At 35.8% G+C, this 144,179-nt stretch overlaps 1 protein-coding gene across 3 annotated transcripts; it reads right to left on the minus strand.

Moving 5' to 3' along the window:
- Positions 1-3,859: 3,859 nt before the first annotated feature.
- LOC128987323 (POU domain, class 2, transcription factor 1-like) lies at positions 3,860-85,749 on the minus strand. Of its 3 annotated transcripts, XM_054408104.1 has the most exons (15): positions 85,337-85,749; positions 69,937-69,990; positions 39,473-39,577; positions 39,030-39,101; positions 38,777-38,839; positions 38,543-38,611; positions 18,337-18,384; positions 13,110-13,207; positions 11,691-11,843; positions 10,872-11,093; positions 9,595-9,660; positions 8,887-9,070; positions 8,393-8,765; positions 8,217-8,258; positions 3,860-6,207 (listed from the first exon to the last, which is right to left on the minus strand). In XM_054408104.1, the coding sequence occupies exons 1-15, from the start codon at positions 85,524-85,526 to the stop codon at positions 6,009-6,011; spliced, it is 1,938 nt and encodes a 645-aa protein (XP_054264079.1). In that variant the 5' UTR covers positions 85,527-85,749; the 3' UTR covers positions 3,860-6,008. The 3 variants fall into 3 exon arrangements, with proteins under 3 accessions (XP_054264079.1, XP_054264080.1, XP_054264081.1); XM_054408105.1 differs by lacking the exon at positions 8,217-8,258; XM_054408106.1 differs by lacking the exons at positions 38,543-38,611; positions 38,777-38,839; positions 39,030-39,101.
- Between the last annotated feature and the right edge of the window lie 58,430 nt (positions 85,750-144,179).

Consider the following 144,179-nt stretch of genomic DNA (forward strand, 5'->3'; position numbering starts at 1 on the left):
GATAGTGTATCTCATCAGGCATTTGATTGTTGTACGTGAATGTATGTTTACACAACTCTTCGGTCTGATTGACCTTTGGATATCAAAGGATCAACGAAGACCATTAGTGTTTTAGGAAGGTAATTCATCCTTTACTTCTCATTGTAATATGTACCGTTTCAGTTGGCAGTAATAAAAAAAGTATTAAAAGTATTGACTTAAAATCCTTGTCATTTCTTGGATTCATCTGATTTTTTAGGTAAATGGTTGACAAAAAAATATTCTCGTGGTTGTGAAAATATTTGTTTATTGCCCAGTATTACAAACATAAGTAAAATTGAATTTAGACTAAACATTCTGAACACTTTGAACATCTATCCTTCAGCCAACTGGTAAGTAAAGTAAGGTAGGTGTAACACATTGAAATAACCACTTGTATTAAAAATTTTTTTTGGTATTGAAAATTTATAATATGTACAGTATCCACCAGTTAAATTTTATCTGAATTTGTTATAAAAAGAAAGTGTAAGAGATAACATCCTATTTAATATTTTTTAAACAAAGACACATTCAATACCTAATTAAAGTAAACAAAAATCTTGGGCAAAGCTAATGAGCCTAATGATATGGTGACAAAATCTTTGTCTATTACTAACTAAATCTATCTTCTACAAATTGGACAGAAGAATCTTATAAAAAATAATACTGTACTGAGGTATGCCGGATAAAATTCTGAGTGTTTAGTTATGTAGTTCTATAGTAATGTGTTTGGTAAAATTAGTTACGTTTGAATCAAACCCATTTGAAGTTTAACACAATTATTACAAGTTAACACCCAAGTCTTTACATTATTAACTTAGCATAACCAACAATAAATCAACAATATAAAAAAAAATGTGTAAGGTAAATGAGTTACCATATCTATTTAGTTGTTTTTTACTTACAGAGAAAAATGTACAAGTGTAAAAAAATGCTTCTAAAAGTACAACATTTAAAACTAACATTATTTAGTACAATTTACAACACTCATCTGAAGTTTAAGCCCTTGCTGAAAATAGCATGGACTCCAACTATAGGACTATCTGAATACACTGACGACTATCTAGAACCTGGAAAAATAGCTTAAATATAAACCATTAATAACAAGACCCATTTATACTGTATAAACCGTCTAGTATACACGAGTTTTATAAATGTCTATTGGAAGAAAGTAACTTTTTTCCTTGATGTATCATAGCCATTGCATGATTCAAACTTCATTGGATGTTTAAAGTCATTTTGGTTTTTATTTAATTTACTTAGGAACTTAAATGATTATTTGGCACCAGCATTTCAATTAACACTAATTTTGTAAGAAACAACATCCAAACAGCAATTTTCTCTATGAAAACTTTAAGATTTCGGAATTATTTTAAATTTAAAATTTATTTTGAAATTTCGTACACCAGGTAGTTTTTGAGGTTATTTCTACTAGTTAAAGCAATGTGTTTTGCTTTTTTGTGTTGAGTTTGTTGTAACCTACACCTACAGCAGATTGTGCAATATTTTCTCTATCTTTATCTTATGTCTATTTTACTGGTCTGTCTATTTTACTTGTACATTTTTTAAACTAATAATATTTCTATATAGGGTTCTTATTGCTCCTGAAAGGAAAAAAAATTAAAATAAACCTTTTAAATTAGACAAAAACACTACCTACTTTGCTGTGTCTCATCATATACAAAAAGAATTAAATATAGACCGTCAGTTGTGCTGCGGTTACCATAGGTTCTAGCGCACACCGCTGGGAGCGCCACATTGTTACGGCCTACGTGCTATGTAAGTACACGGCGCTCCCAGTGGTGTGCCCCAGAACCTATGATAACCATGGTAACCACACTGTATGGCTGACAGTCTATATTTAATTCTTTTTGTCTATGGTCTAATTTCTTTAAATATAAAAATTACCATACCTTGGGATTCAGGCATTTTAGTTTTGTTTGAATATCTCAATTTTATTGCCTTTAAAAACTTTAATCAACTAATCATTCATATAAATGGCTGAAGCTTTTGTGAAACAGGGAATTCATGAAACTGGTGTTCTCTTTCCACATTTTTTTAGTAGAAAGACATGAAATTTTTGTAAAAAAAATGAAATACCTGAGTATGCCTTTGAGCAAGAATCTACAACACTTATTCACTTGGGCATCAGATGCATAAAGCATAAGTTGATTCTTTGATATCAATTAAAGCTACACTAATATCAACATATTTGATGAACTAACAATTTAAGAAAATCTAGTATTCGTGAATTGTCTTTTCTTAAATCAAAAGCTCACAGAACATCGTCTTTTGTTACATATTATAGGTTATTCCACTAGAAAAAGAGATATGTAAGTAAAGTTGAAGTAAAACAGGTAGTAAGATTTTTTAAAGTAGAAAATTCAAACCTGTTCTAAAGAGTTTATTGTACCCAGGAAGTAGGAATGTGTATTCCTCACTATGCAGCATTGTAGAGGTCCAAGCTGAAGATGGCTATCGATAAAATTACTGAGAATAGCAGAAAAAATAATATTTTTGTAATGTTTTGAATCAATTAAAAACATATAAGCCTTGATATTGACAAGCAAAGGAATCGCTGGACAAACACAAACTCAAGGTAAAATTACGTCTTATTTATAAAAAAAACTTAATTTCCATCTTCCCATTTTGAATCTAAATTTGTTCTGTGGAAAGAGATATTTTATTTTAACTTTCATTGTAGATTAAATGATTCATCTTTGAGAGTAGAACCTAGGTAGCAGTCAGGTAAGTCCAACCATGTTTGCTGTGGTTTTAGTTTTAGTGAAAATTTAGTGAATTACATCTTACCTGAGTTAAGTTCTCTTTTTCCTCTATCTTAGAAGCCCTGGTGTTATTTCTTCTCATTTTTTGCTTTACTAATTGTAGTATACTCCATTCACAAAATTTAGGCGATTTTAGGGGAAGAAATCTATCCCCTCCACATCTTAATCCTATTATTAAAACATATCTCAACAGCAGCTGAGACTTTTCAAAACGTCAATCAGCCGCAACATAAGCAGAAAATGGTGGTGGGGAAACTTTCCCTCAAACAGTTGAAATTTTGTGAACGGACTATAGTGACGAACAGCTATTCCGTTCACAAAATTTGGCGGTTTAAGGGGAAGGTTTCCTGGGTTCCTCCAAACTTTTTTTTTGCTTGATCTATACTTCAGCTGATCAGCTCTGTTGTTTAAAAGTTAGGGTGAGGTGGAATCGCTTCCCCTCAAACCGTCTAAATTTTTTGAACGGTGTATAGTGCTGTCAATTGTTCTAGTCAAACTCCTTTCAAAATTATCACATGTTGCACACTTCAGTTGCAATATGAGCCATAAGTATTCAAGTTTCCAAAAAAATAATATTTTAGTTTGCAAATAGACAGAAATGTAGGCCTATTAATTATTTGATTTCTCAAGAATGTTATGTCCTTTTAAAACTTTCATTGTACTCTTTTGATAATGTCTTGTATTGTAGTATATTTTAACACCTTGTAATAATGTGTATGGGTGTTGTATTTTTGCTGTAAACAATCCATGCACGGGCGCTTAGTCTATGTGGACGGGCAAATGCAAGGTTAAAAGAGGCCGCCAACCTCTTAAAAAAAGGGGAAAAAAGTAATTTATAAGTTAAATTTGACAGAGTAAGAAGCTATTGAGAATGTCAAATATCAAATGCTTATAAAATCAAAAATTTCAATCAACTCAGTGCGAATGACTACATACGTACCTCACTGTTTAAAACAGACTTTGCATTATTATTCAGTGAAAAAATATACATTTTATTTTCAACTGTATTCAAATTAACTCAATTTGAAATGTCATTTTTAAATAACATTGTTTTTTTCTGACTCATAAAATTATTAGTTTTGAAATATGCTCTCTGGATCTCTTGAGCCTCAAACTTGTACCATATATTAAATACGTCTAAGGATAATGTTGATACAACAAGTTTCTTTCCTCCAGTAGAGTTATTGAGTATACACATGTATTTTGATACCTCACTAAAGTGTAATGTTACCAGTGAAAACAATTTAGACGAATAAAAGTCATTACAAGGGATCTAAGCTAGGTTAAAACTACAAGGTACCTTGTTTCCGGTCAGCAAAAGGAAAATAAAATAAAACAAAAACTGTGGAAAACATAATTTAATATGCAATAAATGTCCAAAATATAAGTATTTCGTCGAAAGTAAAATAAAGCCGCTAACAGAAAGTTGAATCGACCGACATAAATAATTGAAAAATCTGAGCATTCACATAGAAAAAGTGGAAAAATAAATTAATCGACAAAGAAACGAAGCAAAAATCAGTCGTATAAATAAAATAAACATAAACTAAATATACAAAACTACGCGTTTGTCGTTAGACAAATAGGAACTTTTATTTATAAAGTTGGTCCTCTCAGTTGAAACAAGCATCGAAATAATACTTTGGAGAAACAAAACTAGAAACGTAACAGAATATTACAAAAACTGATTGCAAAATTTACACGTCAAAACAGTTAACACTAATCTAAAAAGTGTTTATACTTCTATTATAATGTGTAAAAAATCTCTTGTGATTTAGGAACTTCTTTTCCGTTCTTCCTCACGACATTGGAAGACTGCAAGATGAAATTAAACAACCGATGTTATTCTATACATTTTGGATAACACAGAAGGGAGATTAACTATCTGAGATCATCAACGTTCTACGTGAATTGTTGAATCTTTGGAACACCAGTTGTGCCTGCGACTTTCCTAACGCAAGATAAATTATAAACATCCACACATCCAACAATCTGTTTTAGCAGCCAACATTGAAACATTCACAAATCACAATAATGACATCGCTAACGGACATTTCAACATTATTAAACAAGATTAACAAACTAATAATCGTAATGAATTAAAATGGCTGAAGATTGAAAAAAAAACGGGTTTTACATTGCAACAAAAAAACTGAAAACAATACACTCTATGGAATGTGAGTGGTAAAACAAAATGTTGGACGTATTTTAAAACTATCTACATACTTTCTACATTGCTCGACACCGACAAGAGAGTCGAACGCATAGACAAAGCTACACTGCGATGGATCCACATATATATATTTACAAACGGAAGTTCTGTACATTCACTGCCATACTTGCCCATGTAGTATGGTAAATTATAAATTGTATTTTTACTATTTCATAACTATGTATACAGTTAAGTTTCGCCAAATTGCACTCGCACATCCACTATTTAACATATTTGGAATGTTTATACATCAATTTCAATATAAAAGAACAACACCAGTCAGAACATCACAACATATTGACTTCATTTTTCAGCCTTTGTAAGATTTTTCAATATTTCATAATATACACGTTGTGTAAAAGAGTCTCAACAGAGTTCAATAAAAGTATAAAAAATAATACTATTTTCAAAACATTTCCATCGTACAGTAATGAACCAGTGAATCAATAGAAGAAACAAAAAGTTATTTTAGGTTTACAAGAGTTTGCAAAAGTGTCTTGTGTAAATTAAAGTTGATCAACAATTTTGTAATACCCTAATTACCTCATCCCTGTTCAGCAATCACACTAAGCAACATGAAGTTAATTTAAGGGGATTGGTCAATTAATTGTACCTGGGTGTATTAAACTCATCAATTATCATCTATGCAATCATTCTCCTGATTTAGGCTTTGATGATAAATAATAAGATTCAAAGATGTCATCTCGAGTTCCTACAGACAGTTCCAATACATTGTATTGATGGAATTGATATAGATTTGTATGATAAAAAAATTACCCAAGGGTTTTGAGTTTTCACCTGTCTAACCTTTGAGTCAACGTTAACATTATTCCTCAAATACTTGAGAAGATTGTAAAGGAAAAATCTTTGAAGCTTTCCAAAATGAAGTCAAGTAAGATACCTTTGTGACATTACGAGTGGTGTTGAGTTTGAAGTGTTTAGAAGTCCACTCTACACGGTCAGTCTTGGAGCACCGGCGAGTGGTACCATGGTCATTCAGGGCGAGGAGTGTACGAGTGGTGGGAATGAGAATGGGGGTGTGGGGAGGGAGAGACTAGAGACAACGGGGAGGGAGACTGCTGCGGCATTGGTAAATGTGTCGACGTCGGATGTAGCGGAGCCCCGAACATGTTTGACGTTGGCGATCCCATCGCTGCGGTCGGGGGGTTTATCCTCTTCTCCTTCTGCCGCCTGAACAAAGAAAACCCAAAGTTATTTAACAGTAACTATGCAGCAGAATGGTAGCCATAATCACAATTCATGTTACAAGTACATTACTGTTACAATCTGTATTATTTAAATTATTATAATCTTGTGCCTTTTAGTTGTGTTCTCCAAAAATGCTTTTCTCACAAGAGACACCTATCCAGTTTTAAGATGAACTAGTTTGAATTACCATTCTCCGTCAAGTAATCTTGCGTTAGTAACACACTACTATAGTTTTTGACTACTAGAATAAATCTGTGTGGCACAAACATCTAGTTATCCATCCAAGTCGGGCAGATCCGAGATCCGTCAACACTTAATATGTCATACTTGAAGATTGACTCTATTACTGTAGTCCAAAGCTGTAGTGTATCACAAACACAAGATGATGAAGGTGGTTGAAACTATTTTAGCTTAAGTTCAGTTTTGTTTTCTATAAGTGGACCTTCAGATTTAGGGAGCTCTTGAACCACAAGATCATTTTCACAAAGCTGAACCATTGGTCATTGGAGGAATTTGAACCCTGAACCCTTACTAAGGCAGAACACTGGTCCAGCACCTGTTGGATATGAAACTTCAAGATAATTTAGCTGACTTGATTGTTTTGAGCACAACTCATGCAAAATATGAGAGGTATTTTTTTTAGAATGCAATGGTTGAAATGAGTTGAAATAAATAGGTACATAGAAAAGAATCAAGGAAGGTTTTAATATTTTTAGGTAATTTGGACATGAAGTTACAAGGAAGAGTTACAAGCCATATGACAGAAGATGATTATTCTCCGTTCTTCTTTGTGGGGATAACGTTATTAATGGGGAGTGACAATACTTCCATCTTCATATATAGACAGAATGACTGGATGTTAGTCACCCAAAAAGTATTAAAAGTGCTCTTTTATCTTTTAATTTATTTGCAGGAACTCTTTTTTATATGTTGTAAAAGTGTAGTTCTTATATTTACTTTAGTATTTACTACTCTTATATTTACTACTTAGTTCTTATAGATTACAATGTTTTGTTTTTAGACTGAGACAGTGTTAGGTTCCTGGCTTCATACAACAGTATGTAACTTTAAGAACTATCAAATCTTTGTCAGCCAACTAAGTAAAGTTTGACCCCAGACGTGTTGAACAGACTTTCACTGCATAAATCTTGCAGCCAACAACAACATTTGCTAAAAATGTTTTGGTAAAACACATGAATAGTATGTCACATGAGTAGTAGCTTCTGAATAGTATGTCAAAAGATAATATTTTATTTTTCCTTATTTCAAATCTGTAGTTTTTCATAGATTTGTAGCTACCAGTAGAGGATACTGGATTTGAAATGTTGCCTGAACTCAAATTGATTGTTACAATCTAAAGATTTATTTATACTATCTATTCACAATATTTTAATAAAAAGACCTAAAAGTCATGCAAAATGATTGTAAAAGCCTAGGAAAATAATGATTGATAGCAAAACTGATAAATGAAAAACTGTAAGCCTGACAAGACTAGCCAATGAAAAAGGTAATCTTGATATTAACTTTCAATATGAACTATTTTTTTTTTGCCATGAATTCCAATTAGACTTAAGGATATTGTGTTTTTCTAAATAAAAATTGCTTCATTAAATTAACACAATGCAAACACTTAAAGAGATCAAATTAGTGTTCAATATTACTGTTTCATTGACAACATCTGCTATGGAAATATAGAGGGAGGAGTCAAACCCTCTAAACATCATTATTTTAGTTTTTCTTTGTGATTAACATATACAACACATCTCAACAAATTATTTGATTTGCTAAACATTAATTTGGCAGGTGTTAGATGCTGATGACCAGGCATTCCACTAGTAACCCAGAAATAGTAATCTAGAAACATAATCCACACTGAACTAAAAAAATATACAAAAACTAAAAATAGACAGCGCTTAAAACTGTATGAAATAATAAGAAAAACAGAGGAAACGGATCGGAAAGAAATTGAAGTAGGTAAAAATGAGACTTACGGGAATTTGTGGAGTCTCGGTGCGGGCCCCACAGCCCATGCCCTGAAAGTCGAACAAGAAGTATAAGACGAACTGGAGGCTTGAGGAATAGACTGGAGGCATGCTACAGATATAGACAGCTCGCATGGACTGTGGTACCAGATGATAAAGAATAGATACTAGACACATCCACTCACCTATTGCAGAACCAGACTCGTACAACCTCCTTCTCCATCCCCAAGCTGTCCGCAAGCATCGAGATCTCCTCCGAAGTGGGTTTTGGGTTCTGCAAAAACGCCTTTTCCAGCGCTACTCGTACGCTGGTTTCTATTGACGTCCTTTTCTTCCTACGTCTTCCTATCGCCTCTGGTGTCGTGAGGGGATTGTTTAACGAGTTAGGGTTATTCACAGAATTGTCCGCGTCTAACAACCATTTCTGTAGCAACGGCTTCAGTTTACACATATTTTTAAATGAGAGGTTCAGCGCTTCGAACCTCGAGATTGTCGTTTGGGAAAAGTCGTTTCCGTAGAGTTTTCCCATGGCGAGTCCGACGTCTCCTTGCGTAAAACCTGAAAGAGAACGGAACATGGAAACTTGCGATATTTGCGATTCAAATTCTTAGTTTTATTCAGTAAAATTGTTGACTATGGCTAAACACAACATGAACGTAATGGAAAGACAGTTACAGACCTAGTTTGATCCTTCGTTGTTTGAATGTCTTGGCGAATGTCTCGAGCTCCTCGAGGTCTGTTGTTTCCTCAGTATCCAGCAGTCTGGAGGTTGGGCTCTTGATGTGGTGAGAGCCTTGAGCTGCGGCTTGCTGCTTCTGTAGCTGTTGTAGCTGCTGAGCTGCTTGAGCTACAGCTTGCTGAACCTACACACAACCATCAGCCCAACTTTACAAGAGAAAAATCAGCGTGCTTATCTAGAGGTCAAAGACTTCTTGACTTTCAAGATATTTCCATGGACTTTTTAAGACTTTATTTTACTGTAATAAGTTTATGATTGACAACCCAATAAATTTGTAATAAATAATCCAGGATTCCCAAAAGGGCCATTTGATGTTAAATTGTCCTGGTTTTCAGTAAAACAAAACAAAATATCCCTTTGTAAATACAAATATTTTTTTAAGGAATAGAATGATATAAGACTATTTTTTCTTGTTTAGAGACACAAGGAAAAATTTGTGTGGAAGAGACTATTAATTAGACAACATTTATGTAATCTGTAAGAACTTCTTCAAGAAGAATGTGACCAAAGTCTGAAATCGTGCAATGTTTCCTGTGATTGTGAAATATATGAAATACTAGATAAACATGCTATCAATTTAGATTTTTTAATTACATTCATGCAATAAGCCAAGCCAACAAAAGACAGATAGTGATGTAAGGTAAGTACCTGCACAGAGTGAGAGACTCTTGGAGATGGAAGATTTTGCCTGGAGTAGCCATGAGATAGAAGACCCTGTAACCATCACAAGTCTTAGCATGCAGCCAGTAAAAACTACAAAACTACCACAGACTATAGAGGTTATCAATGCAGTAGTAAGAACTACATTCTTGATCTTCCAGTGTCAAATTGGTATTTACAATGTTTCCATTAGGATATTTACTCAATACTAGACGTTTCGCCCATTCTATGACGTCTGGTATCGTAAATAATGTAGATATCAATTTGATGCAACTCTCACCAAAAGATCAAGAATATAGTGATGCCACTGGCCGCTTAAGCTTGCCTACAAATGAAGACAGTCATAAGAAGTTTCATTAGTCCCTAATTCACGTTTATATTCTAATACAGCCCCCATGTAAGTATTGGTTTACTACCTGATCCAAACTCTAAATATATTTTTTAACAGCAACAAGAAATGTTAACGGGTATTGTGAGAGTAAATGTTGTGTGAACTACTGTGTGAGGCAGTAAGTTTGTTGAAATAAAGTTTTCATGACAAGTGGAACCTGAAGTAAAGGCTAGCTTTATTTAATGAAAGAGTATTCAAGTTATACAAATGTGTTATTAATGAACTCAATGATGCACAATGTCAACAATGCACACTCAACAATGCAGGTGTCAACCAAAATTAGTCCGACTACAAAATGCCCTCCATACAAAATAAAATTACAGGTGGTTTAAAATATGACTATCTATATATCTAATTCCGTAAGCCCAAAATTTTACAATGAAATTGTGAGCGAACGGGAGGCCGTAGAAAGCTGGGAGAGGTCTCATTTTAAAGGGCTGGGCATGAAATTTTGGGGAAAATTATTCATTTTTCATAATTATGCAGCAAGCGGCTGCTACGGAATAAAATAACTCACATTTAAAGTTTATTTTAAATTTGAATATGGCTGTTACGTTCAAGAGTGATAAAAACCAGCTACAACAGTTGGTTTTGTTGAATTTTTGCAATGGTTATGGAACTAGAATGCAGAACTATGCTTAAAAAACAGATGTTATTTTATGTTAAAAAATTAAAGGTAGAATATGAAAAGTGAACGATTTATTCAAACTCTTGCTGCAGTAAGTTAAGAAAATACAAAAACGTAAACATATTGAAAAGTTGACTAAGTTTACAAGCGCTTAAGTAAATGCAGAAACCTCTCTCTATTGCTGTTTTGTAGAACAATTTGAGTAACAATTCCAACCAATTCACAAGGCATCTCAACTCTTCCCACCTGGTTTTGAAGGAAGAACTGCGCCTGAGTTGGAAGCTGTCCCCCTGCGCCTGGCTGGAACATGACAAACTGCTGCAGTTGTTGCTGCAGATTGTGCTGGTGTTGCTGCAGTTGTTGCTGCAGACTCTGCAGATCCGCAGCGCCGAGGTTGGGGATTGGCAGACCTGTCAGTTGATTCTGCAGCAGTAGTTGCTGTCCCTGTGCAGCCCCCAGGCTCATCAACTAAACAAAAATTAGTATCAGGACTTGTTATAGTATCAAAATTAGTTGTAAAAGGGTTGATTAGTGCTTATGAATGCTTACATTTCACTTCACTAAGAGGTATTATTTTGGGAGACAGCGACATTAATGTAAAAATATAAACCTGAATATGATTGCATGTTGACTGTACTAAGGAACATTGCAAACCCGACACTGAAGTATACTTTCCCGGTATTTAAATAGAACATAGGTAAATGAGCCACTCACTGAATGTGCTGCTGCCAACATTTGATTTTCTTTTTTCATTTTTTTGTACAGTACTATGATAGCCAGTGGGATATACTAGTACCGGTAGCTGATAACATTTGGTATTACAGTAGAACCTCGATAACAAGACTCTCACGTGGATTATAAAATAAGACTTTTTATCAAGGTTGGCTTCTTATTGAGGTTTGCAATAACATGTGATCAGGGGTAAAATAAATTCAAGGGGATTTGAAAATTACACTTGTTATCAAGGGCAACTTGTCATAGACATAGAGGGTTTCCTTATTGAGGTTTCAATGTATTGTTGTGGAGTATTTTGTTGTTGAGGTAAGTTGGCAAGCCTGAACTCACCTGGTTGAGAGACAGCTGACCAGTCTGCAGTGCTGCCAACGCGGCCTGGACACTAGCGGCTGAGCCGTTACTGGACGTCACCTGGCTGGAGACTCCAGAACTCGGAGAACTGGAGGCTCCATTGGTCGTCTGTCTCTGCGAAGTCTCTGTAACCTACAGCAGACAAATATTTAGTGCACGTTTCAGTGTTAAATAGAGTACCTAACCAAGAACTTTTTTGGATTGTTATGGTTGTATTTTGTCAATGGATAATTTCATGATAATTTTATTTCCATGTGCCATGTTAAAATTGTAGACGTTTTTAGAAATATGAATCTATATAGTTTATTTGAGCCAACAATAGAAAAATTTATGTATAGTTTTAAAGGTGGACCATATAGGTGAGCTGCCTTCTTCAGTATCCAAAAGTCAATGGATTGTATAAAAGGTATGTACTTAGTTGTGAATTTTTTAAAGTTACAATTTATTACAATTACAAAGTTTAATTTAACACCCTCATGCTAAAGAAACTGTGAGTACTACACAGTTATGTTCTTTACATTAATCTTAATTTGCATTAACTTTCTCATAGATTACCAGTACCGGTACCAATGAAAAGGTAGGTTACAATTTATGGGAGGTTAGAGGTTACTTTACGTAAGTTTATACAAATCATACAAGTTACCTTTTCAGTAACCTAGTTATTCAACTTAAGCAAGAACATGTAGCCTTACTACATTAAAAGAACAATATATTTAATTCAAAGTACTTTTCTTTACAATACCAATATAAGTGGGTAAATACTCATAACTAAGCATTGAAATTAGTAGAAATAATTAATAAAAAAAATTAAAACTGAATCTCATGAAATTATTCAATTCAATTTCCATTAATACAAACGTGGGGAAAGTATATTTGTTAAATAAAAAGACAAAATGTCTCAAGAACTCCGTTTTGCAGTTACAGAGGCATAAGATGCAGGCAAGGCATAAAAATGATTTAGAAGTCGGTCCTGCATTCCCACCCATGTTCTATCTTTTGCACTCTCCACTTGAATAAATCTTGTCCACAGCCCAAACCAAATCTGCTTTTGGATACAGATTTAAGTGTTTTTCTCAAAGAAAATTGCAGAAACAGAATAATAGTGTTTTTAAGTTTTGGCTTGATAACAAGTTAAGAAATCTTACTAAAAACCTCACTTGACAATCAATTAGGAAATTCAACAGATACTGTGAAAAATGGGTACAGTACGAGCAAACAATTTTTATTAATATTAATCCTCTATTAAACAGTCATCATGATGAATAGGTTTCGGTAAGTTTTTTTTTATAAAACAATTTTTTTCAACTGAATTGTGGGTCATTTTGTACATTAATTTTCTTGGATGTTGACATTGCATTTTAAATTTGATCGTATAGTATAAAAAGAAAGTTTAATCACCAGATTCAGAGCGGATTCTTTTTCAGAGTCAACAGAGTCCAAAACTTCACTACTTGAGCTGTCATTGCTAGCTTCTCCTTCTCCATTGGCCAATATATCTGGAACATAATTTATGTAAGTATTAGAAAATAAATTTCAAATGTTGAATCCTGAATGTTGAGACCAATATAGATACAATGTTCTACTCTTGAAATACAACCTGACTTAATTATGATGTAATTGGAATGTATCTTGAAGGATGTAAGAAGGGAATTGAATGGAGAGTTTTTGCAATACTGAACTTCAATAAGGAAAAATGCACAATAAAACTATTTCCAATGAGGAAAAGTGAATCAACAAAGTGTTAAAGTGGGAAATTGTAATTAAAATTCTATAAGATAACAATAAAACAATCATTGACAACAAACATTTTATTTTTTAGTCTCAAACATGTTACTGCAATTCAGTGCCTATCATGAAATATTAGAATGTTTGTAACTGTTTCTTGGGGTTTTTACTTTTATTTTACATTTGAATCGTTGATTTGTTATTTTCAACAAACAAGGATAAAGGTATGAAATGATTAATTTTACAGTAAACAGTTTAATTTTTTGTAGCAAATGGCTAACCATCAAATGTAAGTAATTTTAACACTACGTCCATGGGATTAGACTAACGTTTTCCATTTTAACGTTCAGATTCATCGTTTTCCACCGAACAATAACACTTTTTACCCTTTGAAACCCCCTGTATCGTTTGCCAATTATTTCCGATTTATAAATCACGTCCGTGGAATCAGAGCCAAATGGTTAATTCGTGATAAAAGACGATTATTTATCAGTAACTAGCAGCGACAGCGGCGCGACAGCTTGCGCAAATGGCGGTTCCAACAATCAGAACCAATCAAAAAGAAATGATCACATGTAGTGTTATTGAAGGGGAGAGAAGGGGTTATGCACGGCACGCGGCACAGCCTAACCCTAACAATGTTAATCGCGAGGGTGATCCATCTTGTGGACAGCCTCCCCAGAGTAGCGCTACGATCTAGCGGCCAAACGTGTAACTACTGACAAACAGTTGTTGTTAACTCAAACAACAGGTTGCGCACTGAATCCTTTTTATAAAAAACAAATTTATTTTTTTCTGTACTAAATGGTGTTCCAAGATTTGTTTACTATTTGGTAGACATGTAATGCAACGTGTAATATCAATATATACGCTTGTGAAGTTTTCAAAATGTAGGGTATTGTATTTTACTCTTCAACCAACAGAATAAAATACTACATGGAACAACTGCAATAACTTTAAATACAGTAGCCAAATGAATAAGTACCATGACCATGCCTAAGTTACAGACATTTTAGTACAGAATGTGATCGGGTAGTCTTGCAATGGTAATTATCAAAATGCACATTTTATTGTAATTTGTTGTTCCTAAATTTTTAACTCAGTAGGGAATCTACATGATTATTCTTGGACCTGACACATTACATAATACAAGTTTTGGTTGGATGAGTTGGAAAATTTATTTTGGATTCAAAGTTAAAACTTTCGGTTACATTACAGCCAACTTAAAATCAAGTTTTAAACGCAGTTCAAGACAGTTGGTTCCGGTCGAAGTTCGGCGAATGTATCTAATTCGAGGGAACATTAATGGGGGCGGTGATGGATTGGGGGGGGGGGGGGAATTAGCACCCCCATCCCTCCAAACCCGCATCCCTTCATTAGAAGCCCGTTTTAAATTGTTCCCGTGCGGGCCTAGCCATGTTTTTATAATCTACCATATTGGTTACTAGTCGTGTGAATTCGCCGCCGTTCGACAAACTGATGGGTTTTGGGAAACATCCCCTGATTGTGGTGGGAAAGTATAAACCGACAACGCCCTCTAGAAAAAAACTTTAATTAACTTTAGATTTTGGGAGCGATACATTACAAATAGTAGCACATTTGACTAAGCTCAGTAAAATTGGTCTAAAACTAAATTATGGTGTTAAAATAAACAGCTTTTACTAAATTTTACTACGACACAAAAGTTTGTATTGCTCTAGATGCCATTCAACGTTTAAACTGTTCAAGATTAATTCAAATCGTTATCAAAAAGGTTAGACGATAAGTTGAGGGGATGTACATTTTATTTTTCAAGTGCAGCTCAAATTACGACATCAACAATTTTATTAAGATGTGAATAAAACTGGATAAAACTACGAATATTTAGTAGATACATGCATATTTGCTCAAATAAAAGATAAAGTTTATGATTGAAACCAAAATTATGAAACACAATGTCTTATAAAACATGTTCTTGTTTTAGTTATAAACAAATAAGTAAAAGCGTATTCTAAATTTTAAGAAATAATATGTAGTTGCATAAACATTTCTAAAAAAACTACTCAGTTAAAATGTTTTTAGCTAAAAAGTAATTTTTATGGTATACAAACAAATATGTTACAAACGATTTCGTTATTTAAAGTTTTACTAAAAAAATCACCCAATACACGTCCATGTCTAAAGCATTTCACAAATGACTGAGGTGGGTGTAAACTAACATCAACGCTCACAAAATAATATTTTTAATTCAATCTTTTTTCAAAACATAAAAACAAAACCGCGCTCACAGCGGTGTCCAAAAGAACGTCGAGCTCATCGCAAGGGGTGAGTCGGGGGTCTCAATAGACTGTTTATTTCTTAAAAAGCTTATTTAACCACCCTTGTAGGGTAGGACCCTCAGGTTTATAATCTGCTAGTGTCAATCATATCCAATCATGGCCCGGGCGCGGGAGGGGTTAAAAACTAATAGCGGGTCAGGGGCTGTTTTCACGCATGTAGGAGCAGGCAAATTGAACTTTTTGGGAGGGAGAGGGGTAAGGGGATCTGCATGAACCATCCATCTTGTCTCGACTTGCACATCGTCGATCGGCCACTTTAAAGTTAGAACACATCGCTTCTGTCTGAATGTTAGCCTTAGAGAATACGTCCGATTTGTTCCTGTCGTGTTTCGTTGGAAATACTTATTGCGAGCGATGTAAAAACTTTGTGTTTTCTGACAACTAAATTATATGCATTCTTGTTGGACACAACTTCAACGTTCAGAAAAATATTTTTAATTTTTATCTGTCTTGTCTGAATGCTATTCTTCGAGGATAAGTCTGATTTATTCTTGACGTTTAAGTGAAAACATCAAACTAACTGTACTAGTAAGCTAACAGGTTAAGAGAAAGTTTTTTTGAAAAGCATTTTGTTATATCTTAATTTTAATATCCTATCCTAAGGAGAGCTCGAATAAAACATAATGTAAGTGGTAATTAAAAGATTAGTGGTAGAATTATATGAACATTATGAAAGTTGTAAGTTAATGAAAACTAGTCTTGGTTCAATAAAGTTTTACATTAAAATACTATTTTAGTTTTCTTTACTAATACTTTTTATATTCATCAAGACCACGCTGACACACAATTTGCTTTGTAAACCCTTTATACACCATAAAACATAATGCTTTTTGTGATGATTATACCCCATAAACATCATGTTAACCACTTCAAAACCAAATCCGTATACAATATTTCCGGCTTATACTGTATTACATCAGTTATATTAAAACTACAAATATCCACGTATTCATTTGAATAGAAGTTCAGCATTCATTGTTTCAGAGTAACATGAAATGTACTTATTTAAACGAGCTGAATAAAGAACGGCTTAAAATTCAACATAGTCATATTTAAAGTGTGTCGATTTCCTTTCCAAGATGTATAAAGGGGCCGCGTATGATCAGAGAGTCAACCAAGGAATACAAATGTGTGACTGCATGTGGCGCTAGCGGTCAGAGGCGGTAGACTGAGGAACTAATCATTCAACAATGCATTGGCTCGGAGGTGCACCGATATTGTCTGCAAAATGTATTATTATGTATGGAGGGTTACAAAATAAAAAAATATGTACAAAGGATTTTAAAGCTATTTAAATTACGAAAAATTATAATGAGTTTTAATATATTTGTATATTCTAGCATCGAATTATGGAAACACAGGCACTTCGGTCCTGAGAAAGGTGTTTTTTATGGTTGAAAACTGGGCCTATAAATAGCTATCCTTGATCGTAAGACTTCTAGTAATGGGTCTTAATAAAATAACTATATAGGTAATCTCGCCCCCATTATAAACGCACCCTGTATATATTCAGCCGAAAACTAATGTATCCCAGTTTAGTATTGTAAACATAGATCATTCTTTATACCCCACAGTCAAAATAAAAATCTGATTTTTCAATTACATAAAATCAACAAAAGCTAAAACCTCTGTCATGCCAAGATCCTAATAAATAAATTTATAAAATGTGTTTGGTTGGCAAAAAAATTAAATGGACAATAGTCATACATACTAGCAAATAAATTACGCCAATGAATTTGTTTGTAGATAACATTGTGTTGTGTGACTTTCGCTTGACCAAACGTTCCGCCTGCGAGTTGCAGCCCAAGGTCCTCATGTACGATTGCAAGATCAAGATGGCAGCTGCACTCCACAGATCGACCCTATATACGCACGTCACGTAACGGCAAATGTTATATTCCTTTAATTGTACAGTCGTTTCCAGGAATAGATTAAAATAAATTAAATGCGTGTGTGAGCGGCGCGCATTAGCAAGTCTGATGCATTGATGGATTGAGACCGGCACGCACAAAGGCTGCCGAAATTACGTCCGTCTGTCCGTCTGTTTGGATTGGCATTTCAAAACAGAGCCGCTCCACGCCCGCCGCCGTCCGATCAAAGCGCAGTGGTTTCCGATATTTTCGAAATGTGGGGTAGAAGGGAAATGGGTCGATAGTTGAGGAAGGTGGATAGGTGTCCTTTCCAACGATTGTCATATTGTTTAATGAATGAAAAGTTAATCAAAATTGACAACCATATAACTATTTCGATTTTATATTATTGCAGTTTAAACCATAATTTGGCTGTACAATACAGCGTACTATTAAAGCGCAGTGGTTTCCGATATTTTCGAAATGTGGGGTAGAAGGGAAATGGGTCGATAGTTGACCTCGGTAGATATGTGCCCTACCCAATTCGTAATATAATTTTTACTTTAGCTTGCTGATATTTTCTGAAGAATCAACAGCCATCTCAATAAAAAATTATTTCCCTGTATACCGACCGTCATTTCAATATCATTCCTGAACGCTCTATAGCGGAAGAGTGAGTAAAATTGAGTAAATTGTACTTATACGATTGACTTGTGGTCTACTCGTACTCACCTGTCTGTAGGGGTGGCGGGCTTGGATTCTTGTCTGGACGGTCACCACCTGTAAACAAACAAATCATGAGACACGGTTTTATAACCGTCGACTTCCGGTTCCGGTCCGGGGCACGCGACAGACCAGACTGTACTTCGCGGTTGTCGGGTACAGTCTGCACCGGTCATTGTAGACTCCATATCAAGAGGAGTGTGATAAAGTAATTTATGGTTAATTAATTCGTTAATTTATCGCGCGGAACAAATTTTAAAGCCCTGAGATGTTGAGATATAGGTGTGATGCGTGGCGTTTGTACAGTATGAGCTATATATTTAGCTTTTATCACTTATAAGATACTTATACAATCAGGTTCAACGGTCGGCTACATTTTAGCAGCTACATGTTCTGCAATTACAAATATTCAAAAAGAGCACAAATTAAAAAAAAATATATATAAATGGCAACAAAAAGTTAAGCACACCTTAAACATAAAAAAAAAAAAAATATTGATTATGAACTACGAAAGATTACCTTGTTAACAGTTTAACCATCGCGTTAAACTATAAAAAATTCAATCCAAAAGCAAGCCGTGGTTTTGATAAGAAGTTTGAAAAACACCACTATCAAACAAATAAAACTATAACAAATCCCAACACCAATAACCCTTTAAGATTGTGATTTTGATTGGATGTTTAACTCCACCCCATTAAGCAGTTTAACTATCACATAACAAATCCCAAAGAATCGCCCAAATATACTTGTATGTTTCTAAATAGACCCTTAATACGCACAGCTCTTGCCATGCAATTTGACAACATCTAAGACTTGTCACTTTATACGTTCTTTCGTAAAGGAACGGAGGAAAATCTGGCCTTGTTACTATCAATAGTTTGTTACCGATTATATTAATTGATATGCCGATGACAAATAGCACAAGAGCACAGACTATAGACCAATGAGTCTATAACCGAACAAGTCAATAACAAGACTACAAGATCGTGCCACTCATCCTACACTCATCTCTATTCATACTTGGCTTAAAATACCTACTTTGTATGGTCGCCATTTCAATAAAAAGTATTAAAGTATTAACACTGAGGATCAAACCAGCAGCCTTAGATTAGCTTTAGATTTGAAGGTGAGCACTATAATTACTCAGCTACCAAGACAATTAAGATATCAGCTAAACAACAACCTCACATTAGCTAGTAAACAAATCATATAACAAATCTCAATCCCTCTAACCCTTTTGGCACCTCAAAAGGGCGCGAGCTGCCCTAATTGCTACTCGGGGGACCCCAGCAATACCTTGCATTATTTTGAGCTAAGCTTGGTCGTGTGGCCCAGGGCGTGCAGGTGCCGCCTAGGCGCGTGGCAGGCGTCAGGTGGTAGCGCCCAGGTGGGGTAAGTTACCATAATAAAGGGTAGCAATGGCTTTTGAATATGTCAATGGCCAATTGAGAAGGGTAAAGGGGTACGAGTACTTGGTAATTGTGGTTGATTTGTAAAGACTTGAATACGAGGGGAACCTCCTTCTTGACTTGCGACCAAGGGGTAGTGGTGTATTTTATATCGAGACTTAAAGAGTTGTATTGATTGTATCGGCGTTTAAATGTGTTTAAAGGATTGAAGGCATCTATTTGTCTGTACGACACCAACACAGGATATTTTGTATTTTGATGCGAATATAATTGAAGGATGGGCATCTGTTACTGACAAATATCAGCTAGTTGTTTTCCCAAGACCATTTATTTAGTCCACAAAACAGGTGGGTCCTGTTTTGATTAATAAAATGCTAATAAATGTTTTCTTTTCAGGTACAAGCTGGAGACCTTTTGGTTGTTAGATGACACCACTCTGATGCCCAGTATCTGGCATGAAATGCCAGAACCTGTTTGGGTAATAACACATTTGTTGAATAATTACTACAGGATCGAAACGGTGTAAATATGATCCATAACTCCATTTACGTCATTCAAGTGGACCGTTTTCACACAGGGGTCAGCTGTTAGTTACCCATGCGCCATGACGTCACTAATCCATTGTTAAAGGGCTTCCATCACGTTGAATAATTCATTTCATAATCCTCTTACAGAAGGTTTCACAGTACAGAAAGTGCATTCGCTGATCGTTTAGCATTTCCAGCAATTTCAGTAGCTTTTGGATGGTTCAAAACTAAACCCAGCTGATCATGGATAAATTAATTAAAGACACAGCTGATCTTAGTAACAAAGTTACAAAGACTATTGACGTCATTACAAATTCATCCTACATTCACATTCATAGTCAGTAAAATACCTAAAAAAGTGCGTCACTGTCTAGGTGATTAATTAAGTAGTTGATACTTAATTGCGCTTAAATAATCATTTATTCGATTACGTCACGTTGGAAATCCCAACACACGATTTACATTTCCCTTACCTATGCAGATCTAGGCACTCCTTTACGCAGCAATTAGTAGAAACCTAGAAATGAAACTCTGGTTGCAATTTGTTGCACGTTTAATTAATTCAATCAATAGCCTAATTAGAGCCGTGTACCAGTTAAAAGGTAATTTACTATCTCTTGCAGTTCCGAGATTGCAATACCTAGACCTGTCCCATTGAATTCTCCGTTCCAGTAACTTTATGTAAGAGGCAAACCTTTGAAAATTGCATGATTAGTCATAAGAAAACATTGGAAACTGTACGAGGTTTCCATGAAATAGTAGAGGTTGAGAAGCAAGCCAATATGTAGGTACGATTTAAATTTAAAAACGAGTTACGTAATTTTTTTAACATAAAAAAGATAATATTTTTGGTTGTCTCTTTTTAATACGATGACTAAACATTAGATAACTAACAACCATTAAATCCAACAAATGATAAAATATTGTGTAGGCACCTTAAGAATAAGTTTTTTATTTACCTGTGATGAGAAGAGAGGTACACGATCATTTAACTAACTACTTAACGCCACGCTTAACGTCATTTTGGACGAAGTAGAAATATAAATGAGTTGTTTACAAGTTGATGATTGGATTTTTTAAATTTGTTGTTAATACTGCATGTTTTTTTGTTCTCGTCTTGCAAAACTGTATTTGTGGTATGCTCTAATAAAATACAGATTGTAGAACATCTAACTACAATTTAATTTAAATAGCTCGACAATCTTTTACTCTATTCTAAGACAGCAAGCGATGGCGGCGACTGATACGGTTAATTTTTAAATGCACTTTCAGCCTATGTAAATGTAAACTGAGGGTGGAAATAGTGGAAGGTCCGAGTGACCACCGAGCCCCCCCCCCCCCCTAATGCTGGGGACCGGACCTTATGCAAGTTTGATAATCTCATCTCTCTCTGCATACATCTCCATAGCGACATCAATATTGAGGGGGACCGTTGTCCAGCTGGTCTCCAGTTTAATTTGTATGCCAAGACGTGCCCCCCCCCCGCCCCCTGTACCCCATAGACGTGTCAACAGCTCCTATGCGGCCGTACGTGCATGGATGCCGCGGGGGTCGGCCTGTTTACTTATTAAGGGGTAAAAAGAAGGTGGTCATTTTTATAAACGGGTAGTTTTTAAATGTTTGAATGAGTAGTTTGGTTAAGATAAAAGATATTTTTTCTTGAATTTATTTGGTTTAATTTTGCTTGAACACGAGGAAATAAATTTAGTCTTATCTTAGAACTGCATTTTTCAATAATTTTTCGATTATATTTTGGGACAATACTACTTTAATGAACTTTTTTTGCAACTGACGCTGTGAAGATATTACAAGGTAATTTGTTGAGTAATAAGTCGACTAAAATAAAGAGATATTTAATTCCGGCTAAGTTAAATTATAGTCTTTAAGAGATATAATTGTTATACCTTTTAACTTACATAGAAAACAAATATATTTTGTGACCCAGTACTAAGTTTCATATGGTTTTATATGGGTGCGTGCTAGAAATATTCTAGGAAAAATTGTTTGATAAAATTTGTAATCATGAAGAACAACACGGTGTTTTGGAACGATATTTCGTCAAAAAATCTTATTTTATTGGTGTTAACCTAGTCAAATATAATGTCATCTTACGTTGTAAACAATTTCGTATGAAATAAATTAACCTTTAACAGTCTGTTCTTCGTAAGAATTAATTTAACAGTGAATTTTTACATCCCAAAAAAACTTTTAAGGAAAAATCTTAATTTCCCTTTATCAGTTTACCAATATTTATCCTTTTTTCAAATCAATACCATTGTTGTATCTACTTATCTGCAACAACTACATTTTCAGGTCGCCGTGTCGCAAGAGATGGTTGCTAAGATACCGAACGATTAAGGACGGAGCACTCCGTGTATGGCGCTGGAGACATGTTATGATCATTTGTCTTGGTCACCCCAATATGGCAACTGGGGAGAGAAAATTCCATGTAGAAAGGCAGGTGACACCCCTGTCGTGGGAGGGATAAAAAATACAACCCGCAGTGCTTAACAGATAATACCCAAGGGACGGTTACTTTGGCTTAAGCATTTTGTTTTGTTGGTTCAGAGGCGGTTTTGAATGGAAGTATTGCAAACACTTTCCCCTCAAATTTTTGGGAATGTATCGGGAATCGTACCCGTATCCTTTGTACCGAAGTCCGTGATTTTAACCAGACTCAATTTTGCATTTAGCTATTTTATTTGATAATCTATTTTACAGTGTTTGATCATATAGTAATACGTTAAACATAAAACGTTGTAGATTTAACTGAAGTTCAAAGGTTAGATAAAACTAATTTTACGCAATAAAATAAACCATTACTTATCCTCTACTATGGTAATATGGCAAGATTCTAATAGTTTAAACTACCCTTTTGGGTATACCGATTTTATGGTTAATAGTTGTATAAAACCATTAAGTTTACACTTTAATGAGTTAGCATAACACTAATGGCTAAAAAAAGGTTTATGATTCATATTTTTGTAATTAGTGCCTTATAACTTTTAGTAAATTGTACATTTGGCAAAAGTCGTAAAATTTGAAATCAAAATGCTTCAATTAACATAGGACAATTTATTGGCAGAAATTTAGTTCACCCCACCATAACACCGGTATATTGCGTTTTCGCTCCGCCCCGCTTTTGTTAAAACCTAAAACCTACCAATTTATTTATACAAATTATTCATTAGACTCACAAAAAAAGTCCAAATAGCAAGATAAGAAATATACAGAGACGGGTGGTTTGGTCCACATATTGAGGCGAACTTGGTAAATTGGAAGGGAAGTCACGCAATAAGCATGTTACAAACCACAAAACACAATCGTCATAAATAATCAGTACGATTGTAGCTAAAGGTTAGGCCATCATGCAAACTGACAGGCACATACAGTATTCATCAGCCAATATGTCAACACGACAACTATGATGGAATATTGACTGAGGGGAATTAAAATATTAATATTCAATCGGATTGTGGATTATGTGAGAAATTAATCGATACTATTGTAGTTGAGTTGCTACCCGTGCTTCGCGACGGGAGTGAGGATACAGGAGAGAAACTTCAATTGGTATACTGTAGCAAATATTGATTATTTAAAAAATTAAACAGAATCATTTTTATCAGATATGTGTAATTCTGTATAATTTTTATCAGATGTGTGTGGGATCAGTTTTCATTTTCGGCGTTGGCGCCGTGCTGAGGCTGCACTTTAGTTTACGACCTACACTCATTCGAATGAATATATCGATCGATATATCGATTACTTCATTCGATATATCAAGTTTGGTTAGTTAGGTTAACCTCATCTAACTAGCCGAAAAAATAATCGAAATATCGAATAAACCATATATCGATATTTATCATTCGAATGAGTGTAGGACATAAACTAAAGTGCAGCCATCTTAAGCAGAGTGCGTTGAATGTGTTCATGAATGAAAAATGATCGTGTAATGAATTACTTTAAATTTCTTTATCATGTTCTTTTACAAAACTTCACAATTAAACGATCAAATCTTAAAATATCCGATTTTGTGTAATTCCACCTATGAACCTACATTGCTCATGGAAAGTTCAACATTAACACCGCAAAAAAACTGCACCATTAAATATAATTACTGTTATTTAAAAGCGAATATGCAATTCATGCAACTGGGAAGTTCCCCGGAGCGAAGGTTATCGAACAACAAAACAATAAAAACACAATTATATCATCCGAGAGGTGTGTTTAAATATTCATCAGCGGATTGCGTGCAAGCGATATGATATGCATTGTTATGCACTTGCATATGTTTTAGTGCACTTCCGCTAGGGGCTTCACAACGGAACGTTCTCCGAGAATTACGGGACCAGAAACTTGACGATTGTGGTTTGATATTAATTTTGTTAGGGTAAATGTGTTTACATTAGTTTATTTGAGCTGGTACACATGTATGGTAGACATTACGGTACATTAATAGGCTAAATCGAGAAAATTGAATAATGTGTTTTTATAAATTCCATAGATATAGGAATGTGTAGTTCAATAAGTTTGCTATACGTGAACATGACGCTAAAATATTTTAATTTTATAACTTAAAAGTTTATGGTTTACTTAAAGTATATTGCATTAAGTAAAAACTTAGAAGTGACGTGTTAAAAATAGACAATTTTATAAACTCTGCGTGATATCAATACATGAAACTGAAAAACTAAGCAATACCTGAGCTTTGACGCATAATGACAATATTTTAAAATATAAACAAACGTGTCGTCCTCTATACCATAAGTCTTATGGCATGCTCTCAAATTTTATTCAAGTGAGATTTGCATTAACGTTTAAGATGTTCAAAAGTGTCAGTGTTCAACTATATACTGTAACGGGTCTTTAATAAAATGTAAAGATACTTCACACATATGTGCGTACGAGTTCTTAAATCATTTACTAACTTTTTATCATTAAGGAAGTAAATAAAAACGAGAAATGTTTAAATATATCATTTGATCACTCCACTAAGACAGAGAATACTTTGTGTACGTATTTCAAGTTTTGACGCAACAAAAGTTAGTTGATTATGAAGCAAATTGACAACCCCCCGATTGCAGGTGAACTTTATAACCACCAAACTACATCATAAAATAAATTTATATATATATAATATTTATTATATAAATAAATAATCAGTAAACAAACAATCTAGCTTTCTCCGTTAGTTTATGGTGGTGGACACTCCACCCACCCCTGTACAAGGATGTAAATGGTGTGTGTATATTTTATCCGGGACGGACCGGGATATCACAATGATCCCTATATTCCCATAGGACCCATAGTGTCCCTCCGACCTTACTTGATATAGTATACAGATCTGCTGCGTAAATATGTGTCACTGAAACTCTGGTCCGAAACAAGGTTCTCGTCTCTAATATATTAACTATAGTTTGTTTAGTGTTGGATGATTGATCTGCAGTTAGTGCTAAGAGGTACACCTGATAGGATTATGGGTACAATACTATGTTCTTTTAGCAATGGAACAAAATGTAATGCTTTTTTTGTTTTGGTGAAAAGAGAATCATAGTTCTCTACTACAGTTCAAATAAGTAGAGTAAATGTCATGCTAAGGTTTTTTATGCCTTTTGATTTTTACCAGACAAGGCGTAGATGACACTTTGGATGCGATAAAAATATAAAATAAATTTAAATGAACGTTTCGTTGGAATGACGGAACATATTCAATAATGAAAGATTTATACTGTCCAAGTTTAAATTTACGTAGATGTTAAATACCTATTTTATTAGAAACTTTATTCGGTTTTCATATACAAGCCATGTAAGTTTTTTTTACATTGTATCACAGTTTTCCCGTTCTTTACTTTTACATATTTTTTATTTTAGTATTTAATACATTTAGAAATCATTCTATATTACAAATTTAACACATTCAAACAACGCAAGTAGACCATTAATGTAACACTATCGGAGATAGAGCGAAGGGATGCAAAACAGATGGATTGTATTAAGGCGGCTCAGCGGTGTCCCTCAGGGGTCGTTTTTGGGTCCGACACTCTTCATCCCTTATGGGAGAGACTGACCACCCTACATGAGGATGTACCCAAAATAGCTTCTTTATAAGCCCATCACGTGGGTCTTGAAGTAGTAAAACAAAGGGCGTAAAACGGATCTAAAATGGTGTTATTTGACTGTAAAAGTGGTAAGAGTATTCTAAAGATGAAAACACGACGTGAAAATGTGTAATGCTAAACAGTTATTCCATGTTGATAAAAGTTGTTCTCCGTGTTAATTAACTTAGTTAACTTCTATGGTTTTTATCCTTAGGATTATTTCCATTATAAAAACATTAAACAGATCACCATACGTAATGATTTTTTAGACATTTGAATAATGTTTCAAATAGATATTGTTCTTTGACGTCTTTAAGTAGGGTTAGTAACACCATGAAACATTTAACATTAACTTGTAAAACACACAACGTAAAAAGTAAAATCACCTTTTTTGACATATGTTTATTTATGTCTATGTAGTTCCACTTCTACCTAATCGCTGGCATGGTTGGAAAAGTGATATGACAGATTGTAATAGAAAAACTCATAGATATGGTGGGCATATAGAGCTGGAAAGAACTTGAATTTATTTAAAGGGAACAAATTTAATATTTAACTATACAATTTTAATACATTATATTAGCTGTATCCATTGATGTACCAAGGTGTACATTTAAGTGAGTGAAGGATGAGTATAGAAATTTGAATGAATTTTCTATGATATGTTTGTTACTGTCTAAGGCCAGCTGGCTCTTTAATTAGGGTCATTTGTTAATACAGTAGCATGACCAAGAACAGCTGAGCGCAATTTCGAACCATCAAAAGCTACTGACTTTTCCCAAGATCGAACCAGAGACATCAGTAGTTGACAAATGACTATAATATACAATACAAAAGAAGACAAAATTACCATACAAACGAACAAATGTCAATCGTGTTGGCGAACTACAAAACAAAAACGAGAAACAAGATTCCGTTTATCGCCTTCGCATACGAAGAAAGAGAAGTCCATAACAGGTGTCCTAATTTACAAGTTAAATAGCGGTTTTTGCGTGATGTATCAATATTTAAGACCCTGGGCAAGACCACTTCCGGTGTAGTATATGCATAATGCGGGGGGCGGGGGGGAAGGACCCCCACGAGTGCATTGTTGTATTCCAGGAACCGTACAATGTAAATGTGACTACGTATGCAGATGCTGTGCTTTGTTTCCGCCTATAAACAACAGTGACAAGGTACTTGTTTATGGGAGGTGACCGCCTGAGATGTCCACGAGGTGGTGTGATGAAATGATCAGAAACAGAATTGTCGGGACGATTAAGAGGGAGGTTGCCAAATGAAGAAAACACTGTAACATATGCAGCACTTTTGTAGAATATACTTACTTTCATGTGGAACGCTTTAATTTATTAAGAGGTGGATCCACAAAGGATGGGTTTCCAAACTTTTCTCCAAGATATGTTTTTGCTAAAGGAGAGATTTACTAAATAAATAGTTTTAATGGTCAAAATCATTATTTTTACTTTTCTTTTAAAACAGCAACGCAATCTATGTGAGTTTTAACCTAAATGGACACAAGAATGTAATGTACAATGAAATGATTCTTACGATATAATGAAGACAAAAGTTTAAACAAAAATCACAAGGATATCCCGTATATTTTCAAGGGGCTAAAAAGTAAGAAAGTCGACTAAATTGAAAATCAATCAATTAAAAGTGTGCTTGACAATCTAAGACAAAATAAAGCAATAAATTCAACACCTAACTCAATCTTCCAACATTTCCCAACAATCCCCAATCAAAAAGTTGAGAAGCGATAGAATTTAATAAACGTTTGACGTCACGTAATTACCGAAGGAAAAGTTACGGTTTGTATCAAATGAGTGTCAAAAATAGCGATAACAAATGTCCCGGAGAACTGCACAAGTTCGATCACATGATGAAATAACAACCAATTACATGGCTAACTGGAATCCAACTTAATCCTATTGGTGCCCGTTAATTCTAGTGATTGTTATTAAATCGGCCCCTCTGCGAAGGAACGCTTTCTTTGGAGACAAACACCCCCCCCCCCCCACTTATTAATTAAGAAGTTAGCCCCTGGAGGGGTTGAAATATTATCTTTTAATAACAGGACACCTGGGCCGGACAAGGCATTTCTGCTATTGATGGTGGAAATCGTTAACGACCAGATTGTTGTCGTTTATCTAACTAATTGTTGAGTTTGCTGATCCAAACAAAATGTTAAGAAAAGGTTTGGTTTTTGTCGTTATTGTACAGGTGCATGACCGTTGGATATTAAATTTGACATTAATATAGATCAGTTCTAACAAAATCTCAAAAGAATATATTTTAATGAGTTACTCAGTTTCATTTTCGCTTTTAGTTTTTATTGATGTGACATCAAAGGTAGGTCTACAACAAGTTGGTATAAACGTCGACGTAGTCGGCAGAAACATGTAATCTACATCAGCCTCTGTCACTGTCCAACTACGTTCGTTTTTATTCTAAAAGTAGCTTCACGTTTAACGAAGGGGTGGAACGTCTAGGTTCCTATAGTCCACACTATCACGTTCACTACCACACAACTAGTGTATGAAAAATAGTGGAATTTAAATTTTGAATAACATTTCAACAAATAATAATATATTGCATGAATTTCAAAGGATACCACATACTGGATCAGTTGTTTGTTATTTAATTTTAATAAACTAATTCGAAATGATATGGACATAAATTACGAGCAGTGGAGCTCTTGGGTTTTTTTCAATTTATAATAAACTAAAATAGTGAAACTAAATTTATAGTCTTTATCTCGTCTAGAACAACGTACTTTATATTATATTTTATTATATTCCTATATTATTTTACGTATGTACTTATTGTTTAAACATTATTACAAATGCAGTTGTACCAACTCACGTGGACAGCAGCACACCATCTCGCAGGGTTGCCAATCGTCTACTGACGAGAACCGGAAGCAGACTGCATAAATTACCTCCATCGGTCACTTCTCGAGTTCCGGTCTTGTTTACATTTGGGGTTGAAATAAAAACAGACGTATTTTGCAAAGAAAACGGTTCCGGGATTGAATGGAAATTGAATGTTTAAGAATCAAGATCAACAGTGTTTGAGACTTATTTAAGAGGGGATGAAATTCACTGCCCACATAGTTTTGAATAATTATAATAACTACCGTATTAGAGTATGCATAAAGTGAACTGAAATGTGACGAGAACTTTGCGGCATTTTGGTGGTTTGAAAGTGACCCAGTCGTAGCAAAACGTAATGCATCAGAGGTAGAAAAACTATCTTAAAAAGTACAACTGAAATAACTTCATCATAGGTTGTAAAAATTAAAAATCGTTAGTCTTTGAAATAAATTTAACAAAATCGTAGGCAGGAATCATTTCATTAAACAGTTAAACTCAGCCTGAACTTATGATCATAATCTGTGCCAGCCAGATCAAACTGATTCATCGAACCAGATATGATCATCGTATAATCATCATGTGATGAGCGCATCATATTTAAACTTGTTTAAAATAGTTACATTGTTGCAATACAATGTAGCATTCAACTCAAGATGTTGTCTCTATGCGCTAACATACAACGTGACTAACACAAGCCATTTCACTGTACACATAAACAATATTATGTTTACAGTTTCGTTTCCAAAGGGTATCAAAATTTCATTAAAAGCGAATCACGACCAAACAAGTTGCCCAATAAAGGCGTAATTAAAGAGAACAATGTGCAGAGAGAGAATAATGGTAATTTGTGAAGGGGAGGGAGTCTGCGCGTCTGCGCCGCTCTCCTATCGATTATTAACGTTTCCACTTCTATATCTCTCGCTTTATTTTTAATGAATCGTGGCAATAATTACTCTCCTTGCTATTTCCCCTGTTTTCCACCCTCTCGTAAGACTAGGGGAGGGGGAGGGTCAATAAGATACGAAAATGATAGATTGGATTCTCAGCTTCGCCCGCCTAGCTTGTTTTGTAGCTAATTTATTAGTTCCACTCGTGTGTTTGCCATTTGAAGCCTATTTGCAATGTTATTTTTATTTTTGAGTGGGATTTACTTCGTAAGGTGTCTGTAAAAGTAAATGTTACAAGTTTACAAAAAAATGGGTTGGAGATACAAGAGGAATATACACTAACTAAGAGGGAAAGTTATACAGTAAAATATTACTGTTAAATTAGAAGTTATTTTAAGCCATGGTAATTCGGTTTTTTCCAAACTTTTCTCAATTTGGAAATTTAAGGCCTCTGTTTTGTGCTTCTAGATATTTAATATTTAATAAATATCAAACTATCTGATAACGGTGATTTAAAAATTAATGATGACAGAGAATTATTTAAGTTCCCAGTAGCACAGATTAGTGTGGACAGTATTTAAAGGACTCCTTGCCAGTAGTAAGCTATGATAGGTATGTACCATACTAACGTGATAACGGTAAAATTATAAGAATTAATTACTTTAACGAAAATCTAATATATTCAGGAAAGGAGGTCAAAATATAAACTAAAATTGACAAAAACATTGAAAACTAAGCGTTACACCAAGTTACACATCACCCAAGATGTATCTTGAGTATGACCAACGCCTAGACAAAATAAGTAGCCAGGAAAAGTGCATACATAAAACACAGCTAATACAGAACAGTTTATGGTTGTGTCGGAAGATTGAAAGAAAGTTGAAACGTATCAGGCAAATGAGAAGTGAGATAGCGTTAGTCATAACTCGGGTTATGTGCCGTTAAAGGAGATTTAATTGTTTAAATGGAGAAAGTAGGTCACTGAGGGTGTAAAAGATTAAATGGAGCAATTTGGTTTTGGAGTGTGTTACGTCTGGGCTAACGGCTCCGTTATAAACATATTCCAGATTGAAACTGTGGAAGCTTTAAACAAGCGATGGAAAAGTTGAGTGAAGAATTAGTGAGTTGATAGGCGTTATTGAATGTGTATTGTTTAGATTCTTGATTTATGATTTTGGCCAGGATGCAGGGAATAGGGAATTCGTCCATCCCGAAGTAATTTTACAAAACGTCGGACTATTTTCATCGTATATCTTTGTGTTATAATAATAATAATAATGTCTTTATTTAGCAAGCGTTTTTCAGATACAATATTTCTGCTTTTCAAAACAACTCTTGTCCTTAATACTAATAAACAATTCATAAAAACTAACTATAAAACAATATATAAAAAATCTATGAAAACAATGTAAAACAATCCATACCAACAATCTATTAAACAATCTTAAAATATTAAAAAATCTATAACAAACATTACTTAAAATAACCAGAATCTGCAATACTAGGACTAGACCAATTAACAATAAAAACATGTTTCAGGTGTTCAGGAATTCGTTAAATATTTAGCGTAAATTATAGTGGAATCCTAAATTGAAACATTCAGACGAGTAAAGGCTAAAAGAATCTGATAATTTACTTCAAAAAATATTTTATAAGTAGTGTTCTAAAATTAAACAATTTGCATCAGCTGGGGGGGGGGGATGTTTGCTTCAGTATTGAAGATTCACGCTATAACTAGCCAATCTGAATTTATCAGCAACTATCTTTATCAGTAGCTAACTTAATCACAATAATTGCAGTTTAGTGATACAATAGTAAAAACATTTCCAAGCTACGGCTAACTGCTGGGAATACTCCTTGCCACTGTAGCTTCCCATTGAAGTTCTATATCGATCCTTCATTTTAAATCCCTTTGAATGACGTCATCCCAGATAACAGTGAGCCAATAGAAATGTAATTGAAGGGGGATTGTGGTGTGCTAGAACCAACAATAGCGCCAGGACATGCCTGGCTCCCGCCAAAGGGTGAAAATGATTGGGACAAGATCGCGCGTCAGGGATGGAACTGATGTAGGGGTTGCTGTTGAAAAACTGCTGTATTGAACATCTTAGAACTGCAATAGTTGTAGTTTTCAACTATTTGAAATTGTATTTCGTACATTCAAAACAAATGAAATGTGTTAACCCAATTATACTCTCACCTAACTAGCACAAACACAAAAATATGAGTATATACAATTAACGAAATGAAGTTCAAAAACTTATCTAGAAAAATATGATTGTTAAAATCCTCGTGATGTAGGACGGTAAATAATAACACTTACATAACACAACGATTAAAAAAAAATTCAAAATAAAATGAAAACCTTGTAACAGGAATTTGTAAGTTCTAAATTATGAGTGTTAGCATCGTCATAAGCTTACTAGTAGTAAAGATAGTTTCCCAATATTTAAAAATCCCCCTAATTAAAAGAACCTGTATATTTCATTGCAAAAAGCCTCAAACAAATTTCAACCTGCGACCATTGAAGATTTATCTTTTAATACAACAAATTTACTTCTTTAGTATAAAATATATAGTTTTCTTCATACGATAATTCACTGTGCCAAATATTGTGGACCACTTGCATGTGTGTGTGTGTGTGTGTGCGTGTGTGGTGCTCGTTCTGCCTCGTTCACCCAACTCCACAACCACATTAAGCTAACAGGCCTATTAACATCCAGCAGGACGAGTACGCGCAAGCTCATACCCCATTGTCTTACTGTTTCCGGCCTCCTTAACAGCATTTGCCAACAAGCGTTCTGCCCGAGTATGTAGACATTTCTCTGGTCCATTGATCACCAGCAATGCTTGTGGTAAACGCTGGTTACTGCGAGGGAAAATGAAGTTCATTCTTAGATGCCTTTGTAGGAGGTTGTCCTATGTATCTCAAGACTGCTCATATATAGGTTCCATTTACTCCTTATTCGTCCAAGAATATGGTTCAAGTTGATACGTCCTTATGATTTGAAAGAGCTCATATGTTTTAGATCGTCGTGATACAATCCCAGTCTACATTTCGGTAGCTTATTCACTGACAGTTAAAATATAAACAGTTTATTGTTACGTAGTCTATGATAATACTGAATTAAATTCAAAGATTACTAAACACATTCGGTTCACTTAAAATAATACCTAACAATAAAGTAGGCTTTATATCCGAGAGATTCTACGGTCAAGAATATTAAAAGACGATATCGAAGCAAAAAGGGCGCAAAGGAGGTGAGAGCTTAAATAAAAGATGACCCGAGAACCGATCTGAAGACGAAGCTTCTGCGATGCAAAACTGTGTTTATAAAGGGCATTCAAATTACTGTGAAATTGAAATGCTTTCTTTTGCGCTCCTATATAGAGTCCTCTGTATATACATTGGTCTTTAGATGGGCTATTTCTTGTTTCACTAGTCAAAGAACACTATAAAACAGGATGGACATTTTACGTAAGATTTCATTTATGAAATAAAATAAAATGTACTTTATTGTACAATTTAGGACATACATAGCCATTTTGTGTGTGTTTAACACATATAAAACGTTGGTTAATAAACCCGTCTATTTCATTATGAAAATACGATAGGACTTATAATTTGTAACGAACAAGGTTCAGGGGAAAGAGTAGAGAAATTATGAATGCGTGAAAAGCTTTCTCCAAATATATTTAGGTATATAATAACGACCACTGATATACAGTAATACTAAATCCAAAGCAAAAGGGATCCTTAATTCTTTTTAAATAAATAAACTCAATTAATTGTGTTAGTAGGATATAAACTACAGTAATCTATATATATAAAAGGCAAAGCCCTCACTGACTCACTCACTCACTCACTCATCACTAATTCTCCCACTTCCCATTTACCTAGAAGGCTGAAATTCGGTACACCGATTCTTTGGGCATTAAATAGGAAAACTAAGTAGTTTTTATTCTGATCGAGCTTTCGGGCTCCGCCCCAGTGGCTCTGGATTTTCTCATGTTAACCTTATGAGTACTCATATTTAAATGGAATTAAAGAATCTTAACAGCTGTTTCAATTAAACAAGTTGGTTCTGTTCTATGATGTTCAATAGCATTAAAGTTACAAGGATTACCAACAGGGTGCAGCACTATTATTTTTTTAAATTTATGACACAGCTAATTTGCAACCAAAAGGTGAGTGAGCGTAGCGAAAGAACTTCAACCTGGAGGCGAGTTAGCATAGCGAACGAGTTAACCTGAAGGCAAGTGAGCGCAGCGAACGAGCTCCAACCTAAAGGTGAGTGAGCGTAGCGAACGAACTTCAACTAGGACGTGATCAAGCCATGCGAACGAGCTCATCTTGAAAATTAAGAAGTTAAACGGGGCAAAGCCCGCGGGTACAGCTAGTTTTGTATAAGTGTATGGAGTAAAATTCAATTTACATAAAGGTTATGATCAACAGTTTTGCCTAAAGTGTTAGCCATTTAAATATTTTAACTTGTTATGTTTTTAAATCTAAACCATACATGTTTATTCTTCATACGGTGAAAATAAAAGTCAAGGCACTTTTAAATATAAAAATCGTAAAAAAATTAAATTTGAAAGGATTTAAAAGGTATGAGGAACAATAGAGACTAAAACAAATTCTCCTATAGATATTTCTAGCGTTTTTAGTACACGACACGCGCTGAGCTTACTGTGATCAAGTCTGGTAAAATGTTGCCCAGCTTCCAACACGGAGTCGAAACTAATGAAGTAATGAGAACATTATGACTCATCCCCCGCTGGGCGTTCACGACTCTTTTTGTCCTAATTGCAAGTATCCAGGGGTTAATTAGAATGTTAGTTGCTGCCGATGCTATCAGGGCGATAATTGCCTTGTTTTGGACCGTCTAGCGCGTGGACTTTGTGGTAGCGACTACCATCTGGACCACGGACTACCTCAGGGGCGCGGTATGGCACCGGGTTTCTTTTTGTTGGTTTCCATTTTTGCGATGATTTTGTTTGGGTTAGGAGGTTAATCTCAAATTCTTATAGTTGAAAAAGGTTTCTGTATAAACCCTTATGCAAGGTTTGGCGAGTATATTTATAATCAAAGTAGTAGTAGAGTACTTATAATCAAAGAAAGGTTGTAAGCGAACTAAAGGAAATTCGTGAATTATTAAACCATGAGTGTTTATTTTAGAGATTGCTAAAACCGGGAGTATTTAATAGAGGAATAGATTAGTAGCTGATTAGTTATATTAGTTTAATAACAATCTGTTGGTCGCCGGTTAGATAGTGAGAAAAGTTAGTAGCTGTTTATAGTTTTGAAAACGAACGCAATGCTTTTAGTAAACGAATTATAGAACATTTAATATTTCAGTCAGTACCAAATCTACGTAATATTACATCAATGCATGGCATGACATTAGTGTGTAGTAAAACATACTAGTATTTATGGCATTTTATTGGATATGGCCTATAACTTCGACGTTTTTCCCCGTTAAACATATTTCAAGTATTCATTCAACACTATCATACACACTGTCGTAAGAGGACATAAGCGCCCTTTCAACATTAACAACCCAAATAAAGCAAGAACTCCCTCTCCGGTTTCAAGAAGTGAGGTTATGATTCAGCAGTGATTGCCAATGATCCTTCATAAATCACACAAGTGCGGAAAAAAGCGGGAACAAGTGTTAAAAGATTGAAAGGGGGAGGGCCGATCGGGATATTGGCTGTAAACGGCTTTATGGTCTTCGTTTTCATTGTAGTACACGGGTTATAACTCATACACACCTGCCGCCGTTGCTTGATCTCTGTATTCGTCCGGTCTAGACGTCCTTACGTCCTTTAAGGTCTTTTTTACTGTATTTCGTAAATATTACCAAGTAAATTAGGCACACTACTCTTTACAAATGGTGCTGGGTAGCTGGTCGTAGTGCTCAACAAAAATTCTGAAGATCACCGGTTCAATCCTGAGCAAAAGCCATTGACTTGATAGTTCAAAACTGTAACCAGATGTCCTTGATCATTATGCTTTTCAATTATCCTGGGTAGAGAAGAAGCTCATCTTCTTTGGCAAAGCTACTATACTCTCTGTGCATTCATATCCAGCTTAAATACGAACCCAAAGTTCATCCCTACTTAATTGAAGTGTGATGATATGATTATTCAGAGATCAACTATATCCAACCGCAGATCCAATGACCAACGGTTACATCATGGTTGACAAATAACTGAGGACCATGATATAATAAGATATTGATGTACAAATTTCCAAACATTGTAAAACTCTCTTCTGACATGAGTTTACTTGCCTTGATCAATATAAGTCTTAAGCAGGCTATAAGTTGGTGTCGCGTGCAAGCAGATGTTTTGCCTTTGGAAAGGTTGACATCAAAAAGCGTCTTTGACACTCAAGTGAGGCTGTGAGGTTAGTTAAGCGAAGAGGAAGAACACCTGAGGGTCTCCGATCTCAAGGAGAAGCAGATGACACGTCAAAGACGTTAAAAGTTCATCTTGAGCCACGGGTGCTTCCTGGCATATAAGGGGCTTAAGGGATTCATGATGAACTTGTCAAGAATAAAGGTACGTAGCATTTTTACTTTGTTACCAATTTACATTTGATTTAGTGTAGTCTAAATACAGGGTTATTACAAATGATGTTCATGATTTCAAACATACATAAAATATAGTTTTATTTGTTATACAAAGAAATTAAATGGTTACAACTTTTGAAAAACTCAAAAAGTTTCGACACAGATACACAGAACTGTAAATGCTCGATACGGGAACCCCTTGTGGTACGACAGATGTCAATAATGTAGTCAAGCTCTTGCTAGACTTTGAAAAGTGTGTCTTGATCTATTGTTTCGATAGCATTGGTAATCCGTTCCTGAATCTCAAGTATGCTATCTGATAACGGTGGTGTGTACGCCTTATCTTTGATGTATCCCCACGAGAAAAAAATACAGGGGGTGATGTCCGGAGATCTTGTAGGCCAGTTCAGGGGTGTGTCATTGTTCGGACCACCGAGCTCGTTCCATTTCTCAGGCAGCACATTGTTAAGTTCAGCCCTACTACAAGTAACATTCAAATGCAGCCATTTCTCTTAAATTTTAAGTGTGACTTGCCAATATAGTGGTTACAAGAAGGATCATCGTTGAACCTGGTTCTAAAGTGTCGTTGCACACTAATAACAGATTGGTTAATGTAATATTCCAACTGGCAAAAAGCTTTCCTGCCTTCAAATTCAACCATTACACAACACTTACAACAATTGACTTGACAAACAGCTGATATGCACCCAAACCAATGTATATGAAACTTTATGAGTTTTTATTTCCAATGGTACCAACTAAAATAGTCTTGAAACAAATTAACCCAGTAATATTTATAATCTAAATCAGGAACATCATTTGTAATAACCCTGTATATTTAGATGCATGTTATTTTTGTAGTAACACTACTGTGATATTACTCTTCCAAGTCCGTGTTAATTTTGCAGTTAGTTTCCAAATAAAAAAAACACTAAGCTAACCATCAGTGGAGTGTGTGAAGTACAGTTTCTTTCGTATACCAACACGAAGAAACATTATGGGTTTCATAAAATACATACTGAATATTTTAATATTAAAGGTATTTATATGAACTGTCATAGTATGCAAAACTGAAGTAGAATATAGAACTTCAAACGAAGCACAGTATTACAAGATCATTCCACCATGCTCTCTGTGTTATGGAGAAGGGAGTTCTACTTTAGTACTCACAGTCGATGATTACCTTTTAAATTATAAATAGTAGAATTAAATTATAAACAGTTTAGCCACACTTTACACAGTTATTACAGCCTTTTCATAGAGTCCAAACCTAAAATATAAACTCCCCCACCCAGGGACTATGAAGGTTATTGAGTGTTTCAAAAAGTCCTTGAAAACCCCACCCTCTTTCACCATAGTGGCCAAAGTGGTGGGAACTTGAATTAAGTTAACTTTAAATAAAGAACACTTTGACGCCCCTCTATTCAAATTGAGTTTTCTCCCGGCCAAGTGCCCTTATTGCCGCGGCCTTTTTCGTCCCTAAGGACCTTCGATTGCAGGGTCAAGAAGGGGTGTTACTTCGCAAGGGTTATTGAAAAACTAATTATTTACTAACACCGGGTATTACTTAAAGTATGTAACTCTAGTTTGATTTATTATTTTTTAGATTGTGAGGAAATTGTTTGATAACTGAGACTTGGTTTTTAAGAAGACTTCTGAACTTTAGTAATGTTTTACAGTTTAGCCATTATTTTAACAAACTGTAATGCAATTATGTTTCCAGGGATGATTTTTTGTTTTTTTTTTTTTTTTTTTGTCCTTGTTAAGCTGGATTTTAATGATTTATTTCAAGTATTTTCATGGGTACATAAACAAAATCTTGACATTGTAAGAAATCATTTACCTGAAGGAGATGTAGGCAGACCTTTGGCGTGAAGAGCAGATTGTTTGTCTACCTCTTGCTTGTTCCAGTCTGAAAATCAAATGGTACCGTCTTTTCAACAAGTTGGAGCAAGATTATGTTTATAGATATAATTTAATGTTTAGCCTTGTTGCTTCAAAATTTGGAAGATATACTTTTGCATTGTTACAAGTGTAATTTTCCAATTAATTCCTAAAATTGCATGAAGTCATTTACCTGAAGGCAGGCCAAGAATGGCGTGGAGGGCGGCTTGTTTCTCCTCCACTTGTTTGTTCCAGTCTGAAAAATCGAATGAAGCCGTATTTTCAAAAAGGTTGTAGCACTGTTATGTTTCTAAAGATAATTTATTCTTTGATCTTAATACGTTAGGTTTAAGTTTTATTGGGTGATCATAGTACTCATCTAATTATGGTAGATGTATTTTTGAACAGTTTAACTCTATGATACAATATTGTAAACACGCATTTACCTGAAGGAGGTGTAGGTAGGCCAAGTCTTGCGTGGAGGGCAGCTTTTTTGTCATCCTCTTGCTTGAGCCATTCTGAAAAATTGAACGGAGCCGTCTTTTTAACATATTGGAGCACGACTATGTTCCTAGAGATGATTTATTAGTGAGTTTCATTTTGAATGTTTTTTCTCAAGCATTTTATCTGTCTACCCGAGAGGTTATAAAGCTCACCTTCAAATCCAGAGCCACTGGTTCGATTCCAAACGCAATCGTTACTAAACTCAGATGCCATTGTCATTGGGAATTCATTAATGATGCTGACAAAAGGTCGACGTTAAATAGTAACAAGACCAGGGTTTGGACCGTTCCCTCACAAAAAAGTTACGAGAAATTCCATTGTTGGGGAAACATAAATATAAAGTGTAATTCTACGATTAAATCCTGGTATTTAAGTATTAATTTACCTGAAGGAGGTGTAGGCAGGCCAAGCCTTGCGTGAAGGGCAGCTTTCCTCTCATCTTCCTGTTTTATCCAGTGGTTCTCCTCCTTCAACCAAGGTAACTGGGCGCCTGCAACAGAAAACAAAAGTTAGATTGGAAATATAGGAATAATTTATCTAACACTGGCGCAAACCCTACAAAGGGTTTGTGAAAACAGCCCGAAAAGAATGTTGATGACGTCCATAGCCAACAGAATCCTTCAGTAAAACTAGTTACTTTAGTTTCTTTTCTTCAATTCCAAATGTGAAATTGTTGCAAATCTTTAAACACAGGTACCATTGGAGGTAAGTCAACCTTTCTGTCAAACCATCTAATTGCTTTACTTTCTTTCACTACCAGCAAGCATTTCACATCATATGCTCCATTACAAAATGCCAACTGACAATTAACTAATTACTACCTAAATCAGGCCTTTCGAGTCCAATAGACACGGCGGATCAGACCGGACCAATCAGAATCGCAAAAAGTAGAACGCATTGACAAACATGGCGCAGACTTTATAGAATCATCGAGGTTTCCTCGAAGAGAAATCTGCATCGTTGCTAAGGACATCGTGAAATGCGGAATCATTAGCGATTTTAATTGTTTGAGCGATTGTAGGCAGTCAGGGATAAATCGTTTCGCGGAAAGGTTAATTGTAGATTGCTGAACGAGAGCAACTATGATCCGGTAAACGGTCACGCACACAACGCGACGTGGAATACGCAAAGAGTTGATGAAGGTTTTCTTCTGCGGATGTCCGGAGACTACAAGAGAGTCAAGCTCACCGAAATATTGAAAATTTTATTTCATTCTAAATAGTTATTTTTTCTAACTTATTTTTTTAGGATTGCACATTGCAAGAAACTCAATAACTTTTTAGAGTTGACTTTTAATATTGGTGTGGTGATAATGTTTCTAATGGAAAATTCTGTATACATCGGATATGGAGAACCTAAGTACTCTAAACTTCAACAAAAGCAAGAATATAGATACAGATTTTTCAACCAACTCAGTCGCAGAATCAAATCGACGTAAATTACGTAACACGAACCAACCCAGAGCAGACGTGACTGAACATTCATTTCCCCGGACAGAAAACACTAAAACGTCAACAATAGATTAAATGAGTTTCGTCTCAGTTTTAATTAAGGCGATATTATGCCTCGCTCCATTCCTTCATGCAAAACCAAATCCGAACATTTATTGCCTGTTTATGAACTGAAAACTTATGAGTCATAACAAAGGTGTTGCGGATTCGAAGAAACCCCGTAAACGCGTTGAAGACTGTTATCACCATCTCTGGAGTGGACTGGAGCGAGGCCGTTATTCCGCGAACGCCGTAAACCGTTCGATATCGTTTTCCGGGACTGCGCTGGACAGTCAATTGACACGGCTCTTGAAAAAAGTTGACACTGAACTCTTGGTCAAGGAGGTTTTACGTTGAATACCACGAATTGAAATAAGATCAACAACTCCTTACACTTGACGAGTATAATGAGTCCATAAAATTGATCGCGCCAAATAATTATATAGAAGTAGGCAAGTAGGAACAGGGAGTGATCATGGTGCAGTAATCACACAAGATCGTAAAATTCAAAACTGAAATGAAGATTGGTTCAGCTTTCAATAAATTACTTCATGTACTGATTGATTGCCATATTACCTTGCTATGCAGAGATTTTGGACGACGCATGAATGCATATTCAGTGGCAATACAAAGGAGGTTCTTTACACTCCTAATGACCGAGACATTCCTGTATACCATCGGAGACCTAACCGCAGGCTCTGACCTTGACTACGGTTTATTAATTGTCCTCGAATAATTAACCCAGATATCGCATTGTCCGAAGTTGCCAGTCATCTTGTGTCTGACCTTGTCCTGCTGCGGACTACCAAGGAAAGTCTTTGGTAGCAGACCAATAGACCTTCTAGTTTGAGATGTCAACCAAACATTTTCAAATATTTTCCTTATCCCAAAGCTGAACATCTAGTTTGAACACAATCGATTATAATCGAAGTCAATCATCTCGGGTATGACCTTGTCTTTGTGTGAATACCAAGAAGAAAGTACCGACAGGCTATCATTAACCTGTGCAATATTCAAAATATTTTTCACTTCTTTCTACAAAGGTGGTCAACCAGCTTCGTCACGATCGATTAAGAAGCAATATGACTCATATTCAGTTAGTGAGTGACCATAAGGGATCTTAGTTGGGGGAGGGGGGGGGGGGTGTAGTGGACAACAATTAGGGTGGTCAGCTGACGACGTCCAACAATCAATATGGGGGTGGAGGGAGGGCCGTCATCTGCTCGGGAACATCATCTGCGGGCTGGACCTTTGAAATATCTGCTGAAAGTAGGGGTGGTTCGGCTATATAAAGTGTGAGGTGTGGACTTTGTCAGTTTTTCAACGATTGTGAATAGTCTAATTTTATCATGATGGTGAGGTGTAGGCTTAAAATAATTTAACTAGATTTTTTTATAGTTAGTAAAATATTAGATGAATATAGTTTACAATGAATAGATTAGGCCCATAAGCTATGTTTGGATGAAATTAAAATGTCTGAAGAAGGCACAGTGATGCTGAAACGGCCGTAACATGTGTTAAACCCCTTTAAAGCTGGTTCACGAAGGTAGTTTACTGATTTAGTCACAGGATCAGCTCAAGGCCTACAAATTATAGATTTGAATTACAATTGGAAATGATGTTATAACACCTCATAAAACTTTGCACACATATGTTGTTCATAATGAAATTTTTCATATGAATTCAGTAAACGTTGTATGAATTTATTCAATAGTGGGTTTCAACAAAATATTTGATAAAAATTAATAACTTATCACAACATGTTTTACCTAATAACAATATATATTCACCTACATAATAAAAGCTTTTGGTGAGGAAAAAAGTAGTTATTGACCAAGACAAAATAATTCAACGTATCTTTTAAAACTTCTCTTCGAATTTGTAAACACAAACAAAAAGTAAGAGTGCTTCAGTGAGACGTTTTCCACACCTTTGTCTGAGATAAACTAACGAAAGTCGCCTTTGCCAACCTTTGAGCGAAGAATGTTTTTGAAGGGCAGTAGTTGAATAATGGAGGAGGGAGTCTTCTTTTAATCTGCCAAAAACATTCGATGACAAGATGGCGGCCGCTATTTCCTTATTGAAGAGGTGCACTTTGAATAGAACGAAATCAGGATGGCAAACAAAATCAAGTTAAATCAGCAAAGAAAAGCTTTGAAGCCCAATTGGATTCAGCGCGGCGCGGAATTGTGGACGTCTTTGTCCTCTTATCTATTCTTTACACGGCACTTTTTACTGCGGTCCTCATTCTCTAAACAAGACGTCTCTTTGTAGGTAAAGAAATTTGGGTTGGTAAACTGAGGTTGACGTTCGTTTGGGCTTGGAACGTTGGAGAATTACAAAATGTTGCGAGAATTCAAACCTTCATACGTTAAGGATTTTTATAGTTTTTATAGACAATCATATTATGAAAAGTGTATTTAAGATCTTATCTATTTTTATTATACGTGTATCTTGTGTACTTATAACTAAACTACTGTTTTTGAAAACAACTATATTAGGCTAGCTATAACACCGAACTTTTAAAGGCCAGAAATATATTGAGCACAATATATTTCATTACCAGGGTAGGTTAAGTCGCTAATCTAAAATAAATATTTTAGAAATCTATAGATGTCTAGCATGAAAATGTATACCTACAAGGAGATTCTACCTAAGGTTTAATCTTTTGGAGATTGAATTCTGGTCAACACATACAAAAATAAGGGTTGGCAAAATTAACTCGCAAAATATTTTCCTAAACAAAATGATTATAAAGAACTTGAAGAAGTTGTAAAGTATAAAATTGATGTTTAAGTGAATAATAGGATGTTATAAAAAATATTAGATCCCTAAATAAGTTCTACGTTAATAGGTAAAGGAGCAAATGTTCTATGGAGTAAACTCCTGCGCATAACATAAATAATGTTCTACAGATGCTGTACACAAAAATGGGGTCCAGACACACGTTTAGGGGTTATTTCCTGAGAAGTGAGCTTTCTAGCAAAACACAAATAAACTCTTACATATATCAGGTATACAACTCCTACAAAAGTAAATAGAGCTTCTAAACAGGAAATAGAGATGGAGGTTCTAAACAGGAAATAGATATTCTACACGAGGAAATAGAACGAGCCGCACGAGGCGCGCATGCGCAGCCCCACGGCACGGGCAACCCTTGCTGAATAGCAGCCGCCACCCGACCTGGGGATAAAAGAATCACTAATGTAGCAGCACTATTGTCGTCTCCTTCTTCATTTATATCAAAGGAAGTAACGACCAAAGGGTTTGCACCTGCGGCGTACACGCGGTAACCAATGGCGTAACCCTGTAACGTACAGCGCACCCTTCGCCGCACCCCTAGCACGGGCCAATCGTGTTTGCATACGCAAGGGTTGAACATTTGCATCCCTCCCAGCTGCGATGGAGGATTTGAATTTTAATGGAGGTTAAAAAACTACGTACGTTAAGGGAAGTAACCAGTACTGCTCACCCCTTCACCGCACCCCTAGCACGGGCCAATCGTTTGCATACGCAAGGGTTGAACATTTGCATCCCTCCCAGCTGCGATGGAGGATTTGAATTTTAATGGAGGTTAAAAAACTACGTACGTTAAGGGAAGTAACCAGTACTGATCACCCCTTCAACGCACCCCTAGCACGGGCCAATCGTGTTTGCATACGCAAGGGTTGAATATTTGCATCCCTCCCAGTTGCGATGGAGGATTTGAATATTTTTAATGGCGGTTCAAAACTGTATGGAAATAGACAGTTCTGATATTCAGATATTTGTTAAACGGTTTTATTTGGCATTAATACTAATTTAAGAGTTAGAAACGTACATAGCTTACTGGTACATATAGTGGCAATGGAGGCATTTACGTAACATGAAATTCTATTTTTAAATAAAATTGAACCTTTTTCATAAGGAAAACATTTGGGAGGAAGATTATTATTTTTACTAAGCCAATGTATACGGTTAGTTCAAATTTCCACGATAATATAAATAATAAATATATTTCTGGGGTAAGTGAGTTTGATTATGTGATGCTTCCGATGTAGATATTTCCTCATGACATCTCGTACCTAATCTCGTTCTTGTGCGAATATCTATGCGAACTAAACTATTTGTGATTAACAAATTCATAAAAAAAACAAAAAAAACAAAGGAATTGTCAAAAATGCAAACAGATTATATCGACAAACATACCAATATGTGAGTCCTGGCTTCAATAAATCAGCAAGTGGTTCGATAGAGATGATACGTCAACATCTTAGAATTTATACAGAAAAATTGATCTGAGCAATAGATAGGGAAAAAATTAAACTCCGGAATAGTTTTAAACATGCTACATTGTCTTCTCCTAAACACTAAGACACTAGAGTACTAATTTCTATTTCGTGCAGCACTTAATGGAACGGGGTTGTGTGTAACAGCGCGAACGCATACATAAGTCATTCTCATAATGCATTCACCGAGTTATATTGCGAACAATAAAACGAATAATTGGCCAACTAACTCCGTGTTAGAAAGTTGCGGGTAGTAACTATGATATTTGCGCCGGAAAATAAAACAATACTTTATAGGCAATTAGGGTTTATGCGTCGGTTTCCGGGCTAACTTAGATTGAACTTTCCCTCCCGGGGTTACAGGCACGTAAAATAATCGGGAATGCGTGGAAAGCGGTTACTGTAGTGCGAATGATTGGTGATAGATTCTGTGACGAACGCGTAGATCAACTGTAATGAATTTCGAAAATTGCATAACGCTTGTCTACTTCCTGTAAACTTTCCTCTGTACTAGATTTGAACAAATAGAAAGAAGTCACATGAATATTAGGTTAGTATAGTAAGTTGAATGAATTGTGATACAATTCTTCATTTAATTATATATATCTCACCACTCTACTGAGGATATGGTGCCTAAAAAGAGAAAACTGACGCTTCTGTAATTCTGCTCTGAGTAAAAAGTCTAAAAATAGTTTTTTGATAGTTTGAAACTGGATCCAGGCGCTCAAAAGTAGACTGAATTAAGGGGGTTCCACCCAGGCAATTCAAGATGGAGGCCAAACATGCTAATGCTCCTGAACATGCCTCTACGGTAGGCCTACAAGCTCTCAACATTCTAAAGTTAATTTGTTTCCAATGATTGTGTGCTTGTGCTCTTAACATATAAGAGCTTGCAGTGGGTGGAGCAAATATAATTTATAACTATTATTTAGAAGTTAAAATCGCATGTAAAGACTAATTTGCACATTTTCCAAATGATTTTGTAAATACCTAAAGAAACAATTACGAAGTTTCAGTTCAGCCGGTGAACAGTTTCGATCCTTGTGGACATTTTACAGTTTATTTCAACTCGATTAACACTTTAATAATGCCAAGAGGTTCTTTTTAGTAGGACCATGTTTACGCGGAAACAGCCAGTTGGTGGAACCCTCTTAGTAACAAAAACTTAACTTCAATCACTAAACTTCCTCAAAATACGTTATCTTTCGGGTTGGTATCATAATAATCAAACAATATAATAATAACCAAACCACCCTAGCAGTCGTTTGATTTAAATTACATGTGTATCAACCAAAAAGCGTATTAAGTAGAGTTTTTGTTACAAATTAAATTCAAATTCGTCTATTTCACTCTACAGGCGTTGTAAAACTAACATTTTCGTTACAACGCTTTTCCCTCGATTCTTCACACTACTTTGTTAGCTTTGAAATACTTAACACGCACGGTGTCCCCTCGAATCTTTTTCACGAGAGCGCGAAACAATCGTCCTGATTTTTGGCGGAGATAAAAAATCCATTTGGGAATTGTGCGCACGCCCCTCCCTCGCGGGCGATACATTATCATAGTAAAGGGTTGGTAATACTGCATAATGTATAGCCTGGTGTAGTAATTCGACACGGGGCGAAGGCACATATGGCTCCTCATTGGCTAATTCTGCAATAATGTGAACAAATCATGCACTCTGTAACGTATAGGGGGCGTTAGTGACATTGAGTGATGTGACAAGATCGAAGAGTAATATGAGAGTAAGTAATGGGGTTCAAATTCAGGGTGAGTAAAATGTATTTGGTTGTGAGATCGAAATGGCTAGATAAATGGAGATGACTTTTAGGTTACAAGTCACACGAGAGAATTGAGTTGCATGAGTAATGTGATTCAAATTTAGAGTGTGCGAACATTTGGTTATAAGGGTACGAATCAGGGAGATTTTGCTCGCAAGTGAGCTAAAGATGTTCGAGGGAGAATTGTAGCTTTCCACTTCTTTGATAAAAAATAAATTATTTACGTTTCCACTCTGTAAATGGGTTTTATCAAATATGAATGAGTTGAATTGTTTTCAATTAAAGATTGACAGCTAAGTCGTTCTACAGACCTTACTAAATGTTTTGTAAGTATACAATTTCTTAATACGTTATAATTAAAAATATACCATAATGAGAGTGGAGTTTTAGCTTATGATGTACTATGAGTAAGTTTTAAATGCATACACACACGAAGTTAAACAAAACGGAGAAAAACTATTTCATTACATTGAAAGAATGGGATATAAGAATTCTTTAAATTACGCTTGAATAGTTAAATTAATCTTACTATAACATTTGTATAGCTAAAATTAAAACAAACTATATCTAATCAACGTTGTCCCAACCTAACCAGTTAATAAATACACAAATGTTATGAACTTTTTGCACTGGTCGTGGTCTTTTTTAAACAAATTTGACGTACCTGTCCATAAAATGTAATTACATGTAAACGTTCAAGGTAATTGAAGCGTAAATCAGTTTGAATTACAATTCAAACTGTATTTGATCGAAACCCGTCATTACAAACCAGCCCCAATGGCACGGGTGACGTTTAATCTATCAACACTGGGGTACCTACGACATACGGGGTTGTATTGTGCACAGTTTGTTTTGGTTCTACCCCTTCCATCCCCCAGCACGTGCCACCTGGAGCCACTGCTCCAACTCCAGTCTGAGCACACAAAATGGCGGACGTTTCCGTTAACTGGAGAAAAAAGTCACAGAACGACCGTTGAACTGATTAACCGTGTAAGGTAGAGGATAAGGTGACGTCGACAATAGAATTAAATAAAGACTGTAAATTTTTGGAATAACGAATTTTTAATTTTTTTTTAGTAAACGTGTTTTCTGGAGAGAATATAAAATGAGCGTAAAGTTTAGTAAGTTGATCTATTGTTCGCGTTATGGTACAACGGATTTCTATGTATGTTCCTATAGAAAAACACATGTGTTTCATTAGAGCAATCGTTGCATTAAAAACTACAACAGTTTATAAAAACTACTGTTCTGAATGGTGCAATAGAAGTCAAGCAATTTAACTGTTATGTACATTTGTTATCGTTTCACAGGATATTAAATATACGTGAGATGTTTGCCAGTTGTATTTTTGTACTAACGTACAATAGGCAATGGCAATTGTGTACTTAAGTAGTACATTCTGTGGTAAACCAGATTTCTCTCCTACAATCGTACAAGTTGGTGTACAAAAACGTGTTTGTTTATTTGGAACAGTTGTTATGATAAAAAGAAACTAGAAACGTTTAAAATAAAAACCATATATTCCGTAGCCTTTTTGAAAATAACCAACAACTAAACTTAAAGCGTGTTTTGAAGGGAATTGCAACAATCTGTGCATGTAGGCCTATAGATGTAATCCTTATAGATATAAAGTTTTTAGTGGTTTCTGGAAGTTTCCAGAAGTTGAGACCTTCGATCCAAACAATTGGCTTAATTTATCAGCAAAAAACTTGGGGTAGTGAATAAATGAATAATCGAGGGCGAAACGTGGGAACTCTGGGGTAAAAAATCTTCCGTAAAACAGGAAAGCAAGTGCGAATCTTCCCACGGGTAGCAGTTGGGGTCCGCAAGTGCATTTTTTGATCAAAAACTTCCTTTCCGCCCCTAATGTAACCTACATTCCCCCCGCCGCGACCCGTATTTTTGAGCTAAAAAACTCCTAGTTCTATAGAATCGCGAAATCTCTTTGCTGGAAATAAAAAGCACCTTTTTAACCCGAAATCGCGCTATTCTTCTTGCAGGAGGGTGCGCCGAGCACTCAGTTCTACCCTCGTGGTAAAAAACGCCTTTCCCATTCCGCGGAATTTCTCACCATTAAAAAATCCGTTGGAGCCGTAAAAAGCCGCGACCCTCCCGTTTTTTAAAATCGGGAAAGACGGAATACTGCGCGGGATTATGCAGTAGATTCCCACAGTCGATGTCACCGTTCGCGCGGGAAAAAGTCAAAATGGCGACGCAACAATCTCCGGTGAGTAGCTCTGCGAAATATGAAATTTGCAAATTGTCACCAGTAATCAATTCAAGATGGCGGCGGAGGAAAATTGTTTATTCCGGTTGCGCACAAAAACAGTTTCCCGTAATGAGAAGGTTGCTGCATGCCATTTCGTCGCGGAAAAAACTTGGGCATCCCGTCAAACGCCGCCGCGCCAAGTCTGCGCCTTTTTTGGACTCTTGTTGTCAATCGGAAATTATTTATTTAGTATCGTAATTCTTCTGCCTCCGATTTACTTGGCTATTTTCGTTGCATTGTTGTTACAGTATACAACAACGCTTTTTTGACTTGCGGTGTAATACGTAAAAATATACCTAAAGTTTACTGATATGATGTAGTCTTAGAAACGATGAATAGTGTTAAACATTTGCGTATGTTTTATGCAAGTTTGTTAGAACATTCTACATACTTAAACATTCATCAGAACCTAATTCAAACAGTTTAAAATAATTTAAGGAATATACAAATCTAAGAAGAAAATTAGTTTCATTTTAAGATTACGTAATTCGCATTTGATAAAATATGCAAATTTTAAATTGACTAAACTTGCCATACCTCAAAAATACGTGGCATTGGCAGCTAAACAGCATCACAAAAATCAAAAGCTCTATTTTAGGCTGCCAACTGTTTAAATAACCTTGCTATGAGTCTAATAAGCATATAATCCAGGAGCGAATGGTTTGAGTCTTCTATTGTTGTATCAGCTGCAAGACTTCAGCTGGCTTCCAAGAAACCCGCCTTTCACCAGCACATGCACAACCACTGTTGCTAATTATTAAACAGCTGTGCTGCTATTTTTGACTATACTTTGAAGCGATAATTATTTTCATAGCAAATGAGGACGTCGAAGGAATGTCTGAATAGATATAGAAACAATGTGAACGTGACTAAATTATGGTACTGCGACATTTAGGGGCTACTGGAAGTTTTAAAATATAATTTGATCTAGTGGCTAGAACCGGAACCGAGCACCAATGATTTCAAGCATTAATTTTTTTATAACAACAGTGTTATGTATTCAATGTCGTAAGTAAAGTTATAGCATGGTTCGGAGTCTACCTGTAACTTGGGATTAATTGGTCTGATAAGGATTTTAGGATACATGAAAAGGATGAGCACTTGATCTGTATTGGAAAAAGTACAGTAATAGTGACACTAACAATCGTTCATTATAATATGGCCAGTTGCAAATTTACGTATTATTTTAACAATTATTTTTAAGAATGTTTGTTTAAAAAGATTTAATTTTTATTATTTCATTGTGGATATATTACTAATATTAAAATTGATGGAAAATGTCGGCTTTTAAAACAGAATTTGACACTTGAATTCATAAACTACTGATATTAAACTAATAATACGTACAGTCACCCACTTGATAATTTAAAACATATTTCTAAAAAAATACAACAAATTAAAACACGCATCCCACTAAGCTAGGGCATATTACGTGACCTAAAAGACCAAATGTTTGTTTCAAACTGTCAGTTCCCTTCAACAGAAATCTTCAATAAACCAGCAAATCTAGTCTTACAGAAAATAAATATTGTAACAAAATAAAGAGGGGGTCCGCCTGGCTGAACAAAGGGACTGATTGTGCACATATTGTACAAAATGTGGAACACACAAGCAAGTCTCGTGGAAACTACCCTTGGAATCTTGTATTATAAAGTGACACATTGAACGGTTCATACAAGCATTGTGTTCAATTGCACATTAAATTGTAAGTGGATGGTACAAACTATATTTTAATCACGAATCCAAAATATGTCTCACCTTTTATTCTGTCAATACAACCAGTAATTTAATGTGTACAGGGGGAAAGTTATTTAATTTTTTATTGGATATAGGAAAACAATAATTAATTATTGTGAAAATTGGATACTACGCAAATATTACTGTACCCATTGAAAGATGAAACAAAATGTAAGTGAAATATAAGTACTCTATGTGAAATATTTAAGCTATATTAAACATTAAATACAGTTAAGTTTCATATTGATGATTCTTATCAAGTTAAATCTTCTAAAATATGAATACTGTACATGGGTTTACATCTATACTCTACTAAAAAGTTAAGATTTTAAAACCAACAAAACAAAAGGGTATATAACTCCACATGCTATACACATAACCTATATATATTAACCATAAATATTAAAAAAAAACTCTTACTGACCGTATTCTTTAAATTGACAGTTTACAATTTACAATGATACATAATAAAAACATATTAGTCGAACGAGTATTATATTAGGATATACGACGTAAATTTACACCACAAACATTACCTCAATCGGAAAAAATGTTTAAAACCTTGTAAAAATACTATCGATTGAATTTCAAAAAAATTATAGAAAACAACATACACAAGGCAGTTGACTCACCCGTTAGCCTGGAGTACAGGCTGACGTCATCACCGGGAAAATTTCTCCAGCAGCCGACAATCATGATCAAGATGTCGCAGGCTAAGTTCACATCCAGACGAGGTGCCACTTTATTAAATCACGTACAGTTTCAATATTTGCAAGCAGCACACAACCGGCGGGTCCGCGCTTATGATTGGCAAATGAAAGATTGCCCCCTCCCCACCACCCCGCGCGGCGTTTCTACCCCTCGTTTTTTGGCCCGTGCCGCTTCGAGGGGCGAATATTGGGTAATATTACAAGCAAAGGGTTTCCGCCGGATATCATAACTGCTAAAATTTTGTCTTTTATTTTGCCGCGCGATTATTCTACAAGCCAGATGTTGTACCGTTAGGCCCGTGCCGACGAGGGCCATATGGGAGGTTTTGGAATTGGTAATTACGTTTGTGTGAGGTAAATACTGGAGATGCAGTTGGAAAGTAAAATATATTTTGACATTGGAAGAGAAAATACACAAGTAACGCAAAAAACGCTAAATAGTTAATAGGATTTTGTATATTTGTTTCCTGAACAATTTGGAAATTGTTAAAACTTATTTCCCAACAGGAATAACTATTAAAAACAAAAGTACATCATATTCTGACAAAATATGACGGAATACACAAATAATGCAAACAGCCTAAAAGGTAAAAGACTAAAATGGGCACATTTGTGTAAAATTAGGGTAACTGATGATTTGTCGCTGTTAAATCTGATGATTTCTTGTAAAGATAACCTGAGAACTAATCCTAAAAGATCTAGAATTATACTTAACCTTTTTACAAGAAACCTAAAACCTCAAAATTGTGAAAATCAAAAATATTTGATTGATATTGTGCAAAATTGGAGGAAAATATTTATGCAAAGAATTTAAATTCCCTGTCCAGTCAGTATGCGTTAACCTCTTTACATATAACATTCCCTCATTCTTATATAACACACAACTTGCTTTGTGCACTCGCTCCAAACGCTTCCGTCGTAAACGCTAAATATGCGCGGAATAATAACCAAATGCGGTATCTCGGTATCTTCCGTAGGAAATTACTTTATAACTTCCCATAATGAAGACGTATAGACGCCCCCTCTATAATTTATATGACGTAAACCGCAGTACTTCATTACATCATTCCTATGCAAATAGTTACACTGGTGTTGAGTAGCTAATTATTTTTTCTAAAAGTGCAACATTGAGCGATAACGCGATAGTAAACGATGAGGCGAAAAACGATAAACGATAGTCAGCTCTCGTTAGGAAGACTTGTGCTGCGACAATGGATCGTCAGCGGCAGCGCTGCGAAAGCGGAAAATTCTCTGGAAATTAGCATTTAATTGTGAAACCCCTCTTGCATAACCTCGTTCACTTATCAGATGGTTGTTAGCTGATAAGGGGGACTCATCATTTTATGACTATTTTAAAACTCACACCTCCTGATTTATACGTCCTGTTTTCTCTGGTACGTTTCTCTTCAACATTGGCAGGTGGAGGGTGGGTTTCGAGGGGAAATATTTGATTGTTTTATAAGGGTACAAGCCTGTTTCGCAAAAATATTGGTAAAACTGATGAAAAAATGGGACAGTTCTGATAACTTAATTGAAGATAAAGGTTTTACATGATATTGTCTTATTGCCGTGCAACCTTAAATGACAAAGTACCATCGTGTTATATTTGATGAGTTCGTTTCACTCATTCCCCACAAACCAATTCTGTTAATCAAAAAATTATCAGACGATTCTTTCCTTATGCAATTTATCGTCGAATATGTAAATACGTCATCATAGTAGATTTTTTATAAAACAAAATGGCTTTCCACACTTACTTATTAACTAGCAGTACGTTATCAGAAAAATTTTCTTTAGCATCTCACACTAAAATGTGCCTTAAAAAACTGCGAAAAAGTAAAAATATCCAAATTAAAAAATTTGAATTTATTCCAACTCAATTTTAATATTACAATTTTGCGTTTGGAAAATATCGAAAAGGGTCAAGATTTGCGGGGGCGGTGTGTTTACTCTGAGGGAGAGGGTTTGCATACGGCCGCCTGAAGGGGCAATATCCAAGGTAAGTCCCCAAACCCCCGCCCACTCATATTATCATACTAATGAAAGCGCACAAAGCGGCTCTCCAACTCGAAATCGAATTTCGCTCCGTTATCGGTCACCATTCAGCCCTCTTTTTGTTAGAAATTGGAGAGTCTGTGCAGATTAATTCACAAAACCCTCCCAAACCTTTCAATTTCCTGCAGGCCGGTGTTGCTTTATATTTTATCGCAGGGCGACGATGTCTTTTGTTGTTGATAAGGGCTGTCGCTTTGGATTGTTTTGATTGTGCGATTTCGATTTCTTCAGGAGTTTTTGGTTGAATGTACAATGAATTAAAGGAAGTATTAAAGTTATAATGGAATTGTTTGGAAGAATATTAAGGATTAGTTGTAAGTTATTTAACAAGGGAATTTCACAAAAAATCATAGCTTTACAGCACATAAACATTATCTAATAATTCCGAAATTTACAAAACACCTCTTTCTAAATAATAAATATATAAAATAATTGTAGAATAAAATCGTAAAAGGAAGGTTGAACTAAGACTAATATATTTTGACAAAATACACACAAAAAAAACGAAAGCTAACAATAAGATTAAGTTTGTATATTTTTATACCCTTATACAAGACAAGCTTAGGAAACTCTTAAGCTTATAGCTTGTGAACAGCAAAAGCCAATCAGGACGAAAACCAAGAACACGATAAAGAAAAAAAAACAACAAAAATTTCACTCGACGGAAACTAATAAAATGTGCTTTCAAGAAAACATACATTTTATGCACTACTCTGCAATAGAAGGAAAGTTCCAACGACTTCAGGGAAAGCGACACGACTAGAGAAGACGAGAGCAGCGAACGAAACGAACAAATCACTTCAAAATAGATTGCGATCGCGGCTCGAACTCATATACACCGCGATAATAGAAGGCATAAATCGGCGAGCACATTAATTGTAGTAATTATGTAACCCCCTGACCCCCCTATGCTAACCACTTGGTGACCGCCCCCGGGGGGGTCTCGGATTGAATCCGAATCACGCGATAGTCCTTTCAATTATATACTGAGGAATTATAACATTATGCATGGAATGTCCGGAACCCCATCGATTCTAGAATGGAAATTTATTTAAAATAGCCGCAAATGTTTTGGGTCACGAGTGTTTTCTGGCGCCGAAACTGTGGCATTGTTTGGATGTGGGAAAACGTGTGTCAGCGTCCGAGCCAAGTTATTGCTGGTTGGGAAGGAACAAGAGAACCAGTTGGTGAAGATTTCCAGCGAAATCCATGTTACTAGCTGGTGTAATAGGATACCGTCAGGGCTGTAGTAGGCTGATGGGGCTGTATCACAACAGTAATAGGTCTTAAACACATGTGGATTGTAAATTTTCCGATTTCCATCAGAGGTCTTACCTGAAAAGTTGTACATCTAACGAGAAAAGATTATTCTTCAATTATTTAGTTTAGTATAGAAAAGTGTCATTATAGTTCAGGAAACAAATGTGGGGTTTCGTTTATTGCAATCAAACAGGACACCACCAGGAAATTAATATCTTAAAACTAAAACGTCGGGAATTTTTTCTACTGAAGAAGACATCTGATCTGTATGAACGAATTTTATATTCCAATAAAAACTAGATGAATGTGACCCTTTTACAGATAGTTAATGTCACAAAAAGATGCTTAATAAAAGTTTTCCTTTTAGTTTGCCTTGTTTACAAATTTGGCTTAATTACCAGCAATCACCAAAAGACAGTTTCAATTACTAAACTTGAATAAATTCAACCACGTTCCTTTTTATTCTTAAAACTGGCAAAATCTTTACATAGGAGTGGAATGGATAGTTACAGTGATGGTCAAAGCTTGTAGTAAAACGATCTATAAGTCTCAATGACAGGAATATATTGTTGAACAGCTGATCGTGCCTATGACGTCACGACATCAGCTGACCACTGTCACCTGGCTGACCATTCCCATTGTGTTTTACGCCGCAGTTCACACCGCCACGGTACAGCGGCCAGTGGATCGTCCATTATGTTTTTGCTCCTCTACTTAAGTAGTTAAAGATATTCAAAGGGGCCGATTTTACGCCACGTTAGATGCAAATCGAATCCGCCCGATGCCAGCGACTGAGTAAAACCGAACATCAATTCTATGGAGCTATAGGATTTATTGAAGTCCCACGTGCAAAAGTGAAAAAAGTTCTCAAGATTATATTCAAAACTATGAAAAATCTTGTAGGAGTTTTTACAAATTAACTTGAGAAGTTTCTTCGCACAAAACTAGTGCAAATAGTTTACCTAGTGAAAATGAATCTTAGTGATTTTATATACACATAAAAAACCATCGTAATCGTAGGTAACGAAAGTTTGGTTGACCATCAAATTTGTGATAGGCCTACAAAAATTACGAACATCCATCTGAAAATGTTTGAAGTTCCATAATTCTTTTAGATGATGTAGCTAAATTTCCAACCGTCCTATAAATCACAACATTGTTCGTACTTAATCCATAAAATCGAGACACGAACATTGTCAAATCTTTTATGGGAGTATCAAACATGACAGAAGTTTTTACCAAATAAAATCACGGCTTTTGCCAAAAACAACGATTCCGTACATCCTACTACAATTACAGTCCCAATTAAGATTTCCCCAGCCAGCATATCACTTGTGAAATAACGATTTACATAATTAGTGTACACACTGAAGTGAGGTAGCGGAATTAACTAGATGCAAGCCTAATCTGTCCAGGGGTTGACCCATGGTGAACTTTGCTAATTGAAAACTGACAATTAGAAATGCTAACGAGCTCCAGGGTGTTCTGCAATTATCCAGTTGCCTCTGGTACGTGAGCCATTGTTTTTACTGGATCGTGGTTCTTATAATGGCGATGGTTGAATTAAACTAATTAATTTCGGCACAGTGCATATTATTGTTTGACGGGTGTAACTGTAGGCTGTTGCTATATTATAAATTGAATCGTCATTGAAACTCCTCGGGGAGCGATCACTTTCGGGAATTCGTAATGATTTGGAAAACCTCATTTCTAGTTTAACTTTGGAAAATTTGTTGTGAAAAGGTTTAACAGTGTTTTTATATCGCGTGAATCACAACAGGACGCAGAAAGAAAACAATCTAAATCCAGTGCAGTATGGACGTCAGTGAAAACTTGTTTTTACCGTAATGTTGGTAATGGATCCTAAACGAGAGCTCTATTGAAGTATTGCTGGAAGGTAGACCTTATGAGTCAGCGAATGTGCAAAAAGAAGGTAGGATAGTGTAACAAGCGCTTTCGTAAGCTAATTGGTCTGTATACTCAACTTTACTGCAGAGAATGAAGTCAACAGTTTTCCTTATAAAAAATATGTAGTTGTTGTTCTTGAAGTGACAAATTATTATTCCTCAATCCAACTGATGCATATATACCGTTTGAGTTACACAAGGACGAAATAATAAAGGGAAATCGTGCGAGGTTTTTAGACTAAATTTTAAAGGTGTGGCGATTGAAATGAAGCAATTGCAATTCAAACAAATAACTTACAAATTCACAAAAATTTTCTTACGATACCACCCTTCAAAATGCAATACAATTTTAGAATCCCGAAGTCATTTCAACGAAATGATGGCTTAAGTTTTAGAAATTTGGAAATTTTGAACTTCCCAAAATCACTTGTCAGCCCTGCCCCGGCCCCGGAGAGGAATGCGCTAATGTATTCAGTTTTTGTGCGCTCGGGGGTTCTTCTGCGAACTTCTTTGTCGAGGGAGGAAGCTGGGACCACCCGCTGATCGCCACTTTGTGTACGCTTTGAATACGCGCATCCCTCCTGACCATCCCTAGGATAGGAGGCTTTAGTGTGATGCTAGAATTTGCCTATGCGAGACTTCTTTTGGAACATACCACGCATGCAAGCGTAAAATGGATATGTCAGAATAAAAACACGCAATTCAAATTTTATGACACATTTTCACTTCAGGGAGAGAGAAATATACCGGACGTGAAACTCATTTCGGTCGAAAATCACCAATGTATGAAAATCAGCAACAGAGTCAAACAAAACCTAATCCTAAAATATCGGTGTAATTGAATTGCAGATTTTTATCATCAACCACACAACACTGTATATATCAAATGCATACAAAATTGCGTAAAGAAAATTGGTTGCGATAAAGAAGGCCTGCTACAATTTAAACTATAATAAACTTAAAGTACAGAAAAAAATCATGCCAGAGTAACTCAACTGTTCAGAAATAAACCTATAGTCCGAATTGCAACAATGTATGAGTTTATGTTGGGAAATCTTTGAAAAAATCTCAAGATTAAAAAGTTAGATTGCACTTTCAGCGAATAGTTTCACTCCTCTAACACTGACTAGTTGACAGTGACATAAAGACTGTTCTAGTCAAGCTTCCATGATTATTTTAATTAAAATGTGATCAAATTCTATACACTAAAACAACTACACAACTATATCAGAACTAATGAACGAACGTTTAAAATAACTATTTAAAAAGTATACACTTTTTAAATCACAAGCAGCCTCGGGAATACATGGTAACGGAAACCCCCGTAACACCCAACCACAAAGTCTAGCTCATCGATTATCCTATTGTTCTAGTAACGGTGCGGTTACCTCAAAACGTGCCGCTGAGGGCTTCCCAAAACGACCAATCGGAACCCATTATAGGGAAACCTACGGGTGATTCAGAGCGGAAGGTGAAAATCCGAAGATTGGCGCAATCTTGATCCGAGCATCGATTAGCTTTGAGACAAGAGACACACCGTAGAGAAAGTGGTGAGTCATTGGATGAGTGAGTCGCTGGAGGCAAGGTTACATACAAGGTCATTGGGCATCCGTTCATCGTACCCCAACACACATCGTGGTGACGCCCAGAGTAACTTGGCAAAAACAACAACACAGTGCTGAGTGGCAGTGTTCAAGTTACTATTGAGAAAATGTTCAGACCGAGCCATCGTACAATTTGCTCAAGATACTCTCAACAACCCAAAAATTATCGGTCGTGCGTTAGTTGCGCCAAGCCCTCAAAAGGCCACAGACATTGTCCCTTAGTTGCGCCAAAGCCCAAGACAGGTAGGGTAAGTTGCAGAAGGAATGCCCTTGTTTACGTGTCATCTTAACCTAACCTAACCTAACTTAACCTAACCTACTCAATTATACAGTCAAAGAGAGCCTGCACTTGGTGGAATTAATGAACGTATCGGGTGGCTCCATGGAATACTTGGCGCAATTCAGGAATACCCGACTACCTGACTCAGGTCAGTTGCTGCAATTAATGCCCGCCCAAATTATCATCTCAAAGTTCTTTATTGCCTTTGTGCAGAATTGCTACAAGCATAAACTAGAATTTTACAAAATGTTGATTCTATCATTATTTGATTTGTTTTTGTTAGATTTACCTTTTTCTAATAGAAAGTTGTTATTATATATAGTACGTATTTTAAACTAATCGCTAGCAAGATTGCCATCGTAGATTTTGCTCTAGACAGTAGTTTCATCATGCGGTATCGGCTGGACGGTTTGCCGGTCTACTGCTTCAGTTCATGATACCTTGTTCTTCGCTGGAGGTTCGACCGTTAATTAAACATGGTAATATTAATCAGAGTAAACAAAGCAGATCGTGTTGCATATTAATTAAATCAGTTCAGCGATCTGCAATCATGATTTACTCCAATAACTGATTTAATTGTTCCTTTTACTTTTCAACAGTTATTTTCGTTCCGAACACCACATTGGCTACGAAGAACACGAGAAACATGTTTTACTTCCTTGGGAAACTATACGATTTCATTAATTTAATAGTTAAGACATTTCTGATTTTGAAATTGGAAAATATATTTTTAGAAAATCCATTCACCTCTTTGGATTTAAAAGATTTCTAAAAGATTAAAAGATGTTAAAAGATGTTTATGTTGTTTAAAAGACGTGTTAAGTCCTTATAGAAAGTCCTGCACAATTCAATTTGCGAACCAAATTAGCTCGAATATTTAAAACGCAAGCAACTGAATGTTTTGAATTGAATATTCAAATGCGGCCCTAATTATAAAACATTTCCTGACTTAAGACTGTCCTAATTATGAATAATCATGGGTTCAAGTATTTTTAATCGCGGTTTTTGCTCATGATGAACATAATGACCCGCTAACAAGCTCACTAAGTCTTTCGCTTACCATTAACTTTTGACAGTTTTTACATTAACGAGCTAATGACGAGTTAATATTCTTTAATGATTTGAATGATTGTAATGAGAGTTAATTGGCCGAAGTTAAATGTATTGAAACGAAATTAACGGAAGCAGGACCGTGTACATATTCAATTAACAAGGGTTTAAAGGGACGAAATGATTATTTTAACTACGACAAGTGAGTTGTGTTATAACTTACCATCCAAGTTTGATTGCTACAAAAGATAGATATAAATAGTTTTCTGAGATGATAGGCATTCGAAACTCCTGGGAGACTATCACGCTGGCTCATTCGCACCCTATATTGAAGCATTAGGCTAATGCCAAAAGTAGTAATGTATTAGTCAAATTGGCCATCAGGCCGGGATGGCGGATGGTGGATGGTGGGATGGTTGATGGTGGGAAGCTGCCCGGTAATGTATAAGAGCAATCAACTGGACGATGTGTTCCAAGATTGCATCACAATTATGCGAGCTTTAAATTATCTTACTATTGAAGTAAATTGTAAAATTGCAAAGTGGGTGTCGATGGTGAGTAGTGTAGTTTCCAGATCACTGGTAAATTATCGTATGCGATAAATGACCGAACTATCGATATGAAATTGCAAGATAGTCGATAGTGTTTTACATACTCCAGTTATTTGTTTAATGTTACTTCCATATCTACCGGACAATGCGGTTATCGAACTTTATAATACCGTACATTTTAATGTACAAAGTAGGAGGATTTCAACCGTCGCTTGTCATAGTGTGCAGTTATTGCTGAGTTTAACTGGTTATGCACAAGACTACTCAAACCTGTGTATACCGAGCTATATAGTTATTCTAAACACAGATATACTTTTATCGGAACTCGGAACTATACTATACAGTAACATATCAAGTAGTAAATGATCACCTTCGAGTGTGATTTGAGAATCGGGTAGACATTTCGAGACTTCAAATTTTTACCATTTGGTATTTGGAACTCGAAAAGTTACGGATGTCATCAAATATAGTAAACAAACCACTTTGGTCGACACCTTTCGGTGCATTCGACAAAACAAGTAACAACTATTTCGTTATTTGCAAGCTCTACCAAATCAACCTGATGTTTTTGAAAAGGACATAACGAGAACCCGATGTTTTCAGAACGCCCACGTTGTAATCAGGTCCTAATGCAATTGCGACCTGTAATGTGTAATGTAGGCGCGCTCATCTTTACAGTTCGATAATTACATGACCAGACACCAGCGATACTTCTTCCGCCTCTACTCTAGTATTACAGATCTTTGTCTGTTTACTTTTGGACGATTTACATAAAAATACAGACTCCGTATCCGGTATCGGGCTCCCGGGCATACAAATTGCAGAATTACCTAGATCTGATAGGAGTAATTGTTATCTTCATTTGCTGTGGGAATTCTCTATTGTGGCGTATGGTTCATCGAGCACCCTTTGTTTTTATGACAAAGAAATGTGATTTTTGTAATTATTTTCCCAGCAGGGCAATTTTGCTGGGAAGATTGGGTGGTTTTTGAAATGGGATAAGTGTGAGTGGATTTTTGAGTAAGCTTTGAATTTTTTTTTGTTGATTTTATCAGCTATAAATACCAGTTAATTAACACATTCAACGTTTTTTAAAAATATCTATGTTTATCTACTAACAACTTTCAAAACGAATTAATTATATATTATTTATAACTTGGAAAACCAGTATTTATCCCTAGCTATTATTCTATTTAAAATTTAAAAATGTTTTACATTTTGTTTGCAAACGCTGCACTGATGTAAACATGTAGAAATGTAATTCTTGTCTTAGATTGAATATACTCCCCTATAGAGTTATTAGCTTCAAGGATCTGCTAAAGAATTTTTTAAATAATTTTATATTCGGCAACGGATGAGTGCGTTATTTTTGAATCATAATTTTTTAAACTGTAAAATGAAACCTAAAATGTGAGGGACCATTGAAAATACCCATTTAATCTACATCAACCAAAGCCAAGCCGAAGAAATACACACTCCAAAAGTTTCAGGTGTTTCAAGAGATTAGATAAATAAAGCATAAAAATCAATATACTTTGCTCATAGTAATCTCTAAAACAAACCCCAAAGTGTTAACATCACCTAGTTATTTTTCACCTCCCCCAATCACCCAACGCAAACCAATGCAACGCAAGCATGCATGTAGACTCATTTATCAAGCGTGTGCCGTGTTAAGTGACGCGTGCAGACAGTTTAAATGCACGAGTACTTAAGTGGCTAATTGTTGCCGTCAGGTGAGGGGCACCTGAAGTGGGGGGGGGGGGCAGGTGCTAGCCGGGGTGGTGCGGACCCACCCTGTTGAGACGTAAGAGGGATGGGCTAGGAGAGAAAATCTTAGCAGACTGCACCTTGCTTGAGGAATGGTCAGAAAGGTATAGTACCCTCTTTAGTCTTTATCCCACTTTTACATTAACGATTATTTTTCGAAAGAGTTTCATTAAAGTAAATTTTGGGGGACAAAATTATATTTTCATACTGCGAGCATAGTGTTTTGCACTACTGTTATATTTTTTGGAGATTAAAGTTCTGACTTACGAACTTGCTCACCGTTCCATCCCCGAAATATACAAATATCAGATTTAACTACGAATCTGGTCCATTTGATTAATTGGATTGATTTGGATTGTTGGAGACTCTACAAGGTGGATTAAATTGTTAAATTATGTTTTGATGTCACAAAGACTTTCCATTCCTAAAAATGCATCCACAACATAGTCAAATAATTTAATTTAGTTCAAATACATAAAAAATGCGTACCAATGAAGAACATAATAACTAGTTATTTCTGAAAATAGTTACAAATTTAAGGAACTACGAGCATTTGTAAAACATCTGTTAATCATCACATAATCAATTTTTAAGGACCATTTCAACATATAATTTCAAGATAATTTATAAATACCTACAACTGATGGATGAATAACTCGCGATGGGTGGCAATATTCATCTGATATTCGCAGACCTAGAGTGATCACCATGGGAACGCCAGGATACAGGCTGCAGGTTCTCGTAGTCGGTGGGGTCTCCCGTCGCTACTTGCCAGGTAGGCATTACCAGGTAACGTATGGGCTCTGATTAGCTTTAATTGTGGGTTAATTCTGACCAGGTTTACGTCTTATTCTGGCTACTGCCTCGCATAACTTTGCCCTGTTATCTGGCCATCCTGTGCACTAATTGCTTCCGACCGATTCCGGGCAAGTTTGTGTATTTGTTGGGAGTTTATAAAAGGTGCGTGAAAGTGACGAAAGACTTGTCGTGCGTGTGCATTGGCTTATGTAAGTAGTTTCTGTTGATAAGCTACATTTAATGTCAGTGTTTAGATGCAAAAATCTTTTGAAAATCAACAGAATAGGTAAGACATTTAAATTGAACGATTATTACTTTTTAAATCCCTTCAAACGCAGTGCGAAATAAAGGAAACTTATATGAAGTAAACACAGAAAAATGTCAAACACAAATATATATTCAGGATTTAATTACCCTATAAAAATAAAATTAAATATAAGTACAGTTTAAATATTATTGTGGAATGGTTTAAACGTGATTAAACCATACTGATACTAATAGGACCATCAACCTTCAACTAATAGGAAAACAAATATTTAATTGTTTAAACCTATCTTCAAGCTAAAAAGAGCCGTAATAAAACACACCAGCCTAAATCAGTGTAGTTTTTTGATCGGGTTGCGCAAATAGAAGATTGTATCAAACTAGGTGTTAAAATTGGGCAATCAAGTCATTATCCTCCAGGCGGTGAGAAGTTGCAAATGAAGGCAGAGGTTTTGTAGCCAAATAAGAACAAATGTGAGGATAACCACAAAACCACAGCGACTGCCGTGCGGTGAGGTACATCCACTGGTAAGGAAATTTACATTTTAGAAATCCACAGAGAATACAAACACATGTTGTACAATGGTACGCTTTGAATGCAAGAAAATGGGTATAGAGGAAACATGGATTGATATATGTGTAGCAATATGCAACAGCTGTTTTAGTATCTTGGGCCATTTTTGCAAACTTGTAGTGACATTTAGGAATAAATTATGGACACCGTTATAACGACTGGAAAGTGCTAGGTCACCATTTACACAATTTGCCTTAGGAGGTTGTCTCGATGGATATCTAACGAAAACAAACACTAAACAAATGACTCTGAAGTTCCTTTAAGTGGGAGTCCATTAAGCGTAACTGTGAGAAAATGTTTAAGAGACTTTGTAAAATAAATTTCTTTTCTATACGTATGGTTTGTTAATATCTTTTCTATACTTTAATTGGTTTGAATATGGGCTATAAGCTTAATGATTTCTTAGACGGTTTATTATAAGGCGTTTACATAGCGAATTTACTGAAGGTATTGTTAGAGTTAACGAGTTTGAACTGTTCAAATTTAAAATTTATCCATGAGAAACCTTTTTACGGACAATAAATTTTAAGGATAAACAATATTTGAAAGCACAGACCTTTACAGTTGACAAAGTGATAATGACAACATGGTGACTCAAACTGCGAAATCGTCCTTTAGCTGCTCGTAAGTATTCAGCCATCTTGTTTATGACCTACACCTAGGGGGATAGCTCACTTAGCATTTTAGAGGTGACATTTGAGATTGCGCCACTACCACTTTAGCACTGAGCTTCGTAAAATCACGAATGGATGAATGAACTCTATTAGTAACAAACAGAATACTTCAACGATATTAAGAGCATTTTTCCACCCTTTAGAATTTGATCAACTGGTTACCTCATTTATGTGATTTACCAATAGTGTTTGTTTTAAGAAACTTAATTAAAAAATGAACAACGAACTCATTTTCAGTAACTTTAGTTAGTAACCAATCAGAGGTATCAAAATGGATCGCGATGGAAATAGAACATCACAGTACATATTGAAACACAACTTAATGCCTAGATGATTTCTGGATAAACCTTTGGGTTTTTAATTTAGTAGTTTGAGTCAACGGTTCCAATACAGCTACGAGCACAGAAAACATATTGTTTTCTGTGCTACGAGTGACTATGAATGACTACTAGGCGGTCTATGGCCTTCAGATAGTAAAACTATGAGGAAACTAACACGTACGAGGGCCTTTTCCTGTCACGTCATTATAAACGACCTGTAATATATTCTAAAATGACCTGAGATCAACGAACTGGTCACATATAAAACATTCACACATTGAAACTGCCTAATTTAGTCTTTGAGTAACTACAACGCTGTATTTTCAAATTTCCCTAGTGATAATTGCGTCCGAACTCTAACAAAAGGTTTGATTACATTTTAAGCAATGAATCACACTAAAGGTGTACAGCAATGTCTGTAAGCATTACATTGCTCTCTACTTATTACACAACCCGGAGCACCATCAGGTGTTATATTACACAACTAATAGTCACCATTAGACTTATTACATAACCCCGACAATAGCCGAGCAGGTGTTGAGCGGGATTATGACCGCGAATTTGCGCTCAGCACCCGCCAAAAGTACTTCTCTGTTGTTTAGCAACCGGTGTAGTTGAGACTGCTGTTATACTTTGCGAGCAAGATTTGATATTTAATTAGTTATTGATATTTTTTCGTACGATGTTCCATGAATTTTTGTAAACTTTAGAGTAAACCCAATCCGCATTTCAGGAGGTAAAAGCGTCTACGTCAAAGAACAAAACAGCAGTCATCAAAGAATCTCCTATAAATTAACAGTTGACCAAACGAAGTGACACTTCGCCCAAGATGGAGTGGAGAGAGCTTGCGTTCAGCGATAGTGCAAGTATATCATCTATTTAACTCACAAACATAACTCTAGTGCCATCTGGGCTGAAAACTAGCGTTTATTAGGGATGTATATTTTATTAATTACTTCACCTAATGTGAAAAAATCTGCAATATCACAGCTAAAGTGAGGCAGACGATATAGCTCCGAAGATCATGGATAAGAAAAAGATAGATGCCATCGCTCAAAAACTTTTGCAGAAAACTCTTCAACAATGACATTAAAATACGAATTTTCGGTGCGAAGATGCGGGGTTACGCATCAGCCACCCAATGACTACAAAGTAGCCATTATAAATAGTTATCACTCATTAAGATCTGCCCAGCTGTCTGTAACCTAGGAACCTGCCTAATTATACAAACAGTAGTCCAGAGTGTCTGAACACGATAGTTATGATGGAACAGTATATAATTTGCACTTCCGGATCAAATTATTGATTCAAAAATGAATAGTTGTAGTAGTTGTTCTGTAACAGAAAACGGAGAGTGTGTAGTATTTTACATATTTAATAGTTGGGAGGAGATTTTTAGGATATGAGATGCAAGTGTATTAAGTTCTGTGCTTATTCTACCGTTTCTTAATATTTTACTAGTCATTTCAGGAAATATCAGAGTACAAATAGTCTTGTTTTCAACATTTAAAATTACAGAACGTTAATAGTTGAGAATTACTGCGTTTAGTGAAAATCCGGTGCCAAATTCGAATCTGTAATTTATATTTTAAATTGTTATACTTAATGGTTTATACAGGTGGATGTTTGGTAAAGCATTAAAATATATTGGTGAGAAATGTATTAGATCCACAGGTGAAAAGTGTGCGACTTTAAAACATGTGTAATTAAAGCTGGCAAATCAACATAACTTTCGGGTTATAGTAGTATGTTTTCTGTGCTTTCGTTTAATTCAAACCATAAATAATTCTTGCACTAAGAATCCAGATTCCTTGTTTAAATTAGAAGAAAATATGAGCGATGCTGCACCCGAATTTATTCTTAGTGAGTCATAATTACACTTAGTGTAGGCTAAATCCTTAGCCTTCCAACTAACCACTCATACCAAAAAATGTACAGTCTTACTCCAGTCTCATCTGTAATAACTCTCTCGTACGAGTAATATGGTATGAAATAATCACAGCCTACAAGATAACTACCCTCTCAAGAGCAATCCACCGCCTCCATGATATCTAGCCCTCTCGTGCCGGGCCCACTAAACCAACCGGAAGTCGCGAGGCCTGCGCGTGACGGAAGGGTTGTTTTATCAGGCACGCGACCTCTGGAGGGGGGGAGGTGAACTTTCGGTGAACGTCCTTCCGCTGGCAACGTGTCAATAATGTTGGGGAACCTGTATCGAAATTTGACTATTCAATTATTGGTTTTGGTGCCTTAAGACAACATGTCAAAGATTTCGGTTCGGCAGTTTCTGAATTATTGTTCTCTAGAAGAAGTTTTAAATTAAAATTCAAAAGCTGAACTTGAGCTACCTCATAATCGTCTTTGACATTTTAAATCAATTAATATTCTTCAGTTGAGAAGCTCAAACAGATAGGAAATATATTGTCACTTTTCGATGCATCAAAACATATACAAATTAAAACACTCATTTTTAGGTGGGTATTTACGGTACGATAGAGCCAAATGGGAATTAATCATCAGAAACAAACCAAGTATCATTTGTACTTCGAACTAAGTCTCCTTGAGTATTTGCAACTAAAATTTGTAAAAATGTTATTTAACAACAAAACAGAAACACACGTGTTCTATTTTTTAGTGACTGAATCTACACTACCAACCATGTACAATAATCATTACAGAATGCTAACTAAGCCTGTCAAAGCAATTTAAATTTTCCTAGAACAATCCAATGGAAATTAAATTACCCTGTGAGCATTCGTTTATTGATTAACATGTTGGCATGTCGTCCCATGTCAGCGAACCAAGAATGTAATTTCGTCCCGGAAACAGAGGTTTGTAATTATCGCAATGTCCTCTCAATTATGAGCACGCATGTGGGTTTCCGCTGGTCGTTAATTTGCGTATCGACACACGGTAGGGACCGCGTGGCTTCATGCAGCGTTGTCGTGCCTGCCCCTTCGAGCAAACTGGGTATTTCACCTGCTTATTGTCTAATTTCCTTGCCGTTATGTAAAGCGTTCAGGGAAAAGCGTTGGAAACTCCAAGGTCAGGTTGGTGACTTTGTTACTTTTTTCGAAGTCTTTGGAAGTAGAACGAGTACCAGATAATCGCTTTTTGCTCATTGAACAGGTAAAAACAACATTTGAGGAACGAAGTGAAACAAACATAAGAAATGTTGTATTTCTTTTAACAAATCTGCTTACTGGTTGACGTCTGACTAGTCTTGATGTAACAACATCCGACAAGTTCATGATTAATTTGTAGTCATCTTTGCATTGAGATAATCAATTACTGCCTGTTCTAGAGGTGTCACAGGTCAAAGAAACTCCCGCCAAGCAGCCACCCAGCTGGTACATCAATCATTCGGGAGAATCAGCTGATCGGATTGGACAATAACCACAGATGATTTAATCTTGTCCTACATTAATAATATCAGTTAAACAAGCGAGAAGGTAAATCTGTTCTGTCTTTAAAACCTTTTAGTCTTGCGTAAGCTAAACCGTGTTAAACCCCCAGTAAAAAAAGACAAGTATGAGTTTGGTTGTAAGGAACAATATGTAGGATGGGATAGCGGGCGGCGCGCGCGTGAAGCGATTTCGGTTGTTGGATCATCAAAGGAACGTGGCAGGGTCAAGCAGATCGTTGGCACTGTGATTAGACTACATGGAACAACGCACATTACCGAAGCTCGAGAAGGCTGTGGAGGTGGGAGTAGCCTTCAACTGGGTCTCCTCTACGTATACTTGAGGTTGTCGAAGAAGAACTTGGATGGAATATGATTTAGAGAGTCCATGCTTCAACTTGTGAATATGCCATAGAAGTCAATGGGTCAGAGAAAGAAGAGAATTTGCGGTAAGATGCAGAGATAGGAGTGCAATGTTGGGGTGTGGAGAAGTAGGAGATGAAAACGTTTAAATAAAGAGAGATCAAAGAATATGTTTCAGCGAAAAAACACCACCGGGTCAATGAGAGTTTGATGGTTATGGAAGTGGTAGCAGATTCAAGAAGGGACCACTCATATATGTATATCGACTATATCGTGACTGAGATGTTTCATGAGGGAGAGGTAAATGATTAGAAAAGAATCCTTAGTTGGATTGGTCCTTAGTCCTTAGTCATGGAAGCTACGAAGATCATAGGACAGAGTTGAAGTTATGAGGTGGAACTACGTAGGAATAGGAGTGCAATATGGTACTTCCAATAGTATAATTATAAGATGGTGAGAACTAATCGTTGGTTAAAATATCAAGCGATAAAGAATAGTTATAACATTAAAATTAGAAGATTGGAAAGTTTTATAGAATAGAAATCTGTTAGGTTGATAGAATAAAGGTTAAGAAGAATTAATAATCTTAGAAATTTGTATTCATTGTTGTTTATAACTAGACTAGTAAGTTGTGCTAAACAAGTAGTAAACAGAAACAAACCTCTTGTTGGGATTGTTTGTCTCTAACGACTCGAGTAAACCCAGACGTCAAATTGTTACTCGCATGATTCCTTCGGCGACAAGGATTACCGAGCATTTGGACAAATTGCCTTAAATAATGCAGCAAACGTCCCGGCTAAGTAAATGAGTGATAACGCCGTGTCATTAGGGCCAAAGCCGCCGACCTGCAGCGTGATGACTATTTAATTCCCTTTTTTATTCATTTTACTCTTTTACGTAATTTTGACTGGTCCCAGAAGTAACACGCCCCCAAAAATGAAGGATAAATTTTAAAATGTATAAACAAGTGCTTAGAAACGATGAATCAACTGTCATCAGCTGTTTTTTACGTAAGGGATATTTCATTATCGTAACCATGAGATTAAAAACAAACTGAGTCATTGCGGGAAACCCTCCATTGATACTCTCCAGGCAATTTCAACAGAAAAACAATCACCGCTACCGAAGAGATAATTCACACCATTATTATAACTCTTTGTGCCTAGGGTGACTCCAGGGCAATCCCGCATCGATACCCGGGTAGCTCAATATTTGGGTATATTAGTCATCGAAACGCCCATCATCTAGTAAATAACCACCGACTAGGTTCCCAGTAGTGGCCGGCCTTGCCCGCAGGGAAGGTTGAGGTTTCGATCTAATCGACGATAATCTATTCACCACAGGAAGGGAAAAGGAAGGGCCGATACTAGGAACAGAAGAGCGAACCCTTGTCTACTTGTGACAGGTGGAAATTAAAAGTGCATCAAGGGTCGACCTGGCGCCGGGGCCCGGGCGACGCCGGCGTTATTAGCGAATACCGCCAAATTGCAGATCATCCGCGTAGAAAATGTTCCTTCGAGCCGGATCTGGCAGGTAGAGAACGCCTGATTGAATACTGCGATCGGCCTGCAGCATGTTGGGTGAAGCGAGACGTGGATATAGGACTAGCAATATGTCACGATGGTTCGAAGTATTTTAATTATTCGCAATTTGGAAGTAGTTACATTTTTTAAACATTCATTTTTGCTATAACTTAAAATAAAAATCTCTAACTAGATACTTACTATGGTCTCTAAAGAAGGGCTTGGACTCCCTCATCGTCGTGGGATCACAGGCATCTGTAAAACAAATTTCATTATTGCACCTCTTTCACCAACAAGCCTTCGAGCAAGACATAATAGTAACAATTTCTCCAGCGGAGAACCTGCAACAAATCACTGGCAAACTGTTACATTTACATTTCGCAAGTCACGAGCGAGAAAGCCCGAGCAGAAGCCACAGATCGAATTACAACAACAAATGATGAGCATCAATAACGCGCTCTCCGGGACAAATCCCCCCATTATTTTTGCCAGGATCGCCCGCTCGTTACCTCTATCATTAGAATAACAAATAGAGACTCGGCCATCAGTCTAGGCCCTCCTCCAATCTGGATGTCTTAATTGTCGGCTCCAGAGCGCTCAACGTGAGGTTTCTCACAGGATCATCTCGGTCTTGCTGATGGCTTTCTCTGGTTGGTAGAAAAGGTCGCCCTAAATTGGATTACTCGTTATAGATTGTTTTGAAAGGTTGTAGAGAGATTTCTTCAGAAGTTTCCAATGTTTTACTTGATTTCCTTTACAATTCTTTGACTCTGAACACTCGTGCTGCTTTGAATCAACCATTCCAGCTGTTTTGAATAAGAATCGCTATACATTTTGCTAACGAAATATAACAATTTTAAGGTCAACAAGATTTTTAAAAAGTCGAATCATAAAACCAATAAATTAAATCCAGACAAAGCAATCGCGAGACGTTTGGTAAACTATATGATTAACTAATTAATAAAAGCAGGAAAAACAGTTCTAGAAGATTTTCAGTTTGCAAAACAATTACCTCTCTTGTAAACTTCCAAATCGTAAAGTTAAATATTTTGTTTTGACTCAATCCGATCCAGCTTGTTTGCCAGTTAACGACACCGCGTCTGGTTTTATTTTAAGTGAATCGTCCGAGTGTTTTCCTATGTCAATTCTCAAGGTTGGAGGAAAGCGGTTTGTTTACCAGATGTAATACAACTCCCTTAATGGTAACAGATGTTATACTTTGAGATTACAAGGAGACACTGCTACTTGGGTTGAACTGTTCAAAGCACACGTGAATGTTGAGTGCTAGCGTGATGACGTCGTCACTTCGGTTTACGGCAGTTTCACAATCTGCGCAAACGGCTGGATGGATTATCCTTGATATTTACACGTTTCGAAATGTCAGTTGGAAATCACCGAGCATTCAAAAGACGTAATGCCCCCACCCAAGGGCCGACACAAAAACGATTAATGAGGGCTGGACAAAGGCAGCCAAAACTCTAATGATCTCCGGGACCTTGATATTCTATTTAAATACGAAGGTGGAAAAGATTGCCCGGCGTAATGGTGAGTATTCTAATGCATCGAGATTTACATGAATGGACTAATGGAGTTTTAATACGAGCGAAAGGTTGAAACATTCCGAACAGGGTTTGACATTTGCGGATAATTAACAACAAGTAGGTCGCTTCGATGTTGACCTTCCCACACGCCTATACAAGGGACAGAAGCTGTTGACAAGGTTTGTAGATTTACTTGTCCGTGGTGAATATTAGGTGTTTCAATGCGTCTAAAATTAAACACGATGTGGTTTTATAGAAACACTAGCTGACCCGGCGAACTTCGTATCACCTAAGTTATAGGTTTCCCCTAAGACAGACCGATGGAAAGAAAGTACCGTTATTTTTTCAAGATGATCTCGTTCGCATCGCTCAATCACGTCCTGGTTGAAGTTCGTTCGCTACGCTCACTCACCTTTGGGTTGAAGCTCGTTCGCTACGCTCACTCGCCTCTCTCGTTCGCATCGCTCAATCACGTCCTGGTTGAAGTTCGTTCGCTACGCTCACTCACCTTTGGGTTGGAGCTCGTTCGCTACGCTTACTCACCTTTCGGTTGGAGCTCGTTCGCTGCGCTCACTTGCCTTCAGGTTAGCTCGTTCGCTACGCTCACTCGCCTCCAGGTTGAAGTTCGTTCGCTACGCTCACTCACCTTTTGGTTGCAAATTAGCTGTTGTCATAAATGTAAAGGAAATAATAGTGCTGCACCCTGTTGGTAATCCTTGTAACTTTAATGCTATTGAACATCATAGAACAGAACCAACTTGTTTAATTGAAACAGCTGTTAAGATTCATTAATTCCATTTCTCATAAGGTTAACATGGGAAACTCCAGAGCCACTGGGGCGGAGCCCTTTTAAGAATTTCGAAACGGGAAATAGTTTACTTTCTATTCGCATACCTACAGAATTTACACACCAAATTTCATAACGATCGGTGAAGTCGTTCCGGAGGAGTTTGCAGACAAACACTGTGACACGAGAATTTTATATATTAGATTTACAAAATGTTGGCAGTGTTTTATAATGTTAACAGCCTAAGCGGAATCTCCTTAACTGTATTAAATATTTTCTGTAACATTGCTTATATTGAAATGTTGACTAATTCATTATTTAATTCCTTCCAAAGATTTGTAAGGAAGAGACATACAAATTGAACTATCGTTAAATTACCCATAGACTTGATGGACAAAGAAACTTGTACGGGCACCGGTAAAAGATCGTGTTAATACAGTTCTGCAGGTATTTGTCTAGCAGATATTCCGCAAAAGCTTCCCGTGCATTGGTCCATTTCTTAGAATTCATCGTTGGAGAGACAAACGATGATAATAAAAGTCGAAACAATGCCATTGAATATTCTTATTGGACTTATATAGCCAACGACACTCAAACACACTATGTTAAGCAAACATAATATGAATAGAAAACTATACACAGTTCGTAATATCTTGTTTCCTCAGTAAGATAAGAAGATTTACGAGAGTTTAATCTTGTCAGGATAAAAAAGAGCCGCGAGCTTAAGAAGGTTTACAAGTGACTTTAACGCCTGGTAGTACAGAAGCTATGTTATTACGAGTATGTTATACAGTTACGAACACACGGGCTGCATAAACTTATAAATGTCTAGCAATATATTGTAGCACTTTATGAGTAAGAGGGCAGATTTACATTTTATATTACGTTTATTAGTTACACCATGATGTTATGGAAGTAGAAAAGCTTGCGCTGCTCCGAAGTGTTGGTACAGTTAGTTGTGTACATGTAGTTACACTGAAAAGTTATAATATGTGCTTCATTCATCATGTGCTTCAATTATTTTAAGATCGGTAGTTAAATTACGTTTGTACTCGGTTAGTGACCAATCATTACGTCATTGGTTCGATCCTAAGATGTCATAAAGGTCATCACACTCAATTCTTCGCTCTTCATTCATACTAAAAACTGTTTTACTTGTGCGTCACTGTATTGCAGAATTTATTTATCCATTCTTTCCACCGATGATAAAAGTAATTATGAATTGTAAAAACATTATGTATAATTTTATCTTTTTCCTTCACACTTTTGGTACTTTAGCGGGGGTTCCACCTATAATAAAAGTCACAGGACAAATCATGTTTTTTGTTTAAGTGTATTGTTTTGTTGTTTAAAAAAAATATGTATTGTAAAAACGTTACGACGATTTTTCAGTGAAGTAAAATGTTTTAGATGACAACTTTTACAAATAATTATAAATGTTGAGTGTACAACTTACAAATTTATCCCTTTTTGTCACTCACATTATTTACACAGCAAATTCTTTTCAACCTCTTCACCGCATCAACAGCAGCAGTTAGAATTCGCCATTACACCCAACGATTGCACATAACGTGCATTGATACAATATCAGATTACACAGTCATGAAATGTAATTAAACAGGGTTTAATGGTTCCAAGGAGGATTTAGAAGAGGATCATGCCTCGCAAGTCGTGCATACCATTTAGAAGGTGTGAGCCTGTGAGTCGGCCCGACCGCGGGATTGCAGCAAAGAGGAGGAGAAAAGAGGAGTAAGAGGAGGGGAAATCTGACTACTCACTCCCCACAAAGCCACGCAGAGCTAATGTCTTTTTCGAAGTGGTGGAGGGAATTAGGAAATTCCATTGAAGCCTCATTTGTGTATTAAAAAGGAGAGAAATGCCCGGGCAATCTTGAATACATTAGGTCTAATGTGAATTTGGTGAGGGCTGCTGTACTAATGTTCGTGAAGGGCCGAGCTTTGGCAGTGTATGGCTAAGATACAGGGTAAAGAGTTATGGAAATAAGAGTTGAAGAAAAGTGTATACGTTGAACCATAGACAAAAAGAATTAAATATGCCAGCCGGGCTGCGGTTACCATGGTTACCAGAGGATCTGGCGCACACTGCTGGGAGCGCCGTGTAGTTTGGCAGCGCGTACGCCTTAACTACATGGCACTCCCAGTGGTGTGCGCCAGAACCTATGGTAACCGCAGCATGGCTGACGGTCTATATTTAATTATTTTTGTCTATGGTTGAACACAGTCCATATAGTATTAACAGTCTTACTTTTATATACAGATAAACGTTGGAGAGCGAGCTGGTCTGAGGTTGAGGCTTCAGCTTCAGAGCCTGAGGTCCCGGGTTCAAATACCGAGAATCACCAATATATTTGATGTATGTGCTAATGCCCCTCTAGGACTTGTCTGAAGTAATGTGTAAAACAATTCCCCTAGCGTCCTAGGATGTGAGGGGGGGACATACAAAAAATTCATATACGTAAGAAATAAGAAAGGTACATGACTAGTATTTTCTCTCCTGTATCCACATCTACTATTTATCTGACAATCAACTAAAAACAACCATTATAACATACAACTATAACAATGTAGTTTAGTAAATATTTTGTTGGTTAACACAAAATAGGGTGAAGGTCTTCTGATTCGTCAATATAATATTATTATTCTGGTGCAGTGACAATTAGGGAGATAAGAGAATGGCTGCAAACTAGCAAGCAACGTGAACAGATAGTTAACCTGGGTCGATACATGCTTGCAAACAAATTTACGTGCAATATAGCTTAAATAGTGTGTCAATATTATGTTGCATTCCACTGCCTACAAAAGTGACTAGAAGCGTACAATTGTGTTGGTCTACAGTCTTGTGAAGAGACGTAAATTTGTAATATTCAACAGAAAGTATCAATAATGTGGTGACATCTGATTTAGGAGTGAACAGTAACGCAAAGGTAAAAATTTCCTAGATGCTGTTCCGTCATTAGGAAAAAATACAATACTACTTTGATATCACTTATTGTGGTGACAACTGAACCAGTAACGTACAATAGAGAGTAGTCCTACAGTGGTATCAATATTATGGTTGCTCTGAGTCATTAAGGCAATCCAAGGAGCGCTGAGTCATCTCATTACAGATCCATCTACATCTACATACGCCGCGGCGCAGGCGTGAGAAAATGCTTATGACAAGATCAAATTACAACTGCGCCGTAACTACGTTATACATTATAATGTGGTTATTTGAGGTTTAAACATTCGAAGTAACTAAAAATTACGGACTGAGAGTTGGATTTTAGGCTCATGACCACGCTACAAAGAGATAAACCTTTTAGTTTTTGCATATTAGTACGATATGATTTCAAAAATATATATACTTGCAGAGATTTGCCCAAAGACACATATCAAAATTAGGCTTATAGTTGTAGTAGACTTTCATTGCTTATTAAAAATCGTGACAAATATAGTTCCCCGTTTTTTTGTGCTGTTGTATCAGAAAATCATAACTTTTGAAGTAATACTTCAACAAGGACTTGTAACAACGTTACCAGTCATAAGCTGTAAGAAATTAAAATTATTTAGAACAGATTGGACCATCATCCTACGTAGATTCGAGTATTGAAAAGCGTTAATATCTTTTATCACAACTATATTGTAGTATCTAAAAATATCACCGAAGAAAACGATTTATTTTTATGATACAACCTATACGAACTATGCAAACAAACTTATTATGATATTATACTGTAGTATTTTAACGAGAACTTTTATGCTAAACGGCAAAACGCCTTAGTTTAGTCGGATGATATTAAATGAAAAAAGCACCGCTCTTCATCGAGCCAAAGCATCGCAGGTAAAAACTAGATCCGGCCACTCACTTAAAGAACACGCGCCACGGATAAGCAAGGGTTGGTCTTTTTGTAGAACAAGTGTTCTTGTGCCACGCCGCACCCTTAAACAAACTGATTGGAATATACCTGTAGGGAAGGGTTGGAATAGGAGGCGAAGAGAATATTAATAGACCTGAGTTTATAATAGAATAAATAGTACGATGTGTGGTTTCGTGTGCTATGTTCACCTGTAGTAAGGTCCGTTAATAGAATTGTAAATGATAACATATTTGAAAACTTGAAATCTCATAATATTATTTTAAATATAATTGATACTATCAGTAAGATGACACTGTATACAATAACTACTTACAAAAAGAATTGGACGATTTGTTGTACAAATTTTACTGGAAATATTTCGCTTTATAGTCATAAAATGTAATGACCACTATCTTTGCTTAACTACCACTAAAAGAAAGTGAAATCAGATTTTTTCTTTAACGAACATAACCTCCAACGTCAACGATATCCAACGGGCAGTGGCACGGAACGGAGCGACGACGCTAGATCTAGAAGGCAGTTATATGCAAAGCTACTGCCACCTGTCACTCCGAAACTCATTACTTACGCCACGGCCTTTTTAATTATGAATATCTAAGTTTATTTCCGCACATTAATATGAAATGAGAAATGTTAATGTGCCGGGTTATTTACTTCTCTTCCACGTTTCATGTGAGATTCTCGCCTTCCAGTACACTCTCTCGTATCACTACAACCTTCCATATTTTGCAATAATTGCTGCATAAATTATTTCGCTGTAGGTCTGTTTTACTAGCCAATTAATTAACCGTTGCAATTAGGTTATCTGAAATTTGCATTTTGCAAACATAGAATGTCCATTATTACGAAAGCGTTGTCAGGTTTTACGTTTTGTTTGGTAACCTATAAACCTAATGCGATAAGAAGTCCCAAGTTTATGTAACTGTAACCCACAATCATACTCAATCTTTATTCTATAGCGCGTGGTATTGGTATTCATTTGTCACAATTAGTTAAGACTGATTAATTACAGATTTAAACTGTAAAACGGACTAATTTTGACCTAAATATTTGCAATTTGCCAAACAAAAAAGTCTTTCTTTCAACAATAAGAGTAGACGTGTGGTCATAAAACAGTTTAGAATTATATTGCATAGTTAACTTTAAAATCACTATTAAATTCAGACTCTTACAATATCACCAAAGCCTTTGGAAGCTAAAAGTTATAATTCTGTATGGAATGGATTTCCGCAATGACCAATACGCTACAAACACATACTTAAAGACTGGAGCACAAACCTTTTTTCTTAAATTTACCATTTAAATTCATTTATAGTATTAATTTACCAAAGTCACCATGATACAAAAGCTCCTCTCTAAAAAGAAATTAACAGATAAACTATTTTCTCGTATGTATATACCATTTTAAATGGATTAATTTATGGAGGCTAAAATGCATTTAGCAACTAAAAGATTAAATGTTCTTCAAAAAGAAACTTACGAAGAAACGCGAAAATACGACGCGACTTCTCACTCGCACGCGAATGTCGGAAGTGAAAAATAAAATGTGAATATAGGACCATAAAATTTCCCCTGCACAATTAAGGGGCACTAGTGCCTCTGCTCTTCCGTAGTATAATTTCACAGCCACAAGTTCTATCGTTGTTATGGCTTAATTATTTCCCAACCGGGTTTTGACTATCATTTGATATGCTTACAAACCGTGACACTTGTTTGGTATTAAATATCTTTCATAGCTACACATATTATTTATGTTTACGTGTATATTGAACAATTCAAACTGTTGATAAACTAAATTTAAAAAAAAACTGTGGTTATAGTGATCTACTGATAACTTTAAAAGTACAACAGGATAAATTACAAAAATTAAATCAAACGACTCTTATAAATTTTACAGTAGTTTTCCATTGTAATGTATCAATGAACATGGAACAAGATACATAATTAACGACCATTCTAATTCTAAGGTTAAGAAAATCGACGCTTTAGAAACGATGGACTGGCAATTGATTTAGGAGGATTAAAGATTTAACACTGTCGCTAAGGAAAGGAACACAATTACAGATTCAACACTTTAACTTTCATCACAATTTAATATGGATATAACAATTACAAAAAGTAAAACAGATTTTTTAGGTTTACTATTTCATTTTGCAAAAGATAAAAGTGTATTGTGCAATTGAAAATCCTAGTCTTTCTATTGTATATTGTCGTTCAAATATACAAAAAACTGATATACTGACAAATTATTTAGAACAATACAAATCAATAATTATCATAGAAAAATATCAATTTTACATCCAACCAATTAAAAACGTGCTTTTCCAAACGTGTAGGACTCAATATACGCATCATTCCCAATGTATATCACATGGCGTGCGGTACTGCACATTGTTACTCTTTGCAAATTGAAGCTATTAATAACCACTTCTTGCTCTATGGATGATCACGTGACCTGTCCACCCCTCCCCACCCCCACCCTGTTATATATTGTTAATTGGGTTAGTTCAATTAATGTAAAACCCGTATATCACTGATCATATTGCCCGCGCGCGTATTGGTTGTACACATGGAATACAGTGAGTTAATGCAAGTAAGCATGAAAATAGAATTCTGTCCTGTGTTGCCATTTTATAACTTTTACTACAATAATGGTTTTTACTGTTATGCAATGTGTTCTTTGGGTTTAGTTGTCTCGGTTGTCATTAGACATGTGATGGTCATTTAACAAAAAAATGTATCGTTTTCCATACCATAAAAAAAGAATTATTGTCTTACTTTTCAATTTAAAGTTTTTGAAAAAATAAAAATTAATTAATTGTTTTGTATGTTAATCGAGTCATGTTGTTCAAAACGAAACATTACCACAACTCTGAAGATTTGCCATTTCGAATAGTTGTAAGTTTATATAAACTTTAAGTACCATTTCTAAACCAATTGTAAAAGGTCTTATAAAAAAGTTTCGATGACTTCATATTCTTCAAATAATGTTACTTTTGTTATTAATGAAACGATATGAATGGTTTGCAAAGCAAAGAAAGTCTTTAACATGTGAGGTTTACAGTGTCATTAGTTGAAAACAGATAAATACAGATTGAAAGAAAACAGGAAAATCGTTAAGTACAATATAATTTTTAACAGTTTTTTCCTTCGAATACTACTAAGCAACTACAGTAGTGAACTACGATTAATTTACAAACGAGTTTTCAAATTTTGACGAATTAGAGCGAAGCGAGGAAATCTCGACTACCAAATAATTACAGGGTCTAACTCTAATTAAAATAACACGCAATTAAAGGATTTGTCTTCTACAAAGAAGCGAACGCGTGTAAAATGTAATACACTACAGCTCGAGATTTCACGGTTCGAATCTGTTTAATAGAATTAAAACAGCGAAATTGAGATTGTTAAGCATGCTAGATAAGAATCTGAATGGGAAAGAGTTAAGAAGTGGAACAGTGGAATTGTAACTGAGAAGTGGACGGACAGACAGACAGACGGACATCTGGGAATGACGGAATTGTAATATTACGCATCTTTATTATAATTGAGCGAGATATCATCTTGGGTTGCTTCCCTTCGTTGAACGACCTGCGTTCGGATAGCGTTGTTGGGTCATTCGCTTTGTTTTGCGAATTGAAATGAGGAAAAGTAAATTGAAAATTAGAAAAGTGTATGTATTCACTCAGCAACAACAAATGTGTATGAGTTCTTGAGCTGGCAGGTACAAACATTTCGTGATCAATTATAGAAGTATCATAATAGTTGTATAATGTTTGTCCGAATACAACATTAATCGTTTAAAAAACACACACCTTTAAAGTCTTTATCAGTGGTATATTGAATTTTAGACCCATAAGAGCAATGTTAAATTTGTAACAGAATTTCTAAAAACCCTGTTGTGATAAAATAATGATTGAGGTGTTAAAGTAAAGGTTTAGTGGTCCTCTAGGGAGTAAAGATTTCAGTTTTGCCAGTTTCCCTCCATTTAATAAGTTAATGATCATTTATTAAGCCTTTAATTAAATAATTTATCAAGAAAAGACAAAAATTATATGAAATATAATTTCCTTATTCCCTAGTACTCTATGTTATAAACCTTCAAAACTATAGGTATCTTTAACACTGGCATGCTGCTTCAAATTATGGTATGTTCTGTCAAATTTAACATTGCTGTTATGGGACTAAAATCCAATATGGCTACCACTGATTAAGAATTTTAAGTAAACTAGATGTAAAGATTGCTTTAACTGGAAAAACTATCCAATTACAATGTAATCTCTCTAAAGCTGAAATATTTACGTATTTAATTGTTTTATACCGATATAACGCCATGTAGTCATAGAAATATTGAACAAGTCTTGGTTTTCTATACGTATACCTACTAGATCTAGGAGGTTTATATCGCTTACACTTTCACTCTATATTTTACTGTTCCACCAATCAAAATCTGAGGAAGATAGAATTTCTACAATAGCACTTTCTGTAATATTCTCACACAGCCAAATCATTAAACAGTATTAAGACATTTTATAATCGTCCGAAATGCGTCACGAACCATTCTTTGGATACAAACATTACACACGCAAATGTTTATACAATAATTCCCTAAACACACTGTTTCAACAAATATTAACTTCCACAATTCCGTTGATAAACAAATCATTCTTTACCATTTGTAATCTGCGCCCAATCTTAATTAAACTTAAATTGAAATCGTTCTGACGATTGTATGTTTGTTAAGAGCAACGAGGGAATTAGCATTTATTCAATAATTAACCAGGATGGCTGCAGGTTCGTATTTTACTTTTGTCCCAACGTGGTAATTAATTTGCATACCTAATTACATGATTAATTACTTAATTATGCTCCCGAGGTAATTGTAGCTGTGTCGCTCGTTGGGCGGTAACTGGCAATCGAAACCTCGAAGTGCATTATGGGTACATCCTGCAATATTGTGGGAACATAGTGGTTTTAGTTATTTCATCTAGCCTGATTTTAATAAAGTTAGAAATAATTGTTATAAAACTCTTCTGGTAGGGACTCAAAAGAGCTCCAAATCGTAAATATGTAATATCAAGTGCGTTTGCTTTACAAAACATCGATTTATTATATCATTAATTGATTGTGACCCTAGCATCTAATAGGGTCGTTAAGGTTCACAAATCCAGTGATTATTAATGATTGCTCTAAAATTCCGCTTTTAATTTTAAACACGTCCAGGGATGAATACTTATGTGTAATTTAAACTTTGTCATCTTAACTTACAAAATGTACGTATTGAAATCATATCTTTGTCATATTATTGCATTGTTTTAGTGTTTTTACTCGTATATCCAGTAGCTTTGCGTCAATGACTTTTATATAAAAAAAAAATTGAACTCACCATACATAAACACGTGTAAAATTACTATACAATAATAGTATTTTGACATTCAATAACTCCCAAAGACTACGAAATTAATTTTGTCATATTCCAAGAAATGCTAAAAGCACATCACTATATTGTTTTGGTAACGGAACAACGTGTCGGGTTAACACCAATTTACTTTCTAATTGAGATTTCCATTCAAATGAACATCTATGAATGGCGTCAGTCGGAAAGTGTCAAGTCAAATTTGGAGTTCTAGGTAATGGCAATTATAAGTAGCTGTACTCGGAAATACTTAATGGCGCTTGTAGAAGGCCAAGCTGTTATTTTAAATTACGTGTACAAGTACAGTGTACTTAAACTTAGGACAAAATATAAGCAGTGTGGCAAACGGTGGGTAAAGATTGTTTTATATTGCCTAATATATTTCATTAATTAATTGTTTGCAAATACAGCTCAAAAACATTTATGACTCTTGAACCCTAAAATATACACACTACCAAAATATAATGCAAATAATCATATAATTTTGATACATTTTAAAGATTTCACAAGAGCTGTAAAACAGAAGTTAACAACAAAAGTTGAAATTGAACGCAAGAAGCTTAAAAAGCATATAGGTACTCTATTTATTTTGAAACTTAAGATTTAAAAAGTACTATTCAGAATTAATCACTTTTATAAGCTTTATAAAAAGAATAATAATTCTATAAAATTGTTTATCACGGTATATATCAAACAAATCATACCAAAAGTTTTACTATCCAGATATTCTGTTTTGACATGAATATACATTTTGTTACACAAAATTCAATTTAAAGCATCATGAAACACTTTTGGAAGTTACGTAAACGTAATCAATGGAAAACGTAAAGAAAATGGTCTTTTTTGAGTCAATTAGTTTTGATTCAATATAGAACACTTCCTGCGAAGATTCACTTTTGTCTTGACTATTGTCACTATACCAGTGTATATTGTAGTATTAGTATCGTGTTTTGGTGGAGGTAGTCCTCCAATAGAAAGGAAACTTTCTTACATCTTTAAAGTTTCGTTAAATAAGCGAATTAACCTGGGCTCTGACTCACATGGTCCCGAACTTATCACAAGGTTGTCATTGGCGTTTGCTAAGATTCGAACTGGATTTCATGATAGCTGTGTCCTTTTAAGCACGTTTCCAATCAAATATTGAACAAATATAATTATTTAAAAGCTTTTTCTGATAATACCACATAGCTTTATAGAACTATCTAATTGGACTGACTTCATGTAGAATCATGTAACAAGACTGCGTGATGGAGCAAGAATTAACACGTTCACGGACGCGAAGATGCAAATTGTGGAGAATACCGTGAATTTAATTAATTGTATAACATAGAACGGTGCATGATTTGGTAATTATTTGACTTGCTATACATGTAAATTTAGTACCTCTTCACTCTTAACTACATATGTAGGGTATCATTTATTGTGTGTATTGTGAAACGAGAATTGGAGTAACATGGTAAAGTCATGGGTTTTGGAAATAGACCGATGTTTGGAAAGACAGTATATTCTTTAGTTACACAAACGGGTACTACCTTTTCTGTTGTGGTTTATAACAATAAACAACATAGAAAAACTTTGTGACAAAGAAAATTAAGTACAGGCTAGTGTGAAACATAGAAAAACAAAATATTTGAAACACAAATAGTTTGCTACTTAACATACAACAGCGGGTAATGTATTAAAGGTAGGGGGGACTCAATCCTATGTACTGAAGTATGTAAAATATTTAGTTTCAATACATATATTAAAGGTATGGATGTCATTTGATGGGTTGGACTGAAATTACTTTCAATTGAATTAAACCAAAATATTAATCTTGTAGGCCTACTTGATACTTGAAAACAATGAGTTGTAAAAAATAACAGATATTTCACGTACAACATCCACAATCCCATAGACGTAGTCTATACATTGATGAATATTCCTGGCTACCGAATCGTCTGATCTAGAGTAAAAAAACTAGTCCTAGATTATCTAACTCCATTTTATACTAATTCTTTATTCAAATTTTGGTTCAAATGTGCTCAGTTACGTCCGTCTTAGTTAGTAATACTAAACAACAACAACAACATGCTAATACAATTGAATAAGAATAAATCGCAAACAAAACGAAGTGGAACAAAGAGGCGACTCGGTGGCGCTAGGGTGTAGCCAGTCCCGAGCAAAAACTACATTTAATAACTGAATAAATATTCCGTCAGACTTTTGTATATTTTGTGACGGGTGTAAAATCTCATCTCAAGTCTTAATTATCGCGAAATCATAGCCTTCGCATCATTAAGTACTAACGAACTGGTCTCGAGGCAATTATAATGGGCTACTGCCAGCAATTGGTGCGTTTACAAACGTTTACGTTTTTTAAATAATAATTAGAAGAAATCCCAGGGCAATGGTGTAATTATGGGGAATAAAATGGGTTTAAAACATGTTATATGAGTATTAGATTGGGGCAGGAAGGTTTGAATTTAAAATATACAGACGATCAGATCAATGTACCAGTAAGGGCACTGCAGATGAAGAAGTGAAATAATGTACAATATATTAGCATAAATATGATGATACGGAATATGGATGCAATGTTGCCAACTATCTATAGGATCCAATTGTTGTTTCAAACAGCTGTTACATTCTAATTAGACAAAATATTTACTTGAAATGTACATGCTACAAGGGGGAATGAACATGATTGGACATGAACATGAACATAGAACATTATTGGACTCCCTGATCAAAACTACACATTGTGAATGAAAAATATTTAAATGCATCATATTTATAAACATCTTGTAGTATTTAATATGTTTACATGCAAACTATGTAAACTATGTCGTTTGGTATGCTTGCATTTCATTGTTAAAATTATAATAACTGATAAGAGGTTTACTTCACTGTTCCTAACGCAATCATCAAACAATAACACGATCCAATAACGCACCAAAGAAAAGTTATTTTAGTTTAGCTTGAACAGTAGCCTTTATATGGTCAGTGTACAAAGATACATAACGGCACAACAACGCAATTTGTTTAGGTTAAATCTTAACTACAATGTTAATTAGAAGAATCTCAGTAAATATGTTTGTTTTATGTTTACAATATTGTAGATTTGGTTGTGTTTATGGTAGGTTTTAACAATTAAGGCAATTTCTAGTATATTTTATATTTATCTAGCATGCATTTGTGAGTAAAGATTTATTATTTATTTTGTATTGTGAGTGACATAGTCTATTGCTTTGCTTAAAATGACCTAATAAATCATTGAATCATTGAAATCGACTAGATTATTTAGCTGGCAGTTAAAATACTGTACCTTGAGCAAACGCGGTAATACCTATTATTGTAACAGGCAAGTTGACTATCGGTATGACATTTCTTAAAAAAAACCTTAGGCCTATTCAATTGTAAATAGTCTATGATGCCTTTTTTTTTACTTTATAAAACATAAATTTTAAATAAATCGCCAGACTAGGATTACATTTAGGAACCAATTTGTACGAGTACCTACCTAACCGATCCAAATTTTTATTTATTTTGTAACTATTATGTTAAGTTATGTCCACCCAACCATCGAGGACAGTACTAGAAATGTAATAGGCTATACGCAAATGTGTTAAAATGTAGGCTAGCCCACTTGGTTTATTATAAACAACGTTACTCTAGACCTAGACAATTAATTGCGCAAACTAGGGGATTGCTCGATATGAATCGATCTGTATGAAACTATCTTGTTTATTCAATTGAAATAATGTATCTTAAGCGACACAATTATACGGCTAACTATTGAAGGAAATTCTAGATACAGTTAAATGATATTGTACGCGCATATCCTTCCTAATTCTCGATTGTTGGCCATACTAGGAATAGGCCTACTCGTTTTGTAATTGAACCGTAAGTTTCACAGTAAGCTACACAAACACCTAATTTCCTACACAATTCACAGTCCTTATCTACACTGTTATCACCGCTAGGCGCTCACTCACCGCTAGACGTGTCTCCTCGCAGAGGACTGTCGGGCGGAGGCCCACCCTCGTCCTCGGACGTCTCGCTGTTGCTGGAGTGCAGGAATATGTCGTGTCTGCGAGGGTGGATGTTGTACTGCTTCACAGAGAAGTCCAGAGGTTGCGGATCAGCCTCCAACGTCCGCACCGGGTGTTGCAACAACATGGGCATCTTGTCTGGCGGACTGTTGTTGTTATTGTTGTTGATCTTGTTGTGATGCTGTTGTTGCTGCAGCCACCGTCTTATCGCCGCGGATCGCTTGAGGTCGGCCAAGGCGGGCCTCAGCCAAGCCTCGTTGGTCCCCGTCTCTTCCACAATGGTGCCGGTTATACACACGCCACTACGCTACAACGCTACGCTACTGCACTGCGCGGCCCGAGCTTCATGCGGACTACCACCGGAGTGAATGAAGGGCCGACCGTCGCCGCCTGCCCGGTGGTGGGGGAAGGGGGTGGAGCCAACCAATCAAACTGCGCGCCGATAAATATGCGCACCTAATAAAACGGGATTGAATAAATGCGATTTATTCCTTCTTATTTTCTTTGCGCTATTTGCCGGCGCCTTTTTCTGCGGAATAAATTTGATTTCAATAACGAGAGGTTGGATACGATACCAGGTGTTGCCCCGAGTGACCCCGCACCACTGTGGACTTTTACAAATTTTGCATCCTGGACCTTTTGTTTGTCCAGCCTCCCCCTCGTAGCGGGGGTTGAAATATTTCACCCTTTGTGTGCATAATACAAATGTATGCGAATAAACTTATTTTCGGCCCGCTAAAAATAATTGTGAGTTTTTTCGTAGGGGTGTAGCTAAACACATTTTTAGAAATTGATTTATTCATATACTTACCAGTACAAAAAAAATTATATTGAGCGAAAATTGAAAACTGTCGTTAAAATTGTTTTGTGTTTAGCGTTATTTAGTTGATGTATTATTTATCCTCTAACATTAACCCACACTCTTAAGGGTGGAGACGAGTTTTCATATGTTTTAACTACTCTATTTGTGGGTAATACAAATATACAGTCCACAAATTACTAATTTTTTAATCACTAATAATATATATTTTATAATTTTCTTACCCTAGTACATTGTGTATGTATTTTAACATATTTTCAAATTAAATATCGTTACTGACGCTTTATGCAAACCAATAAGGTTGTAGTTTTATTACTAAGTGAAAATCTGGTACTTTCGGTAAAAGGGTACATGATTCATCAATGTTGGGAATAACTTATTGGCTAAGATATCGAAAATTGGCAGGCAAACGATATTAATAACTCATCAATGTTGGAATAACCCTAATTTCTAAATTTCTGGAAAAGATTTATCCTTTTGTAAGACATTACACATCCGACTGACTGTCACATAACATTTATTACACATCTAGATGGGAATATGTCTAAATTAAAGAAGATGTTTAGAACAATTGTATTATTTTGTGACAACTTTATCATTCGACTTCACGTTAAATTACACCCATGAGTAAGTTTGGGAGATACTTGGAAATCTTTAAGTATCATCGCAGAAAACTATAATTATTTTGTGACAGCTACCAACCTCACATGAGCACATGACTAGGGTGGGATGATACTAATTATAGTATTGTACTGTAGTTTGAAAAATTTTAGGCTATTTCAACGTCGCTGACTCACCAGCATTGATATTATATGTCATTGTATGTTATACAATAAATATAAAAACATTCGGATTCAAGTCAATTGAGATGACTGACGCTTCAACCATAAAACATAGTACCTTAGTAGATTTCCCATCCTTAGATCTGAAGCCAATGTTATTGTTAGTTCTGTCCGGGTTTCTGTAGATGTCGTGTTTTGTTTACAATTTGTTTATATTATTTTAGGGTTAGTTTCTCATTATTTGTGTCTCACAGTTTGGTTATATAGCTGGTGAACGAGTTTATTGTTTATGATTTCATAGCTTTATTTGGTTGAACGAGGTTTTAAATTACTGAAGTAACAAGAAACAAATTGTAAACAAAACACGACATTTTACAGAAAACCGGACAGAACTGACAATAAAATTGGCTTCAGCTGTTCTATAAGGATGGAAAATCTATTAAAGGGACTATGTTTTATCTGTGCTTCAACGTTAGGATGACCTTTAAATTTGTTATGTTTTAAATATAACTTAGGCCTACTCAATTTTGTAATTGCTTAATCAACATACCGTACGGCTCGAGTTAGACGACATCCATGTCTCCTAATAACGGTCAGAATAAGATTGAAATATTTTTGGGAAAATTACAACTATTTCGTAACAGTATTTGTCTGGCTTCAAGTCATATTAAATCAAAATTCAAGATTTAAATAAATTTCAACTTAGAACAAATATGACTAACAGACATCTTTAAAATTGATAAAATTTCAAATATTTCGAAACAAACCGATTCCCAGGCGACACACATGACTCACTACAAATCGCAATAATGTCACAAGACTGTTCCAGGTAACACTGATAATTAACGGCAATATGATCAGCATACCTGCTTACATTGGAATTGCTATCACACATACTCACGTACACTCACACACACACTGACACAACATTACACTGATTCTCACGGTAACCGCACCAGTGTCGCAACTAGACCTGACTTATGATTTCAATGGTCGAGTCACATAGTCATAAAGGCGACGACTGTGTTTGCTCAAGTCTTGTTTCATTGACATTTCCTGCAATACTTGTCGTCATTGGCCTACTTTAATTGGATATGTGATCTATTGGTTTGATTTTGAATGAGCGTTCGTTGCATAGATCGCAATTTGTGGAGTTTCGTGGTGTTGAGTTTTAAGTTGAGGTTAACTGCAATATGTTACGTATACACAAGTTAATAGTGTGTTGAAAAAAAGACAGATTGTGTAAAGAACGTTCCAACTGATACAAAAATAGGGTTGTGTCTGTCTCCAATCACGCAAAATGGCTGAAAATTTGCTAAAATATTATCCACACTTAATTACCTAGGATTTCGAAATTTTTAAGTAGGTTCTTTTAGTAAAAGTGTTTTTCATGACTATTGGAAGTGTATTAAAAGTTGCTATTGAATGTACGAAAACGTAGAATACTATATCCATAGTGGTAATTATAACAGATATTCATATTAACAGAAATTTTGATTCATTTATTCTAGGATCACTCTCCGTAACCAAGCACAGGGACAGAGTGGCTATATTCAAAACAGTCTTAAACTTAAAAAGATATTTCTCTCGAATCTAAAAAATTGTATTTGCTAATTTCCCACACAATTATAACCCAGCCAAAACCAATTACAGTAGTTACATTTTTTTTCAAGTCATGCTAACTCCTTATATTTAAGATCTTAAGATAGTGCGTGAAATATGTAAAATCACGCTTAGTCTTCTGTTTACACGCTGAATTTTGAGGTATAGAAGAAAAGTTGTATACTTTGTCATACTAACAATCCAAGAAATTAAATAGTTTAAAGGCACTTTGCACGCGTGTTACACATTATATTTTCCCTACAGTTACTATAATCAAATAATTAGTCTTTCAAACACTACCCATGGTTTTAGGTTAGGTTAAATGTGGTTAAATCCAAGCGTTGGACGAAATAGGAAACGTTGCACCAGCTGATCGCAGTCGTAGTATCTTTAAGCGTTGCCAACTTATTTTCAAGCATACACATTACGTGCATAATAAAAGCACACCGTTTGGTGTTGTTTCGTTGAAATACTGGAGTGTGGCAAAAGAAAATAACACGGCAAAAGAGGGAAAATACAGCAATTAGCAACTTTGCGTGCTATAATCAGTACAAGGAAGCCCACTTTCTCAAGTAAATGTAGAAAACACAATTACTAATCATGCAGAGTTATTTGACCTTGAATAACAGATTTTAAGAGAAAATCGAAAATATTCCATATGGAAACACTGCAAAATCCAAGAACTGCTTAACAATGATGACAATAGATTAACTCCACAAATTCCCTACACAACAAAAGTGGCCAAAACCCTTGTCATACCAACCCCGTGAGTGAAATCCTTCAGACAAAAGAATAAGATTTGCTAATTTTAAGGGAGGTTCGCATTCGTATGTAAATACATCGAGTTCCTTGACGTTTCCCGAAACTGGGACCGAGTGTGCTTTGTTTGTGCCAAAAGGGATTTCTGGTCAGTTGGGGGAGGGGAGGGGGCTATTTTGGAATCACTAATGATGTGTCCAGCGGGGTGGTCAGCTGACGAAGAAAGGCCTTCAAAACTGACGTCTACTCTTCGTTATGTTCAGACAGATTGGAGAAATAAAAACACCAGGAGAAATAAACTAATGGCTGAAGTAGTTGGGGAATTGCCTAAGAAGGAAAATACGAACTATGGGCTATTGGATTAATTCAATTAATTTGTGTGTAAAATATACATTAGATAAATAAGTTTGCATGATATTAAATAATATTTTTACAGTTATAGTGTGTTTTTGCTAAGTTAAAAATACAATTTGTTTGGGGATATGAGATCAGATGGAATCATGATTTAAACTTCAATAATGATTGAGATATTTGTTTTGTTATTATTGTATTATTAAATTCAAGTTTTAAGTACAACATTAGCATAATTTCTTTTAATGTGCATCATTGTTTAAGTACAATTTTAGCATAATTTCTTCTATAATATTTGCATAATAATATTCAAGTTTAAGTGCAACACTTATATGGTTTTCGAATTAACCAAATGACAATACAGTAGGATGTTTTTGAATTGTGCTAACAGTATGTTTTAAATTTGCAATATATTGAGTTGGGATGCATCATGCAACATTTACAGCCTTTTAAAAACATTTTATAAATTTAAATTAAGTTTCTGGTTGATTTTCAAATTTAATAATAGCTCCATTTGATTGTAATATATTAACATTTAATAGCATTGTATAGCACCACAATGGAAAATAATGAACAATAAAAACACGTGAGCTTCTCGAAACTTTGTAAGCCCGCATTACAAAAGCCAATCCCCCGACACGTATGTTTATAAATCAAATAACATTTTCTAATACATGAACGGAAAGCCCGGGGCCGAGCTGAATTGCAAGTAGCGGAAATAATACACGAGAAGAAATAACGTTTAGGGCTGGAATAATTGAAGAAGGGGTGATTGGGAGGTTCCCCCTCCACATTTGCCTACATTACCATAGGCGGTGTCACCTCGGACATGCGCGGCGGAAAGTGAAACTTTAAAAAATATTCTTATTGGTCGTACAAGTTATTTTCCACCAATAAAAAATAGGGAGAGAGAGGGAGGTTATGACGAGAATGTGTATTGATTTTAATGACGGGGCGGGCGCAAGCGCGGGAAAAGTGGCAACGCCGCGTCGCTATGTAAACTGGCGGTTATCATACATTTATACATACAACAATCGCTACTCGCCGGGCTAGAATCATTTATCACCTCAAAGTGATATTGTCGGTGGCCACAGTGTACGGTGTATACCGTGCTATGTAAACTGGCGGTTATCATACATTACATACAACAATCGCTACTCGCCGGGCTAGAATCATTTATCACCTCCATGTGATATTGTCGGTGGCCACAGTGTACGGTCTATACCGAGCTATGTAAACTGGCGGTTATCATACATTTATACATACAACAATCGCTACTCGCCGGGCTAGAATCATTTATCACCTCAAAGTGATATTGTCGGTGGCCACAGTGTACGGTGTATACCGTGCTATGTAAACTGGCGGTTATCATACATTACATACAACAATCGCTACTCGCCGGGCTAGAATCATTTATCACCTCCATGTGATATTGTCGGTGGCCACAGTGTACGGTCTATACCGTGCTATGTAAACTGGCGGTTATCATACATTTATACATACAACAATCGCTACTCGCCGGGCTAGAATCATTTATCACCTCAAAGTGATATTGTCGGTGGCCACAGTGTACGGTCTATACTGTGCTATGTAAACTGGTGGTTATCATACATTACATACAACAATCGCTACTCGCCGGGCTGGAATCATTTATCACCTCCAAGTGATATTGTCGGTGGCCACAGTGTACGGTCTATACTGTACTATCAAAATGCCATAACTGTCATAATACTATAAAGCTTTTTTGTTATATAAATGCCAATCACAAGGATCAATGCTTACCGATAATTTATGATAGTTTTGACAACACAAATTTAAAACTACTATATCTAGCAACAATTTTAACTTTACTATAATCTATTTGTTCAAAGTAATTTCTTTATCTAAATTGTTGAGTCAATTGTGTGGTGGATTTCGTGAAATCATAGTTATTGTTATTCTAATCCTTGAGGATGCTCTTAAAAACTTAAAAGACTTTTCCTACTACAATTATAACATAAAGAAAAGGTGCAGTCCGACACAGCCAAAGCTAGAAAACCCTTGATAAATCCCTTCTAATTAAAAGGAAGTCCCCAAAAATATCCAATAGCGAATGATATTCCAATGAAGGGATATTCCTGCTCCAACGTAAACATCAACAAGGGTGACCGTAGCGTCCAGGTCCATACTGATATCGATTCCCAGTTTCAGCCAACACTCAGTTTATAGCACAATAGAAATGACCCTGACCTACCCCCAGTTTCAGGTGTTTCCTGTGTGTTTTGTCAAAATCTCACCCCTGTGAACCCAAAACCGCCCCGGGGGAGTTCGACCCAATTTTTGGATAAATCCGTTTTATTGTGACGCGACGCCCTCGTCTCGCAAAAAACTTGGGAACTTTGAGAAACCTTCATTTTCAAATAGACCTTTCCGTCAAAAATCCCTATAAAGAAGGGGTTTTTTGCATGAACTCTTTTGGGGTTATTTTACCTCCTGGGCCCTTTCCTTGAAAAGAAATATGGATTCCGATATTCGGTAAAAAATCGGATAGGGCGGATGAAGGGGAAGTATGAAGAGGTTGAAAATGTATAATTAGGATGTGAGATATTTTTATCCCACTGTGTTTACTAAATGCTCACGATTCCACAAAAAAACTAAAAATTTATGTATGAAGTAAAAACACATTCTCAGTTTGAGTACCAATACGCATTCATTGAATGAACTAGTTATTTGATTTGGAATCTGTTGTGTTTATAAAATTCATTAATTTCATGCCTTTAATGGTCGCAGTCAAAGTTCATAAGTTTTGTATGGGTAAAAATTTAATTTTTACGTAAACATGAACAACTTTGACTGAATTTAGAACTAGTCAATTTCAATATCCATACCTTCACCTTCACAAAGTTATACTTTCTGGACCATCACCAATTTTACTTAATAGTTAGGTAAAGTAAAGTACTTGATAAGAATAAAATTCATAAACATGGCTAAGAACTGTAAACTAACAAACTTATTTGTTTGTTGAGGAACTTGATTTTCGAGTGGTTTGAGTACGCTTTTAATCATTTGTATGAAATAGACATTTTGCCTTCCCTAACACCTTACATGTAAAAGCTTGATTAGGGCTTGTTCATTTAACAACACATAGTGGAAACATCATTATATAAAGCCGAAAGTACCCATGAACTTTTGAGAAAACTACAAGTCGCACTCCCATAAACCATATATTATTGACTATAATACTTAAAATGTTCGTCATATATTATTGACTATAATACTTAAAATGTTCGTCATGACGAGAAACCTTGCGCAAAACTCCTTATTGTGAAAAACCTTATTGTGAAATAATGGATATTATTTCATAAATTGCCCTATAAGGTCGTAATTGCTTTCCAAAGGGAACTTTCCATATATCTAATGTTAAACATGACTCAGCTGTACTTTTTGTATGTTATCTTTAAATTTATTACCTTATTAAAATCAGGTGTGATTATTTGTTTGTATTGCCGTATTACTGTATTCTGTGTTGTTTATTTCAGCTTAACTTAACCAAACAGTATTTTTATTAATACTTGTGAAGTCAAACGGGGTGAAGCCCGTGGGTAACAGCTAGTTTAATTAATAAGTAATTGTGCCCAGAATAACATTTTCAACTGAATTTGCATTTTTTAAACTACCTCTCATAAAATGCCCTAAAAATAAATTACATGTTAAAACTACAAATAAATCAGAAACCATAGCAAAAACGTAACTTTCAACGTTTATTTGTAAGTAAAATTCTAGGGTTTTGAAACCTTGTGAACACTTTTAGCTTGGATAGAACGCAGCTATAGTTGTAGTGTAGCAGTTTTGTAGCCTGGGGGTTTTTTAGTTTCAGTTTCGCCGGGGGAGGTTTTTTGTGGCCCCTACAGGTGACGCGCCCCCGCCCAAATGGCTCCGTCTAACAATGCACAAAATGCAAATCTCCGACCCAGGCCTCCCCCATATGTTATTTTTCACGGAACCATAACAACTTGCAGATTTCGCCGACCATTCCTCTTTCGGCTTTCCAGCTGCTTTAAGCAACAATTTCACAGATAAAATCTGCCCCTCTTTGTTATGGATGATTAATATTTTCTCTCTGGATGTTGTAGATGTTGCATTGACTGGGAATAACAGATGGGTATTTAATTATTCCGTATGCTTCTTATAAGTCAGCGTAAAATGTATGCAAAATAATTGAATTAGCCGATTATGTTTGGATCATAATTTGACAATGATTTCTTAAAATATAACTTTTATATTTAAAATAAAATCAAACAAAGAAATTTTGAGAAAACTGGTACTGTATCTTTATTTTAAGAGACGATTGAAAATACATTGCCTTACCAGAGAATTAAGTTCGTACTGTTTGTGTTGTAGAAAGCAACGTATTTTTTAATTGTAATTTTGCAGTTATAGCGTAATAATTACAGCAGCTATTTGTGAATTATTGTGTGAAACTGCTCTCCACCCAACAAGAAAAATTAAATTACTTATTTTACTTATTAAAGCACGTGTATTGTGGATATTGTTGTAGGACATATCCAAGACGCTTTTTTCGGTGAATATAGACAAACTTTGAAAATTAGGTTAAAATTAAATTTCTAAAAACACAATGCGAGTTCATGCTGCCACTTTAAAGGATAATATTGATGTAACATTTAATATTATTGTATCTACTAGTAATCCGCTCGTTTCTATGTAAGATGTACGCATAAGTTAAATGGATTTTAAAATGTAACGAGGTGTCAGCCCGTCCTACGTACGGGAATTCAGTAGTCAGTTAAACCGTGTACAATTCAGATCAGCTAGTTTACACATATAAAGACAAAGTTTCTTGCAGTTTTAATGTGAAAAATCATCTTATAAACAAATGTTGTGTGACCAAATATGTTTTTATTCCACCATAGGCTAATACGATATGCATTTTAAATTCGATAGTTTTACAATAAAACTGCAATTCTGCAATTTTTACGATGTGAAAAGCGTTGAAGTGAGATTTGCAGCCGATTCGCACAGACGCACACTGATTATAAGTAGCCTACAGTAGAGAGAGTAATAGCTTGTAATAGTCAATTGAGAAGTGTATAGACTTAGTCAACGATACCACCTTCCATAGCATACCTGCCTCTTCCATGATTATTATCACCACAATACAACTACTATACACAATTTCCAGTAGGTCTGAATAGAAACGACCTAAAATAAAACGATAATATCCAATAACATTCACAATACTCATAAATCGTCACACCTATCCTTTATATTAATTTCACTGCATTAATTGCTAAATAAATAAGTGTAAACAAAGTAAAAAGTGTAATAAGTGAAAAGTAAAAACAATAAGTTTGTTTTGAAACAGATGTTAGGTTCAAATAACATTCATTTGAAAAAAAGAACTCACGATTACTAAAAGAACTGGTCACATGTAGCAGGAATATAATTAGTAAACACGCTAGTAAAGCTAATGACGTAATTGTCAATGTTTATTATCCATACCGTTATCATGTTCTATCCTTGATAATTACCCACCCTCATTGAATAAGTGTACATCGTAATTTCCCATATTAGTTAATTTAAACTACAATATATTCATAGTTGAAATAAAAGTGATATTTTCACGTTTGGGGGCGCTGATAGGCACCCCCAAACGTAACCACACTGAACACGATTTCATAAAAGGATGGTTTGTCTAATTGCAGTATCCTAGGTCAATTTTGACGTTGTGTTCAATCTTTGTATAAACCTCGGCTGAGGTTGTGGTGGTAATTTAAAATCGTGATTCCTAATTATTCTAAATCTTCTTTTTATGACATCAATATTTCTGGGCCTAATCCAATCAAAGTTAAAGCAGACAAACATTAATTGTAAACAAAAACCTACCATGAAGAATTAAAACATGTAAACATTGTTATTTTTCTATTCTTTCCTCGAAAAGTGGAATAGTAAAATAATTTGCATTTATCCTTTTTTATTAAGACTCGTGTACAGAGCCTCGATTTGTACTGTGGTTTAATTAATTTTGGTCTAAACTATTTCAAACTGTGGTCAAATTATCTCTACTAATCTTACTCATTTCCTATAATCAATGACAAAATAAGAGTAAATAACATAACTTCATAGTTCCATAGTTTATATTTAACCTGCTGTTAGTTAAAACAAATTATATTGCTCTAAAACAAATCGAAGATTACAAAGATTGCTTTAAAAAATAATTTGAACATCCTAGTATTTTACTATGTATATTTAATTAATCTGTCATCCTCTTACAGAAGAATTGAACGTATCAATGATTAGCGTTACACATAGTATAAATTAGTCAATCCTAAGTATGTTTTTACATTTTTATCCAAATGATGAAATTGTGACACAAAACCTGAATGTTTACAGCTGTTATGTTAAGCACATTATTTTATGCCAAAAGCTAGTTTAGAATCTTAGCGTCGGCTGCTAGACTTTTCAAAAATTAAAACTTAATTTCTAAAAAACAGGGACCCTAAACTAAAATTATGGCTTTGACATTCCCTAGTTCTCGAAATTATCTTTCTTTCAACACAAAAATCATGAAAATCCGTCGAGTGGTTGATTCAGAATCGTGAAATAAAAAAACACTGTTTCGTTTTAATATTATAGATGGTTCTCTGTTCATTATTCAAAGTTTTGTATCTGTGAGAATAAACTTATGATATGTCAAAATAGTTCAAAATGAAATCGAGTTTGACATGTCAAAAATGTTTAGAATTGTCAAAAAAGGCAAACAAAAAGAAAAAGTTAGAATTTCATAAATTATACATTATAAGTTGTGTGAGTATTTTAACCCAAATATGAGTGTAGAAATGGTGTGTGATGACCTGTGTAGCTTTATTACTGACTAAGATCAGCTGTTCAGTCACGATCATTAAAGCCCAATGATCACGGACAGCTGAGTCCAGTTTATATGGTTTATGGCAGCCTGCGGTGTTTAGTGGAGTGACGTGTGCAACAAAAACCAAACAAATCCAACATAAACAGCCGCTTACATCTCAAAATACATTTCTTTTCTATACATGAACCTGTTTACGGAAGTATTACATATTTCTACCCCGCCATCATAAGTAACGTTGATGACGGGGAAGGGGGGGAGGGCACGAGCCTGTCAACCCTTTAGCGCGTGCGATGGTCCTTTTTCGCGGGGGGGGGGGGGGGGGGGGGCAAAATGTTGTCAACGGCCACCAGACCAGCTGTCGAGCGAAGCAGGCTCTGCGTATGTTTTTTGTGGAGACTGTTTTTTAAGAGGGGATGGAGCTTCGCAACCCCTCGAGTACCTGGCCCAAGGTCAACTCTCCTCATATTTTAGGGGTGAAACACGAAGTTTATGATTGAGATGTGTCAGGATTTCTTCAGTTTTCACATTTATAGTGTAGAAAACAGGATGGGTGACTAGTAAAAAAAAGTTATTTACCAATAGAATAGTCTATGGAGTAAAAAATAAACAACTCTTTGGCATGAAAAGATCAAGGAAATCTGTACAGAGTATTTTTGCTTTATTACGAACAAGGACTTTTCGCGAGTTATCCGACATAAAAAACTTAAATAACTAACTGTATTTCCAAAGTATTAGTTTGGGGGCCTTTATCTTTGATGTTATAAGCAATTAAGTTTATTCCATCTTTGTGAATATTGTATGTGTGAATACTTAAGACTTTTTCCACCGTCTATTAACAACATGTGTGCATTGCACATTTTCATTTTTTATTTGTATCACCTCTAGATTCCCCCTATAAAAAAGTAATTTCTGGCCATATATGGCCATATCAAAATTCCATATATGGTTTTATAAAGCCATATATGGGTTTTGATGAGCATATATGGAAGCATATATGGCCAGATGTGGTTGTATCCATATATGGTGGTGTCCATATATGGCCATATATGTAGTATATATATGGAATTATTGTTCATATATGGCCATACATGTTTTCGATATATGAAATAATTGTTCTTATATGGCCATACATGTTTTCTATATTTGAAATAATTGTTCATATATGGCCATACATGTTTTCTATATATGAAATAATTGTTCATATATGGCCATACATGTTTTCTATATATGAAATTATTGCCCATATATGGCCATACATGTTTTCTACATATGAAATTATTGTTCATATATGGCCATACATGTTTTTTATATATGAAAATATTGCCCATATATGGCCATAAATATCCTCCATATATGGAATTATGGTCTATATATGGTCATATATGACTCCCAGGTATGCAATTAAATTACTCATATATGGAATAATAATTTTCCATTTATGCTCATCTATAAATGAGTTTTTGACAATAACTGGAATTATTATAAGGGATTGTTGCCACTTTAGGATTATGTAACTCTCAAACTCCCAAACACTTCTTATAATATTAAAAATCTAAAGTTTATCAGTTTGTGTATTTTCTTGTTGCTCTCCAAGCACAAACTACTTAACTGATTGAGTTGATATGTGGTACAGTAAGGGGGCAGATAATATAGGCAATTCTCCTTTAAAGTAATTATTAGTAAAGAAATAAAATATCCAGATTTGAACCCTGATGACAAAATCCTGTACATACATCTATTGTACAATTTTATTATAACGCAACAAAATCTTAAAACTGACGTATAATTTTAAAATTGTAAGTGTAGTAGGCCTAAATAAGGAGAATATTATATTAATAATTAATTAATTGTACCTTTGCTATCAAACAGCCTCAAATATCAATGTCACGTAGTTAGGCTATATTAATAATAACATTCTTCAAATGACATAAAATGTCTAAGAAAAATCTTGTTTTACGAGACCAAATACAGCTTCTCTTATTCGTAATGGGTTTTGATCATCCACATGATATGAAGCAATCGTGGTGTAGTGGCTAAGGGGGCAGACTCTCACGCCGGAGTCCCGGGTTCAATTCCCAGTCAGATGCTTAAAAATTTTGTTTTAAAATTTTTGAATTTAAAATTTTTATTATAGTTTTAATTTATAGTTTATACCATTTAAGGTAAAAATATGTTTAATTGTTATTTTTTTATTTATTTATATATTTTTTATTAAAAAATTCCATATATGGAGGATTCCATATATGATCATATATGGAGGATTCCATATATGATCATATCTGGGGGATTCCATATATGATCATATCTGGTTGTATTTGGTCCAAAACCAAATATAACCGGATAAACAAAATTTTATATGGCCATATATAAACTTTTTCATAAGGGTCTGAATATGTATATACATATTACTTAAACTATTCAATGTATTAAGTGCTACACAACTGAGTAAAAGAAACAATGAATAATCATATTTTCCATTTTTTTGGATGGTGTGGTAATACCATAATTTGCCAAATAAACTTGTTTTTGTTTTCACATGTTTTACATCTTGTGGGCAGGTTATTGAAACATTTTGGAACATTCGAATTTTGAGTTTGAATAAACTTCTAATACCCATTTTTAGTCTTAAAAAGGTATGGACAAATCTAAATTATATTTCCACTTCTGTTCCTATTTCCTTATGAGATCCAGCAAAATCCACCCCATTCCTCCTATATACAGGTTTGGCAGAGCAATACACGTTTTACTGTATGTTGTATAAACTGTATGTCCAGTATAGTTTTTCTTTTACGAAGATTGAGAAACTAAAAAGTATTAATGTTTTTTTTTGTTTTTTTTGGGATTGCCTCAATCCCTAGGACCACTAACAATCCACCCCAGTTCTGCATTAGGCTAAAACTCCACAGACGAGGTCCATGCACAAATGTCCTGTACCACGTTTTTTACCCTCGTTTTTTGTAAAACTCCACCCCCTCTGCCATTTACATAATAAACATGCCCCGGTGTGGGGGGCTGGTGGCTTAATATGCGGGACATGATGGGGCTTTTGGGGTCAACATTTGAAATGCATGATTTTTACAAAAATCAAACGTACAATCTACGCCGACTGTAGCCTTTGTCAAACGCTGACTGGTATTGATTTTAGATAACGAATACCTCATCGAATAAAGCACTATTTTGGCTTTGTTGTAATACTTTGGCTTTGTTATAAAGTGGTATTAATTTTTTGTAGGGTAGAGATATTCTAGAAAAAGCTAAACAATTTTACATAATGTATTGTTGGCTTTTTTTCCACTCTAGTGTTGTTGAGGATAAATTGAAAACGAAAAAAAGAGTGTTTAAAATGTGGTTCTGGTTTTCAACGCCATTTTAATTTTATTCTATCCCAAGGTCGTTGCTTATGGAAACCTGATTTTGAAGTTGTTACTTATATTAGTTTTTGATATATGGGAATTGAGGTTATCTTTTTTAAAAGGATATAGACATACTCATCTTTTGAGAAGATTACAGATGTTGAAATATCTTGTTGGTGCAAGAATACGTAACTTAGTACACCACACTTTATACTCCTTTGAATCTGTTGATTCTTGTCAATGGGCTGCGAAACATCATACTACAACATTAATAAAATACTCTTAAAACCTTTACCTACATAAAATAACATCGAAATGTAGAGTTATATGTTTTACAATTAACACAGCACAGTAGTAGTGTTTGGTTAATGTCAGAGCTGTATATAATTTCGAAATATCAATATTGACTACTCTTTCCCAGAGGGTACCTCATACCCTCAAGAGGGCGATGATACGTATGATAATTTTACATTTGATCCTCCAAATGTACAGAATTTGTTGGTTCTTGTCTATTTCCTACAGCAATGATTGATGTGAGATGAGGGTTTGACTTTCACAAACATGTCCACTTAGAATATATTTGAAAACTGATTAGTTAATTGAATATAGTTAACGATCTAAATATGTATAATGCACTATTTTGTACGAAATTTCAACATTTATTATCAAAAGAAATGTTTGTTTACTTTAGGATACATAGAGAAGGAACTCCATTAAATCAAGATTTATCAAACTTACACTAACTGGTAATCTTTCAGGATTTTTTCTACTCAATAGACCTATTTACGTAATGATACAGGGGTGGTTTAGTTATCGTGTGCAAAATTCTATCCGTCTATTAAAAACCCACCCTCAAGGGAGAATTCTTGCTGTTTTCTCCAGTAACAAAAAAAGGTTGAAGGTTTTTAGGGTCAGTTTATTCTCTCCGCCTACCTGCTGCTACGAGGGGTTGGCGCTCATTCATGTCCTCAGCTAAAACACAACACTGCGAAAACTACGAGATATAGTTCACTTACGCCGTAGAAAAACGCGGTGGGTTATGAAGAGCTGGAGCGTTTGTATTTCTATAGATGAATAATGATCAAAGTATTTCAGTGCAGAGACAGCTTTCTCCACAGATTGTCCTTTGTTTCCTAGGTGGAACTACGGAATCACCAGGGCTATATCCGATACCTAACACTATTTAAAAAGGTAGAATATAACTCGATGTTATATAAAAATGCTGTATCAGAATTTAACAACAATCGCTCTCAAAGTCCCATCACTAATCATACATTTTCGTAGATATGCCAAGTCAAGAAGATTGATCTTTAGAGAAATACGAAGAACTAGTTTCTAGTTTGCTCCTATCGCATCAAAATTATCAAAGTTGTGCATGAAATACTAATTGTCAAATATTTTCAATCCAAAAGATTTTCTTTTGTTTATGTGTATAGTCAATATCAATTTCGAAAGAAATGCAATAGACATTTTTGAATTTTTTCCGTTAGCCTTTTTTGAAGCTGGCCTTAAAACAAATCAGTTTGTAGGATTCTGTGAATATTTTTCAGTTTTTTACTGTATACTTAGATATTGTTGGGTGCGTATAACATCAAATCTATGATCTTCTGGAGATTTTGCAAGTAGGCCATATTCAAAACTCCCAATTTTAATGTATACTTCTTCGTAGATAAGCATATTCCAGGGTATCAACCTTTGAAGAAAAGCTAGGGTCCAGCTTCATGATTACTCGTTTTAAAGTATGTGTTGACCATCGAAGTATATAACGATAATATATATCGATAATATATAATATATACCCCGAAGTTGTGTTATGTACTTCGATGGTGTTGACCGACCTATCACGCCCATATGGTCAAAGTCTTGCCATTTCTGATAAATCCCCGTATTGTTGGTTGCCTATGATATCTCATGCATGTTCATCGAAGATCCGCCCCGTATACTTGACATGCTGGTGGCAGATGACGGATAGACGTCTGGTCAACACGGAATGTGACATGAGCATGAGCGTGACCAGAGGTTCACGCCAAGTAGACCGTCAGTGCTACCAACGTGGAAACATTAAACCATTCTAATCATCAGGGTAGGGCCTGAGGCCGATGAACCTGAATATCCAATGTTGGCAGCATTGAATACGAACAAGGCGGTGTTTTGACGCTGGTAATGTCACGCATTGATAAACAGGTGACACATTTTTGGGAATAAATCATGAGGAATATTGTTGAACCGTTAGAAAGAGCTGTGGGGAATCTAAACCATTCCTGGGCCAATTTAACGAAAACCACTCTAATGTCCACTTGTGTTCCACTTATGTTCAGCTACGAGTTAAATACATCTGCCTGGTTCTGCACGAAATGGAAATGCTGAAATTCCTGATTTGTAGGAACTAAAAAGGCGATAATAATTTCTAAGAACGTACTGAACTATTTTGTTAGGTAAAGTAATTTTCTGTTTCAAAACTACCTAACACAACCTAACACTAAATTAGGCACTGTAATTTTCAATGAACCGAAACCTTGCCACTTTCAGTCCATTTAACCTCATTCAAAAATGTGTACCAATGCTTCATTGGGGATTTCTATATCAAATAGGTGCCTGCTGATTTTTTTGACCTGAAATAATACACTTTGTTCAGGTTCTTTGCTGCATACAGTAGCCAAATAACATTTGTATTCCATTTACACAAACTATTCCAACGAAACCATTTCGAGCACCCTCGTTGCACTTGCACAAGAGGGGCAACATAAGACATTATACACATTATAAGACACTGTAGAAAACAAAAATGTAGTAAAACTTTTTTTTTTTGCCTGGTAGAAACGGCAGTATGCTTTATGATTAAAACTTAGAGTGGAAAAATAAAGTTAGACATTGAGGATTTCAAAAAGCCAATTAATGTCCAAGCCTATGCTTAGCACCTTTCAACTGCTTTATAATCGTAAAAGCAAAGTTAGGCATAACTTTCCTCCCAGCAACGCAGCGATTCCAAGAAACCGCAGTATTATGGGCCCAAACGGTTTCCAAATTAGCCAATTAATTGTCAAGTACTCAACCAGTTGAATTTACTTCGTAAGTGTTCAATTCTTAGCGAGTATAATCTAAACAAAGATGGCGTCAGTGACATTCTACATCTTGCACAGCAGAATCCCAAACGATCGCCTACCTGTGTAACACATTGTAAGCCTCCGTAGGCGCAATTCGCAGTGTTTGTTAGGAAATCCTAAAGAACACGAGACGGAGTCAAATGTCACCTAGTCAATTATATTCTAGTTTAAAAGCAGTTAACCTGCTGATGGACAGCTGGTATCTGTGCCATCAGAGTTATCGCCTACTACATTATAACACTCTTACCTCTATCCCAACTGTCACTCAACTTATCACCTGTTGATGACGTCACTCTTTAGATTTATGTATATTTATGGTGTGACGTCACGTCGTCACAAGGAAAGATTGCAAATTTTTTTCCTTTGTTCACAGTTTGAATTGTACTCATTGGTCGTTGTTTGGTACATTGTGGATTTAGTAAGATGTTGTTCTAAATTTTCCTTTATTCACGTTAGGAAGGTGTAAATTGTTATACCATGGTTTATTGATAGTCACACATTGGATTTGATATATTTTGATATAAATTGTTTGTATCGTTTGCGCAGTTATTCACTTTGTTCTACTTATTCATTGGTTTCTTGGTTAAATATGACACTGTGAAGTTAAAGTTTTAGTAATGCTTGATTAATTTTTTTTCTCACAAAACCAAGTTTTATCTGTATGTAGATTAACTGTTTTCATAATTTTTAGTTGTTGGATTCGGTGGATAGCAAATCATTTTACCTCCTCCTTTTTATTGCTATCATTTGGTAAGATTTCACATATGATTGTTTTTTTATATTATAGTTTTTAGAAAAAATGCTTCGATCTAGTTATCCTATTTTAGAACAAAACAACGTCTAGAGGCAATGAACAATGCACCTACAAGTTAACAAACACGGTTCAACATTTCAATAGTTCGTTTAATGGGTTAATTGTCAAATGTCCATATGTAGTACAGGTAAAACTCACCTAAGAAAACATAAAAATTAGTCCGTTCATGAAACTTGCAGGAAACGTAGTACTTACCATTAGTTTTTGAAATCTGAAGAGTCCCTAGTGATTGTGGGGGTGGAAGTACCATTTTATGGGGGTTAAAGTTTATGGGGGTAGTGATTTTGAGGAAATTTTTATTTATGTGATCCAAGCAAGTAGGGTGTCGTTTTCTATGTTTCTTAGGATGCAGAATCGAAAAAATACGTAATAAAATCAATACAACCGACAGTTTATTAGAAAAATACTGAGGAAAACTGTGAGGAAAATTAACCAAGAAACTGGTAGTTACGCCTTTTTAACCACCACGTGTCATATTGTTCATCAGCTACTGATGTATCATCACCATCCATGGAATCGTCAGGGTCTCGAACTTGTTCTTCTCCATCAACGTCTTGACTTGACACTGGCAGCTTAGTAGTGGGGATGGATAGCAGAAAAATATTTCAGTTCTGGCGGCAATCCTGCAACTTAGAGTGGTGATAATATATAAGACCAAGAATGTAAAACCACCCGGACCCCAATTTTTAAGGACCTCGGTCGTCCATAATGACGTCATCAAAAAGGCGCCCGTAAGAGGATGCTCGGTCGCTATGAATTGGATATAATACCAAAATGCCTGGCCCGATTTTTATTAAATTTGGCAAATAAGTGCATGAATACGATATCTTATCCCAGGTTGTCAATGGTCTAGTTTGATTAAGTCATTTCAAAATGGTGGCCGCTAATAACTAAAATATTAAAAACATTTTAGTGTTTTGTTTTCTCAACTCTCTCCAGAGATCTGCAGCAATCTTTCATTTTCCTTGTAATCACAGGTTGTGATGCCGTCTCTGCATTTCATGGCATAGGCAAAATATCCCCACCGCAGCAAACCTGCAGATTAAGTGAGTTTCCATTTGACTGATTTGATTTTCAATTAAATCTTTTTCGATAAAATTAAGTTTAATTAAGTACCTAGGTTTGCTGTTGCGGGAAGGGTAATAAAGTGTGTATTTTTATTAAATTATTAATAGCTTAGGTTAAATTAATAAATTTGCCAAGTTTTATCAAAATATATCCATAAACGATCAAACTAAAACAGTTGACTTATTCTCCATAAGAATAACATGTGAATGATAAATTTAAAATTTTATAATTTTCCCGGTAACCAATAACGGTACAAAAACACTTCAATAAACAAAATTATTTGTTTTTAAGGTATTCAAAATCATCATAGTATTCTAAATGGTTTCAAGAGAAATTGGAAAATTTCATGTGTAGAGGGTCAAACATGAGAAAAGCCAATTTTTGCCCCAAAAAAAAACCCCGTTGCCATGGTCCGATCATGCTGGTTCGCGAACTCGTTATAATCAATCCAAAGATTTGTTGTAGTTCTCTATATGACATAGCATCAAACCTTAACACCGTTTATGACTGTATACGTGACTTTTTAAAGGACGTTAGCACGATAACTCAAGCAAAAATGACCCCAATGTTGACGAAATTTGGTACAAATGTGTAAACCTACGTTTAATCGATTGCGTTCGCGAACCAGCATGATCCGACCATTAGAACGGGGTTTTCTGGGGGATTTAAAGGGTAAAAATTGGATTTTCTCGTGTTTGCCCCTCTAAACATAAAATTTTCCAATTTCTCTCTAAACCATTTTGAATATTATGATTGGTTATTTTGTTCGTCTATGGTTATATTTTGATAAAACTTGGCAAATTTATTTATTTTAACCTATTCATATTTTAATAAATAAAACACACTTTATTACCCTCCCCGTAGCAGCAAATCTAGTTGCTATTTAAGCCTAATGTTATTGAAATATATTTAATTGAAAATCAAATCAGTCAAATGGAAACTCACTTAATCTGCAGGTTTGCTGCGGTGGGGATATTTTGCCTATGCCATGAAATGCAGAGACGGCATCACAACCTGTGATTACAAGGAAAATGAAAGATTGCTGCAGATCTCTGGAGAGAGTTGAGAAAACAAAACACTAAAATATTTTTAATATTTTAGTTATTAGCGGCCGCCATTTTGAAATGACTTAATCAAACTCGACCATTGACAACCTGGGATTAGATATCGTATTCATGCACTTATTTGCCAAATTTAATTAAAATCGGGCCAGGCATTTTGGTATTATATCCAAATCATAGCGACCGAGCATCCTCTTACGGGCGCCATATTGATGACGTCATTATGGACGACCGAGATCCTTAAAAATTGGGGTCCGGGTGGTTTTACATTCTTGGTCTTATATATTATCACCACTCTAAGTTGCAGGATTGCCGCCAGAACTGAAATATTTTTCTGCTATCCATCCCCACTACTAAGCTGCCAGTGTCAAGTCAAGACGTTGATGGAGAAGAACAAGTTCGAGACCCTGACGATTCCATGGATGGTGATGATACATCAGTAGCTGATCAACAATATGACACGTGGGGGTTAAAAAGGCGTAACTACCAGTTTCTTCTCACAAAATTAACATATGACACCAACTCATGATTGATTTTGTAATAATTGATATTAACTAGATTATTTTACCTTAATTAATTTGTCATATTTAGTTTTTCATGAATAAATCAGTATTTTTCTAATAAACTATCGGTTATATTGATTTTATTATGTATTTTTTCGATTCTGCATCCTAAGAAACATAGAAAACGACACCCTACTTGCTTGGATCACATAAATAAAAATTTCCTCAAAATCACTACCCCCATAAACTTTAACCCCCATAAAATGGTACTTCCACCCCCACAATCACTAGGGACTCTTCAGATTTCAAAAACTAATGGTAAGTACTACGTTTCCTGCAAGTTTCATGAACGGACCAATTTTTATGTTTTCTACTCATCTTTTAGTATAATTTTACCTGTACTAATGATTAAGCTACAGTGGCCAAATTTGAATATTTTCAACAAATAAACCAGATTGTTTAGCAGTTTACTAGCTGTGTATACATCACAAGATTTCAATGTAGTTATTTCAGAAAAGACAAATTCAAACCATACTAATTATTATTATGTTGTTTTTTGTAAACAATGTTTTAGTAAACAAACTTACTTGTAGCTCATTAAATAGAATTCTTCATATAAAGATTTAGTTTTATTTTAAAACAAGAAACATAAACTTCAGAGACCCACAAGGCTGCAAGTTTAACCTGAACAATTCAAATGAGAGACATGATTAAGCCATAGTGGCCAACATTTTACATATTCCAAACCCAGCCATCAGTTTATAGCAGGCACTTCCTGTGTTGTGCGTGCACGTCTGCGTGCAAGAATCCCCGACCACCGGCCAATGCAAATCAGGGGTAACCCGGCTGATAATTACACTACCTGATGCAGCTACTGATAAGACGAGCAAAAACCTAATCTGATAAGAGATCCGTGAGAGTTTAACTTAACAGGTGACTAGCAGACCGGCCAGCGGGTTTGAATGGGCTTTACTCTTGCAATTTGAGGCAGGTTAGTTTTAAAATAGTGTTAAATAAATGAAATCTTTTAATCCTGAAAAGTAGTATGGAAAAGAGGATCTTATGATTCATATTTTCCTTTTATGGCCATCATTGGATTACCTAAGTAATTTAAGAATTTTTTTCATACCTTCCTTTTTTTCCTGGTGATGATTCCTTTATCATGTCCATTTCTTTCTAGATTATTAATATGTCTTTCAACAATATAAGGATTGAAAATCCTGTCTTCTCGTTTAAAACGTAAAACAGGAGTTGTGTGTTATTCATATTGAACTCCATTTTTTTAGTAAAATTGTCTCTTGATACAGTGTGTCTATACATTCCCTCAGAACATTGTAGCTATAATCACTGTTAAAATAATTGTTTTCTTATTTCTTGTTCGGTCTATTTTTAGCTGCAATTTTATTTACGTTAGTTTTAAATAGTGTTTAACCATTAACTACATTAATGGTAACCAAACCATGTGTAAGATTGTCTTTAAGAGATATGTATAGTTGCAGACCCCATAAATTAGTTTTGATTCAGCCTTTTATATTTCTTGTTTTGCTTTGGTTAACTATAACTTTAGAATCTTGGAAAACCATGTTTCCAAAATATCAGTGTTTGATGTAGACCTACAATAGTTTTCAATATCAAACCTATTATCACAATTACTTCATCTATGCTATTATCCTCATTATTCTTTTAGACAGAGGGAGATATAGTTATAGTCTTGGTTTCTATTGCATATAAATATTTTCACCAAAGAAATTTTAGTCGAATCTATTATGGTAACGTATCAAATACAAGGTGTATCATTCTATTCGACTACTGCTGTCTATCTTTGACTGTTATACCTTCATGAATAATCACTGGACTTATACACAAAACGATTGCTGGATTTATATATTTTTGTAGAAAGAATGTAGAGTATTATAGCCTACTGAAGAATCACGTTAAAAATCAATCAACTAACCAAATAAGACAAGATTACTAGCACCAAAACACTATCCATTTTCCCTTAAAATTAACTTTACATTTTTAAATTTTACCACCGTCACAAAACTTGCTGTAAAACACCTAGCACATTCTAAAACCCATCTCGCTTGACTGAAACCTCAGCCAATACGTCATATCTCCGCTGTCCAGCTGTCCAGATGAATATGCCAGTAACCTCACATTCAACAGGCCCCCCCGTCCCCCACCACCCTTATATTCCCACCCTTCACGTTATCTTCAAGCAGCAGGTGCCCCCGGGTCAACATGACGACGCTGAATATTACTACAAAATATCTGCCCATTTTTTACCACCCTCCGACTTTTCCGCATCAACCCCTTTTCCGGAGGGTGAACGTGGATTTTACCACCCAATAAACCCCGTTACGCTCCGTTGCGCGGAATATTTTGTTTTACGAAGGTGGTTGAGTTGAGTGAAAGGTTTGCTGATTTTAATTAACCTAGTCTTACAGAATCTCCTCATCATTGCAGATTAACGTCATTTCGATTAAATATTTCTAAAGTTTGCCCAACATGTAAACAATTCTTAATACGTGAGCAAAAAAGAAAGATTGTATCCACTTATAACCGTTAAGTTTTGCTCTGTAGAGTGATCTTTAATCTTACTAATATTATAAATGTGAAAGTTTGTGTGTTTGTTTGTTTGTTTGTTTGTTTGAAGTTCAATCACGCATAAACCACTGGACGGATTGGGCTGAAATTTGGCATGATGATAGCTTACATTCCCGATTAACATATAGGCATATTCTTATCTCAAAAATCCTTTCGGGCTCCGCCCCAGTGGCTCTGTAATTCCCCATGTTAACCTTATGAGTATTCATATTTAAAGGGAATTAAAGAATTTAGTCAGCTGTTTCAACTAAAAAAGATGGTTCTATGATATGGAAAAGTATTAAAAAGTTATAAGATTTACCAACAGGGTGCAGCACTATATTTTTTTGCATTTATGAAAACAGCTAATTTGAACTAAGCAGCAACAAAAAACTGTGATTCGCAATGAGAACTGTCAAAGTAGGATTGTTTACAGTTATGTATATGTTTTTCATTTCATGAATAATTAGTGATATTTTGCGAATTGATAATTTATTTTTCTCTATTGTTTAGGTAAAATGGTAGAACATTATGGCTATGGTAGATGTGTAATACTATAGAATACTGTAAATTTAAAAAAGCAAATTTTATCAAACTGAGTCCTCCACCCATTGCAATCGCAAAGCTTGAGTATACTGCAATAAGCATTTTATACTTAAACTCAAAGTATATATTCCAATATATTCCAACCCCGTACGAAGGACGGGTACTCTGCTAGTAAAGTAATAACACATAATCGTCATAGCTGCAGTCTTGCCTAAAATTTTCAATTTTAATAATCTAGACCCTCTTTGAAATTCATTTATGATTTTTTACTGTTGATTGAAATTTTAACACGTTTTTATAAAAAATGGAAATATTAATTTTTTGTGGGATTTTGACATAATATTCAAAGTCAGTGTCAATGAAAAAAGTCAGTTCGAGTACTACGATCATTGAACAATCTTTTAAAGTAAAATATTTTTCAATTCAGAGACGAATCAAAAGGGCCAACCCTTAGAAAAGATAGAATGTTGTTGATGGTTTAACCATAGCTGACCTTGATCATTGAGTTGTTTGACCATGGTCCGACAAAGAAAACTGATCTTGATCAGTATTAAAGTTCAATAATAAAGTCACTATCGTAATCATCTCATGATTACAGTACTATCGTCTCCCTTTGCTGAAATCATATCCAACAAATTACAATAATGACAACACGCGAAAATCCCAAATCTCAGATCCCAGGTTGAATCAAAGGATTTACCTATGCAGTCCCAACGATCGAATGGAAACGCTGAAAATCCAAAGATGGAAAAAACGACAAAGCCGCGCAGGATGGAATCATCATAGTTGTAATCCTGCAAGTCGACACGAGGGAAGGGATTATGCGCAGCTGCGGCCGAATCATCAGGAGGTGACGATTGGTAAAAAACCAAAAACCCTGCAATCTACCCTGGGGCGGGGCCGCGTCAAAAGAAGTATTTTGATTGACAGTTGCTCCATCTCTAACGAGAATTCCGCGTTTCTGTAATTCCAATTCCGATTTTGTATTCAAGTGAGATTCAAGGGTTGTTCGAAGGGGTGAAATAACGAATTTCCGAATTTGGGCCAAGGGTTGTATTGTGGGGCAAAGAATTACGGGCCGCTGATCTGAATTTTAACGTCCCTTTCCCTCTCGGCGGATTTTCGGAATTATATGTTGCGACCTCGAGTTTCAACGATTGTGTAAATTGTAGTTTTTATGAGGTTTGGAATTGAAAAAAAAACTGTTTCACCATGAACGGCTTTGAGAAGAATGTCGCTAGTTTACAACCACTAGAAGACAAATTAAAATTACAATGTCCATTGTTGGATTTAAGTGTTATAATATCATGGACACATAGGTACTAGTGTACGTTTTCAATGTCTTACGTAGGCAGGCACAGTACTACGTTTCATATTTGCGATTAATGATGGCAACAATTAAAAAAATTCAAAATATCATTTTAGGGCATGAATTCTAAACTACCAATTGCTGGTCTATATTAATAACCAATAAATTCCAATGTATAGGCTCAAACCCCATGTAAACCTCATCGTCCATGGGACATTTCACTTTTAATTCAAAACTGCGAAAACACTTTTTCTATTGAAAATATTTTGCACCGTATATACTTTGTATTCGCCCTGTGTAATCACCCAAAATGTCTACAGCCTGAGAATCATTTCCACTAAAAGCCGTTGATCATCGCTAACTACTAACAACTAACTACTAACTCCTACAGTCATTACATTACACAGCGCGTAGGCATCGCGTAATTCGCCCTTGCACGCCAGGAAGTAGCAGGAAGTAGCGGTAGAAGTGGTAAGTAGTAAGTAGCGGCCTCTCAGAGCCGTGACATGCAAACTACCATGCTAATGTCACTTGACTGTTTGACCCTTTAAACTGTCAAAGTCGCCGCCAAGTGCACAGCTGTTTTACTTTAATTGCCTCTAACTTTCCTGGAAGTCTTTGCATACGCGTTCGTTTCCACTCAACGAGATATCCCAGGCTTGACAAAAAATTCCTGCGTTTTTAAAATTTGTGTTAAAGCCGATATTTTTCACTTGTTGCATTAACTAAAGTTTCTCATTTAGTAATACACTGCATCCCACAGCTTGGTATTTACTATCTTACTTCATCCCAAACTCTATGAGCTTTATCACACCTTATTCTGCAATTTGTCACTAGTAAAAAATCCCACTATCCCCCAAGTTTGTTAAAATCCAACTAATTTTTCCACATTGTCGTCAACGGTCTTACATTTTCCACGGTCATAAACTACTAATCCAGGATACCCAAAAATTTTGATTTCGTGTCCCACTTCATTCCTCAGTTTGTTTGTTGTACTCCATTCTAGCCTTTCCTAGGTTCACATGCATATCCCGATATATACCCCTGTGTCTAATGAGTTAGTCCACTTTTGTAAGTTACAGGTTGTCATTTCGGCCACAGCTAATATAAAAATCTGTCTTTACAGTACCAATTCAAACAAACTGTCAAAAGATCGTCTTTTCGCTCATTAGATTTCCCTCAAAGATGATTTTAACAATGGATATTAGAGACAACTCGTTCTTTTAAAACATGCATTATTGGCAGTTTTGAATATATATCAGTTTTTTTTTTATATCCCACCGGAAACTCAAAATATCTCAAATTCCGGATAAAAACCTCACTTGGACAACACTTACTCTCAACTGGGTTTAATTACCAGTTCCAGGCTTTTAACGCCTTTGCTAGACACTAAAGTAATGTTACTAGCTTTCCCCAGATTGGATCTGCACTGTTTTGTCCCGCTTTGCATAAACTTTATGTGCGTTCTAAAAGTCGTAAGTGCGCAGAATAGTCGTAAAGGCCCGTGGCAAGAAGCTGGGGACAAAATCAATTAGAGATCTATGTTGAGTTCGCTATATAATTTTAATAGCGAATTCCAGGAAACCAGTTGTAAGATGCTCAGTATACTTATTTCAGATGTGTTGTAGATTTCCGCTAACCATTTTGGTGCTATGCATTTTAAAAACTACCAGTACTGTATGGAAAAGTACAAAAAACCTTTGCATAAATCGTAAATAATTAAGAACATTCTTGTGTCTCTGCTTGTTGCGTTTTCTACTATGTGTAGAAGAAAATTCAACGGCTTCCTGAAGTGCTTTGGTTATACAGGTGTCCTTAATTTGAGCTTCTTGTACATCCAATTTATGTAGGAGTGTAAAAAATTCTAACTTTTACAACTGCTGAAGTTGTTGAAAGCTTTTCAGTTTGAATTTATTGGTACGTCTTAAAGTTCGAAGGGATTCGAAGTGAGTCATTGAAGGAGTGTCCAAACGTGCTTGTATTAAAATTATTCAAACAAAATCAACTTTACATTAAAATGGTCGAGTACGAAGTTTCGTAATCTAGACTTATGTTCACCGAGTAATTTAACTAAAACAACATAAATTCCCTAGTCCAAACTGCGACTCCACCACTAAACTCCAGCTAACAAGCTCAACTACCAAGAAACTATTACCCAGTCTCATTACCAAGAATGTGTTTTTTACAACTCTCATTTCTATTTACATAAAACCCCGCCACGCTGACATTTCAAATATAGTCATAAAAATGGAGGTTTATTTTTTCAAAGGTGTTATTATTCGGTTTTATTTGCGTCTAGCGAGTGCCATTAACCAATTACCATGCGGTTTTATGTTCGCCGTAAAGGTATCTAATATTAGTCAACAATTGTAATACATTCCATTGTACTGCGCCGAGCTAAATACTGCTTGCCGCCTGTTAAAAGTAAATAAAATTATGAAGTTTGATGGTCTCCCAGCTTGTCTCTTCGGCGTTTTATAGTTTTCTAGTCCGTTTTCAGTAATTATCCCTTTAGTGGTTGCTTCTTTGGCAAATACGGGTTGTAATGCAGTACTGTAGTTACTCTTTAACACTGTGTTAATCATAATCTTGTTGGGCAATCGAGTGTTTGAGTGTAGTTATTTCAAAGGTATGACACACGAGCTTATGCTTTTATAACATAGAGTTTGATACGGATTCAGGCATTTTGATCATAATAGTGAAGGTACTAAACTACGTCGTTTTCAAGGCAAAATCTTAGGAAAAATAGTAAGCGTAGACAATTTTATTTTTTGTAAATTTCAAATGTCACTTATTTTTATTTAACTGTGATTTTCAAAAAGAAAAACATTGTAAAATACTTTCTACTGTAAACAAATGTTTGGTTAAAACCTACAACTTTCGTGAAAACCCCGTTATCTTTACATAAATAACATGTTAATTTTAAAAATATCACGTCAACTGTAGGATATTTCATGCATATACTGTAATCATAGATGAACTAATATTACATTCGTTTAAAAACTTTAATTACTATTCAAACAATTTAATTAAACTTTAACTTAATAATTAAAATAACGTACATATTTTACTGAAATTTTAACTTTAAAATATTTTAACGGATTATTTTAACGGAATATTTTAAAGGAAATAAAACACCCAATACAAGGAAGTTATTCTTAAATGTTTTTGTTTAGTTATAATGACCACTTTCCTTTTTCTAATATAACTTATAAAATTCAATACTACACTTAGGCGAGCGTATAACCAATTAAACTGAGGCTGCCATACATTAACTCTAGATTAATTATTATATAGGTACTCAGCCTATCTCCTTGATTTACAAACCGAACTTCATAACAAAGATTAAGTTTATAGATTCAAGCGTTTTATAACAACTTTTTTTGAGCTACAAGTAATTGCATTTAATAATGCAACGTTTAGAATGAAGAGGTTTTCAAGGAAAAACACAAGCAAAATTTAATTTTAAGATACAATAAAATAATAAATATTTATGTAACTCTAAATGCAAATTTCCTTTACAAATAATTCTCAACGGTGCAATGCTGCTTGGCTACTCAATCTTAGTATAGTTATGGCAATAGTAATATTTTGTAATGTTATGTTTAGCTTACAATGGCTTAGTGTTGTTTATGTTTTCATATGTAAATTACATCAAATAATCCTTAGAAATTAGTGCAAATAATTAATATACTTTAAAGACAATCCATTATCATTGCTCAACATAAAGTATTTGCTTATTCCAAATGGATCCCACATACTATGTTTAACCACAGAAAACATACTACTGTATGTTCCTCTGCTCGGAAAAGCTTGGATTAGATCCCACCAAATCAAAACCGTGATCCGGTGCTTGAAACTATGAGTCCTTCTATCCTGAAAAAATGATAGTTCTTCCAGAGAAGTCTTCATCCTAGAGAACATTCTTCAATAGCTACCATAAAATGAAAACTAAACAAAGAAATAATTTGTGAACGATTACTCTACTTCGTAACAACCAATGTGGGTTAGAAAGTCTTGAGTTATTGTAGCAACACTTTTTACCACCCGAGGAACCCCAAAGGTGAATTACAACTATGTAAACGTATCATTAACGCAGGCTAGATGCGTAAGTAACTGTAACCAAAGTAATTACTGCGGATAGTTTGCATTAATTACCCGAAAATATCTCTTATTATTTCACCGTTTTCCTGGTACGTATTGGACACACTAGTTAATTTTTCGGTTTTGGGCTTCTTTATCTTTGTGAGTGAACTGACTTGGAAAACAATTATAACTACGCAGTAAATAACTGTGGTAGAATGTTTTATATCTTTATTCAGTTACTATTCCCGTTCCAAATTTCCTGGTTCTGTTTTTTTTCTGTTTATATTGTTGATGTTTCGGTTTATGATTTTTTCAACATTGAGAGTGACTTAAAACTGTTATATGTGAAAATAGTTTACCAGAAAAGAATAAAGACTTTCTTTAATCTGTGATACTAGTAGACCATGAATACCATATATTAATTCAATTTCCATAAAAAAAATATAGGAGGTAATTGGTTTAGGCGACACTACAATATCAATTATAATAGATTAAATCCAATGCCTCATAGATTTAAAATGCTTTGTAATCAGTTTATACAATGTTTAATGTAAATTTTTTTGCACCATAGTAAGCTTTAATGTTTACCATTCATATACCTTCAGGTTTCATTTCATGGACCTTAGAACTGTTTATTATTATAAAATATTTATTTATTTATTGCTGATCGTCCTATGGTATATTATTAACACATAAAAAATAAAGCACAAAAATTATAAAGTAATATAAAACCAGTCGAAATTAGCGCACTTACGTAACCAGGTTGAAGACATTTTAATACATCAGTGGTACAATATGTCGAGAAGTCCAATTTATATTTCGAAAGTCAATAGTGATTGACATTATAAAATTGAGGAACTGCTTTGGAGATGCTGAATGAATGTTCGATTCACGATTGAGAGTTGAATGCTTTACTTTAAAATTTGCTCTGTATTTAGGGATTTATTTTACATTTTGAGATTGAGATCGTATTATGATTATTATGATTTCAGAAGACTAATGTTTGTCTGTACACTAATATACAGTAATTAATTAGTTAAATTGTTTAACGCAAACAAATCAGAGTGAACAAATTGTTAAAGCTAAAACATGTATGTTACCCTCCTTCCTCGACCCAGCACGTTGAATGAAAAGAGTTCAAATGATATAAAAAAAATAAACCTCGAAGCTAAGATGATAATCGCGATATAATTAGTATAAATAATTGATATTTTGTGTAAGACAAATCATTTATCATTGATTAACGTAAAATATTTGCTTATTCCACTTCCATTCCACATACTATGTTTAACTGTATAGGTTTCTGCTAGGAGAACTTGGTTTAGATCCATACTTTGAATGGCCCAGCTGATCAAAGTTTGAGATCATAGTCAACTACTTTACAAAAAAGAGCAATATTAAAAACAAACTTCATGATCAGTCAATGTTGTTCATACAACTCACCGTCAATACAATTAAAACTATTGAAATTTCGAGGAAAACATAGTTAAAACTTAATAAAATGTTATGCACGAAGTACAAAGCTATCTACTTTAACATTTTAGTAAAGAACTTCTCAAATTAAACCTTAAGCAATGTGGAAGTTTTCAAAGAGCTTTCGCCAAGGGTTGGCAAAGTGAAATTCAAAGAGACAAAAAAGCTAATATAGTGAGGAGAGGCGGTGGTAACCCGACTAGAAAATCGCCCCTACATATGTAAGGGCTGCGGGAGACATCCAGGCTCTTGACGTCCTCTGAAGTTATCTGGGGGGGGGAGATCAAGGGGGGGGGGTTGGGGGGCAGCCAGATTATGTCGTATTGAGTTGGGATATTTCAAATAAAATTCAAACGCAAAATCTACTTAAATAATAATAGTGAAAATACCAATTGTCGACTTACACCCTTTAAGGGCAAATGTGCTTTTTGGAGAGGTATTTTTGGGGGAGGAGAGAGGTTGGAAGCAGTTTAGGGTGTTGGGGTTTTGGAAAAAGATATCTATGAAAGATTGGCATACACAACACATGTCCATATTGTTAATCGCATAGGGTATATGCTCTTTAGTGGGGATCTTTGATATTGTGGGAGGATAGGTAGAATCGTAGCAACTGAAATAAACGGTATCAGCATTCTGACACATACTTTCTCCCATAAGTTTGTCAAAAACCTTTATCATGTGTAAGTGGTGAGAGTAAATAACTGTAGGCCTATACGCAAATGGGATTTGTACAATTTTGTTCAGAATTTAAAGGATTATAACATGCTAAATTTTTATCAAAATTGTTCAGGCCATTTTTGGGAAAATCCGATTTTTCTGTTATTTTATGGGGGTTTTATGGTAAAATGACATAATTTACAATAACTTTTGAACCGTAATTTTTACAGAAATGGGATTTGTACCATTTTGTTCAGAATATAAAGGACTATAACATACTAAATCTTTATCAAAATCGTTCGGGCCATTTTTGGGAAAATTATATTTTTTTGTTATTTTATGGGGTTTTATGGGAAAATCCCCATTAAAAATAAAAATTTCTAAAAAATTTTAAAAAACTATCAAAACTGTAAGGACTATAACATACTATGTTAAATCAAAACCGGATTTTTTTCTAAAATCCTATTTTTTGTTATTTTATGGGGTTTTTATGGGAAAATAACATATTTGACCATAACTTTTGAACGGTAATTTTTACAGATATGGGATTTGTACCATTTTATTCAGAATTTAAAGGGCTACAACATATTAAATTTTTATCAAAATCGTTCGGGCTATTTTCGAGAAAATCCGATTTTTCCCGTTTTTTATGGGTTTTTATGGGAAAATCCCCATTAAAAATAAAAATTTCAAAAAAATGAAAAAAACGCCTGGAGATACCATGGATTAGAACCTACATACCAAATTTCATCGAAATCGGACCACAGGTGTGGTCTCTAGCTCTGTACACATCCAGACACACAGACACACACACACACACACACACACACACAGACATCACTTCGAAAACCACTTTTTTGGGTCCAGGGGGACCCAAAACGAATATATCCACTCAAAACTCAAACTCAAAAATTTTGACGAAAACAATACTTTCTCCATATACTATGGTATAGGGGGAGAAAGTAAAAATGAAACGGGATGAAAATGTTCTTATTGTTAACAATCAGCGTAAATATGTATTTTCCCACAAAGTCTGACTGTGAAACACAAAGCAGTAGTTTATGCGAATATTTGTACCTGGTTGAGAGAGCAACGAATGGGATAGTAGGGGAAAACTCTACACGAAAATTTATAACCATGCAGTTAGAGAAAGTAAGCACTGAAAATATTAAGTGGTAAAGTTAGTTACTGGCTAGCATAACAATCAATCGCTAGTAAAGATGAATATACTGTATGAAAACTCCTTGCAAGGAAAACTTTACGGGTGGATTACAATGTTTTGTTTGGCAATGTTTGACGTGCATTGGGGAATTATACACGGCGCGCAAATCTTTTAATTATTTACGCTAATCTTCATGTGAAACATTTTTGACTTAAAAAAAACATTAGTTGTATTGTTCAAAGTGCATGGTTGACACTATGGGTACCATTGTTTAACTCTGAGATATTTATAAGGATAGGAAGCAAATCATAATCGTATTTGTCACCTATTATGGCCATCTCTATTATATTTATGTTTAATAATCTTTTATAAACAAATGTACGAAATTCAAAAAATTACCCCACCCTACCACTGTATAAATTTAAGAAATTCAGGATGTTATAGTATCCCTACCCCTTCACAAAATGTAAGACATTCAGGGCCTTAACGTATCCTACTTATGTACAACTTTAGAAGGTTTAGAATGCTACATTTTAAAACTATGTCAGTGAGTTGGAAAATATACCTTCTTTTCCATTTTAATATGCCCCTTAATGAGTTACTGAACGAATATCAAAAGTACGATAACCAAGAGGCAATTAATTTAGCAGAACTTAGATCTGCCAAGTAAAGTACATACAGTACTTTGAAATGACAAACTGTAGGTGTCGTGCAACAGACGGAAGAGAGAAGTATTCACGGATCATGGCCCCGATTTTGCGAAGGCTCAGGTTTCGCAAGCTGCGCAAACAGACAGACAGACAGACAGACGTTTGTTTGCACGCCTCCAATTAGCAACGGAAGCGCTTGTTTTACCCGTGTGTTGGGAACAGCTGTTTTTCGATTGGTTCCTAAAATAATGCGCGATTTTGACATCGCCATGTTATTTATGTTTTGTATAGTTTACCTGGTATTTTATGAGTAATTTTGTAAAGGCTACAGATGCTCCATATTTTTGTGATTTCTTCTACAGTATCCAAAAAGTCATTGGATGTAATCAACATAAAAACACTGTCTGCCAATTACAAGGATCAGATGTTTGTATGGTTGTATTTACATTAATTTTACTTAGCAAATTCAGGCGACCTGAATTTGCTTTCCATTCATCTGCCTTATAAACGTTTAATTAACGATACTGAGGATGAGGGAGTTTGCATTCAGTTAACATGTACGTTTATTAACATTTAATAACTGTACGTACAGGTAAGGTAACAGTATTAAGTGACAATCAACCTTGTACATAAATTGTTATAAACTCTTATAAAAACAAATAAAAAAATAATACCTATATTACGTAATTTTGTATCTTAATAATTACTCCAGTTCACTTTCTTCCATTGAGCGAATTTCCCAATAAGCTACGTTATGCCATGAAACGTTTCAACTACGACGAAGCAGCTTCCACAATAACCAATCGACCTTGGCCGTCGCGTGAGAACCTCCTTGACAAGAGGAGCACCCACATCGCACAATTTGTGGAGTCCACAGCCCAATTTGAATACCTGCGCGCGCAGCATTGCACGCGGCGATGTAAATGAGAAGATATCGCGGGAGATACCGCGCTTGGTGACAATTACCCTCAAATGAGTTATGGGACTCGCGCCGCTCTCCCACCCATAAATATCTCGGCCACTATGATAACATCGATGCAAAACCAGCACGCTTCGCTCTGACGCCTCCACCGCCAGTGTGGCCAACACAACGGAGCCGCATACTGCGTTACGCATGCATGTGAGGACCCAGGACCTCCCAAAGAAGGCTTGCAGCTCCAGTATGACAAACACTACGGAGCTGCATACTGCGTTACGCATGCATGTGAGGACCCAGGACCTCCCAAAGAAGGCTTGCAGCTCCAGTGTGGCAAACACTACGGAGCTGCATACTGCGTTACGCATGCATGTGAGGACCCAGGACCTCCCAAAGAAGGCTTGCAGCTCCAGTGTTACAAACACTACGGCGCTGCATCCTGTGTTACGCATGCATGTGAGGAACCTGGACCTCCCTAAGAAGGTTTGCAGCTCCAGTGTGACAAACACTACGGAGCTGCATACTGCGTTACGCATGCATGTGAGGACCCAGGACCTCCCTAAGAAGGCTTGCAACTCCAGTGTGACAAACACTACGGAGCTGCATACTGCGTTACGCATGCATGTGAGGACCCAGGACCTCCCTAAGAAGGCTTGCAACTCCAGTGTGACAAACACTACGGAGCTGCATACTGCGTTACGCATGCATGTGAGGACCCTGGACCTCCCTAAGAAGGCTTGCAGCTCCAGTGTGACAAACACTACGGAGCTGCATACTGCGTTACGCATGCATGTGAGGACCCTGGACCTCCCTAAGAAGGCTTGCAGCTCCAGTGTGGCAAACACTACGGAGCTGCATCCTGTGTTACGCATGCATGTGAGGACCCTGGACCTCCCTAAGAAGGTTTGCAGCTCCAGTGTGACAAACACTACAGAGCTGCATACTGCGTTACGCATGCATGTGAGGACCCAGGACCTCCCTAAGAAGGCTTGCAACTCCAGTATGGCCAACACAACGGAGCTGCATCCTGTGTTACGCATGCATGTGAGGACCCTGGACCTCCCTAAGAAGGTTTGCAGCTCCAGTGTGACAAACACTACGGAGCTGCATACTGCGTTACGCATGCATGTGAGGACCCAGGACCTCCCTAAGAAGGCTTGCAACTCCAGTATGGCCAACACAACGGAGCTGCATCCTGTGTTACGCATGCATGTGAGGACCCAGGACCTCCCAAAGAAGGCTTGCAGCTCCAGTGTGGCAAACACTACGGAGCTGCATCCTGTGTTACGCATGCATGTGAGGACCCTGGACCTCCCTAAGAAGGTTTGCAGCTCCAGTGTGGCAAACACTACGGAGCTGCATACTGCGTTACGCATGCATGTGAGGACCCTGGACCTCCCTAAGAAGGCTTGCAGCTCCAGTGTGGCAAACACTACGGAGCTGCATCCTGTGTTACGCATGCATGTGAGGACCCAGGACCTCCCTAAGAAGGTTTGCAGCTCCAGTGTGACAAACACTACGGAGCTGCATACTGCGTTACGCATGCATGTGAGGACCCTGGACCTCCCTAAGAAGGCTTGCAGCTCCAGTGTGGCAAACACTACGGAGCTGCATCCTGTGTTACGCATGCATGTGAGGACCCTGGACCTCCCTAAGAAGGTTTGCAGCTCCAGTGTGGCAAACACTACGGAGCTGCATACTGCGTTACGCATGCATGTGAGGACCCTGGACCTCCCTAAGAAGGCTTGCAGCTCCAGTGTGGCAAACACTACGGAGCTGCATCCTGTGTTACGCATGCATGTGAGGACCCAGGATCTCCCTAAGAAGGTTTGCAGCTCCAGTGTGGCAAACACTACGGAGCTGCATACTGCGTTACGCATGCATGTGAGGACCCTGGACCTCCCTAAGAAGGCTTGCAGCTCCAGTGTGGCAAACACTACGGAGCTGCATCCTGTGTTACGCATGCATGTGAGGACCCTGGACCTCCCTAAGAAGGTTTGCAGCTCCAGTGTGACAAACACTACGGAGCTGCATACTGCGTTACGCATGCATGTGAGGACCCTGGACCTCCCTAAGAAGGTTTGCAGCTCCAGTGTGGCAAACACTACGGCGCTGCATCCTGTGTTACGCATGCATGTGAGGACCCAGGACCTCCCAAAGAAGGCTTGCAGCTCCAGTGTGGCAAACAATACGGAGCTGCATCCTGTGTTACGCATGCATGTGAGGACCATGGACCTCCCTAAGAAGGTTTGCAGCTCCAGTGTGGCAAACACTACGGCGCTGCATCCTGTGTTTCGCATGCATGTGAGTACCCAGGACCTCCCTAAGAAGGTTTGCAGCTCCAGTGTGGCAAACACTACGGCGCTGCATCCTGTGTTACGCATGCATGTGAGGACCCAGGACCTCCCAAAAAAGGCTTGCAACTCCAGTGTAGCCAACACAACGGAGCTGCATCCTGTGTTACGCATTTATTTGAGGACTCAGGACCTCCCAAAAATGGCTTGCAGCTCCAGTGTGGCCAATACTACAGCGCTGCATCCTGTGTTACGAATGCATTTGAGGACCCAGGACCTCCCAAAGAAGGCTTGCCACTCCAGTGTGGCCAACACAACGGAGTTGCATACTGCGTTACGCATCCATGTGAGGACCCAGGACCTCCCAAAGAAGGCTTGCCACTCCAGTGTGGCCAACACAACGGAGCTGCATACTGCGATACGCATGCATTTGAGGACCCAGGACCTCCCAAAGAAGGCTTGCCACTCCAGTGTGGCCAACACAACGGAGTTGCATACTGCGTTACGCATCCATGTGAGGACCCAGGACCTCCCAAAGAAGGCTTGCCACTCCAGTGTGGCCAACACAACGGAGTTGCATACTGCGTTACGCATCCATGTGAGGACCCAGGACCTCCCAAAGAAGGCTTGCCACTCCAGTGTGGCCAACACAACGGAGCTGCATCCTGTGTTACGCATCCATGTGAGGACCCAGGACCTCCCAAAGAAGGCTTGCCACTCCAGTGTGGCCAACACAACGGAGTTGCATACTGCGTTACGCATCCATGTGAGGACCCAGGACCTCCCAAAGAAGGCTTGCCACTCCAGTGTGGCCAACACAACGAAGCTGCATCCTGTGTTACGCATCCATGTGAGGACCCAGGACCTCCCAAAGAAGGCTTGCCACTCCAGTGTGGCCAACACAACGGAGTTGCATACTGCGTTACGCATCCATGTGAGGACCCAGGACCTCCCAAAGAAGGCTTGCCACTCCAGTGTGGCCAACACAACGGAGTTGCATACTGCGGTACGCATCCATGTGAGGACCCAGGACCTCCCAAAGAAGGCTTGCCACTCCAGTGTGGCCAACACAACGAAGCTGCATCCTGTGTTACGCATGCATTTGAAGACCCAGGACCTCCCAAAAAAGGATTGCAGCTTCAGTGTGGCAAACACTACGGAGCTGCATACTGCGTTACGCATGCATGTGAGGACCCAGGACCTCCCAAATGTTAAAGGATGTTTCTGTTAAAGATAGTTGCTTGTTCCAGTATTTAACTACCAACAACAAATAACTACACAAATAGTAGTTTTGAATGTGGAGATATATATTTGTTTGGTACAGTATATAGTTTCTACCAACCAACCAAACTTTTCCAAATTTTGCATTTAATTACTGTAATATAAAATAGATCAGGAAAATATCCTCGGATAAATAGTTTTTGGTAATACCTGTAATACAAAAGATATTAGTTTTCGAGTACAGTTAAAACTATAAGATATCTCTTACGTTTTGAAATATTTGAAAGGGTGATGTTCGATGTTCCTTTCAACATGTTCAATAATCTTCTACTAATCATACAAATCAATATTTCATTATGATTTTCTTTACATCCTTAATAGTTTTAACTGAAAATTTTATGGGTTGCCTTTTTTAGAAGCTTTCTTGTTAATTTTTTACAAAAATGATAACACAGAACAAATTAATAATGACACACTCCAATGCAATCTTAGATGCAATTTTATTTCAAACCCATGGACCATTTTCTAAAGCAAATCTGCGAAAAACATCCCAAATGCCTCCATATGGCATAGTACAAATTTTAATTATAACCCAGATTTTTACCAGCCACTTGTATCACAAAGGGCACTCTGATTCTCCATGGCGCTTCCAAGCCCATTATCCCAAAGGGAATATAAAAGATAATTATTTATAATGACCGCACATTGGATGTTGAATTTATTGCAGAATTTACTTTTGGATAGCGTTTAAATGTAATTTGAGCAACCCCGAGTAGCAATTTGGTTGGCCGGCCGTCAGCCCTCCGATCAAACTTTGAAATATGGCCCCGCTAATGTAGACCCCCGACTTTATGCAGGCCTGTTCAAGGACGCCGCCGGTTTTTTCGCATTTGAGAAAGTCCCGCGACAGTCGGATATTTATGATTGTTTTTTACCATTGTAACCAATGCACCGACAGGGACGAGCCCTCTGTGCCAATTTTCAATGGAAATTCCCGATTCCCCTTTTTTGGAATAAAAAGTTTTACAATCTCGAAAACAACGCTTCGTGGAATTTGATTTTTTACTGGTGTTATTTAGAAGGCAAAAGGGTCTAGGGTTGTGTTTTGTTAGGTTTTGAGAATTCTGTTAGTTTTGGTAAAGAGAAGTAATTTGTTGTTGGTAGTTAAACACTCGGACAATCAACAATCTTTAACAGAAACATCCAATAAAGAGTTGTTTTTTTTACTCAGTCCATAAGCTATGCAACAAAACATTAACGTTTATATTTTCAGAAATGTGTATTGCCAATATATCTTTTGCTAGGCAACTTCTTTTCTTTGGAAAAGTTGGCAAACTAATATATGAAGTTGAGTACTGAACTGTTTTCATTGGCTTTTCCAATCACATATCCAACCGACTGAAACAGTTCCCAGCGCTCCACATGCCATAAGTCACCAGAACCGACGACGTGCTAATTTTATAAATGGAATCCTTAATTATATTAATTGTTAAGATTAATGGTTGGCAGCACTGTATTCAGTCAGCTGGAAGACAAAGACGGTCGATAATTGGCGGGAATGTCTCTGGATTGGCGGGAGTTGATCTTGATTTGTTTTTTTTTCTTGGAATGTCAAAGCTTATGTCAGTTTGGATATTTGATTGATTGAGGCTATTGTACAGCATAACCATATCAGTTTTTAGTTTTTGTATGCTTAATAACAGAGCTAGATTTTATATCATTTTCCATGTACTGCTGACCTCTGGGCTAATTCTGATGGGAAGTTTTACACGGTGAAACTAGAATGTCTTTACAGTTAGATCAGATACTACGATTTTGAGGGTTCGCGTTTGTTTCTCAAGTCATCTTGTTTTCGACATTTGTTAAAACAAAATTTAACCCGGTTTATGTACTAATACTGTTATTTTCAATTTTCCAAATCCCTAACCTTCGTGCATTTTGTGTTTTCCCAACTAGAATTGAAAAATGCCTGCAAAAATCCTGCAAACCACTGAATCAAACGTTGAACTGAATATATTATTCAAATGGCCGTACTGTACAGTGCTTGTGAAAGTAAATCGACTTGTGAAAACACTTGTACGTTCAGGAACATCCACAAAGATACGGTCGCGGGAGTTTTGAGCATGTGAAAATAAAAGGTTTACTGTTGAGACAATTAGCAAACGAGCGCGAAACGGATTGCCACATTTGTGATGCAGATGATGGCTTAATTACAGCTCTAAACCCGCGGACCACGTGGGGTAATTTATTGCCGAATTTAAATGTGGATTTTAGTAAAAGAGATGCTCATGTTGAATTTGTTTTACATCCGAAGTATGAGGGGTAGGTTATTAAACTGTTGTATAGAAGTAGAACATAGCGTCGGATTTGTTCGTTTACTCATGAGGCACTGTATTATACATACTTATTTTACTTATTGGAAACCATGTAATATTTATAGATAATTGTTATGGAAGATATAATGTAATGAAACCCCAAAAGACTGAATATTGTAAAGACGACTGTTGCCTTAGTTTCCTTTTATCGTTCAGACCATTTTCTCTTTCTTTCAAAGTTATGGAAAATGCTCCAAATTGGTTTAAAATACATATTTATCCATCACTAAATTTGCAATCATGCTTTTAATTTTATCGTTCGTTTGTAAATGCTTCATCATTTCATTTTTAGGTAAGTTAAAATTTCCATATAGTAATAAAAGTTGAACCTAATATTTTACATCATTCGACAAAACTATATTATTTGTAAGTTTTTAGGATTTAAGTTAAATTAGATGATAAAATAGTCCAATCGGTCCTGACCGTACATTAAACCCTGTTTTGCTCCAACCATGAAAAATAATGAATCCAACAATTGATGGATTTATTTGAAAATAAATGATTTCCTTTTCAAAACAAATCGTCATCCAATAACGTTGTGCAATATTTCCATATCCTTTTTTACATTAATTCAAACTGAACTACAACCAAGAACACATCAACCACCCGCGTTGCAGTTTCTTCATGCATCCCTGCACTAATATTCAGTGGCTTTCTCCACGGATATGCAAAGCTATAAACCTGTTTCTCGCCCGGCTGCCACTTTACGAGGCGAGCACTGCAGTTGCATGCAGTTATCGCACATTAGGCGTGTTTAGCAATACCTGGTCACTATCTGGCCTAATTGACACCCCAGATAGATGGGCTCGGGTCACTGGATGGACCGAGTCCGATTTTTAACGCCCCGACCTTCTCGTTATCGACGACTTGTTTCGTCCTGACAAATCGCTCAGGATCTCATCTCACTTCGGTCTTACAGTGGCCATTACATGTAGCAAATGGTTAGAAACTTCCAATTTGTAATTTGCAAAACGAGGATTAATTTTCGAGTGATGGGTCGATAGTTTGAAAGGTGTATCTGTTGCCACATTTTTCGGTTTAAAATATGTATACGCAAATGGCTTTTAGGAAAAGAATGATTTGCAAAACACAATGGATTCGGTTATTAGTCAAATCTAGCTTTAAAATCCATCCTTGGTACATACTGGGTTGTGAGTAGAGATATCCCACCCTATCATGCTCGTAAAAGGCAACCATTCACTATATGACTCATTTAGCCGACTCAGTCTTCAGTAAGATTTGACAGTCTATTACAGTATGTCAGTGAAAGTCTACATTCTAGTCGTATAGTTCATTAAACTTCAGCTCTGCAGTCGCATTACTGATCTGGAAACTATTTTCACAAGTTACACCAATCATTACGAAAGAACTTCTCATAGGAACACCGCATGTTCTTTAGACGTAAGTGATTTTGAATGTGTATATATTTGAGGGTTTCCAGGAATGGGTCCGTAAAATTGGCCATACATTTTTTTCAAGCGCCATGACAATTAAACATCCAAAGTGACGCAGTTGATTTTGGGACAGTGGCTAATGACTTTGTGATAGGATATACTAAATGTGAATCATTATCAATGGTTGGCAATTAGAGGCAGGTAAAACTAGCTAATTAACATAAAAGCTGGTTTAAGTAACTTTTACCTCTATTAGTCGTTACACATGTCCACGGTATTCTAAAGGTTACTCTAATCACTAATGGGTTTTACAATTTCCAAAACGCGGGTCAACAAGCCTAGGCAATTTGCACCTGCTGGAAAGTAACGGGCGAAAGCCGCTTCGATCGATTTTATTACGGGCCAATCCGGCCGCCTACCACTTATCCATCATTTTCACAGGTGCGAGACCGGACCGCGAAAAATCGGTGTGAAAATCCTCGCTTCGGCGCTGTTTGTTTTCAATCTGGCGCACGCGGTGGCAATTACTGTCCGCGACGATAGGAGCGCTCGGGTCGCTACGCTAAAATATGCGCATGCGCACGTCCCATGTGGCACGTCCGGGGCAAATTGGACCACGCGGTAACTGATAGTTTGCAGCTACCACTCATTTACATCGATCGCTTATCGATAATGGCCGTGAGAGCGGTAGTGATGATGTGATCGACCCGTCGTTAGTCAGTTACTTGTCGGTCGTCGGTCGTTGGCAGTTACTGGACTGGAGTGGCGTGGCTCACTTGAGCAACGACCGCGGTGATGTCACAATCTTGTCTAGGGAGAAGAAAGAGGGGGAAAGGAGTATATGGAGGAACTCGGGGGATAGAGGAAGAGGAGGAATATGGAGGAAATTGGGAATAAATTAGGTGAGATGGAGAGGAGAAGAAAAAACAAATGGGAAGGAAGATAGGCGATGGGCTGAAAGGAATTGAGGGATGGAAACTAGAAAAAATATAACTCTTTAGACAGTCATTGTTGAGGACATAGTCATAGTCACAGCATAATCGGAGATATTACCGGTATAGCGATGAAAATTCTCTACTAATCTATCATTCAAAATGTGCAGTCAAAAAAGATGCGTAAAGAGAAACATCCCAGTACATCGTTTGAATTAAAAGTACATTGACATGGATTTAGCTTACAGCAACACCACTATCAAACCAGGCAAAATCCTAAGAAAATAATATAATTCGATTTTACCACCACAGGAACTGATGATGGGAAACTAGGCTATATTTTCATGTAGAGTGTGGGAAAATAAAAATGTCCGATGTTTAGGGCCACCGCAATATACAGCGAGTAGTTAGTTTGGCGCTGGTTTAGGTCTGAAGTCTGAACGTTATCAAAGGCTGGACGAGATGTTTGGTAGCCACGAAGCAGTGATCGCGTAGTATTTTTTCTCAACACTGTGAATTCGTTGTTAAAGCTGTAAAAGTGGTAAGGATTCTATGAATTTTAATTTGGATCGAGGAGGACGAGATCTTTCTGTCTCTACATTTATAAACGAATTTATTAAAAAACATTAAAATCCAAACAATCCACGATATATCAAAAGCACACAAATCGATATAATCTATTCATGAAATATCATAATCAAAACTACACGAAACGCCCATAAAACCTATATAAAACTAACTTCAATGAAATATGCCACATTCGTACAAAATGTTAATTTTAAGAGCAAGTAAAACACAAAACTCCCTTTCAAAGTCCACAATCAACTACAATATTTGTCCACAATTTCCTCATGTTTTGTTCCCGCGTAACAGGTAGTGTATAAGTCAACCGCGTAGTCACGGTGTGCTCGTGTTAATCTGCAGATGCCTAAACAAAGTCCGCTTAGTTGATATTTATGTATGGAAATGTCGTATACGGAGCATGGATGTAACTTATGTCTTATTTGACTACTAATTCCACTTCCCAGGAAACAATCTAAATCACCTGTTTTTCATAGTAAATTACAGCCCAGCGCTTGTAATTATTCGCCGCATCCATCAAATTATCACCCACGAACACTGTTTAGCATAATTTTTGTTTTACTGTTACCTCCGCTGCGTTTTAGTTCTGTAATTATTTTCAGTTTACAGTTGCTGCTTTTCATCGAATCGAAGTGAGGAAGTTGGATAGTTTTAATTGTGAAAATTAATTCACTATTACTTAAATTACACGATATAAAAACCTATTAGTTTTCATTTTGGTTTGCTTGGTAATTTTGGTCATTGTTGCTTTCATCTTACTATCGGGGAATCGTAAGGAAATTGGATAGTTTTAATTGTAAACATTTTGTGTCAATTTAACTATAGGAGCCAAAACCTATTGATAGCTATATAAATTTTGGTTTAATTGATAAGTAGGTAATAATTTATATAGTATGAATTATCAACTTTTAAATGTAGAAATGGTCTAAAAACTATTTTTTTTACTACAATTGACTAGAGTATTTAATAATGGCGAAAACTATATGCATAAATTTGAACAGTAGGTTATATATTTGGCAATGGATAAAACCGTATCATCGTTGTCAATGCTAATACAATAAATGTTTTTCAAGCTGCAAAATTTCACATTAAGTAAAAAATATATTTTATTATAAAATGTATATATTTATATATTGTTTAGGAATATGATTTTCCCAGCTGGACGTGCCCAAACTATGTTGGTGAAGGCGGCGTCGCTGAGAGGCCATTTCCGGCATTGAGAGTAAAAGCTTTCCGCCCCCGGGAATTGAATAATACCAGCGCAATTTGCGCTTCGTATAAAAACTGACCGTACATTCAGTATAAGGTTATCAAAAACATTTCACAGCAACAATAGAACTAGAGTTTACAAAATGTAGCTATCAATATATTTTATTTAAATAATCAACAACGATATATTGTATAAATGTATTTAATTAATTCTTTAAAAAAGTTGTAAAAATATAGCACATGTTTATGAATAGTTTCAATTTCTATTTGTACCTCATTGTAATAGGAATAATTCCTTTAATAGTGGCTTGTAGGTACATAAGTCCCAAAAAGCTAAAATTAATTATTGTAATATTTTAACAAACTCAGATTAAAATAGTCTATCTGTCAGCATAGATATCCCAGTTCAAAATATCTTTTCTGTAAAAAACAGTTTTTTGTCTTTGTCTGCTTTTGTTTATGTTATTTTCAATAAATAATTTGAATGACTCAAGCAGTTTAACTCTGCTAAAGGCAACAAACATGTTTATAATTCCTTTATTGCCATGCTTCATTCCATAGTTATAACTATAAAAACAGTCATGCAAGCCCATTCAAACATACATTTAGTGTTTAGAAAGTTATAAAAAACAACACAGTAATGGACTTTGCATATGACAAACAATTAATAATTATTGATTCAAGTTAAACACAAACCATAAAAATAGTTTCAAAAAAGAATATTAATACATTTTTTATAAATACCTATTAAAAAATTCTCTAGAAGACAAAATTCTAATCAGCCTATTTATAACTTATTATCAAAGTAATAAAAAATGAAACACAACGTATCGTACGTGTATGCCTTTGATTTAAATAACAAAAAAATCACTCTTATTGCAAAGTCTTCAATTCAATGGTGAAAACACAAAGCACGATTAATTGTTAGTTACAGCTAAGTGTATGTATTATAAAAGGCCAACTAAACACCAACAAGCGGCCGTCTGCTGTATCTACAGGGGTAGATAGGCAATATACATACTGTCCTCATATAGCCTATCTACCGCGTTTAGGCGCTGCAGGTGGCCTCTTATATCATGTGTCGAACGATAAAAACCTTGGCTGAGCATACGAAGCATGAAAAAAAGTGGATTTTATATTTTAAATATCACAATATTGTTCCGTTTTTCATTTTCCAACAAAACGGTTCAACCTTAAAAATGCCTCGTGCCTCGTGATTCCTCTGTTCCTATACAAACACTGGTGTACACATGACGGGTGCCGAGTCTCGACTTGTTCAGGAACTGAACTTTGTCCCCTGGCCACCTTTATCAAGGTCCTTGCAACTTTATGAGCGATTCAAATAAAATATTAGTTTGCAGAAGGCTTTTGTCATTTAAAATGTCCTGGGGATTGTTTTTTGCAGCTTTATAAATTTCAAACTGTTGCAGAGCTGTCATGAGTGTTTTTTAAAAGTATGTTTTTTATAGAAGTAGGTCTTTAATAGTATAAAATATTCCTCCCACTAATAATTTTATAACCGCCATTGTATTTTGATACAGGTATCGCGGGGTTCTCTGCTGGTCTTTTAAAAACTTTGTCAATAAAATATAGAGAATTTTTTTTATGTAATAGGCCTAAAATTCAATATAAGCTAATTGTATACTTTGTAGTAAACCTACTTGTTGAACTATGGATCAAGAAACATGGACTCGTACTGAATACACGTACGTAAATTTATAACTTTCGTTGTGTGCAAGGGATTTAATTGAATTCTTTATGTTTTATTTTTATTTTAACAAAGTGATACGATAGCTGGTGTATCACTAATTATAAATTACAATATTATGAATAATATTACGAATCGTCCCCATCATTATTATCATTATCATTACATGACTTACTGGAAGTATCAAACATACCAATTTAATAACAAACTAGCGTACATGTTGCTCGAATTCGAGCAATTGCAACGTATTACAGGAGTTATTTCAAAACGAATAACAGTCATATTTACAATGAGTTTAAAAGAGTCAACTCAAAGATTACCGGTGTGTAACTCAGACCCTGTTTATCTTCGTTATTGATAAACCTAAAGCATTCCGGCCGGTTTTCTCCTTCTCTAAATGCCTCGCTGTACAGGCAACACAGGTCATTGATAGAGGGCCAATTGAGAACAAAAAGTCGTTTTGGGGTAGTGTTAGGGTGCATTTGTAACCTAATAGTTGAGTGTGTCCAGGGTCAGGTGCCGACTGTGATGAGTTAAGCCTAATACGCGCCACTGATCTGTAGCTGCGGTCGTTATCACGATTACGCCTCCTGTCTATGTTTCGTTTTCGTCGCGTCAGAGACATTTAAAAGAAAAAAACAACAACAAATAAACAAATTATAGGTACACAAAAACACTATAAATGCACAAATTTAAGTTAGAATCATGCTAACCCGATCCGTCATAGCGACACAAAACAACCATAAATACACAAATTTAAGATAAAACCATACTAACACGATCCGTCTTGGGGGTTATGTTTACACAAACTCAAATAGTAAACAAATGTACTCAATGCGTTTCATTGAATTGAAAAATAAATAACAGCAATTAAATTATACAGCTGATCAAAACGTAAACAATTATGTTCCTCATAAGGATAACATGGGAACTTTCAAAGCCACTGGGGCAGAGCCCAAAGGACTTTTTCAAAAATGTAAGGCCAGTTTGCAAATCTACGCGACACGCTCTTTCCAGTGAGACGTCAATGGATGAAATCGGTTAATAAATGGCGGAGGAGTTCAACCGACAAAGTTTCATGTAGCGTATTAATTATATAGATATATTATTATCATAAAAATCAAGAATAAAAAAAACATAACCATATCTTAATCTTAACTCCATAAAAAACTTAATTTTTAAATTTTAGCAACAAAACAGACAAAACAAATGGCATCAACAACAATTTACAACAAACGGTGTATTATTTTTAAGGACAGTAGCCTATATAAGACTGTAACAAATAAGGAAATACACGTGAAAGTTCAAGTACATTAAATAAACATCGTATGAATGAGTAAATCTAACGTAAATGTTAGCATTATGATTAACATAGACGCTTTGAAAACCCCCGGGCGAAGCCGTCAACACACGCTGAGCTAAGCTTAAATAACATACAATATTAAATTGACAAAACCCTAAAAAATTTGTCAAAAACATAGGGTGAGTTCTAATCAATCAATAGAACCCTAGACCAATGCAAATGAGCATACATGTATATCCATGGGTTTATTAGCTTAACTAAGTGAACGATTTTTAAATAGGCTAGCTATGTTAAGCCAAATCAACTTAATTGCTAAAATAAGTTAATAGGCTAAATCAAGTGGGTGTATATGGAAATACTGTATATGAGGCCTAGTTTAATACTCGACTTATTTTTCCCGTAGAGGCCAAGGAGAAATCCCTTCCTCCCTCAACGACTCGCGGATCAGATCACATGTTTCAAGCGACCCTCTTACGTACCTGCCAGACCAACGGGTCAGATTGTATAATCCAAAACTACCCTCTGACCGCGGATCAGTCTGTACGCAGCTCCGCAGTACTATCCTGATAATTAGACCAATTCGTATACACCAAGCCAAAAATGTGGTTCGTATTCCACTATAAACTGTAGGTCCCTTATGTTGCTTTTAGCTGTATGCCTTAGTCACTAACAAGACTACAAGATCGCGCCACTCATTCTACACTCATCTCCATTCATACTTGGCTTAAAATACCTACTTCGTATGGTCGCCATTTAATAAGAAAGTATAAAGTATAAATACACCTTGTGTTGGGTGGCAACAGTGTAATTCTCGAGGTGCGATGCCGTGGCTTGCCTCTCTCCAGAGCCACGGTTAATAATTAGTTTTCGGTAGTGATCTTGTGATCGGACCCACGGCGCGTGAAATGGCGGCGATCGACCAGGAAACAGCGACGGCTCGACCACGAGATTAACAAACTATTGGAAATTAATGTGTGAGACGAATTAGCCATTGTTGTGTTGTTTGTGCCGTTAGCTGCTGATTGTTGGCTGCTGATTTGCTATCCTTATGTTGCTATGTTGTACTACCTCTTGTGTGTGATATTATGTGTTGAAAGTGGATATGAGATCGACGATTTTTAATCGTGAACATTTTTTTCAGCGAGCTTGTATTGTAACGAGTTTGAGACAGTTGTTTTTATTTTGTTTGAATTTTAGATTGACTTTCAATCTGAGACAATGTTAAGATGTAATAGGATTTAAAATTCTGGTTAAAATTCTGCTAACTCTAATGTTTTTATTTGATTTTGTATATGCTTAAAAGTTTGCAGTAAGGGCTTATTTGATTTTTCGAACAAAACATTTTTAGTCTTTATTTTTTGCTTATTGCCTTATCAGAACACATAAATTAGGTCACTCGTTTAAAACCATTTTCATGCGTTACCAAGGGATATTTAAAAGCGTGTTGATATTTATTTTAAAAAGGTCTCAAAAAGGGGATTTCACAAGGAAGAAGATAACATATTTCAGCTGATACTTGATTTAAAAAAAGTAGTAGTACACAATCTAACTAAGCCTTTAGGGCACTTGTGGAAGATTGCAATTGATCAGCGTTTACATACAGGGTGGCTGAAAAGTAACTTGCACCCCCCCCCCTTAACTTTTCAACCATTTGAGATATTTGAAATCGGTTTGCGGCAACCTTCTTAGATATGAGGGGCTACAATAATTATGGTCAATTTTGAAAAAAATTCCCTTAGGGGTAGCGGGGGTAGGGGGTTGCTCAAAATTTTCAAATGACAAGTATAGTCGAGTTTGGTATCGTTTTACAGGTCTTGACGAAACATAAACATTGACATAAAGAAACCAAAATCGGCTCACTAATAACGAAATGGCGCACTAAAACGTTTCAAATCCAAATAACCATGAGGGTGGCAGAAAAACTAACTTGCACACTCATTAACTTTTTAACTATTCGAGATATTTTAAATCGGTTTGCGGCAACTTATTTGGATATGAAAGGCGACAATAATTATGGTCAGTTTTAAAAACTTTGCCCTTAAGGGTAGCGGGGGTAGGGGGTAGCTCAAAATGTTCAAACAGCAAGTATACTCAAGTTTGGTATCTTTTTGTAGGTCTTGACAAAACATAACAATTAACATAAAGAAAATAGAAATCGGACCATTAATAACAAAATGGCAGGTAAACATGAATGAGACAATAGTTATTTAAAGTAATTTTGAACTGCCATTTTGTTATTAATGGTCCGATTTCTATTTTCTTTATGTTAATTGTTATGTTTTGTCAAGACCTACAAAATGATACCACCTCGACTATACTTGTCATTTGAAAATTTTGATCTACCCCCTACCCCCACTACCCCTAAGGGCAAAAGTTTCAAAATTGACCATAATTATTGTAGCCCCTCATATCTAAGAAGGTTGCCGCAAACCGATTTCAAATATCTCAAATGGTTGAAAAGTTAAGGGGGGGGGGTGCAAGTTATTTTTTAGCCACCCTGTATATACTAGCTGTTACCCACGGGCTTCACCCCGTTTGACATCATAAGTATTAATAAAACTATTGATTGGTTTAGTTAAGCTGAAATAAACTAAACAGAATACAGTATATATTTCTATACAAAAAAATAATCACACCTGATTTTAATAAGGTAATAAATTTAAGAATGACACAAATAAGTACAGCTAAGTTTTTTTTTACATTAGGTGTATGGAAAGTTCCTTTTAGCAAGGAATTACGACGTTAAAGGGCAATTTATGAAATACTGGATAGTTTTGCGCAAGGTTTCTCGTCATGACGAACATTTTAAGTATATGGTTTATAGGAGTGCGATTTATAAAACACGTAAAGACACGCAGTTGTAATCTTTTAAGTCTGATTGACGTGTGTTTCATGAGCAATTATGTCTACCGAAATGTTTTATTTTATTTCCAGGTAGATTTTACAAATAAGTTCTTTAAGTTTTGGTCATAAATGGATCATTTAACGTCGTTGAATTGTGTATATATTTCGTTAAGAACATTAATAAAGAGAAACATTTACAAGCTCTCTGGTCATGAAGATACCTTAAGTTTGATCCGTAAAGATAACTAATCCAAAGGAGAGTATGATAATCCATCGTACAATTTACCCTAAGTAAATAAATAACCTTAATAAGCAGGCCTCATCTACTCTAGGTGAAGGGTAAACTTAAGAAACTTTGGGAGCGTGTGATAAAAATTCTATAATCACAAAGAAAAGTGATAATCCCAAAAGGGACGTTGTCCAAAACAGTTCCAGGTTAACGGACATCCGGGAATATTCCAACGTTATGCATATCCAGGATTCTTTGGACCACATAAATAAATAATTAAGATAAACAATTAAAGATCTAGAATAGAATCCTGAAGACGCTTGAGCTCAAAGTTCAATAGTAAAAAAAAGAAATGATGCAGTCTAAAAATACTCATCCAATCCTCATACACTCCTAATATCCAATCCAAGATGTATTGTAGGTACCAAATAAATACTTGAGATGGACAATAATAAATCCTGAAGACTCTTGAGTTCAAGTTCCACAATCACAAAGGTAATGCCAAATGTTACGTCCTCCAAAAGAGTTCCAGGAGAGCAAATCCAGGATTAATTGCACCGCTATAAATACTAAAGATAAACAATAAACGATCTAGATCACATCCGTGTGTACGAGTAGCGTGAAATTCGCACAGATTAACGCGCTGCACGCGGAGCATCCCCCATAAATATGAGCTACAGAGTACAGGTCGATCTCATCAGATTGGGAGACGGTCAGAGGGTCCCAGCCTCTAAATCTACCTAAAAATCCTTTGCCTGCTTTGGTGAGCGTTGCCACAGGGTCCCGGGCCGACCCCTCATTAATCCTGGGACCCTCAGACCGCAGTCGCCTGGAAAGGATTAGGTTCGGGTTTGATAAATGTTGACAAGGGGCAGCGTATTTCTATCTTTCACGATCAACTTAGTAAATTTAGTCACTATTTATTTAACAAAGAATAGTCACTTAAAATTTTAAAACGTTCCATATCTGTTGTTTGCACTCGTTATGTCCTCATTACTCCCTATTTCTGCCATGCCGAATTCAATACAATTATTTTCAATACAGAAAAATGCACCAAAAAGGCCCAATTTGTAGAGGCACTTTTGAAAGGTTTTCAAATGCATATGTGTAGTGTGATATATTCATTTAATAAAGATCTAATCACCCCAATCATTTTGGTGCTAATAAAAATAAATTGTCTCTAACAGTATTTACAGGTTGGGCCAAAACGTTTATAAAAGGACTTTGAAGTCAAATGCCGTATACTGAACGAAACAGCGCCAAATTTATTATCAAGCATATTTTTAGCTACTCTTTAAGACTTTGGCGCACATCAAGATTCCAACGAAACAACACAAAACAGCGTGGTTCCATTATGCACGTAATCCGTGTACGCTTGGAAATAGGTTGGCAACACTTACAGATAATAATACTATGAGCAGCTGATTGACTATTATAACTACGATTTAACCTGTAATTTCGTGTTTATAGGCTCGGTATTTCTGAACTTTCTGGACTTTTCTTTTAAACGTTTTTAAAACATTCCTACGATCTTAATAAACAAGAAAATACCTTTAAAGCATTTTCTTAGGCGCGGAAATCACTTCAAATTACAAAAACATACGGAACTATATTCTCAAGTCGCGGAGCACATTTCTTGCCGAGGACAAATAGCGGAGTGATACGGACCGGGTACTACTTTCTCTAGGGCACCTATTTGTGTTGCCAGCTGAACCTAAAACGTGTTGTATAGTGTTTGAAAGACTAATTATTTATATGCTTGATAGTGACTGTAGGAAAAATATAATGTGTAACACGAGTGCAAAAGGCCTTTGCTGCACTCGAGATCATTCTCGTGTGCAGCAATGTGCCACTTTGCCCACTAGTTACACAAATAACTATTTCATACGAAACTAAAGATGTTTTGTGTGATATTGGAAAGATTTCTTCTAAGCTTTATAACAAACGTCATCTATCATTATACCATTCGTGGCTTTTAATAGGTTGCCACGAATAGAAGAACAGAAAGTCTGTTCGAGTATTCGTGTACTGCCGAGAGAATATAGAACACGTAACTATTAAACAAATAACGTGCGAAATTAAAATGTTATTATTTTATAAACCATAATGTTTACAGAAACGTGCTAAGCAATTCATTGATTCATTAAGAGAGCTAAGCCCACCTAAATGTGTATTTTAAGCTGAAAATGAATGCACTGTGAGTGCAAAATAAAGTAAGATGTTCTGTGTAGCTCTTTTTTTTAGCGAATTTAGCTATAAGGTATTAGGTGACACATTAAATCCTACATCCGGGGCCGATATACTTTTAACGGTGTCCGTGAACACGAGAACTTGGGTAATTTATCTCCGATTATGATGGCATTTGGCTTGAAGGTGTAAGGTGGGATGAACGGGCGTGAGTTAAAAACAATTTTCATGATATAAAAAAACACACTTTATTGCCCTCCCTGTAGCAGCTAACCTAGGTACTTGTTGTATAATGTACTAACGGTAACGGAGAAAGCTTGAAAATAAAAAATACGACATTTGAAATATCTTTGTTATTGTTGTGGAGATGTAGTTTACATGTTTCTCTATGTTGATAATATTTGGTTAGTTGATTTATTTCATCCTATACAATAAACGTTCGTTAAAAACACATTTTACCTTCGTAGCAGCAAAACTAAACACTCTTTAAAACTAACTTTATTTACGCTATTATTTTGCCCGTGCCGAGGGTAGAATATAAACATAAATTCAACAAGGATGTATATTTCTAGTTTTACTGTTTGATGTATTTTATGTGTTCGTGGTAATATTAATTCAACTTAGCTGGTGATTACACTATGTAAATAGCTTTCTAATATATTATATGTTTAACAGTTTTGCCAAATAACTTTAAACAGTATAAACTCTCGTATAATGGTAATTCCTAAACATTCTAGTTTTTTAAGACATGCATCAGTTTAGAACTTCACATGTAGGCCCTACATACTTCACATATAGTTAAATTGTTTTAATATAGTTTTGCAAGTGTCATCAAAACGGGTTGACACTGATAATTATTATTCATATCCTTATACCGTTAAAAATAAATAGAATTTCCTTCAAATTTTCATTATTTGTTTATAAACAGTATATCAGTAGTTTTTTTTCTCTGTTTTCATGTCAATTACTGTAAATAGTTGTATTTTTTAGTTTTACTGTTTGACGTCTTTTTATGATTATTAAGTGGTACTAATAATCAATCTAAACTTATGTAATCATTATATATTTTTTAATAAATTAGGCTATTATTTTTCACGACTTTATTATTGTACTCTATATGATCTAAACGGTTTATACATAACAGTGTTTACCCGAACATTAGTATTTTAGATAGATATATAGATAAAAAACTAAATAAATATTTCATTAACAATCAGCAAGCAAAGCCCTCGGACGATATCGAAGCATGAACAGTCCTAAACAGATCCGAGGTATGGTAACTTTATTTTTGTTAGTTTTTACGTACTTGATTAGCATACCCACAGCAGACCCCTTTAGATCTTTGTATGATATTATTGTGTAGATATAGTACAGTGTGTCCGTTGTTACATTGGTCTTTTATTTATAGTTGATTGTTTATTTTTCTCTTTTGCATTTTTCCATTTGTTTAATACATTTTCATTGGAAGATTGAGTTAAATCTCAATGAAGTTATTAATTATGATTTTTCAACAAGGCTGATTAAAATACATAAACCTGAGATATATTCCTTGAAACTAGTAATACATCGAGTTTTACCTCCATAGTAAATTGTGCATATAATAAAGGTTGTAATGCAACTGAAACGCAAAATAATTTATTTCCAACAGTAACCCCACATGTGTATTTCAGTGACTTGCGCGTTAATCCTCTCTTGGCTGGCGTTGCCAGAGAGTCCCATCGCTAATGAGGGGTAACCCTGGGACCCTCTGACCGCACTCGCTCAAATATTTTACGACCGACCCTTGTCTGGGTAACCCTGGGACCCTCTGACCTACAACCCATCAGATTACTCCCATTGTTTACAGCTACTTTAATTGTATTCTGCATTTTTCGTGCGTTCTCAGTCACGAAGCGGCGTTCTCGATTGTTTGATGAATGCAAATAAAATTTGTTGCCTCACTAATGGTGAATTAATTCCATCTCGGTAATTACCTTGTGCGGGCTTCTGGTATCTGCAATCTGAGTGAGTTTGTTTGGGCTTGTTTAGTAATGCTGTAATTAGTGAACAGATGAAATAGTGTTAGATCTAGTCTGGAGGTGTTATGGGTTTTGTTCCGGGTCTAGATATGCCCCGGTTGTGCAGTCTTGAGATGCTGTGGTTTTTATAGGCTGCGTAGTTAGGGTTTTATGGAATTTTTGTGAAAAATAGAATTAGAAAAATAAATTATAGAGATTTATAAATGACACTTGTTTTCAAGGGTTACTTGTTATGGATGTTCCACTGTGTATATATATATATATTGCATTTGGAAATATAATGGTTTGCAGGACTCACATCACAGTCCTTAGAATTAATTATATCAAAGTGTACGATTGAAAACAATTACTACTTTTAAATGAACTTTGTTTAGGTAACTTCAATGTTGTTCTACAAATAACACTTTATTCTAAACATCCTTTGGAGTCCAAATACAGTTATTCTCACTATTCATAAACAGTAATCAGAAAATCGAAGCCAATTAAAATTGATATAAATCTGAACGCAATGTCCGAACACATACAACGTGTTACTTGTTAGGCACTGACATAAAACCGCCGCGACGAAAACATAAACAAGTTCAAACACCGACTGGGGTGAAGAATTCCACCAATCAAACGGAACGGCACATCGAATATGTCAACTAGGAAAAAATCTCGAGTAAAAAATAATTAACGTTTTTTCTCGGTGCGACCGAAGAAAAGGAGCCCGTGTAGTAAAGAAGCGTGCAAAAACGGCGTCGGAGATCGGAGCTGAGAGGAATAATCTCTGCAGCGGGAATCAAACAAATAAATTACCCGGGCTTTGAGTCGCCGCCATTTGCAATATGCGGTCACGCGACGGAGAGACCGTAATTAGAAGATTCCAACGGTAGAAGACATCATCCGCCCGACAACGGCATCAACGGCAGCGGCAGAATACAACAGCTGATTGAGAACTGTCTCAGCGGTAGAAGAGAATAATGTCAAACTACAGCTGTGGAGGTAGAAATCAAAAGCTGATTCTAAAACGACGCCAGTGGTAGACAATCCATGTCAGTCGTCGATCTAGAGAGCTTCTACGGTATCAAAGAAAAACAGTTGACCGACAACGGCAGGGCACAACGGCTGATAACCTTACCGGTGGCCGCACTGAAAATATTGGTGGATCTAGAATACCCTTTAGTCGTATCAAAGAATACAGTCATCAGCAATAGCGGCATAATACAACAGCTATTTGTGAACTGTGTTTGACTCCTCTTCCAACTTCAGAGTTGGGAAGAATGTGTATACTTGTGTTCAGAATTAAGAAATGAGACAAAAATCATCAATTGATTTATCGGCAAGCTTCAAGATTCAGTCTCCTCGTTATGCTGTGGCATTTGCTTTCTTTTCGCAGTATCATTTAAAAGGAAACTGATAAAATTGATTCATTGATCTAAAATACAAAACAAATTTTTTAGCATGCTTCTCACATCCAGTATTTTGATGCGGAATCGGTTGGCCGTCTGTTTATTGTTAGAAAAGCTGGGTTGGTCTTTTACTTTACCAAAAGGTAAGATCGCAATGATAATATGCTCTAGTACCTCAGCCGACTTCAAAGAAAATACGATGTAATATTGAAGGTTACTTTAGTAAATTGTCTTTGAGTTTTTGCGAGTGTATGCATTAAAGGAGGCATCCTGGTTTTGCTGTTCTGTCCGCTTTTAAAGTCTAAACATGGAAATTTCGATCTCATCCTAATTTCAAGGTGTATTTGAAAAGAACGTGTCATAAAGATAAACCTCCACTTTCATTAATTCTTAATATATCCACTAAATCACTCAATGGTACACTTTGTGTGATTTCTGTATACACTTTGATAATCATTGTAAATTTCGACCCTTTAAAATTTAATTCCTGCTGATTTCCCTTTTTCAGTTGAATTCTTGATTGCTACATAATTTATACAAATCCATACGACTATAAGTGGAGAATTGAGATTATCAAGTTTGAGGCCAACATAATATCAAACCATGCCAATATACAGAATAGCCTAATTCACATTTTCGAAACACGCCATTACTTAAGCTTGAACTCCAAGTATGCTCCACAAAATCGATCCGAAATTGGGCGAAGAGCTACTTAGGGATTACTCGGCGAGGCGGCAGGCATCCGTAATGCGGTCGTATTTCAGCGAGAAACTCATTTCTCATTTCGTTATGTGAGAAGCTAAACACATCTTTCATTAGAAGTGTCCGTGACACGACTGCCCATGAGCGCGAGTGAGAGAGGACGATACGCAACTTCGTGTGTTGGACAGAGAGAGGGTTCTTTATTAACTTTTCACTACCTTGTCGCGGGTATAATAATTTATATCGCAACGGACAGCAACGTTTCATAAACTGACGCTTGTCGGCGTCAAAGATTAGCCGACGTTAAGGGAAGATAAATTATCTGGATAATGAAACGTAACTGGTACACTTTGTATAGGTTTATGGATAGAGAAGTGGTGTTTTCTTTGAAGAAATATATGCATGCGATACTGAGATGAAACTGGAATGAACAGGATGATTTTAGGTTCAAATAGGGACCATATTCTCAAATAGGAGATGGTTTGGCTACCACCTGCCACTAAACCCTTAGAGGACCTCAAATCCTGTCATGTCATGCAGATGGGAATCTCTGTGATATAACACACTTAACTTGTGATAGGGATTGTTAGATGTAAAGTTTTTACTTGTTCAACAGTTCCATGGATAGATTTCCTTATGGTATCGATTAAGAGTCACAATTTCCATCTGCAGAATTGTATAACTAAATCTCCTCGGGCATCACTACTGCTGTAGTATATTTGAATGGAATTACAGAACAGTGATGAAAGCAAGAAACATGTTTCTTTGATGTAGTGTGCTCAATAGTAGTGCTCAACCGAAGAATTGACTTGCCTGAAGCGTAACGAATAAGAACCGCTGTTTAGGTAATTTGGTCTAAGTTTACCGACTTGATTATTTTACTTAATAGGATAAACTCCTAAGATCTAGTAATCTAGTTAAGATTAAAGACCACTTTATAATTTTTAACCCAAGTGATGAGCAAACCGATAATGACTATAGGCCTACTCCCTTTTAGTTTGCAAGAACGATACGAAGTATGGTCAAAGTAGATCAGAACAGTACATAAAGATATACTTGTACTGGATATTATTACCACCACCTTCTTACATAGTTCACTTAAACATTTTTCCAACGTCATTTGAAAATTTGACATCCTAATATAAATAAATGTGAGCCGTTGACTCAGTAGGAGGCGCGACGGATTGCACATCCTTGGCAAATATGTCGTTCGTTTGTACCCCGCCACTAATATCTATCAAAGTATTTTATTATATCACTTTTTGTATCACAGTTTGTACTCTACACGTACTGTACTCACGCCTCTTCAGTATTCATAGGTTTCACGCATAGACTCGAGTCCCATGTAGGCCGATGCAAAAATAAAAGGACACCAACCTTCATAAAGAATCAGACGTTATATTTACTCGTAATAGTTTATAATATAACAAGACGAAGTCAAAATTTAACAAAGTTTCTTGATAGATAAAAAAATATATAGAATTATTGAGAATTCCAAAAGAGCCGAACAAAATGAATTCACATCAGGCTTTCCCGCAAAAATATATTTCCTCTCAACAAACGGGAGGAAACATATTGCAATAACTGACATTTATTTCAGTCCTTTGTCGTGTGCATGTCTTTACATAAATGCAAGACCGAGAGTTTATGAGAGGTCACGTGACAAGATGGCGGGATACCATTGGTCCACCGGCGCGGTAAATCCTCCTACCTGTCATTCATAGGGTTTTTTCGTCGTCCAGTCCAAGTTTTCGTACCGAGAGTCCCATAAATAAAGATTTCTGTGTCCATGAGTCGCTATGAATTATGTAAGCCTCCTCATCCTCACCCCAAGTCGCCGTCCGCCATTTCACTTTTATCTCTATTTTTATTATGTACTCGACCGTTGTGAGAGCTGTATTGTATGAGTGTATGGAATGTCATTTTCAGA

Source organism: Macrosteles quadrilineatus, unplaced genomic scaffold (genome assembly GCF_028750875.1).
Source record: "Macrosteles quadrilineatus isolate MER2022 unplaced genomic scaffold, UCM_ALF_1.0 Scaffold_2__2_contigs__length_208266976, whole genome shotgun sequence".
Lineage (NCBI taxonomy): Eukaryota > Metazoa > Arthropoda > Insecta > Hemiptera > Cicadellidae > Macrosteles > Macrosteles quadrilineatus.

Excerpts from the sequence above, each read along its gene's own strand:
- LOC128987323 (XM_054408104.1), bottom strand. The coding sequence starts at position 85,526 with ATGCCCATGTTGTTGCAACACCCGGTGCGGACGTTGGAGGCTGATCCG. Across the intron at positions 69,991-85,336 it reads GCGAGGAGACACGTCTAGCG|ATGCCTGTGATCCCACGACG; the intron begins GTGAGTGAGCGC and ends TTTGTTTTACAG. Across the intron at positions 39,102-39,472 it reads CCTGCCTACACCTCCTTCAG|AATGGCTCAAGCAAGAGGAT; the intron begins GTAAATTAATAC and ends TCAATTTTTCAG.